This window comes from Peromyscus maniculatus, chromosome 15, assembly GCF_049852395.1.
Source record: "Peromyscus maniculatus bairdii isolate BWxNUB_F1_BW_parent chromosome 15, HU_Pman_BW_mat_3.1, whole genome shotgun sequence".
Classification (NCBI taxonomy): Eukaryota; Metazoa; Chordata; class Mammalia; order Rodentia; family Cricetidae; genus Peromyscus; species Peromyscus maniculatus.
Genome location: NC_134866.1, coordinates 44,245,184 through 44,389,362, shown reverse-complemented (window position 1 = coordinate 44,389,362; position 144,179 = coordinate 44,245,184). Strand labels below are relative to the sequence as shown.

The following is a 144,179-nucleotide window of genomic DNA, read 5'->3' as shown; positions in this document are numbered from 1 at the left end:
CTCACAGCAGCTGTGATACAGATCAGATCGGATGAGCACAAACAAACGAATAGATACAGAAAACATGTTGCATACACAGAGCGTCAAAAAAAAAAATGAAAACATGACGTTCTCAGGAAAATACAACGCAACCGGTAATCTGTATGTCAGGAGAAAAAAAAAAAAACCCAGACTCCGAAATGCAAACTCTAAGTGTTTACTCCTACATGCAGAGCAAAAATTTAAAAGTCTCTGTGTGTGTGTGTGTGTGTGTGTGTGTGTGTGTGTGTGTGTGTGTGTGTGTGATGAAACTAGAAAAGAGACGGCAAAGGAGAGGAGGCAATCTTGAGGGAGGGAGGTAGAAAGGGTAATGAAGCACATTCAAAAAGACAACAAAGTCTGATTATGGGAAGGAAGGGAAGGAGCTGCAGGTGGGAGGGGCTCTGGGGAGGGAGTGGGGGGGGAGATGCACAAAAGAGAGCGAAGTACATTATCACATATATGAAAATGCCATAATGATCCCATTACCTGTGTGCTAACCTGAAATTTCAATTGTAAAATCTGCCTTTAACTAAGACCAACCATGAAGCCATGAGTCTCTGTGCCAGAAGCAGCGGGAAGACTGGCACTTTCCCAGGGCTGTGGCTTGGGTGAAAAGGGAGAAATCTGTGGGACACCTTGTAAATGGGGTGTGAAACCAAGAGACCGGCTAACCAGGAGCCTCCTTCCCACACATGAGCAAGTGCAGCTGCCTCCTCACACATTTACCTCCCTCACCACTTCCCTGGCAGCTAGGGAAATATTTTCATCCAACAGGGCTTTTCCAGAGAGAGTGGCTAAGATGCTGTAGAGCATCCCTAAGAAGACAGGAAGCAGCAGGAACTGAGCAGCCGACACCCAGCATTCAGGGAACCTGAACTGGAAATCACCTTCCTGACCCAGTTGTACCTTGTCCTTGGAGCCAGCTGGCTTGGAGTGGACACTGAATTTGCCTCGCCCTGCTTCAGAGCTGGGGCTTCAGCAGGCTGAGTGCTAACCATCTAGCAATCTGCGTGAAGAGTGCAGGTGGATTTTCATGGCTGTGTTTCCCAAATGCAAACAACTGGGCTTGTTCTCTTAAAGGCTAGCCTTTGCTATACAATTCATATGCACTTAACAGCACGTCCACCTGCAAAAAAAAAAAAAAAAAAAAAAAAAAGTCTTACCCATTTCTTTTTTATAATTCTGAAGTTATACACAGAAGAAACAAGGTTTTTTTTTCCATTCATCTGGTGTACTATTTTTTTAATCCATTTCTCCTAACATCCTGTTGGGCCGATGCTGCTAAGAAAGCCTCTTACATTTTTGGGGTTGGGAGAGGGGGGCCCCAGGAAGGGAGGCTGTGGGGAAGCTTGTGATGAATTTGAGCAGGAAATGTCTTTGACAAATGAGGCCTCTCTTCCCTTGCCTAATTCTGAAATGCCTCTGGCTTGAAAGTGCTCCATATGCTCATAGCTGTTATTTATGTATACCACGCAAATTCTAAACAAAGAGCTCCTCTCTCGGCCCCCACATAACACAGCCTGGAACAGCAAGGCAAAGTTCCACTGGAGAAATACAGAGGAATCTGTGGCAGAGTGAGCCCGCAGGTCACTGTAGAAAACATGATTGGCAATAACAGTAGGACTGTATGGATGGTGTGGGGCCAATCGGTCAGTTTGGGCAGAGGCCACTGTTTACAGAAAGCTCCAACATTCATATTGGTATTCCTTTGTTAAGGGTGATATAAAAAAGCACCTTAGACTGAGTGGCTTAAATAGCAGAAAGGTAGCTGTGGGAGTCCACCGGAGTCCAGCTCTGACCAGCTCCCACCTTTCGTAGGGTTCTTGGGGGGAGGAAACAGGAATAAGAAAATGTTAGATAGAAAGATAGGAGACATTAAGAAAGACAGCGACACAGGATAGCTTCAGGAGGGCCCTGGGTCAATACCCAGTCACCTCGAGGTTTATTCCAAAGGGCTTTTTATACAATGCCAAGGGGAGAGGCAAAAGACCTCCCCCTTGCAAGATCAAAGCACAACATACAGCCAAATGTAGACCCTTCCAAACACCTGGTAACCATGCCCATGGCCAAATCATCCCATTATGCAGCCCTGCTGGGTAAAGCAAGCTCAGATTCTCTGACCTTGAGTAATGTGGGCCCTCACAGGAAGCCCAACAGTTTTGACAAGGGCCAAGATCAAGATTGTGGCAAGGTTCATTCCTTCTGAGGACTTTGAGAAAGAATCTGTTCTGTCTTCTGGAGTCTGGTGGTTTGGTGGCCATGACTGTCGTCCTGTGCCATCATCCTGAAATGCACCTTTGTGTTCATACAATGTCCTCCCCATGGGTATGTGCCTATGTTCATGTCCCCCCCCCCTTTTCATCAGCACACTGTGCATTAGACTAGGGCCCAAACTAAGAGCCTCACCATAATACATGGCATCTGCAGAGCCCCTGTTTCCAAATAAGCTCCTGTTTACCAGTCCTAGAGATTAGGACCTGAGCCTGTGAGTTAGAGGGAAGAGGCAAAGAAGGCCCATGACATTGTCCACTCTAAAACTTTCTGACAGGGGCCAACGAAATGGCTCAGTGAGTAAACATGTTTGCTGCCAAGCCTGATGGTCTTAGTTTGATCCCAAGTTTCCATAGTTGAAAGGAAAAAAAAAAACATTAAGTTGTCCTCTGGCTGCACACTCAAGTGTACACACACAAATACACACACACACACACACACACACACACACACACACACACGTACATGCACACACATGCACACACACACACACGCACGCACGCACGCACGCACACACGCACACACGCACACATGCACAAGCACACGCAAGCACATGCACATGCACTCACACTAAATAAATGAATATGTTTTCCCGACACCAGGACTGGTAACTTTGCACATGAGACCCCGCCTTGAAGATGACTAAGCGGACCAGTGAGATGTTTTAACAGACAAAGCCACTTGCCACCAAGCCTGAGGACCTGAGTTGGAGCTATGTGGTGGAAGGAGAGAACCAGTTCCTACAAGTTGTCCCCTGACCTCCACACAGGCCTTCTGATGCACATGTGCCCACACACATACAAAGAATTAATTAAGATGTAAGTTAAAAAATAAAATTAATTAAGCCGGGCGGTGGTGGCGCACGCCTTTAATCCCAGCACTCGGGAGGCAGAGCCGGGCGGATCTCTGTGAGTTCGAGGCCAGCCTGGGCTACCAAGTGAGCTCCAGGAAAGGCGCAAAGCTACACAGAGAAACCCTGTCTCGAAAAACCAAAAAAAAAATAAAATAAAATAAAAAAAAAAATAAAATAAAATTAATTAAATAATTAAGCTTTGGCCATCCAGGGCAGTCTTCTGAACCAGGGATGCCCTGAGGGAAGACCAGAGCCTGGAGAGTCCTCTAAAGTGAGGAAGGAGGCCATTCAAGACAGGCCGCTCCTCTCCAGTTCCCTTCCGTCCCCTTCTCTTAGGAATTCAATGGCAAAACCTCCCTCAATTCGATGCAAGCAGCCAGCACTGTAGATCTCTCCAGCCAGGTTCCCGAGAGATGGTCCCTTCCTCGACCTGAGCCTCTGGAGGGCTCCACAGTCAAAAGGTGAAAGCAAGCCAGGGCTTCACAGCCCAGGTTATTCCATCCTGGTCCCCACCCCCACCCCCATGCCATCCTAACCATACCCCTGGCCCAGGGTCTTTAAAGTTCTCACCAAATTCGTTTCGACTCACGTTCACGGCAGAGGAACTACAGCACCTATTCTCAACCTGTGGGTCAGGACCCCTTGGGATCAAATGACCCTTTCACAGGGGTCGCCTAAGACTATTGGAAAACACAGACATTTACATTATAATTCATAACAGTAGTAAAACTGCAGCTATGAAGTAGCAACAAAAATAATTTTATGGTTGGGGGCTCACCCCAACAGGAGCTGTGTTAAGGGGTCACAGCATTAGGAAGGTTGAGAACCACTGAACTACAAGGTTTGTCTTCAGACATACCAGTTCCCTGATCCAGAAATTTTCTATTTTACCCAATTTGGACTAGCTATCCCAAGGTCATATTTACCCAATAGAAGGACAGACTTGTGGTCAGCTCAGGGGCGGCCTAATGAAAGCCAGTGGACACTTTCCGGGACACGCGGGACCCTCAAAAAGTGAAGGCCTTGCAAGGACAAAACCCTTTGTGACTGAAGCTGAAAATCTGGGACACTGGGGCTTTGATCCACACACATTAGCTTTAGGGTACTGGCTCCCTATAGCAAAGGCTGCCAACCTCACAACCTAAGTCATGAATTTGAACCTTCCCATATAAGGTGTCAGACGTTTATTGGCAAATAAAGTATCCACCATCCACCTGAAAGTGTCCTATGTGTTCTTTGCAAACATTAAGCTGTTCAAATCCACACAGCCATTTGAACCAGGTGCAAGTATCTTCCTCCTCATTTGACCAGCAAATATGGTGCACGAGAGGTCGAGCAACTCGCCCAAGCACGCCCCACCTGTGAGTGCCAGAGCCAAGGTGTGAACTTTGGAGGTTAGGAGTCTGCATGTCGAACTGCTCCATGGAGGACCAACCACACCCCTGAACGGGCTGGTAGAGCAGAAAGTAGAAGGAAGTAATGGGAAGCTGCTGCTGAACCGGGACCCAGAGGCCAAAACTCACCTGTGTTTCCCTGAGGACTAGTCCCAGCATTTACACACCAGCTTCTCCCACTCAACAAGCCCAGCCGGAGACTAAACAAAAATGTGCTCCATGCTGGTCCTGCAGCACAGCGCGGAGTGTCAAAAAGGATGTGCCTGTTCCCATCAGGACAGCATGGAATCTCTGGAGATGCCAGCGCGGCTGTCATGTCCCCTAAGAGCCTTCACCCTTGGCCTGTGCTTCTGTAGATGGGAATTCTAAGTTGCAAACATACAAAAAACCCTGCACAGTTTTTAAAAGTGTGATTTCCACCTGTCGGGGGAAGAATACCATCTAAGCCTCCCGCACTTTATGAACAGCCGTCACAGGCCCTGATACACAGCCTCGAGGGCTCGGAGCAGGGAGGATATGCTGAGACCGGCTTCTGTGGCTTCTAAGTTGATTCTTCCCTCTCAGAAAGGAAGTTAGCCATCACCGCCCCCCTCCCAAGAGCACTTAGAAGCCCTCCCCCTCTTTGGACAAATCTGGACTGCAGCATCTGTCAGATGCCCCATCCCACCCCCCTGGTTGCTGCTGCTCTGCAAAAGCAAGGATCGCAGTGAGTCCAGCTGCTCACTAAATTAAACTTAACAACTTTGTTTACTCTAGCAGGTTCCTGGTAAACAGCGCTGAGGCTCGAGGGGCTTGTCCTGTTTACATTAGCATGACATGTTCTAGTTGGGGCTCCCAGAGCAGGGCAGAGGCAGCAAATGCCAGCTGTTTGAAGAGCTTTGTGTTTTGACAAATGGTGTTTATGTAAGAAACCACTGTTGATGTGATCTTTCTACCAACCCTGCGCGTGTGACGTAGATGGACGTTGTTCTATTTCAGGATAAGCCAGGCCTCCTGAAAGAGGAGAATCATCGCTCTGTACAAAGACTAGAAGTCCCCCATAGGTCACACGCCATACACAGTATGACCTTCAGGAGCTTTGGTCTCTGTGTCAGCACGTCACGTCAGCACTATTGGCATTTGGACTGGATAACTGTGGAAGCTGTTCAGCATCCTACAACATCCTGACCCTCCCCAACTAGGTGCTAAGGGTACTCTCTCCAAGTTATAGAAAATATTAAATACTGTTAAACGTCCCCCGGAGGAGTGGACAGAGTCACACACTCACCACCCACCTGCACTAAGAGATTCTGCTCAAAGTTAAAAGAATGTGATTCTTCTAAAGGCCAGAAAAGACATAGACCGTTTGCACACTGAACGGGGTGGTCCAGTTTGCTCCCTTATCTGTATCCTCAGAAAGTCCATACTGGTCCTGCTTGCTGAAACCTGGAGGTGTGATTATCTAAAAGACCTTGAGGACCGTTTCCAGAAAACTCAGAAGCAGCCAAAAAGGATGAGTATACACCCTCCATTAGTCTGCTCCCTAGGTTCTTTTTAAAATGCCCTTCCTATTAACTTTAAAAAGGAAGGAAATTTGATGTGCTGTGATATGGAGGAAATGTAAAGACATCACACTAAGCACAACAAGCCAGTTCCACAGACAAACATGACATGATTTCACGTTTGCACAGTGCCTCAAGTTAGCCAAATCACAGATACAGAAGATGGAGTGGTGTATCCCAGGAGCTGGGAATGGGGCTAACGGGGAATTGTTGTTCACTGGATATAGAATTTCAGTTATGCAAGATGGAAAGAGCTCTGGAGAGCAGATGTATGGTGATGTGCATGTTCATAGCATTACCAAACTGTACACAAAGAAATAGTTAAAATGGTCAAGTTTTATGTTGTGTTCTTTTACTGAAATAAAAAAAAAATACTACTAATAAAGAAAACTAGGAACAAACAGCAGGGGAAATTATCCCTGTGCTCTACTGGAGTCAGATCAGAGGCCTAAAGGGTCATCAAGGCACAGGCCTGGGCCCCTCCCTCTGTCCTAACCTCCCAGGCTGAACCCTAACAATGAACTGAATCCACCCAATGCCCTAACTGAGAAACAAACAGCTTTTCCTTACACATGTTTCTCCAATGACTCCTTTTAGGATGTTTTAAATATGTACATCTAAAACCATCTCCTATCCCTATTTTAGCCAAATTTCTAACGTTTTGGCTTTTTCAAGTTGATAATTAGGCCCTCAAGAATTAAAGTGACGTGCTGAGAAATTCCCACCCAGGACCTACTAACCCCAGTACACACCAGAACATCAGTAGCATATTGGCGTGGGTGGGACAGAGCAAGGTCATAGAAAGAAGATGGAGACTGAATTTGGAGGCTATTAAGAGTCTGGTTCTTTCTATGGTGACCAGGAAAGGACTCCCACACCTTAAAATTTGGTGACTAATGATCCACCTGTAGCATCCTCAGCTAAGTAGAAACCACTGTGGACAATCACACATAAGTCATATGCTCTTTTGTGGCTTTCAAAATAGTTACACAGATTGTATGCTCACCTCCTCTGGTGAGGACACCAAATGGGAGTAGAGAGTGTTGTACTCAGTCCTTGTTAGGGGCCAAGAGCTGCTGTCAATGATTACCCCAGCCCGCCTTCCTCACTACCTTGGGATTCTTTCCTGTTGCTGCCCAATGCCAGTCCATGTTTTTCCTAATCTGTAGTGGTATCTCTAAACTGCATTCCAAATAAGGCATATGTGTGTGCACTGGAGGTTTTTTTAAGCTATAAAGTATGAAGTTATATCATTTTCAGAAAGTGGATACAAACTGTAAATAATTATATTAATCTAATTAAGCCAATCACAGAAAGACAAAAATTGTGAGTTTTTTCTCATTTGCGCTTCCTAGATTTTATAAGTATATAAAATCATATATATGACATGGAAGTAGAACTATGTAGTCGGACAAACAGAAGGAAAAGGGAAGGAAGAAAAAAGGAAGGATTCAAGAATATAAGGAGGATACATACAGGATATACATATATGAAAGCTTGAAAATAAAAGCATATGCATATGTATAGCATATAGGTATAATTTATAGTATATGTACTATGTATAGTGTATAATAGCACGTATATGATAGAGGATAGCATACATATATATAATATATGACACACAAAGTAATATATGTACATGCACATATAAGAAAAATGCTGTAAGCCTGTATTTAAGACCTCCTCCCTCCTTCAATAAACAGCATTTGGCATTAAAATATATATATATCAAAATAATAATAATAATTTGGAAGAAATTCATTACATGGCAAAAGTGCACACTCAAGAAGTAAGTCCAGGCTTCGCAACTCAATCACTATGTCTATACTCCTCCCCATATTTTTTAAACTTATATGTATGTATGTGTGCCTGTTCAAGTTTATGTGCACCACATATGTGTAGGTGTCCATGGAGGTTAAAGGCTATCAGATCACCTGGAATGGAGTAATAGGTAGTTGTGAGCTATCGGATATGGGTGCTGGGAACTGAACTTGAATCCTGTACTCTTAACTGTTGGCCCATCTTTACAGGCCCTGTCTGTAATTTTAAATGGAGCTACTAATTGTACTCTTTTTTGTTGTTGTTCTGTTTTTTTTTGTTGTTTTTTTTTTTTTTTTTCAAAACAGGGTTTCTCTGTGTAGCCCTGGCTGCCCTGGAACTCACTTTGTAGACCAGGCTGGCCTCGAACTCAGAGATCGGCCTGCCTCTGCCTCCCAAGTGCTGGAATCAAAGGCGTGTACCACCACACCTGGACCTAATTGTACTTTTAAATAGGGCTACTAGGAGATTGTTTCTCATTAAAACTTTTATTACAAGCAAAAAAGAAAAATGCTAAAGATAACAGTATAGCTTATTACTCTAGAAAACAATGCAGCCTTTCATGTGTATCAACGTTAATGAAATCAACATGACATTCAGTTAAGTATGATGATTCTGTGTTTTACCTGAAACACTATTTGCCAGGGGGTTGGCATTGAGACGTGGTTTCTCTGTGTAGCCCTAGCTGTCCTGGCATTTACTATGTAGATCAAGCTGGCCTCGAATTCACAGAGATCCACTTGCCTCTGCCTCCGGAATGCTGGGATTAAAAGCATGTGCCACCACACCCAACTTGAAACATTATTATTAAATCAATGGTGCAAGCGGGCAGTGGTGGCACACACCTTTAATCCCAGCGCTTGGGAGGCTGAGGCAGGTGGATCTCTGTGAGTTCCAGGCCAGCCTGGGCTACAAAGTGAGTTCCAGGAAAGACGCAAAACTACATAGAGAAATTCTGTCTCAAAAAAAAAAAAATCAATGGTGCAACCATGGTTATCTCAGATTAATGATAAACTGCCTCATAATCATCTGAGAGGTCACCTGACCCCAGGATAGTCACATATTCAGACAGGATGCTCCAAGCATTCATGCAAAAGATGAGCTGGTAAGGCACTTCCTGGTGATCAAGAGCAAGGAAGACTGTCCCACCAACAGCTGTCTCCTACATAATGTTAGCTGGAGGATGTAGATTGACCCTAAAAGCCACAGATTTTTTTTACTGAAATATGTATATTTCACTCACTTATTTCCATGTTGCAATATCTGAAAAATAGTTTGCATTAAAAGTATATCTCGGCCGGGCGGTGGTGGCGCACGCCTTTAATCCCAGCACTCGGGAGGCAGAGCCAGGCGGATCTCCGTGAGTTCGAGGCCAGCCTGGGCTACCAAGTGAGCTCCAGGAAAGGCGCAAAGCTACGCAGAGAAACCCTGTCTCGAAAAACCAAAAAAAAAAAAAAAAAAAAAAGTATATCTCAATGACTCTCAAAGTATATCTAAACCAAATATGAAAAGAATCAGAATTCTCCAAAGTAAAAACGAAAAATTTCTTTCTTGCCAAGTATGGTAGCTCACACCTTTGATCCCAGCACTCAGGCAGCAGAGGCAGACAAATCTCTGTGAATTCAAGATCAGCCTACATTGAGAATTCCAGGACAGCCAGGGCTGTGTAGAGAGACCCTGCCTCAAAAAAAAAAAAACTTTTTAATTCTATCTTTACTTTCTAAGAAGGTGAAAAGTAGATATCCAATAACAAATAGTTGATCATTTCAAAGTAGGCTACTCTGTATTAAGCTAGATATTCTAAGATGTAGACCTTGCATTCACGTTCTTTTTACTACAATGATCTCAATGCAAAGCTAGACTTCCACATTCGGCTGTAAATTTTAAAATACATAATGGACTACACTCATGATTTTAAAAGATTTATTTTTAGCTTTAATTATCTACACACTTGTATGGGTATGTGCAAATAAATGCAGGTACCCATGGAAACCAGAAGCATTGGAACCCTAGGAGCTGGGGTTACAGACGGTTTTTAGTGGCCTAACATGAGTGCTGAGACTCTAACTCGAATCCTCCGGAAGAGCGGTGCTTAATCACTGAACCCTCCTTCCAGGCCAACTGAATTGCCTTAGATGTGGGAGTCAGTAGCAGGAGTAGCGTCCCTTTAGCTACATGAAAACAGGGACAAAAACCTATGCTGTATTCTACCAAATTCACACCCCTTCTGCCTCATCCTCCTGCCTGGTGGGATTCCAGACATGTGTTGGCATTCTTGCTAGCAGGAATACATTTTTGCTTTACCTTTACATTGTTCTGGAAGTGAGGGTTGTCTGGGTTTGTTTGGTTTTTTGTTCTGTTTTTGGATTTTTTGAGGGTTTGTTTTTTGTTTTTTGTTTTGTTTTGTTTTGTTTTCCCTAGACAGGGTCTCACTATGTAATCTTAGCTGGCCTAAAATTCATCATACAGAGCAGACTGGCCTCAAACTCATAGAGATCTACCTGCCTCTGTCTCTTGAGTGCTAGGATTAAAGGTGTAAGGGTCCCCTGCCCCAGTATTTTTTTTTCCAAGACAGGGTCTCTCTGTGTAGTTTTGGTGCCTGTCCTGGATTTCACTCTATAGACCAGGCTGGCCTCAAACTCACTGAGATCTGCCTGGCTCTGCCTCCCAAGTGCTGGGATTAAAAGCGTGTGCCACCGCTGGCCAGCACACAGCCATTTTTTAAGTCTTCATAAAACTCCCTTTTATGTTACTTTCTGTCATTATGTTCTAAAATGGGTGATAAAATGTGATTATCCCTTACAGTATCTGATACCGTGTTTGCCGTCTGCTGTAATCTATCTGTATGCTCGTGTATTGCATTACGTTTCCTCCGGTGCTTTTGGACTGGTCTTAACTGTATCATGTGAGTTCATGTGCCCTCCCTACCTGAGTGAGCTCTGGAATCTTCCTGCTGACAGACCCGGCAGACCTAAGGCAAGCTGGATATCAAGCACAGTAAAGGGTTAACTTGGTGACAAGACACGGTAATACTCTTGGGTGCTTGAGGAGTTTTCTATTGCAAACAGCTAGCAGATTTATGACACCGGAGGTCAATAACTTTTTTTAAATGAGGTAAATTGGAATTCTTGGGTTTTTTTTTTAAGTGTAGGAAGGTCAGATTGCCATGTTGCTTCTCATCCTGCCGTGTGACCGGGCAGTGATTTACACAGGACATGCAGAGTCCTGATGACGGCGTGTGGGAGGATGGAGAGCACAGCCAGGAAGGGTTTGGAAAAGCTGTTACAGCTTGTAAGGGAGGTTCTTCCCTATAAACCTTGGTCAAATCGGAATGGTTTAAGCGGGTCCTGTCCCTAAGAGGGCAACATCTGTTATGAAATCCATGGATCATACTAGAAGGCTTTGAGTCATACGCATCATCTTCTTTGTTAATTATACCAAGATCCTAGAGGGTGTGTGTGTGTGTGTGTGTGTGTGTGTGTGTGTGTGTGTGTGTGTGTGTGTGATGGAAGAAGTATTTATGCTTCAGAAGCATCGGTGTGTGATTTCTCATAGTCATTTCATAAGAAAAGGGACCTGGGTGTGAAAAATCAAAACTCCATCAAGCCCAAATGAGATGGTCACCAAAGAGTGACCCATCAAACCCAGAAAGTTGTACAGAGGCTACATTGTGGTTTTCATGAGAGGAAAAGTGAGAGCGTGGTACTCTGGGCCACCCACCTCCCTTTGCCCAGGCCAGCTCCACTTCCAGGAGCTCCTCCCACAGGCTTCCCATGAAGAGTTCTGCTTCTCTCCAACGGTCTGGTAATCCACACACAGCTGGTGCATTATCCTTTTTACCATTTCAGCAATTGACCCCCCACTCCCAAAACTGGAGTCTCAAATGCAATCAAGTCATAAAACTAAGAAAATAAAGAAATAGAATGAATCTCCCGACTCAAGAAATGTACATTGTAATGGATCCAACAAAATGCAAAGAAAAAAATCATTGCCTTGTATTCTAGAGGGATCTATAAGATGAAATTGAAGCAAAACAGATTCTTCTCCTCTTGGAGGGAAATAAGGCTCGGGAAAGATTTGCAGTGGGTGTGGGTTGTTGGAAATGGCGGGACGGGATACTAGCTACTTCAGATAGATGTGTGACCTGGAGCTGGAAGGCAGCCAAGGTGGAGGTCAGACATGCCAGAACCAGAGCTGGGTGAAGGACACCAGAACATGAGCTTCTGGTGATGATATCAGAGGTGCTGCACAAGCAATACCTTGATGGCTGCCACAGTCCCAAGCTTAGCAGCACCAACAGAAAAAAAAAAAAAAAGGCAGTTGGGGGGTAGGAGCTGTTGGAGTGATGTGCCGTTGCTCAAGAGAGATCAAACGTGCGTTAGCATTAGCTACTTCCGAGTTTTAAGCACCCTGCCTATGCCTCCATCCATCAACAAATGGGCTGAAACTAAGAGGAGAGGTGTAGCTAGAGTTTTCTGCCTTGCCCACAGTCAGGACAAATCTTTGTCACCCGCCAGTCCCACAGCCGCTCAGACCCAACCAAGTAAACACAGAGACTTATATTGCTTACAAACTGTATGGCCGTGGCAGGCTTCTTGCTAACTGTGCTTATAGCTTAAATTAATCCATTTCCATAAATCTATACCTTGCCACGTGGCTGGTGGCTTACCGGCATCTTCACATGCTGCTGGTCATGGCGGCGGCTGCAGTGTCTCTCCGCCTCAGCCTTCTGCTTCCCCCGAATTCTCCTCTCTCCTTGTCCCACCTACTTCCTGCCTGGCCACTGGCCAACCAGTGTTTTATTTATTGACCAATCAGAGCAATTTGACATACAGACCGTCCCACAGCAGAGAGGAGAGGTAAGAAAAGCCCTGAGCAGCAGTCACTACACTACAGAAGGCATCTTGGCACATTCCAGGCAAAAGAACCAGCAAGTGTGGAGAACGGCCGGTCTGCCTCTCCAACCAGCCCTCTTTCCACCATGCCATATTAGGCCACCTGGGTTGACCTCAACCATTTCTGTGAGCAAAACAGCCAGAGGACATCACTGGCACAGACAGACTTAGCTGTTTGTTTTCCATGGGTACCATAGCAAACCTTTAACAACAGAAACGTATTGTCTCAGCTCTGAAAGCTACAAGAAGGTGTCGGCAGGGCCGTGGTTCCTCTAGGAGGTGTGGGGAAGTTCTTCCTGCTTGTCAGCGATCCCTGGCATTCCTTGGCACGTAGATGTACCATTCCCATTGGCTGTTTTCACAGGGCACTCTCCATGTGCAGCTGTGGCTTCACATCATGTTTCTATAAGGGCATCAGTCACATTGCATTAGCCCCCCCCCATTCACACCAGTATAACTTCATCCCAAAAAAATCATATCCACCATCAATGAATTTCCATTCTGAGGTACTGGGAATTAGAAATTCAACATATCTTCCCAGGGACACAATTTAACCCTCAGCAGCCCAGCACTGAGTTTGTGGTACAAACCATGAAAGGGAAGTTTCCTCCTCACGTGGCTTGCTCAGCGACCTTGCCCACTCTAAGGTCAAAGACAGTAGACTGGGATATAATCTAATACGGAAAGCAAGTGTAGCTCAGTGCTTACAGGAGCAAAAGATATTGAGCCCTCCTAATTCAAAAAGCTTGTATTAATCTGAAACTCCACTGTGATCTATGCCTCTGAAATCTACTGCTCCATAAACATCAGATTCCACAATTTGCCTCATTCTACAAGACCATACCGCACTTTATGGAAACATAAAATTGGCAACTCAGCCCTTAAACCATATGTTTTAATCAGTTTTCAGCTAATCAGGCAAAGAGTTTGTGTGTCTGCTATTTGGGGACTATTTCAACGTCTCCCAAAGATTGTAAATGTCCTTATTTGCAGCAAACTGTACCCACGATGGTAGCAAAATCGAAGCCAAAGCAGTGCAGCTCTGCTACCATGAGCCTATGCTCCCCGCAGATGAGGAAGTGAACACAGACATGGCAATTAGGAAGGAAAGCTAGCAATGAAGAGGAAACTCCAGGCAAAGGCAGGGTGAGGGGAGGCCGACTCCATGCAGGCAGCGTGGAGCTCCAGTGCACATTAATTTACCTTTGTCTAAATACTTAGAGGTGTGCAAGGAGATTAGCTGCCCTGCAGCCCGGAGTTCAATTCGTTATGAACTTGGCTCAGAACCAGTCTCTAAGAGTCCTGATACAATCAACTGACCTTCCTATTCTCCTGATACAAAGAACTCTGAATGTCCAGGTGACTTTCTGTTGCCCCTGTGTCTTAGCTTGCTTTCTCTGTTGCTGTGATAAAAACACTGACTGCAAGCAACCTGGAGAAAAACGGGCTTATTTCAGCTTCCAGGTTAGAGTCCATCATCAGGGAAAACCAGAGCAGAAACTGCGCAGAAACCTGGAGGCAGACGCCAAAGCGGAGGCCATGTAGGAGTGTTGTTTATGGAATTGCCGCCCATGGCTTGCTCAGCCTGCTTTCTAATACAGCCCACAGCCACCTACCCAGGGATGGCACTGCCCACAGTGGGTTCGGCTCTCCCACATCAATCAACAATTGAGAAACTGCCCCATAGATATGCCCACCAATCGATATGATGGAAGCAATTCCTCACTGAGATTCCTGCTTGCCGGGTATGTCTAGATTCACATCAGGTTGACAAAAACTAAGAACAGCACTCTGCAAATGATGACAGCTATGTAAGAAAAGAGTGTTTCCAATACGATGATCCGGAAGCTTTCGGACACACCTGGGGGTCAGGGCACCTTACATCCCACCAATAGAGTCATTTGAGAAAAAATTGCTTCTTTTCACAGAATCCTGATTTTTTTTGTTTGTTTTTTGTTTGTTTGTTTTTGGTTTTTGGTTTTTGGTTTTTTCAAGACAGGGTTTCTCTGTGTAGCTTTACGCCTTTCCTGGAACTCACTTGGTAGCCCAGGCTGGCCTCGAACTCACAGAGATCCGCCTGGCTCTGCCTCCCGAGTGCTGGGATTAAAGGCGTGCGCCACCACTGATCGGCCGATTTTTTTTTTTTTTAACAGCAACAATTAAGACATCAAGATTCAACCAAGAAAGGTGGGCATGGTAGAAAACACCTTTGATCCCAGCACTCAGGAGGCAGAGGTAAGCCCATCTCTAAGTTTGAGGCCAGCCTGGGCTACAGGGCAAGTTTCAGGACAGTCATGGCTACACAGAGAAACCATGTCTTGAAAAAAGCAATGAACAACAAAAAAAGATTCAACCAAGCAATCCTCCGCTAAGTAGCAACTGTTAGAGTTCTGCTCCAAGCCCCTAGCCGTAACTTACTGACCAGGCTGGATACATTAAATAGTTCCTATCCATTGTTCTCATAGCCCTTCATAAGATGCAGTGGCCCCACAACTTTCTTTTCACTCTCCCACCGTCTAGCATCTTCTTTGACTCACTGAAGTGTCCCAAATGTGCACTTGAGAGTTCACAGTCCTTTTCCTCACTCATCCTGGCCCTCTGCCCATCCTGCCACCACCCTGCCTCTCCCAAGAGAAGGCAATGACACAAACTGTACTTTTTTTTTTTCTTTCTTCACTTCCGCTAGAGATGTCAGGCATGTAGCAGACCTCTGACACCCTCATTTCTAATCCAGCATCTCACCAGACACAAAGGACCCTCTCTAAGTCAGGAGAGTACAGGGTTGTGAATGCAGGCCCCACACAGGGGACCCGCCAGCAAGTGCCGCATAAAGGCTTTGCCTATTCCCCATCCTACCCGTGTGGAAGTCCTTCTTCCAGCCGCAGGCAGTGAACAGCAGATCTCCTGTGGGTATTTATTCAGACACACTCAACCAGAGCCTGGGGTCGGTCCTATGTGGCTGGTCCCTTGCTTCAGATGCTGAAGGCTCTTTCTCCTCTTTTTTTTTTTTTTTTTTTTTTGCTTTGTTATTTTTTTACACTTACTTTCCTGATCGTTTTGTATAGCTCCATGTGTGCTGGTTAGTTTTGTCAACTTAACACAAGCTAGAGCCACTAGAGAGGAGGGAGCCTCCACTGAGAAATCAGGCTGTGGACAAACCTTAATTGTCTTAATTAGTGATCAATAGAGGAGGGCCAGCCCATTGTGGGTGGGACCACCCCTGGGCTGGAAGGCCTGGGTTCTATAAGAAAGCAGGCTGAGCAAGCCATGGGGAGCAAGCCAGTAAGCAGCACCCCTCCATGGGCTCTGCATCAGCTCCTGCCTCAAGGACTATGCCCTGTTTGAGTTCTTGCCCTTAGTGGTTTTGATAAAAACTGCAATATAGAACTGTGAGTGAAATAAACTCTTTCCCCCTCAAGTTGCCTTTGGCCATGATGTTTTCAGCAACAGTAACTGTAACCCAGACCCCATGTGTCACCTCTGCGATCACATTAGACTAACTATACCACTCTAAGTGCTAGGAGTCTTCAGTTAAGGGCTGGCCACTACCGCTGCTTGTTGCTCAAAGAGAGTGTACTCATTTCTCAAAGCAAATCATCCTCAAGCAGGCGGCTCTCTGTGAGTTCTAGGCCAGCCTGGGCTACAGAGCGAGTTCCAGGGAAGGCACCAAAGCTATATAGAGAAACTTTGTCTTGAAAAAAAAAAATCATCCTCAAGAAGGAATGTCTCAACAGCAGTTATGGGACCTGAACTGTAGCTGGAGAGCTTCTCTCCAGGTCCCGCCAAGCTCCCGAAGTCCCACAACCCACATATAAAATAATCACTCATACGCTTATATTACTTATAAACTGTATGGCTATGGCAGGCTTCTTGTTATCTAGTTCTTCTATCTTAAATGAACCCATTTTTATTAATCTATAAGTTGCCAGGTGGCTCATGGCTTACCGTTACCTTACATCTCACTTGTCATGGCGGCGACTGGCAGGCCTATCTCTCTGCCTTCCTGTTCCTTCAATTCTCCTCTCTGTTAGTCCCGCCTATACTTTCTGCCTGGCTACTGGCCAATCAGTGTTTTATTTATTAACCAATCAGAGCAACACATTTGCCATACAGAACATCCCACAGCACTGAACCCTCCCCTCTTTTATATCCTAGACAAGAAGAAGCTAGAGACCAAGGGTTCTGTGATTCTGACCGTGAGTAGCAGGGCCACCAAGAGGCACCTAGTGCACTATGGGAACTTCCAATATCCAAAACAAGAACGCAGCAGGAGCGGAAGAAATAAGAGAGAGCAGTGGCGGAGGGGGGGTGGTGAGTAGGCTCAAAACACACTAGATACATAGATGAAATTATCAAAAATGAGTAAATAATATATCAAAAGCAACAAAGGGCTAGGAATGTAGCTCAGTGGCAGAGTCTTAGTTTCAATCCCTAACGAGAGAGAGAGAGAGAGAGAGAGAGAGAGAGAGAGAAACAAAATCTATATTATTAAAACCATGAATATTACATAAGTGTGACTCACTGTACTGAGCATCTGGCTAATGTAAAAAACCAAGGTGGGTGTATTACAGTTTCCCACCCAAGAGACTAGAGCAGGCTGGAGATTGTCTAAGTGTGGTCCCTCAACCCAGCACCTGGGAACTTGTCTGAAATGCAAATTCCAGCCTCCCGCCCAGATGAATTCAGCCCAGATGGGATCAACAGTCCACACTGTAGCACGCTCTGCTCTGACCCAATGGCATGCTGAAACTTGAAAGTGGTAGCCAGTGGAAGAAACGCTTGCAAGCATTCAAAAATAACCACCCGTGGCCTATAGCATGAGGCAGTGTGAGTGAGCGTGCGTGCGTGCTGTGTGAGCCCCAGCTCAGATCTGGAGAAAACACAGTGTGAAGAGTGTGTCCTTGCATGTGAGCCCCAGCTCAGGTCTGGAGAAAGCACAGTGTGACGGTGTGTGTTTGTTCTGTGTGAGCCCCAGCTCAGGTCTGAAGAAAACACAGTGTGAGAGTGTGTACTTGCACATGAGCCCCAGCTCAAGTCTGAAGAAAACACAGTGTGAGAACGTGTACTTGCACGTGAGCCCCTGCTCAGGTCTGGAGAAAGCACAGTGTGAGGGTGTGTGTTTGTTGTGTGTGAACCCCAGCTCAGGTCTGAAGAGAGAAGTTTCACTGCTTTCTCTTAACCTGCAGGTTCTTTCCTCACCTCTCACAGGGTGACGATTCAGGGACCATGGTGAGACTGTCAGTGAACAGCTAAGATGCACTGTTCTCATCTGAGTTTCATTTTGCCTGTGTGATACAGGACCCCGGGATCACAGATCCTCAGGAACAGGCTTCTTGTGTTGCAGTAAAGCTCTGTGCAGTTAAGAGGCTTCTGGTGAACTCCGAGCTGACTTTTGATGGGCTTAGGAGCAGAAAAAGCCACCAGAAATTTTTCCTGTGGAAACAAACACAAGCCAACCTCCACAGATCTCCCGACTCTATTTCCATTTACAGCAGACGAGAGAATTCTGAAGACAACTTTTAAAGTCAGATGAAACATACGAAAATATTTTCATAAAAGGATCAAATAGCCAGCGAGGGAGTGAGGAATTACTTGGCAGGGATCTAGTGAAAATTGGATATTCGGAGACACGGGACCCACATCTGGGGCTGCTGTTGCCCCTACGAGGCAGATAAAAGACAGAGCAGTGTTTTTGACGTTTTATGAGAATAACAGGAAAAAAGGTAGTCTCAAGTCCAGAGCCTCCAAGGAGGCACCAGCGCTCAGGGTTGGCTTCCCGGGGGCTGCATACTGGAAACTTCTTCTCAACCTGCTCTCACATGCAGCTTGCCTGCAGGTCTCAGTTTCTCAACTCCATTAACATGATACTGGATTCTATGTCCAAACACCTCCAGGCACCTAGTGCAGGCCAAACAAAATCCTCTCCAAAGGAAGATATCGTAATAAATCTCAAATTATGTTTGCAAGTTTTTCAAACCCAGTGCCCGGCACACGGACACGTGGCAAAATCAGACCTCGCTAAGTGTGGTGGCATCTGTTTATAGTCCGGCCCTTGGGAAGCAGAAGCAGGAGAATAATGAGTTCAAGGCCAACCTAGACTACACAATACATTCTACACTAGCCTGGGTTCGATGAAAGCCTGTTAGAAAACTATACAAAATAATATGATAGAAGCAGGCGTCAAGGAGACAGGGGAGTGTGAACAAGCAAAAAAAAAAAAAAGATAAAATACGTACTTGCGTAGTCCAGATGATGACATTCATTTCCAGACAAGACTTTGAAATTATTATGATGACTATGTTCAAAGAGATCAAAACAAAACTAGACAATTCACCAAGGAGTTAGAAAAGGCAGGCCATAACAATACAGCTTTTGGAAAGGAAACCGTGAAATTCAGAAACCATAGAATACAATAATCAAAATCAACACAAGCTACTAGATTACAGCCAGAGTGAAGAGAGACAGAGTGGACTGGAAGATCTACCAGAAGAAACAGAATGAAACAAAAGGGATGAAAAGGATGCAATAGAGAAGGAATTCATAAATCTACCAAGGACACAGTGAAAACACCAAACGTATTTGACTGGACACGCAGGAAAGAGAGTGACCCAGACCCAGGCACGCTCAGGTGACTTCCCTTCTCACTCAGGCAAGGTGATCATTTTCATGACAGTCTTGCAAGTGACTCTACACACCACAACAGACCTGAAGGAAGTCAAAAGGGAACATTCACCCACTTCAAACAAGGACTTTCCAGTCAGTACAACCGAAGTGATTCAATATTTAAATCCTTCCTTTCTACCTATGTCAAAACACAAATTCAACACCAGGGGTTAGTTACAACATTGTTCAAACAGAAAAACTTAGCTGGACACTGATCCCAACACTCAGAGTTCAGATGCAGGTGGATCTCTGTGAGTTGGAGGCCAGCCTGGTCTATGGAGTGAGTTCCAGGACGGCCAGGACTGTTACACAGAGAAACCTTGTCTTGAGGGGGAAAAAAAGAAAAAGCAATTGAGCACCATCTACTTTGATATAGTAACTCTAGGAAACTCTAAATGACCGGGTTTTGTAGGACTAGGTGCCATCAATTACACAACATGGTTAAGGCATCTTCGAGGGGAACAGAGCAGGGGACAGCAGTACCTTCCACCCCCTGTCCTCACAATAAGGCTTAGGTTCGAGCCCTGTGCTAAAATTTGGACAGAAGCGAAAGAAACTGTAGAATGCTCTGACCGATGAGACTTAAAAGTGCTCTGAGCTGGCAGGGTGGCAGTCCCCAGTTCCAGGAGCATAGCTGTCGGTTGCTCGGTCAGGACTCTAAGGAATGGAGTAGTCATCCAGAAACTTAGGAAGGTCGGAGCCCTGACGGGGGCAGGGGCAGGGTGAAACAAGCGCTCCTCAGCCTTTGCAGCGGACACCCAACTCCGAATGCTGAGTTCCTAGTCCTTTAGAGCTGTCTCAGCCAATAGCAGACAGAACCCAGCAACATTCAAGTAAGACAGTCATGGGTTCCCACCCCAAAGTAAGGTCTCTATGCTGTTGTTAACTGCTGGTTCCTTACAGGGCTCTGGTTACGCCTTAGGTGCACAGGGAGACAAGGAGTAGTTCAGCCTCGAGGGCAGAAATTGACACTGAGACGGGTCACTGCACAGCGTCATGTCATGCTCAGATGGAGGCGTCCTCAGAAACAACTGGCAAATCAGAAGCCAGTGGAGGAGCAGGATTCGCGACTCGAACAGAAACCTCTCACCTTGCCGTTGTGGTATTCTAGGAAGAGTCCAATGTAAGCATAAGGCCAAACGGAGAGACTAGTGTTAAGCAGTCATTCTTAGCCTGTTTTTTGCCTTCCTTTAAATGCCAGCACTACAAGTAACGCTGAAGAGCTGAAGAGTTGTCTGGGCCTCCTGCTTCCTCAGGAGCCACCGTGTGTGTGTGTGTGTGTGTGTGTGTGTGTGTGTGTGTGTGTGTGTGTGCGCGCGCGCGCGCGCGCAGAGTAAGACTCATTTCCTACGTCAGTGTGATCCCAAAATGCCTCCTCAGTAAATAAGCTGTTTGTGTTGTCCCTCAGAAGACACCCACCTCTGTTTTTGCTATCACAAGGAAGAAGAGTATGGGGAAAGAACCTGGACATACAAAGAATTTTTTTAAAGTTTAATCTGAGGCCCAAGACAGAACTATGGCCCAAGACAGTCTCCTGGCATGGAGGAAGGGATGTGGAGACAAGGGCAGGGTGAAGTCACCATTTCTGCATCTCTCTGTCTCCTTCCCCGTCTTGCTCTCCTGTGTTTCTTTAAAGGTCAGCCCCAAGTAAACCACAGTGGGTGTTCTTTACCTCTGAGGTCCCACTTACCATGAAACCTACATTTGTAAGCAACCATAAAGGGGCAGGCTTTGGGGAGGTCCTTTGGACCACAGGGTCCAATGTTTAGTGACTAAAATGAACACACCATGAGACATTTCCTCAGAGCAACAGCTTTGGGTGAGGTGGAGAACTCAAGTGTGGGGCTGCTGCAGTCCTCGGAAAGTGAAAGAGAAAATCCAGAGAGTTCCTTCACTGGTCACAAATTCTCGTTAACCCTGCCGGTTGCTGCCTCAGAGAGCCTCCCGCTTGATGTGGAGTACGGTACTGATGTGTTAAGGGGCATTACTCTTCATAATGCACACAGTGCTTTATGTACATAATACCTCATTGAATCCTAATCTTCAGCCCAGGGAACAAGCAGTGAGTTTTTATAGTTCCCTTTGAAGAGCAGCAATTACTGGAGACAGGAAATGAAACGCCTTGCCAACTCTCCTTCCAGAGATCAGCCTGCCAGTAGGTGACAGTTGCTGGCTCTGGGACATCCAGGCTTTCCAGGACACCTATCACTCAGCCACTTGAGGAAATTTCACCCAGTTCTCAGCTCTCATATCCCGCAGGTGGGGTCCATTTTTGTCATATACAGTCAAGTCACTGATGTTCAGAAAATATGTAATGATGTCAATATAACCTAACCAAGTTCCCGTTACTACATTACTATACTAGCTGTGATATACTAACGTGTGTGTGTGTGTGTGTGTGTGTGTGTGTGTGTGTGTGTGTGTGTGTGTGTGTCTGTCCAGCCTAGTTTAAATAATCACCTTGGAAATTTATTACTGCTTCAGAAATTCAAAGACTTTCAGCATTTTTTGATCCGTTGTTGGTGAATAATGGATCGATGGATGGACAGTGAGAAAGAACACTAGCAATGATCTAGCATAGATATCCATGTCCTACGGAGCACACCAGAATTACACTTCTCCTCTGCCACAATACCCAAATATATACCACAGACCTACGCCACCAAATGTGTGATTTTGTAGAAGGTGAAATTTGAGATCGACTTCAAATCAGACTCAGGGGCACAATTCTGCTTAAGAGCCAGTATCTAGAGTGACTTCCTTTTCTAAATGAGGCAGAAGAGGTTATGAGGCGCACTCACAGTTGTATAACTCAGGAGAGACTGCCACCATAACCCGGTACTCCAGGCTCTGTTGGCACCTCCATTAGAAGTTTTTACCAGAGCACATCACCCAGCATCAAAGCCATTTTCTATTTTTCAAATAGAAAGCTCCACTCTCTGCCATCAATGACCACGTCTGGCCATCTTGCACACAGGCAAGTGTGGCACATCTCTTCTCCCACAATGTGGGTGGGGATTGGAAGTGTTAATTGAGAAGATATCCTGGGTTATCAGGTCCCACGTTATGCAGAAGAAAGAGGGTTAGAATAAAGCATGTAAAAAAATAAATAAAGCAAAACACAGCCTAGCTTTTTGACTGCAGAGAGCATCTTTCAAGACACTACTGGGTCATCCCTCTGAGCATGCTCACATGACCCCCAGGATCTATCACCTGAGAGAAGGAAGGGTATTGGTGGAATCTGCTTTAATAGAGAGACACAGAAGGTGGAGAGGCTGTCTTTCCCCAGAAGACATGGTGTGTCCTCAGAAGACCAAAACTAGCAGTCTTTGGAGAGGAACTGGGAGAGTTCCCTGCAGGGATCAATGTTCAGAAACACTGACTACAGCAAGTAAGTGTACTTCATGAGAAAATCACGGTGCCAGGGAGGTCATGTGGAGGAAAACACAAAGCAAGCACAAAGATTTGAGTGAGATCGTGTAGAGAGAAGCATTTCCAGTATCAGGGCAGCCCTTTTAGGAACTAGCTAACAAACACCATTTTTTCAGGAAAACAGCCGCGGAGTTGGAATGAATTTTTTTGCCAACGGTGTTTTGCTGCCCTCTGGTGTTCAGTTTTTATTTTTAAAAAGGAGTTTAACAAAGCTGAATTAGTTTGGCTTTTCTGTCCCTTCCAATCTCTCAGAAGTCAATGATTCCTCGACTGTCATTGTAATCATCAGATTATATCACAAACTGTGTTCAGTTAAAGACAAGTTTGGTGGTTGTTGATTGAAACAGGCTCTTACTGTATAGCTCAGCCTGGCCTTGAACTCACAATCTTCCTACCTGGCCTCTCAGATGCTGGAACAGGCATGCACCATCATGCCTGGTACACATGGATATTTTTATGAAAAATGTAACATACACATCTGAGTGAACAGAGTTAGCGATAATGTACTGTACAGTTCAAAACAAAGCAAAGATAAAGAGTTTTGAATTTTTTCACCAAAAAAGGGGGCAAATATTTGAGAAGACAGACATATTTACCATCATGTGAACATCACATAAAATATACATTTACCAAGACATCATGTGGTACTGATAAATATGTAAAAATGTCTGTACCAATTTAAAAATAATACTTTTAAAAATCTAACAGATGACTGTCATTTGTTTTTGCTCTTTTGCGGGGCCCCACCACCCAACTCCCAAGTAAATCACACATGGAGGCTTATTCTTAATTATAAATGCTCAGCCTTAGTTTGACTTGTTTCTGGCCAGCTTCCCTTAACTTAAATTATCCTGTCAACCTTTTGCCTCTGGGCTTTTCCCATTCTCTTACTTCTGTAAATCTTTTTTGTTGTTGTTGTTTTGGTTTTTTGGTTTTTGTTTTTTTGTTTTGTTTTGTTTTGTTTTTTGGTTTTTTGAGACAAGGTTTCTTTGTGTAGCTTTGGAGCCTTTCCTGGAACTCGTTTTGTAGACCAGAATGGCCTCGAACTCACAGAGATCCGCCTGCCTCTGCCTCCCGAGTGCTGGGATTAAAGGCATGAGCCACCACCACCCTGCACTTCTATAAATCTTACTCTTACTCCTTGGCTTGCTGTGTAGCTGGGTGGCTGGCCCCTGGAGTCCTCCTCCTCTGGCTTCTCCTTCTCCTCCTTCTCCTCCTCCTCCTCCTCCTCCTCCTCTATATATTCTCTCTGCCTGCCAGCCCCGCCTACTCTTTCTCCTTCCTGCCTTGCTATTGGCTGTTCAGCTCTTTATTAGACCATCAAGTGTTTTAGACAGGCAAAGTAACACAGCTCACAGAGTTCAACATATACAACATAAACAAAAGTAACACACTTTAAAATAATATTCTATAATACATGACAACTTCTTAGCACATAAATGTCCTTTCTGGGTAGAGAATTTCAGTTATGTGCGATGTATGCATTCATGAGATCTCATGTGCAATGATGCCTATAATTAATAACCCTGTATTATGCACTTTAAAAGGAAATTTTACAAACATTCTTCCTTTCTCCTTCAGGTACCACCCACTAAGCTGAGTTGCAAGGTGATTCCCACAAATAGGAAGGATACTTGAAGGAATACATGATAAAGCCGGACTACAAGTCACTATTTGGGATACTCTGATACAGTCTCTAAGAAGAGTGTAACACCTGCCTGTAAGAAGATCTCGGTGCCCTGTGGCTTCCAAACCAGAGAGGGCATCTGAAGACTAGTGGTTTATGCAGATAGCCCCAGAGCTTCTGAAAAAGTAGTACCAAGGTATATTATAAGAAAGAGGTGGGGCAGGAAAAAGAAGAGACAGCTCCCCATGTGGGGCTGGAGAGATGGCTCAGGGGTTAAGAGCACTTGTTGCTCTTCCGGAGGACCTGGGTTTGATTTTTAGCATCCACATGGTGGCTAACAACTGTTTCTAGCTCCAGTTACAGAGGATCTGATGTCTTCTTCTGGCCTCCACAGGCACTAGACACACAGGTGGTGCATATATACCATGCAGGCAAAACACTCACATGCATTAAATAGGATAAAAATAAAAATAATGTGTAGGGCCTGGGGATGCACACCTTTAATCCTAGCACTCAGGAGCCAGAGGCAGGAAGATCACTATGAGTCTGAGGCCAGCCTGGTCTATATAGTGAGTTCCAGACCAGCTGGGAATACAAAAATAAAATAAAATAAAAATAAAAAATTAAGATTTATTTAAATATGTGTTTTGTCTGTGTGTGTCTGCACACTGAAAGAGGGCGCTGGATCCTGCAGGACTACAGTTATAGACAGTTGTGAGACACTATGCAGGTGCCTGGAATGGAGCTCAGGTCCTCCGGAAGAGCATCACAATTCCAGGGTGATTCATCTATATGCTCAAGCTCAGACACTCCTGACCTGCTGCTGAAGCAGAGATTCTTGGTAAAGAACAGACTAAAATGGGATTTTTTTTTTTCAGTTTTGATTGCAGAGAAGGACAAGGCGGCCTACTGCAGCTCGGGATTGAGTCTGAATACCACACAGGATGGTACTTGGATTTGGAAGAGGAACCCCCAGTAGGAGGAGGATGCTGAGGGCTGGAGCACTGAGAAGGGGGGGGGGGGGGGGTATGTCACTCACATGCTCAAGGTCATGATGCTCACCCGTCTTTGCTCTCCCAGCCGGGCAGTAACAAAGCCTGACTGGTGAACAGCCGAGTATAGTTAAGTTAGAGCAGGCAGTGAGAATCGAGAGTAAGCAAGGCCTCATCTACCATAATGTAAACTGGACCTCTGCCTGACCCTGTACTTACATCACTGAAGGCCGCCCGTAGCCAATGCCTCCTGTTGATAAACACACACAAATGACTAATACACAACCTCTGAGGGACAAAGAGGGGACTCCTGAATTCCTATTGGAAAGTTTTGGGGTTTTCAGCCATATGGAGGTATTCCCCACCCCCCCCCCCTTTTTTTTTTTTGTTTTTCGAGACAGGGTTTCTCTGTGTAGCTCTGCTCCTTTCCTGGAATTCACTTGGTAGCCCAGGCTGGCCTCGAACTCACAGAGATCCGCCTGGCTCTACCTCCCAAATGCTGGGATTAAAGGCGTGTGCCACCACAGCCTGGCCTTTTTTTTTTTAAAAAAAGCATTATTATATTTGTTAAAAAATTGTCACATGAAATCTCTGTAGCAGGATTTTTAAAGAACTGCTTTACAGAAGTGGACATTAGTTAAAAGCTCAAGACAGTGAGAGAGAAAACTGTCTTTCACTAAGGCCTTCAGTACCTTTTTAAATGTGCCACTTTGTTGTTAAATTACTTAAAAAAATAACGATGTTCTTCCCAAGTCAGTGGTCAAAATGGCTGGTTCCTACGTTTTTCCCAAGTCATTTTCCCAAAATGGCTATTTCTGGAGCATGGAGTTGGAGAGACTGTGGAGGAGGCATGCTGTCTTCTGAATCGTTCTGTAGCTTTGTATGCAAAAGGCTTTTCCTTCTTAACTCTTGGGATTCCTGAAAAAAAAAAAGATGCCAGGACAATTATATGAATAAATTAGCCTCGCTTCCTTCAGAAAAATGAGAGCTGTAATACTTCTTGGACACAACGTTTAAACATTGTGCTGCGCCAAGAGCTCTTTGGCTCCCTCTGCTGGTCGCTGATATGTACGTTTTTGTTTTGGGATTGTTCTGTTTTGTTTTGTTTGTTTTTGGTTGGTTGGGGTTTTTTACAAAAATACTCAAGTCTAAGAAGCTAATTTGAAGCTAGAAAATTCATTAGTTGAAATTTCTGAGAGGAACTATATAGAGATATAGAGATAGGTAGGTAGGTAGGTAGGTAGGTAGGTAGGTAGGTAGGTAAATAGATGATAGACAGACAGACAGATCCCATTAACTCTTCAGATATACTTGACATTTGCTACCAAGTCAGAAAAGATATTATTTCTCTCCATTTCTGTGAATTCAAAAGTCCTCCATTTTTTTCTCAGCCAATAATTTCACAAAGCTCCAAGATGTGTTTCTCTAAATGCTGCATCTGTAGACAGAATAGAAATAGAAACTTCTTTATGATATTTCCTTGCTTTTCAGGTAAGTTCAAGGGGCTGTACAGACAGAACCCTTTAGGGATCCCTGAGTAGTTACAGTCTAAAGATAAAGAGGGCCAGGCAGTGGTGGCGCACACCTTTAATCCCAGCACTCAGGAGGCGGAGGCAAGTGGATCTCTGAGTTCCAGGACAGTGTGGTCTACAGAGCAAGTTCCGGGACAACCAGGGCTATGCAGACAAACCTCGTCTTGAAACACTCCCCCTCCCCAAAAAAAAAGACGGTCTACCTTCTCTAACTTCTGCTCACCAAAGGACATCCTAGCAGAGAACCAGGACTGGTGAAAACCTACCTACCTGATGCCTCTCATGTATCTGGGGGGCACAGGTAGCTAGCTCTTAGGTACCTTATGGATTCTCATGGTTTTGGATTACATATACTATACACTGGCCTTTAAAGCTAGACAATATTTTATTCTTTTTGGTTGTTTTTTCTTTTTTTAATTTTTTCCATCCTGGCATAACACATGCATGAATCCTAGGACCTGTGAGGCAGAGGCAAGACAATCATGAGCTTGAAGACAACCTGGCTAGAAGAATAACTCAGTGGGCAAAATTCTCACAGTGCAAGCAGCTCGAATCTCACCACCCACATAAAAAGCCAGGTGTGACAGCACAAATGTGTAAACCCAGTGACGGTTTTAAAAATTATATGGTGGTGGTGGTGGTGGTGCTGGTTACCACACAGAAAGGTCACAAGCCGCAACAAAACCCAGTATCAGAGCTTTTTTAGGAGGAAGTGGGGGAACAGAAAAGAACCAGGCCTGGGGGAGATACACGTGCAGAGAACAGAGAGAGAGAGACAGACAGACAGAAAAGAGATAGTGGAGGCAAGAGAGAACAGAGAAGTGAGGAGGGGGTCTGTGTCTGGCTTTTTCAGGAGCAGCTGGGCTTACAGAGCTATGCCAGGCATGCGCTGATTGTAACACCACAAGTAGTCACCAGTGCACACCGATGACATAAGATGCAAGACCCTTTGCTTAGCTCCTGAACTGCACATGTGCGGTCATGCAGCTGGAGCGAGGGCAGAATTCTAACACCCAGTACTAGGGGGATGGAGACTGGAGGATCCCAGGGTTTGCTGGACAGGTAGTCCAGCCAATCACTGAGTTCCAGGTTCAGTAAGAGACCCTGGATGGTGGTTTGAATGAGAAGCATCTACACACACACACACACACACACACACACACACACACACACACACATGAACATAGGCTCATATATTTGAATGCTTGATCCTAATTGGTAGAACTGTTTTGGGAAGGATTAGGAGGCTTATTGGAGAAGCTATGTTACTAGGAGTGGGCTTTGAGGTTTCAAAAAACTACCAGACCCATTCTCTCTCTCTCTCTCTCTCTCTCTCTTCCTCCAACTTGCAGATAAGATGCTACAATGGCAGCTCCATGCCTGCCTGCCTGCTGACATACTTCCCACCATGATGGTTGTCTTCAAGTTTCTGTTCTGTGAAGAGGCATCATGACCACGGCAACTCTCATAAAGGGGAACATTTAATTGGGCTGGCTTACAGTTTCAGAGGTTTAGTCCAGTATCATCATGATGGAGACGTGGCTGCACACAGGCAGACATGGTACTAGAGAAGTAGCTGAGAATTGTGGTGATATACTGTATACCCCAATATATTATGTACCCTAATAAACTTATTTGGGGATCAGAGAACAGAGCCAGCCACTAGATTAGACATAGAGAGAAGGAAGTGGTGGCACACACCTTTAATCCTATCACTCAGAAGGCAGAGATCCAGTCTGGATCTCTGTGAGTTCAAGGCCACACTGGAAACAGAGCCAGGCATGGTGGCACACACCTTTAATCCCAGCACTTGAGATCTCAGGCCTTTGCTACCAAGTATTTGGGAAGCACACACGCCTTTAATCCCAGCACTAGGAAGGAAGGAAGGTGGCAGGGCACAGAAAGGTATATAAGGCATGAGTAAACAGGAAGTCTCTCTCTGGAGGTCAAGGAATGGGTAAGGTGAGGTTGGCTATGGCTTGTTCTATTTCTCTGTTCTTTCAGCTTTCACCCTAATACCTGGCTCCAGGTTTTCAATTAATAAGACCATTTAGCATTTCATGTTACAGATAATCCTATATCTTTCAAGCAACAGGAAGTGGCCTGGGACACTGGGCTGTATCTTGAGCATATATAAGACTTCAAAGCCCACCTCCACAGTGTCACAACCACCCACTACACACTCCCTCCAACAAGACCACACTGGCTCCAACAAGGCCATAGCTTCTAATTTGGGGGGGGGCCTTTTTCTTTCAAACAACCACATTCCACTCCCTGGCCCTCAAAGGCTTGTAGCTATGTCATAATGCAAAAAATTAATTTAGCCCCACTTCAAAAATTCCCATTGTCTATCATAGTCTCGAAAATGCAAAGTTCAAAGTCTCTTCTGGGATTCATGCAATCTTTTAACTGTAATCCCCTATAAAATAAAAATGAAAAACAGATCACATACTTCCAACATATAATCACACAGGATATATATTACCATTGTAAAACATACATAGCAAGGAAATGCCGGACCAAAGCAAGACCAAAAACCAGCTGGGCAAACTCCAAACTCTGCATTTTGCATCTCCATGTCTGATGTCAAAATGCTCTTCAGATCTCCAACTCCTTTCAGTTTTGTTGACTGCAACTCACTTCTTTCTGTTGGGCTAGTTCCACTCCATTAGCCGCTCTCCTCTGCAGGTATCCCACAACTCTGGCATCTCTACATCTCGGGGTCTCCAAGGTAATCCAGGCTTCAACTTTATAACTTCACAAAATAGACTCCCTGGGCATCCATTCAGGGACGCCCCTGACACATGCCTGCCCTCAGGGGCTTTCCTTAGGAATGCAGGTAAATTCCATAAACCCTTTCTTTTATTTTTGACTCTAAAACCAGAACCACGTGTCCAAAGCTGCCAAGTTCTGCTGCTTGCTGGGACTGGAGGATGGCCCCCTCATTTAATTACATCTTCACTGGCTTTCTGTTTTCAATGTTTTCCTTCACTGTCTAAGCTTGGCTGTCCTGAAACTGAATCTTAGACCAAGCTGGCCTCAAACTCATAGATCTGCCAGCTCTGCCTTCCCAGGGCTGGGATTAAAGGTGTGCCCCACCACACTCAGCTCTAAGCTTTTCTTCAGTTCCTTTTCACAAGTTGGAAACTTAGCTGGGTGGGATCTTTCCCTGAGGTCACCACTTTCTTTATTCCATTTCTTAATCTGTTTACAAGTTAAGACTACAGGATTTAGTCCCATTCTACTTTCTGGGGCTCCTTTTCTCCTTAAATTTAACATTTTATAATTTACCCTGCTCAGCTTGCTCTCTTTCATTATAAATATTCATTAGAGTTTCCACTAATAACCACAAGACAGAGTCTATACTAGGCTGTTTTGAGATTCCTCTGCCAATGGAAGTAATCCAAAAGTCTTCACTTTAATCTCAGGCAGACTATTAGGACAAGGGCAAAAGGCAGCCACATTCTTCACTGAAATATTACAAGAACAATCTCCAAGCCACAGACTAATATCCTTCTCCTCTGAAACTTCTTGAGCCAGCCCCTCAATCCATCAAATCACACTCAGCACTATTGTCTTTAATGATCTTACCAGTATGGCCCATTAAGCAGCACTTAAAATGTTCAACTGCTTTTCTAATCCATAGTCCCAAGGCCCATATTCCTTCAAACAAAAACATCGTTAAGCCTATCACAATAATACCCCAGTCTCTGATACCAACTTCTGTCTTAGGGTTTCTATTTCTGTGAAGAGACACCATGACCACAGCAACTCTTATAAAGGAAAACATTTAATTGGTGTAGCTCACTTATAGTTCAGAAGTTCAGTCCATTATCATCATGGCAGAGAACATGGTGGCATGCAGACTTGGTGCTGAAGAAGTAGCTGAGCAACCTACATCTTTCAGGCAATAGGAAGTGGTCTGGGACACTGGATGGAAGCTTGAGCATATATGAAACTTCAAAGCCCACCTCTACAGTAACACACTTCCTCCAACAAGGTCACATCTCCTAAGAGTGCCACTCCCGTTGGGGGCCATTTTCTTTTAAGCCACCACAATGGTCATGGACCTACCTTCTGAAACTGTAAGCAAGCCTCCAATTAAATACTTTATTTAGTAAGTTGCCTTGGTTATGGTGTCTCTTCACAGAAACAGAACAGTAACTAAGACAACCTGCCTTAAAAAAAAAAAGTATGGGAAGTGTTCAAGGAAGAATTGACCTCTACTCCTCATTGGTACATGTAAAAAACGTGCACATTACACACAAGTAAAATAAACATTTAAAGACATCCTTTGGATTATGAAATATAAGTTGGTATAGCCTCTTTTAAAGGCAATTTCACAAAATTAAATAAAGGCATATCGACAGAATCTACTTTTAAAATCACTTTTAAATTTTTATTCCCTATGACCCAGAATTAATACATTTTACGACTGTGACTCCTCTTCTAAAAAGGACAGGCTGGTAGGATTGTTCAGAGGGTAAAGCTTGATGGCCTCAGTTCAATCCTCGGGACCTTCTTGGTGGAAAGAGAGAACTAACTTCTACAAGTTGTCCTCTGATCTCCACAAGTTCACAATGTTGCAAACATCACACAGGGACAGACAGACACACACCCATACACAGACATATCAATAAGTAAACAAACACCATTTTAAAAGTCGACAAGCTTTGGAGTAGAAAATACGCTGTGGGATAACACTCTTGTACACTGTAAAGATTTGTCAATCCTATTGGTTTTATAACACGCTGATTGGCCAGTAGCCAGGCAGGAAGTGTAGGCGGGACGACCAGACTAGAAGGCTGGGAAGAGGAAAGGCAGAGATGGAGTCGCCAGCCTGACGCAGAGGAAGTGAGGTGAAAATGTTAGACTGAGAAAAGGTACCAAGCCACGTGGCTAAACGTAGACAAGAATTATGGGTTAACTTAAGCATAAGAGCTAGTTAGTTATGAGCCTGAGCAGTAGGCCATTTTATAACTAATACCAGCCTCTGTGTGTTTATTTGGGAGTATACGGCTGCAGGACCAGGCAGGACAGAAACTTCTGTCTACAAAAGTATATCAAAGAAAGAGCCTTACAATGTGGTTTCATACATTGTTAAATGCATAAATTCTCTCTATGAACATACATATCCATATAAATGAACAGAAAAACATTAGGAAGGCTACATGTTACATGAGAACAATAAGACTAAGAATTTCACTCAAAGGAATCAGCTTTGCTCTGTCTTAGTCAGTGTTCTGTTGTTGTGAAGAAGCATCATGACCATGGCAACTCTAATGAAAGAAAGCATCTAATTGGGGCTGTCTTATGGTTTCAGATGTTAAGTCCATTATCATGGTGAGGAGCACAGTGGCTCGCAGGCAGGCATGGTGCTGGAGAAGCAGCTGAGAGTTCTACACCTGGATCCACAAGCAGCAGAAAGACAGAGACACTGGGACTGGCTTGAGTTTTTGAAACCTCAAAGCCCACCCCCAGTGACACACTTCCTTCAGCAATGCCATACATCGTAATCTCTTCATATAGTGCCACTCTCTGGTGACTAAGAATTCAAATCTATGAGCCTATGGTGGCCATTCTCTTTCAAACTACCACAGTCTCTAAACTTTAATTATTTACAAACATAATGGATTTGTTGATTACTTGAGTAATTAAAGCTTAATACATAATTTCCTCTCCTTTCCCATGCAGCTCCCTTCTGCAGAAACAATTACTTCTTAAGAAGTATTTTACAACTTCCCCATGCTCAGATGCACATGCATGCACATATACCTCTTTATTTTCTTTTCAAATTTCCTTTTAAACTGGAGCCATGCCATATGTAATATTCAGCAGTTTTCCCTTTTCACTTAATATTTCAAAGGTATCCTCCAGGCAATATGCAGACATATTCAATCTCTCTTATATTTTTACAATAGTTCATATTATGGCTGTAATAATTGAAATGATCAGTATTGGCTCAGGACCCCCCTAGATCAAGTTCTCAGCATAAAGAAGATTTATTTGCCCCAGAGGGACAAAGTGCAAGGAATAAGAGACAAAGACAGGAGATAGAGGATGAGAAAAGAGGGGAAGGGGACAGGGGAGAGGGGAAGGGATATTTGTCCCAGAACTGGGGACAAGGACCGCTTCTGGATAGAAAAGACAGACATGGCCCATAGGAAAACAGCAGTTTACAAAGGTAAAAGGGGAAAACCAGTATTAGGACAAGGTGTTTCATTTTAATTGGCATGTTAATTAGGGCAGCCAAAGGCGGCTTTTTGATTGCAAGACTTTAGTACTTTGATAGCTGGACCTTGGTAGTCAGCTTCAGGAGGAAGTGGCCAAATAAGGGAACAGGCCTTGGTGGCTAGCTTTAGGAAAGTAATCTGATGGGTTTTTAGGAAGGCAGAGAAAATGGGGAGAAGGGTAAGGCCTACCAGAGCCATGTTTGCCATGCTCAGGCTGGCTAGAGTCCCTTCAATTATTTGTACAAAATTCCTTTATGAGCATTCATGTTGTTCCCAGTGATATTTTTACTATTCTCATATATGTATATGATATATGTACTGTGGGGCATTTACCCACCAACCCCACAGCTTCCCAGAGTTTTCTTGAGTGCAAGCAGCAGGAAATATTAGATAGAAGGATTTATTGCAGAGAATCTTGAGGAGATAAACAGGTAGAAAATAAAGGATAGCCTCGAGAGGGCCTGGAACCTATTCCAACCGGCCCGACTGTCTCTGCCCCAGGGATTTTATAGAGACGCCAAGAGGTGGAGCAAAAGACTCCTCCCCCCCCCGCCCCCCAGCACAGCCAAGTGCAGACCATCTCAGACACCTGCACTCAGGCCCATGGTCCTAATCATCCTCTATGCGGACCTGCTGGGTAAAGCCACGAGGAACCCCAAGAATGGGATCCCACAATGTACATGATATACATTTGTCCCTTATATATAATAACATGGTGGTTAAAAATATAAACACATACTCAGAAGCATATATTTATATGAAATAGCACCTAAAAAAAAAAAACTAGAACTACTGATACTGGCATTCCCCACTCCATCCCACCCCACCCCTGCCCAGGGAATGCTAGACCAGAGGGCATTCAAATGTTCAGTTCTATTGAATAAAAAGGTTCCATTATTTCCCAAAGACTGTCTGAAGGTTCACATTTCCCCACACCCTCAGCAGCTTGGTATGCTATTACCATATAGAGACTTTGGAAAGGAATCTAAGCATTATTACATTCTTGTTTTACAGATAAGGAAACTAAGACCAAAACAGATTATTTACCTAAATGCAGCTACCTAAACAAATAACAAGAAATTAAACTGAAATTCGCAGATCTGCCCTCTATTTAGTCCTTCACCTAAAACAGCTCCCTGAATTGGTGGACTGTGGTGGGCAGAATAGTAGCCCCCACAGCTGTCCCCATCCCAACCTCCTTAACCTGAGAATATTTGCAAGTCAAATGAGCATTTTCAAGTATGATTAAGAATTCTTGAGAAAGGAGGCTCATGAAGTGTCAACCAATAAGCAATGTCAGCTATAAATTACAAAAGAACTTCATCTGGGGTCTTAGCATAACAGATACTATTCCGGTTTTAATACAAAATGCCCCCTAATGTGTTCATGTATTTGAACACTCAGCTCCAGACTACTAGTATCATTTGGGAAAGTTACAGAACCTTTATAAAACGGAGACTTGCCAGGCAGTGGTGGCACATGCCTTTAATCCCAGCACTTGGGAGGCAGAGGCAGGTGGATGTCTGTGAGTTTGAGGCCAGTCTGGTCTACAGAGTGAGTTCCAGGACATCCAGGATTAAGCAGAGAAACCCTATCTTAAAAAACAAACAAGCAAACAAGACAAACTACAATTTGAGGAAAATGGACTGACTCTTTTTGGGAGGTGGAGTGAGAACTGTCCTGACATACATAGTCCAGCCCCCCTAATAGCTGGTATTACAGGCCTGTGCCATCAGGCCCAGTGGAAAAAAAATGTATTAATTAAAAATAAATAAAAACAAGAGGTCTAAAGAAATGGCTCAGTGTTTAAGAACACCTGATACTCTTTCAGAAGATCTGGGTTTGGTTAACTCACCTGTAACTCCAGTACAAGGCCATCTAACACTCTTCTGGCTTCTGTGTCCACCGGGCATGAATGTGGTACACATACAGACATGCAGGCAGAACATTTATACCCATAAATAAAAAGGGAGAAACTCATTAAGCCACTGTGAAATGTTATCTTCTGGACATAACATACTGATCATACTCACAAATTCACAGCAACTATGGTTGCCTGTGCAGGATCAAGCTAGCAAGGTCAACAGCAGGCGGCACTAATTAGACTCAGTGGAGGAGGAAAAGGGGACTAGGTGTAGATGGGGTGGAGAAAAAATGAAGGTGGGAAGCAGATGTGTTGAGGGAATCAAGGGAAGGGTGAGAGAGGAGACAGGGGTGGGCATGATCTAGATACATTGTATACCTGTGTAAAATGGTCAAAGACTGCATAAAAGGTCCTCTTTTTCAAAAGAGATAAGCCAGGTGTGGCAGCACACTTTGCCTTCCCAGCACAGAGGAGGCAAAGGCAAATAGACCTCAAGTTCAATGCCAACTTAGTCTGTATAGCAAGTTCCAGGCAGCTCTAGGACAGCAAAAGCTATCCAGAGAGACCCTGGGAAGAGGGAGAGAAAGGGAGGTAGGAGGACGGGGCAGAGAGAAACTGTTTAACATGGTAGGTGAGATGGCTTAGCAGTCAAAGCAAAAGCTTGAAAACCTTGTCTGCTCACCAGAAAAAAGGGAGAGGGAAAGAACTGAGTACCCAAGGTGTCCTCAGGCCTTCACACATGCACTATGGACTGTGTAACCTCCCCACCCAACACACACACACACACACACACACACACACACACACACACACACACACACACAGCACACACCATACACATATACCATAATAATGTTCTTTAAATATACATTTTTTTCCCTTCTCACAGAGTCACTTTGTAGCCCTGGCTGGTCTTGAACTCACAAAGATCCACCTTCCCCTCTGGTGTGTTGAGATTAAAGGTACTGGAAACGATGTCTGACAAACAAGTATTTTTAATAAATGTTCTACTGGGCTTTTTTTATTTTAATGTCTTTGAGATAGTATCTCACAATATTGCATGGGCAGATCTTCAACTCCTGGGCTTAAGTAATCTTTCCACTTAATGAAAACTGAAGGCCGGGTGTGGTGGCACATGCCTGCAATTTCAGTAGTTGATGGGTGCAGGATCAAGGCTGGCTCAGCTACATAGTAAGCCTGAAGCCAACATGGGCTGCATAAAACCCGTCTCAAGTAAAAAAGTACAACAGAAGAGTGGCCATATCATAAGTGCACTTGATGGAAACCTCTACACCAGATTTTCAATCACAGAACTGTAATTCTTCCAACCTTTCCTTTCAGGTGCTTTGGTGAACTTCAGGGCCACATTGCCCTGAACTGCCATCCCTATGACAAGCAGTTCTCTGAATGTAGTCATCCACTGCTATTCCATGAGGGGAAGATACCAAAATCCAGAGCCTCAGGTCCCTTATATAATCGTATAACCTACATACATCCTCCCAAACATTTAACAAACACTCTACATACCTCTTATACCAATACAGCGTGAATATCATATAAATTGTCATACTGTATTATTTAAATAATGGTAAGAAAGAAGATTGTGTGTATTCTGATAGTCACATTTTTTTCAGATATTTTCAATTCATGGTTGGTTGAGTCTGTGCATGTAAAACATGCAGCTAGAGAAGGCTGACTATACTGATCATCAGGGGACTGAATGATCTGAAAGTCAATATGCCTGTAGCATGTTCTCAAGTTTGTCCAATTCCAAACAGTACCAGGGACAAGGACCCACATTATCCTATTCCTGTGAGTCCCGTGTAAATAGTTTCCTTCACTCTTTTAATTTGAAGTTCATGAACCCACAAACTGACATGTGTATTTTGTAAGAAGCATAACAAAAAGTAACCTCAATGGAAAATGCAAAAATGCCCTGACCATTCTAAATGAGATAAATATCTACTCTCAAAAGAAAAGCAGTCATAGAGGAGTAAAATAGCAAATGGTTGGGAAGACAAGCCCAAGGTAGCTCAAGAACCCTGCCAAGTACAGAACTCTCTCCTCTTAGCCAGGACACTAACTGCAATGGTACAAGTCGCTAAGTTTTCCTGAGTAATAAGAAATGAACAAATATGGTACACTTGTCAAGAAATGTATTGTGTAACTATCTCATAATGAATAGGGCCATTTTAACTTGTATCAAAGTGAAAAAGGTGGGGATAAAATTCATATAATTTATTGTATAGTGTAGAAAGTCTTATTAATACATAGAAATAGCAACCTAAGTCTAAAGTGTGCTCAAAATAATAATGCATCCAGTAGTCTTTCTGGGACATTTTTGCAACATTATGCCACTTGAGGGCACCAGAGATCCATGCTGTCAATGTAACTTTTTTGTTTTTTTCCAAATTCTGCTGGACACAGCACACAACTGTAATCCTGACACCTGGCAGATGGAAGCCAAGAGAGGTCAAGGTTATCCTTGACTACTTATCAAGTTTGAGGACAGCCTAAGCAGCATGAGGCAGAACAACTGATGGAGGGAGGGAGAGGGAGAGAGGGAGAGGGAGGGAGAGAGAGGGAGGGAGAGAGAGAGAGGAGTTTGTTCGTGAAGAGTTCACACACTTTCAGTGAACACTGTTATTTTATGGACAAAAAGTAAATTTTTTTGCTAGTTTTTCAAGACAAGGTCTCCTGTGTAACTATCTGTCCTGGAGCTCATTATGCAGACCAGACTGGCCTCAACCTCATGAGAGACCCACCTGTCTCTACTCTCAAGTGTTGAGATTAAAGGTGTGCACCACTATTGTGCACATAATTGTATGGTGGTGGTGGTGGTGATGTCATTGTGGAAAGGTATTACTGATGGGCTGCCTTGGCCAACTTTTTTTTTTTTTTTTTATAATCCCAAGCTAGCCTTAAACTCACTATAACCAAGGATGACCATGGACTTTTTGAGCCTCCTGCTTCACCTCAAGAGCTAGGACTATAAGACTGTACTATGGATTGAACCCAGGGCTTTATACAACAGTTACGTCAACTCCTAGTTTAGTACTTTCCTCCATGGTTAACATGCTCCTCTAGATTTTACATAAAGTACAAAGGACGTGATTTCAAGTTTTCCTTCCTTATTCATGACACAGTTTTAAGCAAGAGTACAGACTTTGAAATGAAGGTACTCAAAGATAAATTGAAGGTCCATTGAGTCTGGCATTCCAGTTTTAACATCTGATGACTCCTTGCAGTATGTGGCTCACCAACCTTATTCTTCCCTTTTTCTATAGGTTCTCATGTAACCAAGGCTGGTCTCTATCTCCCAAATGCTGGGATCAGAGTCCACCACACCTGTCTAGTTCCACCACTCTCATTCCCTTATACCTTTTCCGAACACCATGAATCTCCTGAACCCAAAAGCTCTGTTAGATGCCTTTGCAGACACTTGTTTTGCTTACAAGTTCCACTCTTGCACCCCTTAATAAAACATTATTCACTTATTAAGCCCCAGGATGCTGTAAGATTGTCAACTATTTTCCCATTACTTTACACTACCTGATGCTGTGACTGAGAATATTTATCTATTACTTTCCTTGAATATAAAAATTCATACAACTTCCAGGGTGGAAGGTGTAATCTATGTTTTTGTATCCCCAGCCATGAATACTATTTTATTCCCTATAAAACATCTACTGCTGAGAAGCCAAGAAATTATCTCGAAGCAGGGTGTGGTGGCATATGCCCTTAAATCCCAGCACTCTAGATGCAGAGGCAGGCAGATTTCTATGAGCTCAAGGCCAGCCTAGTCTACGTAGAGTTCAGGCTAGCCAGAGCTACATGGTAAGACTCTGTCTTAAAACAAAATAAAAATCTCCCTTATGGAGAATGAGAAGGTCTGTGCTTTAAAACTGCCCCCCCACACACACACACATTCCACCAGCTTTCCCATTTTCTCAGTAAATCTTCATTTATGTTATGCTAAGTTTCACTAATTTAGGATAATTATTTTATCTTTTGTAAATACAGCATTACAGATGCTTTATAAACAAGGAAAGGTTTCCTTATAATGCTTAAGGAAGGCTAAAAAAAGCACAAGTAATGGTGTAAAGACAAAAAACACCTAAATTTGATGTTTCTAGAGGCCTACACTGTAATCCAACAAGGAGCAGCAGCCCACTGCCCACAGTTAAGACACTCCACTGAACTGACACACAATTCCAGCTGCTTTGCTGATACAATGGCACAGTTGAACACATGCAACAGAGATCAGACTTGAGGAAAGCTAATAAACCCAAATAAACACCTTTCTACCTCACCATGTTAGCTCATTAAATGAACTCCTCTACTTAGTCATTGATGAGTTTCCCCTTCCTTTAGAAATGGCATTAAGGTACTGGGCATAGTGGCATACAGCTTGTAACTTCAATACTTTAAACGCTAAGGCAAGAGGGTAGCTAGAAGTTCAAAGTCATTCTGAGCGACAGAATGAGTTCAAAGCCAGTTATGGGTTACTGTGCTAAAAAATAAATAAAAACTTTAAAATCCGGGCGCCTGGAGAGATGACTAAGGTTAAGAGTGCTATTCCTGCGGAGAACTTGAGCTAGGTTCCCAGCACCCACCACAGGCAGCTCACAACCACCTGTAGCTCAAGCTCCAGGGGATCTGAAACAGTCTCCTGGTCTCTGCAGACACCCACATGATATGAGCATGCATATACTCATACACATAAACACATGCACACACAGAAAGACAAGCAGTACATGTTGCCTAAGAAACAGCACACTAGAATCTAAGTTGTTTTTTCATTTTTTAAATTATACAGTAAGCCTACAACCTAATTTTCTCAAAGTATAGATGTCACCTTTAACCTGGTAAGCTTAAGGTACCAAAATACCCATTATAAGTATATTCTCCAGCTCATTACCCTTATACCTTTAGCATTCCAGAACGCAATAAACCTTCAAAGGAAGGAGTTGGCAAGCCAAACCAAACTTACCTTATTTCTACAAAGTTTGAAATGGTATGACTAACAGAAATAGCTTCAAGTATCTGCCAAGTACGGAAGCCTAACCTTCCAATTCTTTCACACTCACACACTCAGTTTTACCACTGAAGTCCAATGATCACACTTTGTCAAAATGGTCAATCTTTTTAAAGGCTGAATAAAATTAAACTGCCAGCTTACAACTGAGCATAATGGCAACTAAAGAAACAAAAATGACAGCTATTTTAACTTAACTGGGAACTCAGATAATTCATGGCATTACAACACTGCCTGTTTAAAAAGTAATCTTAAATGTAGAAAAACAAGACTGTAAAACAACAGCTTTGGTGGTGCACACCTCGAAGGGAAAGGGCAGGTGGATCTGCGTGAGTTCGAGGCCAGTCTGGTCTACAGAGCAAGTTCCAGGACAGCCAAGGTACACAGAGAAACCCTGTCTCCAAACAAACAGAACTTATGAACTGTTTACTATGGCTTAGGAGTCAAGCCAAGTGTGTGAAATTATTCTTCTTATTCTCACAATAACCCACGTGGAAGTGAGATTCATGTCTACAGTGAGGTATCTGTATTAAAGTCACAACTCTTAAGGGGCAAAGCTTCAACTAGGTGGACTTCTGACACCTTGTATGTCCTTAATTTAGGAGTCCTAGTTAAATCAACAGCTCAGGCCACAACCATCTAATACAAGTTCTGAGCGGGGGTGACACAACCCTTACCTGTCCTTTTAAGCTAGTCAGTCCACCACCAACATGCAGACAGTTTTGAGACCCACTACTCAAGTATTCTCACATATCGTAGCAGTTAGGGACCTGCTGTATGCAAGCACCACACCAACGTCCTAACAGACCTAATGCTTCCATACTCCAACCACCTGCCTGATTGTTTCTACAGAATACAACTCCACAGTGGATCACATAGCCACAGTGGGTACCTACAGAAGAGCTACAAAGACTGGGAAACAGTAGAGGGAGGGGGCTCATAGGGCCCCTACCCTTCCCTGAGTAATTAAAACATACCCGCCGGGCAGTGGTGGCGCACGCCTTTAATCCCAGCACTGGGGAGGCAGAGCCAGGTGGATCTTGGTGAGTTCGAGGCCAGCCTGGTCTACAGAGCGAAATCTAGGACAGGCACAAAGCTGCACAGAGAAACCCTGTCTCAAAAAAAAAGACTCTAAATTAAAATTAAGGGTTGACAGGGGAACAAGAAACACTTCTCCAGTGCTGCAGTCACTGGTAGGGTGGCCACAGTAAACAATAAAAAACTCACTGGGTCACCAAAAAACCACATCCAGAACAAAACTCAACAAAATTCCCACAAGAAAAGAGAGGGAGGGAAGGAGGGAAGGACAGAGGGAGGGGGGGGGGAAGGGGGAGGGAGGGAGGAAGAGAGAAAGAAAAAGAGAAAGAGGGAGAGAAAAGAAAGGAAGAGAGAAAAAGAAAGATAAAGAGAGAGAGACGGAAGGAAGGAAGGAAGGAAGGAAGGAAGGAAGGAAGGAAGGAAGGAAGGAAGGAAGGAAGGAAGGAAGGAAGGAAGGAAGGAAGGAAGGAAGGACCAGGTGGAAGTCGACAGATGTTATTTGGAAAGTGAGACTAACAAGACTAGGGGAGGGGATAAAAGAAGGGGGAGACAATATGGCCAAAATATTGTTAATGAAAGAAATGTCATAATAAAACTGTCTAATGTATTGCAATAAAAGACATTGAATATCACAAAATATTCTAAGTGTTTAAGTTATACCCAGCTAATAAACCAGTTATAAAATCTGTCTAACTAGGCTCAGTACTGAACTATACATTCCCAAATACTAAACTAAGGTTAAAAACGATCCAAGCTCTGCTTGGAAACCATCTCTATGGTTAAATCCGTCTTCAGCCTTACCTCGGGAAACATGGTAAGCAGGAAGGAGAAATGAGGCCTCTGCACCACTTGGGTCTTTACAAATTTTGCTGCTGCTTGAAAAGTCCTCTGCCCGTTGCCTTCCCAGTTACCTTATGAATTCAGGAAATCCTAACTTCCCAAAAGTCAAGCATCCAGTTTCTAACTGCTGATACTTTGAATTTCCATAAATCTATCAAACTCAAATAAACAAAGTGTCAACCCAAACATAACCAGATTGGTTTATGATACCAATTTTATGTTAAAATTTAGGCTGCTGGGAGGTTGTGGTTTTTAAACTTTATTTCTTTTGACTATTGATAGTTTATTATATAAACATTCATTTAAAATTAGGGATATGCCAAGTGATTTTTTTGTGACTTAAAACTGGCTTCCAACATCAGAATTTCTTTGGATGTTCCATAATTTCTTCAAAACTTCATAAAAGCAGTTAAGATATAATTTAGGTTGGGCGGTGGTGGCACACGCCTTTAATCCCAGCACTCAGGAGGCAGAGGCAGGCGGGTCTTTGTGAGTTCAAGGCCAGCCTGGTCTATAGAGCGAAATCCGGGAAAGGCCCAAAAGCTACACAGAGAAACCCTGTCTCAAAAAACCAAAAACATAATTTAGTCAGAAATTAGGAAACTAAGCTAAAATTGACAACTGAGTTGCTTAAAGTGAGATCTGTATTATTTTCAAATAAAATTAGTTTTTGGATGAATTTAGTATACTTATGGAAATTATATTCATTCTAAATCATCTTAAATTCAAACAAGATACATTTTGATAAGCCATTTTAAATCATTACCATAAGATTTCCCTCATTAGTTACAACTGATACAAGAAATGTGGGAATGAGGAGTCAAAGAACTTACAAAAAATAAGTCCCAAGAATTTTGGGGCAGTGTATTAATGGTTCACTACCTTGGTTGTGGTGACTATATACAGTTTTGGCAATGTATACCTCAACAAAATACTTGTTTAAATACTTGCTGTGCAAAAAATGGAATGAGTTTCGAGTATTCAAACTGTGCCCCTCAACAACCACAAGCTAATTCTGTTCAATAATTGCACACTAGACCTGCAACTGAACCAAACCAATCTGCATTTGTAGACTCTCCTTTCAATATGATCCAAACTTTTATTAGGAGCCCATTCTTTAGATAGCCAAGTTAAAACTGTGCTAGCTTTAAACATGTGTGTCTATTTCCTTAATAACCAAATGTGTTTATGCCATCACTTGATGGCTAGAACTACATTGCTTTAACTCACCATATTTATAAAATAGTAATTCTATTAAAGTATAACATTAGCTAAATGCTATCTAGATTCCAATCAAGGCAAAAAAAAAAAACCTGCCTGAATATAGATACCCCAAAACAATTTTTCATTATCCTAGTATGCAAATAATAGCACAATCCAAAGACACTCAATTTTATACTGCCAGCTGTCGTTTGATCCCTTAGGTATTTTTGTGGCTGACACAAGTTAACTTTTCCCATTTAGATTGAATTGTGGCAATTTTCCAAATTAAAAAAAAAAGCCACTTTTAAACCTCTATTTAATGCTTTGTTAATACTTAGCCTCAAAAACTTTATGGAGGTAAAAATGTTGGGTTTTCTGGTTTAATTTATCCATTACCCCAGGTCTCAGTGGGAACCAAAACAAGAAAAAATAAATAAAACAAGATTCTGTGAAAGCTGGAGACGGATACAAAAATATATAAAACATTGTAGCCTTCTAAGAAAGCAAAAAGACCAGTCTGGCGTAACACTTCTGGTCTAAGACTACTCTCTTTACAATAAGAATATACTGGGGCTAGAGAGATGGTATAGTGGTTAAACTAAAGAGTGCATACTCCTCTTGCATAGGACCCAAGTTCAATAACTGGACCCACACCAATATCAGGCAGCTTACAACTGCCTGTGACTTCAGCTCCAGAGGATCTGACACCCTTCTGTCCTCCTCATATGCAGACATACACACATACACATAAAAAAATAAATAAAAATATTTTTAAAAATAGAATATACCAATATGAATGGGGTTGGGATAGAGCAACAAAAGCAACTGAGGGAAAAACAAAGCTTAAAAATTGATTACAAATATACAGAACCAAAATAGTCTAATACACCATCAAAACAGAAATGATTCCAAATTTTCCTTGCAAATGAAAATAGTCAAGATTCATTCAATAGCTTTGTGAATTGGTAAAAATTTAAGCTTTTTCTAACCTCAAAGAAATTACATTTTTTTAATGAAGAAAAGTATAAAGTTAAGACATTAATACAGCATGTTGCACTTGGAGACCGGTACCTTGAACACTACAGAGAACAACAATATTCTGAAAATCCAGTTTATTTTCCATGTTGTGGACAGATCCAGTCAGTGTGATCAGGTTTTCTGCATGTGTAATAATTTATCAAAATAAGTTTTCCCACAAGTCTTCCAATCAGCTATGAAAATCCTGATCTGACAATACACCAAATAAAGAAAGCTCTTGACAAGCACCTCCTAAAGCTCGAAGAACGCCTGGAAGAACACCTGGCACGTCTCCTCTCTCCCATCCACTGCGCTACAAAGGGCTAAAGAGCAATTTGTTTTGAAAGGTGACTTAGTACAAGACTTCAGTTCGAGAAGTTAATGTTTTAGTGCACTTTGCTCCAGTTTTAGCCAACATGCTATGTTTTCCTTTTTGCTGTTTTGTTTTGTTTTAGGGGGAAGTGGGGCAAGAAGGTGCACAAAGTAGAGTTGAAGGTCTCCACTGTTGGAAGAAGGTATGACTCTGCAAGCAAAACTGTAAGCTGCCTTTGACCTTAAGACCTGAACATTTTAAGACAGAAGCTTTGCAAAACATTACACAATTTTTTATTATTAAATGAGAAAATCTCATTTGTTACATCGTCACATTGCTAGTCAGAGAAATGCTGCAGTGATGAAGAGAGTCAATGTTGGATCAACCAAAGTCCTCATTTCTACAACATTCATTTACAAAGAAATAATGTTCAACACAGCCCAACACAACATTCTTGGTTTTCTTCATATTGAAGTCCCCCAAAAAAATCATCTTCTAATGGGGTAGTTCACTACATAAATTATAGTTCTTCGTTTTTACAATTCACCCCAAACGGCATGAGAGATGGATCACACTAAAATGTCTAAAGCTGTTAGGAAATCCTTCACACATCGTCGTCATCTGACGTGTCACTGCTACTTGTCTCTGTGTCGTCATTCTCAAGTGTGGGTTTGAAAGTGCTGTTTTTCCAGGGTCCAAACTTGAAGTCACAGATCAGGCCATTTTTCAAAATACCATTTTTCCTCAGCCCATTCTTCTGTAACTAAAATGTCAAAAACAAGCAAGTTAATTTTGCCCCAAGAGTTAATACTACAAGCATAACCATGAAGTTTATTCATAATCATGAAATAATTAAATTAAATTTTCATTGAAAATTCCAGATATAATTATATCATGCCCCCTAAATAAGCTATTTCAATAGTCATGGGTAATTGACCATATTCTAACATGATGTTTTCTAATAGAATCAACCTAAACCTATTCTTAGTTGGGCACAGTGGCCTATCTGTTAATCCCAACACCTGAGAGGCAGGAAGATCTTAAAGTCAAGGTGAACCCTAAGCTACACAGGAGTTCTAAGCCAGTATGGCTACAGAGCAAGACCTTGTTATAATAAGAAAAGAAATGGAAAAATAAAATCTACTGTTTGGGAACAAACATTTAGCACCACCCCCAAACCACTATGGGGGGTGGGGGGGAAGGGGGGAGTAGAAAGATCTTTTAAGTACCAAGAGCAGAAGTGACTCAAAACTGTCACACTAAGGTATCATGCTGTGGATGAGTTACAATTTCCTCAGTTATGATAAAAGATAAGTTAGATATAAAACCTTAGACTCACAAATATAAGACAGACAGGATATCTTCTTTAATATTGTAACTGTAATTCTTGCTTGATAATTTTGTTATATGTAATTTTACTATGTTAAAGTTAAAACCTTCCTTTTTGAATAAAAAAAGAAAAAGGGGAAGTGCTGTGGATGATTGATTGATTAATAAAACAGATTAGCCAGTAGCCAGGCAGGAAGTATAGGCAGGACTAGCAAAGAGGAGAATTCTAGAACAGGAAGGCTGGGGTAGAGGAGAAAGTGCCAGCTGCCACCATGAGAAGATGTTAAGGTACCGGTAAGTCACTAGCCACGTGGCAACTTATAGATTAATAGAAATGGGTTAATTTAAGATATAAGAACTAGATAACAAGAAGCCTGCTGCGGCCATACAGTTTATAAGCAATGTTTACTCTGTGTGTTGACTCGATTGGGTCTGAGCAGCTAAGGAACTGGTGGGTGAGAGAGATCTGTCCTGACAGTGGGCCAGGCAGGACTCTAGCTCCAGTATCAAACCTTCCCAAACTTCTGTTGTTTTACATAAACACTGCAATAAGTATACTTGCAGGTGCGACTAAGGCATATAATCCGTAACCATTAAACCAATCTCTTTATTATCAGGACCTAAATTAAAAAGGCCAGCCAGGCAGTGGTGGCGCACGCCTTTAATCCCAGCACTCGGGAGGCAGAGGCAGGCAGATCTCTGAGTTCGAGGCCAGCCTGGTCTCCAAAGCGAGTTCCAGGAAAGGCGCAAAGCTACACAGAGAAACCCTGTCTCGAAAAAAACAAAACAAAACAAAACAAAACAAAACAAAACAAAACAAACAAACAAAAAAACCCTGGACTTATTCAGGAGCAACAAAGTGGCCGGGCGTTGGTGGCGCACACCTTTAATCCCAGCACTCGGGAGGCAGAGCCAGGCGGATCTCTGTGAGTTCGAGGCCAGCCTGGGCTACCAAGTGAGTTCCAGGAAAGGCGCAAAGCTACACAGAGAAACCCTGTCTCAAAAAACCAAAAAAAAAAAAAAAAAAAAAAAGGCCGGCAGGTGGTTTTATTCACGCTTTGTAAAATAAGTAAAGTGAAGTATACAAAATAAGAGTCCTATACTTAAGCACCCAAAATTAAGATACAAGAAAAAAGCCTCAATACCCAAAATAAGAAATAAAAAATAAAGATTAAGCCAGGCAGTTGTGGCGCACGCCTTTAATCCCAGGGCAGAGGCAGACAGGTCTCTGTGAGTTCAAGGCCAGACTGGTCTACAAAGCTAGTTCCAGGACAGTCAGGGCTGCAGAGAGAAATCCTGTTTTGAAAAACAAAAACAAACGAACAAAAAAAGTAAAGATTAATAATAATAATAACAATAATAATGATAAACCTGAGTCAAAAACATTACCTCTCAAAATGGGGGAAATAGACACCCCAATTAAAAATAACATAAAACTATAAAACTAATGACAATATATACTCTTATTAACTCAAGACCTTTTGAATTTCTCATGAAAACCATGAGGCTAATGTTTATGTGCATCTCTAAATGTTAAGTTTGCAGAGATCAAATTAAACTAAATAAGTTAATATTTAGAACTGTCTATAGGTTTTACAGATGAGGGTTCTTTATGAGAATTTCTATTCAAATCCAAAGAGCTATAGCTAATGTTAAATACACAACACACACGTACATACATAGTGGCTTAAGCTTTAAGTTTCCCTTCCCATTTCTGTCTTAGCATGTTTTCTATCTTGATTTAATTTTGATGCTCACCTCCCATCAGTTTAAACAGTGTCATCATCTTTACCTCAGAAAAATCCCACGTCCATCTCTAATGTTCCCAGCTACCTGACATTTACAAGCATGTCTGGTCCCTCTCAGAAAAAAAATGCTTCTCTATTCATCCAAGTTCTCTTCTTACTTCACCGAGTTTATGAGCCAATATAACCTCATTTTGTCACAGCTTAAAATCATCTGTGAACAACTTCAATGAAAATGAATCTAAATAAGTATGGTGGCATAAACGTGTGTGTGTGGGGGGGGGTATAGGTCCACGTCAAGTGTCTTCTTCAAATGGTCTCCATTTATTTGCTTATGATTGTTGTTTACTCAAACAAGGGTCTATAGTTAAACCTGGAGTTCTGCTTGTAACACGTGGGAAGCAAAGGAATGAGGACTGGGAATTCAAGGCCAACCTGAACTACAAAGTCCCATAGCTGAATGGGCTATATATCAAGACCTTCAATTAATCATATCTAGTAATCATATCTAGTAATCAAGCCATCCATTCACCTCAGCTAGCCAACAATTCTATCTTTTCTGTGTGTTACCGGTTCGTGTGCATGTGTGTGCACATGCTGATATATGTATCAATCAACGGACATGGAGGGTGGGGGTGGGGGGGGTCAACGCCAGGTGTCTTCCTCAATTTCTATTTTTAAAGGGCCCATCTCTGACCTTGGAGTTCTGCTTCCTATTATCCAGCACTGAGATTACAGGAACACACTGCTTATGTCTGGCTTTTCTTTCTATAAAGGTGCAAGAGATCAGCTCTTCATGTTTACACGGCAAATACTTTACCAAGGAAGCCATCGCATTCCAAATCTATGTCTTTATTCCTTAAGTTTTCCATAAGCCTGTGCATCACCCAGTAACATCTACCTTGACATTTTAAAGTTTCTTCTTAAAAATCAGTTCCTCTCTCCTTCTACACTACTTATAATAAATATACTATCATTACATTCAGGTATTTCAAAATCCTCATGATTGTAGTTCAGATCTTTTATTCTTAGAACCACCTTACCTAACATTTCTCCAGTGTAGGCTGCAATCCTAATTGCTGCAATATATTCCCAACTTATCAGCCTGATTCCACTCTTAAGAACCACACTCACAGGAGGCAGAGCCAGACAGATCTCTGTGAGTTCGAGGCCCAGCCTGAACTACAGAGCGAGATCCAGGACAGGCACCAAAACTACACAGAGAAACCCTGTCTTGAATCCCCCCCCAAAGAAAAAACCTTACACTGTATCCTTTATAAGTGTACCTATCTTACCAAAACTTCTAATGAGCCTAATAACGACACAAACAAACTCCTGACATGACATTTAAAGCCCTTCATATTCTGATTCCAGTGTATCTTTCTTCAACATACCCTTTACCATGATTAAAGGTAAGTAGAGTAAGTAATTCAGCTGAACTCAGGCTCAAATTCTAATTGCTCAATTCATTAACTGTTATAGAAGCTCTAATTTTCTCATGTATTGGGTAGTATTAATAAACCTACTTCACACAAGGGCTTAAGAAAGCACTTAACATGGTACCTAGTGGAAATTACGAGCTAAAGTTAACAATACATTGTGAAGTCACACTTTAAAGCTTTCCACCCAATTCTCTTTCTGCTTCTACGAGCCCTAGCAAAATCTTACTTTTGCCTGTTTACAATTTGTTCCAACAATGTAATTCTTTGATCTTATCTGTCAAAGGCCAATTCAAATCCACGTCCTTAATTAAATTAAATTTTCCGAAGTCACTGACCACTGGGGAGTAAATTCTATGAGGAAAATTACTGATTTTGCATTTCTCTATCACCCTACTCATTCGCTCTTTGATCCTCACCTGCAACATTTAGACTATTATCACAATCTGCTTTACATGGGAGTTTATACTCTCACTAAACTGTATGCTAGAGAAAGGAGTTCAACTCTGGATAGTGAAGCATATCTAAACACTCAGTACATGTTTGTTACAGAGGAGAGTTTAAAAGCAGAATCATTAAGCTCCAACTCTGTTACCAGGTACAATGCAAACCCTTTTAAAAACATCTTTAATGATCTTTTTTGGGTACCTAAATATCAAATGTTTTATATAACACTTAATATAAATATATCAATGCCTTCATCATTAGTTCAGAAAATACAGACTTTATATATATCATTAGTTTCCTATTCACAGCGTACAAAATAATTAATAATTAATACCTTTGTGGCAGTTAGGTACTTTATTATCAATAAGGTTTTAGCTACATGCCTCAGTCATCACATGACTTTAAAGTCTTGGTAATATAATATTCTGTTTTCCTTGGAATACTATTCATAGCAATGGTGCTAAGTATATTTTGAATGGTACCTTTCTTTAAACTCAAAATAAATCATTCAAGCTGGGGAAAGCTTAGTGGTAGAGCACTTGCTTAGTAGCACATACTCCAGAAAAACTAATTCCTAAGGACAGAAAGCGGATTGGTAAATGAATGCCAGTTAGAATTAGATATAATAAAGACTGAATACAAGGGCAAATGAAAAAATCTGGATGGAGAGAAAACTATTCATCTGGATTATGATCAGTTTATACTACTGAGTAAAAAAAGCTCTCAACTATTTAAAGTGAAATTCTGTATAAAAACTATGCACATGCCTAACCAAAAAAAATTAGACTTTCAAAACTACTATTATCTATGGTCATCAATTTCACAATCATGTTAAAAACCAGGTTCATTAAGAACTTCTGAATTTAAAAAAAATTAGTTAGTTGGAAAGAAGTAAGAAATAGCAAAATTATCTGTTTGCAAAAGACGAAATTCCAACACCAACAATGCCCTCGCCCCTCACAACCAAAAACTATTGTGAATTTAATATACACCAAGGTTACAGTATATAAAAATCAACATGAAAGATCAGCTGATTCTAAGACAATGAATACTGATAACAAATGACTCAAAAAGAATTGTTTAGAAAACAATTCCATTCAGTCCCAGCGGCGGCCCACAGAGGTAGACAGGCCCGGCGGCAGAGACAAGCAGACGCAGGTAGGCCTGCGGCGGGGGCCGGTGGAGGTAGACGGGCCCAGCGGCGGCAGCTGACAGGGATATTCAGACCCAGCGGCAGCCGGCAGAGACATTCAGGCCCAGCGGCGGCCCACAGAAGTAGACGGGCCCAGCGGCGGCCCGCTGAGGTAAACGGGCCCGGCGGCAGCGGCCGACAGGGACATTCGGGCCCGGCAGCAGCCGGCAGAGACATTCAGGCCCAGCGGCGGCCCACAGAGGTAGACAGGCCCGGCGGCAGAGACAAGCAGACGCAGGTAGGCCTGCGGCGGCGGCCCGCGGAGGTAGACGGGCCCAGCAGCAGCCCGCTGAGGTAGACGGGCCCAGCAGCGACAGCCTACAGGGATATTCAGGCCCGGAGGCAGCCGGCAGAGACATTCAGGCCCAGCGGCGGCCCACAGAGGTAGACAGGCCCGGCGGCAGAGACAAGCAGACGCAGGTAGGCCTGCGGCGGTGGCCCGCGGGGGTAGACGGGCCCAGCAGCAGCCCGCTGAGGTAGACGGGCCCAGCGGCGGCAGCCGACAGAGATATTCAGGCCCGGCGGCAGCCGGCAGAGACATTCAGGCCCAGCGGCGGTCCACAGAGGTGGACAGGCCCGGCGGCGAAGACAGGCAGACGCAGGTAGGCCTGTGGCGGCGGCCTGTGGAGGAAGACGGGCCCAGCGGCAGCCCGCTGAGGTAGACGTGCAGCGGCCGACAGGGACATTCAGGCCCGGTGGCGGCCCCCAGAGGCAGACAGACCCAGCGGCAGCTGACAGGGACATACAGGCCCGGCGGCGGACCGCAGAGGTAAACAGGCCCAGGGACGGAGACAAGCAGACACAGCTTGGAACAGGGACGCCCCTAACCCCAACATCTGGGGAAGAAGCTATCTCCGTGGGTCAGAACCAGAACGAATCTGAACACTCCGTCTGAGGACAACCCAGGGCCCAGCTGCTGATCCTGTGAAACCCAACAACTTGGAGGTGTTGGTGAGACTACCCTGCTCAGCTGAAACCCATCTGGGAGAGGATTCAGATGCCTACAGTTTAAAGTCTGAAGAAACAAGATCAGCTGAGGAGTTGACAAATGAACAAAAAGTGACCTGAGAACACAGAAGAAGGCACTACCCAGACACCAAACCAGATCACCAGAATCATAAGTATATAATTCACCGATCGAAATCAGCTGCCCCTGAAGAAATAGCCCAAAAGCACCAATTTAACCAAGAACCCCTACTAAACCAAGACTAAAAATTAGAACAAGAGAGGCACTCTCAGACACAGACACCACCTGCACCTCACAGAGGAAGAGATGAGTAGGCGCCAGTGCAAAAATACAGGCAACAACATAAAGACCTATATGGCAACATCAGAACCTAGTGATTCTACACCTGCAAGACCTAAACATACCATGACAGAAGAAACAGAAGAAATCAACCCTAAAAATGACATTAAGAAGATGATAGAGGCCCTTAAAGAAGAAATAAAACATTCCCTCAATGAGGAAATAAAAACTTTCCTTAAAGAGGAATTGAAAAACTACCTTAAAGAGGAAATAAAAACTTTCCTTAAAGAGGAAATAAAAAACTCCCTTAAAGAAATGGAAGAAAAAACGAACAAAAAATGGGAAGAAATCAAAGAAAGCCAAGAAAAAGCAATTAAACAGATGAAAGAAACATTCCAAGATCTGAAAAATGAATTTGAGACAATAAAGAAAACACATGCTGAGGGAATGCTGGAAATAGAAATCCTGACAAAACGAACAGGAACTACAGAAACAAGCATAACCAACCGATTGCAAGAGATGGAACAGAGAATCTCTGACACTGAAGACACGATAGAGAAAATAGATTCGTCAGTCAAAGAAAACAATAAAGACAAAAAAGTCCTAACACAAAACGTCCAGGAAATTTGGGACACCATGAAAAGACCAAACCTAAGAATAATAGGGATAGAAGAAGGAGAAGAATACCAACTCAAAGGCACAGAAAATATATTCAACAAAATCATAGAAGAAAACTTTCCTAACCTAAAGAAAGAAATACCTATGAAGATACAAGAAGCTTACAGAACACCGAATAGGCTGGATCCAAAAAAAAAGTCCCCTCGCCACATAATAATCAAAACACTAAACACACAGAATAAAGAAAAAATATTAAGAGCTGCAAAGGAAAAGGACCAAGTAACATATAAAGGCAAACCCATCAGAATAACACCAGACTACTCAATAGAGACTATGAAAGATAGAAGATCATGGACAAACCTCATGCAGACACTAAGAGACCATGGATGCCAACCCAGACTATTATACCCAGCAAAACTCTTAATCACCATAGGCGGAGTAAACAAAATATTCCAGGATAAAACCAGATTTAATCAATACCTGTCCACAAACCCAGCCCTACAGAAAGCACTAGAAGGGAAAACAATTCCATTGCTGGGCAGCGGTGGCACACACCTTTAGTCCCATAAGGCAGAGGCATGCAGTCCGAGGCCAGCTTGGCCTACAGAGCAGGTCCCAGAACAACCAGAGCTGTTACAATGACAAACCCTGTCTTGAAATCCCTCCCCACAAAAGAAAGGGGGGGGGAGAGTAGGGAGGGAAGGAGGGAGGGAGGGAGAGAGAGGAGGGAGGGAGGGAGGGAGGGAGGGAGGGAGGGAGGGAGGGAGGGAGGGAGGGAGGGAGGGAGGGAGGGAGGGAGGGAGGGAGGGAAAACTTCATTTATACAATGTAAAGAGTTTTAAAGTCTGATATACTTCCACACCAATGGAAAAACATCCATCTCATGCTCATGGTTTAGAAGATTTAATATTGCTGAGATGCTAATATTACTCCCAAATGACTTACAGATTCAATGCAATCACATTTGAAATAACAATGGTATTTTTTTGAGAAAAAAAGAAAACCCACTATTTCAGTAAAAAAGAGAAAGGCGGACAAGAGAGGGTAAGGGGTGGGTGAGGGCTATGATCAAATTCACTACATACATTTATAAAATCTTACAATGAAACCATTATTAGTTTGTGCATTAGTATACATTAATATAAAAGGCTTTAGGATAAAGACAAAAGAAAATTCCCTACTAAATTTTACATGGAATATGTAAAGACACCACAAAACAACCTTTTAGAACAAAGTTGGAGGGCCATACTTCCTGACTCTCAAAACTTACCACAAAAACACAGTAATCAAAGTGGTGCAGGGCTGTGGAGTCTGTCTAGCCAGCACTGCCTGGCAATCCCCAGCACTGCATTAACTAGGTAGGTCTATCATTTAGTCTAGCGTAGCTGAGAAACCTGGCTAGAGGGAAGGGTGGCCAGTGCTAAAGACTCTGTCTTAAAGGGGCTCTTAAACTGACACCGACCCAAGAAATGGAGAGCCCCGAAAGAACCCCCTGTGTATATATATGTTCAGCTAGGGTACTTGTTATTTATCTGTTTATTTTAAATTTTTTATTACATTTAGAGTGAGAGTATGAGTGCATGCATAGGTCCACAATGCTTAAGAGCTAGTTTGGTTCTCTCCAAAGGGGCCTGAGGACCAAATTCAAAGTTATCCTTAAGTTTCTCTCTCTTGTCTGCTGGGTCACATTAACCCAAAAAGTAATTTAATATCCACATGAAGTTGGACCTTTACTCTACATTATTAAAGACAGAAAAATCTAAACACTGAGATCTAAAACCTACCATCTGTCCTGCCTGCAAGAAGTGCTGGGGAAATGGTGGTGAAAACTTGTGCGAGTGGCGAATCCATAACTGGTCCTCCTTGAGGCCCGTGCCACAAGAGGGAGCTCATGCCTGACCTTGCCTAGACAGCCAGGAACCAGAGGCACAAGAGCCCAGAGACCCAATTAGAACCAAACACAACTGGCAAGAAAGAAAGAAAGAGAGAGAGACAGAGAGACAGAGACAGAGAGAGAGAGAGAGGGGGGGGGAGGGAGAGAGAGGGAAAGAAAGAAAGAAAGAAAGAAAGAAAGAAAGAAAGAAAGAAAGAAAGAAAGAAAGAAAGAAAGAAAGAAAGAAAGAAAGAAAGAAAGAAAGAAAGAAAGAAAGAAAGAAAGAAAGAAAGAAAGAAAGAAAGAAAGAGAGAAAGAGAGAGAGAGAGAGAGAAAGAGAGAGAGAAAGAGAGAGAGAAAGAGAGAAAGAAAGAGAGAAAGAGAAAGAAAGAAAGAAAGAGAGAGAGAGAGAGAGAGAGAGAGAGAGAGAGAGAGAGAGAAAGAAAAAGAAAGAATAATTCCTAATGATACTCTGCTGTACTCATAGATCAGTGCTACCCCAACTGTCAAATGGGTGTCAGATGCAAAGACCCACAGCCAAACATTAGGTAGAGCCAGGGGAACCCAGCAAAAGAAGCGAAGGAAGGACTGTAGGAGCCAGAAAGGACGAGGACACTGCAAGAACGCAGCACATGCAGCACACACTCAACTAATAAGCAAGGCTCATCAGGGCTCACAGAAACACACACAGAGACAAAATAGGTCTCTGCATGTATATATCTTAGAGTTGTTGTACTGACTCTTTTGCCTATGCTTGGGATTGGGACCCTTTTCCTCCAACTGTGATGAGGATTTGTGCCGTCTTATTTGTTAGGCCATGTTCAGTGGGAGCCCTGCAGGAACACGTTCATTCATGTTTCTCTCTCTCTCTCTCTCTGGAAACAGGAGGAATTGATCTGGGGAAAAGGGGAGGGACTGGAAAGAGGAGAAACTGTGGTTGGGATGTAATGTATTAGAGAAGAATAAAACAGTGTGTGTGTGTTTATGGACAAGGATGGAAGGGAGTGGGGAGATGGCTCAGTGATATAACACTTGCAGCATTAACATGGGTTATTAGCCCTGGCTATGATCTCCAGCATGTAGTGAAGAGGGAGCACAAAGGATTTGAACAGATATTTACTCCCAAAGAAGCTATATAAATGGCTATTAAGACTATAAAAAGATGATCAAACTTCATTAACTGTAGTGGAATGAGAATAATACCCACACAGAGCCTACACCATTTCCACTTCTTTCTCCATTCCTCTCCCCTCCCCTCCCCCTCCCCCTGACTCCTACTTTAGGATTTAAGCTCTGAGTTACAGTTTCGGTGCAGCCATCCATGCCTGTCTGTCACCATGCTCCCCACTATACTGATCATGGACTCTAACCCCGGGAAACTGTAAGTCCCAAATAAACTCTCCCTTCTATGCATGCCCTTGGTCATGGTGTCTTAGCACAGCAATAGAAAAGTAACTAAGACACAAATGATTGGAGAAATGCAAATCAAAAACACTGAGTTAACAACTTATACTATATAAGAGATAAGATACAAACAGAAAATAACGAGTATCAACAATAATGTAGAGACACTGGAGCGCTTCTTGTATATATACTGTTGGCAGGAAATGTAAAATGATATATCCCCTGGGAAAACAGTAGTCTTGCTAAAACCTTCTTTAAATTACATTTATTTATAAAGACTTATTTTCACAGCATGTGCATATGTAGCATGTTTGTGCACCATGTACACACCTAGTACCCAGAGGTCAAAAGAGGTAATGGAACCCCGTTACTGCCATGTGAGTATTTGGAACTTAACATGGGTCTTCTCCAAGAAGACCTTGACACTGAACTGTATCTCCAGACCCCACCTATATTCATCAAGGAATATGTGGGGAAACACATGTGATAGAGGACAATACATAGGCTCAGTTCTCTCCTATCCTGTGGGTCCTGGGAATCCAACTCAGGTCATCAGGCTGTATCTAGCACCTTTAACCACCGTCATCTCGCAAGTCCTAAAAATTTTGTTTTTTTAGGTTTTTGTTTTGTTTTGTTTTGTTTTTATTCAGCCAAGGGCAGGGCTTCCATGGATATCAACCAAACATGCATATTGAGTTGCAGTATTAAGGCTGGACAAGGCAACCCAGTAAGAGAAATAGAGTCCGAAAGGAAAAAGAAAGCATCTTCAACAAATGGTGCTGGTCTAACTGGATGCCTACATGTAGAAGAATGCAAATATCTATCACCTTGAACAAAACTCAAGTGCAAGTGAATAAAAGACCGCAACATAAATCAAGACACACTGAACCAATAGAAGAGAAAGTAAGGAATAGTTTTGAACACATTGGCACAGGAAACAACTTCCTAAATAGCACACCAATAGTGCAGGCACTAAGAACAACAGTTAATAAATGGGACATCATGAAACTGAAAAGCTTCTTTCTGTAAGGCAAAGGACACCATCACTAGGACAAAACAGAAGCCTACGGAACGGGAAAAGATCTTCACAAACTCCACATCTGACAGAAGGCTAATTTTCAAAATATGTAAAGAACTCAAGAAACTAGTCATCAACAAACCAAATAACCCAATTCTCTAAACAGAGAAATCTCAAATGGCCAAGAAACACTTAATGAAATATTCAGTATTCTTAGACATCAGGGAAATGCAGATCAAATTGGCTCAGATTCCACCTTACACCTGTCAGAATGGCTATGATTAAAGAAAAAAAAAAAGTGACAGTTCATGCTGTCCTGGATGGGAAGCAAGGGGAACAAGAGGGACAGTCTTCCATTGCTGGTATAAGTGCAAACTTGTACAGGGACTTTGGAAACCAATATAGCAATTTCTCAGAAGACGAGGAATAGAACTACATATTAAAAACAGTTTACTCTTCTTTCCATTTTTTTTTAAAGGAAAAAACTTCCACTTTTTGACAGCTAAGAAAAGACTGAAAGAGAACTAACCATTTTGATTTGTTGGGCAAGTGTACTGTACATGAAGCAGTAACTTTAAAATTTCTGCTTCTTTTAAGGACACATGTTATAATAAACTGTTGGATATTTTTTTAATTGCACTCCTTAAATATTTCTGTTAATTCTATTTGCACATCTTTCAACTTTTATCTATTACACATCAAGGTGGTATCGACTTCATACAATTTTTCAAAGTCTCAAAGATTATATTAGCACTCATGAACCCTGAATAGTATTTAACATGCTAGTCATATTTTACAGAGGAAGAATTAGGGTCATTTAAGTAAAACAATTTGCTTACTTCATAGCTATACCAGCTATTCCACTCTTGGGCATATACCCAAAGGCTGCTCCATCATACCATAAGGACACCTGCTCAACTATATTCAAAGCTGTGTGAGGGTTTTGGATCCTCTAGGAATGGAGTTATAAGCTGTTGTGAGCTGCCATGTGGGTGCTGGGAATTGAAACCAGGTCCTCTGGAGGAGCAGCCAATGCTCTTAACTGCTAAGCAACCTCCCAGCACCCCATCATGTGAATTTTTACGATCAAAGTCAGGTTGTCAGGTTTGGTGTTAAATGCATTGATTGACCTGCTGAGTTATCACCTGGGGCCAACTTTTTTTCAGTAGCAGTTCTACTGTAGACACACAAAATGAAATCAAGAACTTCTACATTCAGACCGGGCGGTGGTGGTGCACGCCTTTAATCCCAGCGCTCGGGAGGCAGAGGCAGGCGGATCTCTGTGAGTTCAAGGCCAGCCTGGGCTACCAAGTGAGTCCCAGGAAAGGCTCAAAGCTACACAGAGAAACCGTGTCTCAAAAAATCAAAAAAGAACTTCTACATTCATTTTCATACCAGCAATATTCATAGTAGCCAGAAGGTAAAAGAAACCCAAGTGTCTATTAACAGATGAATGAATAAACAATATACGATACATGCAAATAATGGAATACTACTCAGCCTCATCCCAGGAAGTGCTACATATACAAACCTTGAGGGTATAATGCCAGGAGAAATAAGACCATCACAAAAATACAAACAGTATATGGTTACACTGATATGAGGCATGGGAAACTATCATGTTCATACAGACAGAAAGCAGAATAGTAGTTTCCAGGACTAGAGGAACAGAAAGTTACCATTTGTGGTACTGGGTTAGTGTTTAGAATACAAAAGAAAAAAAAAAAAAAAAAAGAAAAGAAAAGAAAATTGTGGAAATGGAGGGTGGTAATGGTTGTCAAACAGTATGAATGCAAGACACTGAGCTGAATGTAGGGGTAGGGGAGATGGTTAAATTAGTAAATTTTATGTGGTATGTTTTTAAGCAAATTTTAGAAGTACAATGAGGAAAATACTAAATTCACTTTGACCAGAACTATTTTTTAAATCTATAATAGATTTAGAAAAATAACTTTTTGATGCTCTATCAAATGTCTCCCAGTCCTCTTTCAGAAAGGAAAGTATACAGACCTAAAACAAGATTGTTTAGAATATTAAATATTCTTTTTGGGAAGGATCAGAGGCGAAGTTAATTAAAACTTGTCACCCATGTCAAATCAATAACCAAATTAAACGTCTAGATAAGAAAAAAATTGTAAGTATTTTGTTTGCCTAGACACTGTACACACAGTAAGTCACTGCAGATTTGTCTCAAAGGAAATTCTGGCCTATGGTATGATGGCTAATAAATTCCTAAATAAATAAAACTATTAGGCTGCCCCCACCACCATGGTGTTTACTTATAATTTGGTTGTTCTACTTAAGGAAGGGCTGTTTTAAGAGTGAATCTAAAAGGCTTAGGTTTCCTTACCTGTTCACTAATAACTTGGAATTCTCTCATTTCATCCTCAGTTAAGGGAGCACATGTTTCATCATTTTCACTGTCTTCCTGCCAGCCCATCTCCTTTAATAATCTGAAAAGAAGAAAAGTGATTTTAATTTAGAGCTTCACCTGGGTAATGCAATTGTTCCCTTAATACTATGTACAAGAAAACACGATTCACAGTCTGCTACACAGTCCCCAAGATACAAAAGGACTTCTGGGTTTATTTTCTTAAAAATGAGTAATTGAGCAAGCAAACCATATTTAGTAGTAAATAAGAATGAATTGCTTGACTGCTTAATCTTCAGGGTCAAGGTTCTCTATGCTGGAAACTTCCAGTAGGAGAGTCAAAAATAAAAAATGGCAAACCCTTGTACTATTTAATGATAACGCCATTTTTTCTTTTTCAATACCACCACAATCCAACATATTCTCAACTGCTCATTAGATTTTCTACTTGGAAAAGAAAGGCTGCAGAAGCATGCCCTATCTTGCATTTTACAATTTATCTTCTACCAATGTCTTGGGTGTATGACATTCACTATCCTCAGTACACAATTCATTCTAAAAAGAGGGATTATGTTCGACAATAACAGAAAAATTATTTTTCAAAGTTATCAATCTGGAACTATATAATGAAAAATAAAAGTTTACACTTTTCAATGTTTTTTTTAAAGAAAATACTTCCATTTTTAGGATAACAGAGCTAAGAAAAGACTAACAGAGAACTAGCCATTTTGATTTGTTGGACAAGCGTGCTGCACATAAAGCAGTAACTGTGAAGCTTCTGTGTTTTTTAAGGACACTTAAAAAGGTATTTTTAATTGTACTCCTTAAATATTTGTTATTTCTATTTGGACATCTTTCAACTTGTATCTATTACATATCATGGTGTTATCAATTTCACACATTTTTTCAAAGTCTCAAAGAATATATTAGTACTCAAGAGATATGAATAGTATCTAACATGCTACTCATATTTTACAAAAAAAGAATTAGGGTCACTTAAGTACAATTTGCTTACTTCACAGCAAAGAAAAAGAATTTTAGTATTCTGCCTCCAGAATTAGTATGTTCCACACTGAACTATTGCCTCAAAACCAATACAGTCGAGTCAGCATTAATTATTTCTTTGATTTCTATTCACCTCTTTTCTGATACACTGTCTTGACTATAACATAGATGGCTGCCCTTAAAAATGGCATTTCTACTTAACCTAATCATTCAATATCACCTAATCCAAAGCTCATAAACTAAGACTAATAGAACTTACTGCTTTTGCTATGACCATTTTTCCTTCTTTTACTTATAAGAATGGAAAAACATTTGTGATGCCCTGTGCTCAATCAACAAAACTAAAAGAAATGGAGAAGGGAACAAGTATTCTTAACTCTCCAGCTGGATTATTTAATACATGATTATTTAATACAAAAGAATTATCTCTAGAAACTATTGTTCATTACTGGTAAATGCATCCACTATAAGCATATGTACTTATACATCCACTATAAGTTATATGTACTTATGAACTGCAAATAAAGTTAAGTGAAAACCAAAGCTATGATATCTTTTTTCACATATGAAATCACATTTTCATAAAGAAATTAAACCTGAAGTCTACAAGTAAACTAAAAGAAATCTAAATGTAACTTTGTAAGCTTAGAGAAAAGAATGTTTTATGGGCTTAAGGTATAGGACTCAGTGGTTGAAAGCTTGTCTAGCAGGACAGGTTCAATCCCCAACTCCCCCACAAACAAAAGGAGGTTAAGAATAACCATAATTTATTTGTTCTAGGATTAGATTTCCTAAATTTAAATGTTAACTACACAATTTACTGATTTTGAGACACTGAATAATCAACATCTGTCTTGGCTCCTCTGTGAGACAGAAATAGTCAATCAAAAACATACAAGTACATATAATCTTTTAAAAAGAAACTGCCAATGTATATATACATTTGTTCATTTCTGTATGTGCACACAGGTTCATACAAATATAAGTTTTCATTAATTCAAATGGGCACGTTTCATTTTCCCTTTACATACTAGGATAATACCCAATACAGTATTACTAACATGTAACTTGCACCCATGTAGAGACTGCTCCAAATTAATATAGTTGGATGTGCTTGGTTTTTATAAATTTCTACCTAGTGTTATACAGGATGTGCAATTCTGCTATTAGTAGCTTTTACATAGATTCTCATTTTCAATCTCCCATCATTATCTTCTTATGAATATAGTTCATATACCTCACCGTGCACCAGTCATTATTTTCATTTCTCTACATAAATCTATCTCATTAATTTAGGCAGAAGCCCTAAAGAAACCTTTTCTTAATGTTCACAAAAACAAAACAAACAAAACATCTTATACATGAATGCTTGTAAAGGCATTACTTGTAATACTTAAGAAGTGGGGAAAAAGAAAGACGTTAAGCAGTTGAGACCACTAGATACTCTTTCAGAAAACCAGGGCTCGATTCCCAGTATCTACATGGCAGCTCACAACCATCTGTAACTCCAATTCCAGGTATCTGATGCCCTCTTCTGGCCTCCATAAATACCAGGTATACATGTGGTGGTACAGACATAAATGTAAGCAAATACTTAAACATATAAAATGAATCTTAAAAATGAATATAAAGTCATGCAGCCATACAATATACTACTGAGCAATAAAAAAAGAACAAAGTACTGGCATACTATACTCTAATACAGGAATGAAAATAGGCTTAATCAAAGCCAGCATGAAAGAGCGGAGATACAATCCTAAACTCCATATAGAAAACAAATCAATGATTATGTAAGTCAGGGTGAAATGATTAAACCACAAGGGAAACACAACTGTAAATTCAATAAAAATCATCTGCCCATTTAAAAGCAAGTCAATCTTATTTTTAATAAACATGTTAAAAAGCAAACAAATTAGGGTTAGGTGTGGTAGCACATTCCTTTAATCCCAGCACTCAAGAGGCAGTGCCAGGCATAGTTCAAGGCCAGCCTGGCCTACCTACTAAATTCCAGGCTGGCCAAGGTTATATAGTAAGATCCAGTAACAAAAGAAAAAGAAATAAATTCAGGGTTAAGACTATAGCACATGTAAAGTAACAAGTGAGAACCTAGATCCAGTACCCATCAAGAAGCCATCAATCACTTAAACTTGGTAAAATCTTGAACAGAGATTATGGTGGCTAAAAGGTAGAAATAATTACTAACCTGTGTTCTGCCTCAAGTGAACTGGAAAGAACATCAGTTTGTGGAAAGGTTGAAGAACGAATGATCTGTTGAGAAATCACCGAAGCATTGCCATTCTCTTGTGGAATTTCATTTTCATCAAAGTTTCTGTTTATATCTCTTTCTTGGTGAGTACTATTGCTGTTATGCAAATTAAATGAGTCGTCATCCTGAATTTCAGAGAGTTTAAAATATAAAGAGTGAGTTCTAAAGAACAACTAAAAGAACCTATCTAGACTCTCATGAAAAATACATAAATCTAAATTACTCATCATTAAATTTCAAAAGTATTCTCACAAAATACCTAAGGCCAAAAAGGTAACGATGAAGGAAAAGAAACAGCAGTAATTATGCAGCTGGTACTTAGTGTGTAGTCCCTGCTGGACTCCGTCTTGCATCAATCCTCCTGTTCCAGTCTACAGAGTACTGGAATTACAGGCATGTACCACAGTGCCAAGATAAAAGGATTTTTAAAAAAGGATAGATTTGTGTCCAGGCATGGTCATGCACACCTGTAATTTCAGCATCTGACTGGGAAGCTAAGGCAAAGGATCATAAATTACATGTCAGCCTAGACTACTTACTTAAGACCCTGTCTCCAAAAAATATAAATATAAATATAAATGTAAATATAAATATAAATATAAATATAAATATAAATATAAATATAAATATAAATAAATAAATAACAAAATCCATGTATTTTTGCATAGAAAAATACAAAATGAGAAGTTTCAGGAAAAAAAGCTAACTAGCTTTCTTAACAGGGAGATGAAATTTTTTTTACTACAATTTCAAAATAGGTTTATTGAAGGCTTATTTACAACTGTGTGGATAGAAGCACCCCTCCTAAGGATGGAGGCCAGACAATAGGTCTAAGAGAAAGGGGAAGACACCACGGAGATCATCATTAGGGAGGGAGTCAAGGAAGTGATCTGTTGAAGATGCACACAGGAAGGGAACCAGGGGATTAGAGGCTCTGATCTCACTAACTGCCTTTTCCATTTCCTGCTAGGGCTTCTCAAAACTGAATCAAGCAAAGAAAGCAGAGCCCATTTCCAATCCTGCGAAGGTATTCAGTGACTACACAGAACAGCACTGACAACCAAGTCAAGCACATCTGAAACAATGTGCAGAGCCAACCTGGACTCTAGCATCAGTGTTAGGCGCCATCACAAATGCTTCTGCCCAAACCAGGTGTGTAGGTGCCCAGCTTTCCAGAGGCGGGGGCAGGAGAATAAGAAGTTCAAGGTTAGCCTCAACTACACAGAGTTAAAGATCAGTCTGGGCTATATAAGACCCTCAAATATTCCCCCAAAGAAGACAGGACCCTGCTGGCATGGGCTTAGGAGGGGGAAAAAAAGACCAAGTTTTAACTGGAGTTATCAAGGTTCTAAATATTTATCCACATAGTTTAAAAGTACGTTCCTGTCAGATGAAGAGTCACTGCAATTTCAATTACCTTCTCTGAGCCAGCATGGCTCTCATCTTCATGTTCCTCTTCTACTCTGTCCCTTTTCAATGCTTTCAAAAACTCACTCTTCTTATCACTGCGCATTCGTGTCAGTTTAGTTAAACGAGGCTGCTGATTAAGTTTGTCAACAGGCGAGGAAGAATTTGAACGATTACACTAATGGGAAATGCAGAAATACTAGTAAACATGTAACTAGATACTCAATGTAAAAATAAAGTGCACAATTATCACAGCTTTTTATCATACACTTATTTGTAAGGTGAAACTGATTTCAAGGTATAGATCACAGTAAACTGTTATCTAAAAGGGTTAGCTCAAGAACTTTCTTATTTCAGATATAATAAAGGTCAGATAACAAACAGAACTTAAAACATAAAACTTAAATACATAAAATCAGGAATTTATTGACTTTAAAATATTTACACAGCACATAAAAAGCCATTTTTCTGGCCATGCTACAGAGAGAGTGCTAGGGTTCTGAAACACCTCCAATAAGACTTTATAATCATTTATGCAATAGGATGTCATTACATTGGATTTCCCCAGAGATTTCTGTGAGAGGAAGAGAGGGGGAGAAAATAGTGACTTTTCATTTTGTTTTCTCTTGATGTTTAAGCAGAACACAAACATCTGAATGTTAAACTATGTGACAGCAATTTTTTAGTCCACAGAAATAAATCATAAGGCTTAATTGCTGAAATTGAAGTATGTATTAGAATTAAAGAACAATAAACCAGTTAGAAACACTGGTCCTATTTTAACGTGATAATTCTACAGATGAGGACATAAATTATATATGGTTTTGATATTCCAAAATGGGACCTAAAACAACTTTTGGTCCAAGACTCCAACCAGCAGAGGTGTCTTTGATCCTAGATTAGTCAAGGAACTCCCTACTCTGGTTTTCAAAAAAATAAAACTACTTGAGGTACCACATACTCATATATACTTTTCTTTCTTCTCTTAATTTATTGTTACTACTAATAAAATATCCATCACTCCCAAAACGAAATTGTACAAATTCTCGTTCATAGCCAAGATTTAATTCTACAGTGAAACTCCCACAAGCATCAAATAAACTGCAATTATTTTAACACGTGTCTGAACTAAATTCACTGAAAAAAATTAAAGCATCTCACCTTTAATAAGTCTATACATTTAATAAATTGTTAAACTATCAGGATTTAGCAAGTGGGCTTCACAGCACAACCTATGTCCGGAGCTAACTAAGGAAGAATGGTCATTTATGAAAAGAGGCTCCAAACTAACCTGGGCCACACAGCAATACCCTGCCTGGTCTTTACTTTTAAATACAGTACCATCCTCAGCCAGGAGGTGGTGACACACACCTTTAATTCCAGCACTTGGAGGGCAGAGGCAAGGGGATCTCTGTGAGTTCCAGAACAGCCAAGGCTACGCAAGTGAAACCCTGTCTTGAGTGTGGGGAGGGGAGATTACATTTCTCAAGAAATGGTCAGTGGCCTACCTCTTTCACTGAATTTGTTGATGGACTAATACTCTTGGCGGTTGACTTGAAAGTATTAAAGTTGCCAACACCATATGTAGATTCATGAGGAAAAGAAGTCCCAACTTTGTTTTCTTTAGTTTGGCTTTTCCATTGTGTAGGCTAAAGAAAAACACAAGAATCTATAGTTACCAAAAACAAATTCATGAAAACAGAGAAAAAGTGAACACACGGAACAATGATCACATATGGCTCACAGAAGTTCTCTTATACTACTTTCACCATCTCTCCATGGTTCTTTGACGTTCCTGACTTTCATTTTATTACTGGTTTTTTGTTGTGGTTTTATAGAGACAATATCTATCTATTCAGCCCAGGAGTTAACCTAGAAGTCACTATTCTCCTTATCAGGCCCTTCAGTGCTAGGATTACAGGTGGGAACCCCAGCATATGGCTCCATCTTTTTCTACAAATAAAAGAGGTTTAATATACAATAAAGACATCTAAATTTGGCCTAAGAGATAGCTCAGCAGCTCTTGCAGACAATCCAAGTTCAGCTCCCAACACCAAAGTCAGATGGCTTACAATCAATCACCTGAAAAACCTCTGACACCGCTGGGCGGTGGTGGCGCACGCCTTTAATCCCAGCACTCGGGAGGTAGAGCCAGGCTGATCTCTGTGAGTCCCAGGAAAGGCGCAAAGCTACACAGAGAAAACCTGTCTCGAAAAACCAAAAACAAAACAAACCAACAAACCTCTGACCTCTTAAGGCACCTGCAGATAGACACACACACACATACTCACACACGTGATTTAAAATAATAAAGGGAACTCAGGTGTGCTGCTTTTAATCCCGGCACTCTGGAGGCGGAAACAAGTGGATCTCTGTAAATTTGAGGCCAGGCTGCTCTACACAGTGAGTCTAAGCCAGCCAGAGTTTCATAAAGACCCTGTCTCAAAAACGCAAGATGAGAAGTTGTTCTCTAACCTCCACCTGTGCATTGTAGCACATGTGCGCGCACACAACTACACACAAAATAATGTGATTTTTAAACTAATACAGTCATTTTTTATCTAAACCACTCTTATTTTCAAAATTCTTTAAGTTAAGAGATTTCTTTTTTGTCTTATAATAACTCATGAGCATTTTAAAAACTTAAAACTGAGTACCAAGTAAACAGTATAATACATGTACCAAGCAAATAAACCCTAGTTCATCCAGTAGAGCAGAAATTATAAAAATTTAATTCTCTCTGCTCCTAAAGTAAAATAGTTTATATGTATATGAAGCTTCTTTTTACAGCAGATGGAGACTACTACAAAAAACCAGCAACTGGTCAAAGTGCAGAGAATAACTGAGTTTGGAGTGCCACTTCACAAATGGGACATCTATCCATACCAAACTTGGCTTAAGCGCAGGACTTACTTTTGTAGGTGGAACAGCAGGTTTGGGGACTAAGCCTTTATAAACACTCGGACCAGTTCCATTCTTAACTGGCTGTGACGGAAGGTTTCCTGCTACTGGGAATCCAGATAGCTGTAAGTCTTTTGTATTACCTTTCTTAATGACCAGCATTCTTGGAGCTCTAGATTTAGGATTCGGGGGATATTCTGCATAAATAAAGCACAAGTATGTGTTATACACAATTTCAAATTTTAGAGTCAATGATTCCATCAAAACCTTAACTGCATTATAAAAAATAATACCAGCTGGTTTGGGGCAAAATAATCTAAGTGAGTAATGTCAAATTCCAGCTTAAGCATAACCTTATGAAACATAAGAGTTTGGGCAATGCCTACTAATACAGAAGAACGCAGGCTAAGATGTAATTGGAAAACAAGAATTAATATCTTTACATTCTTCACTTATTTAAAAAAAAAAACCTAAAAAATTTTCATTTTAATGTGACAGTTCTAGTTTCCCCTTAAGCCAGTATTAAAAAGTCAAAATTTCCTATCTTTTTTCAATCCTTTCAATATACTAACAAATTAATAATCAATGAGTGAGGACCCACAATCCCAATACTTCTAAATGTCTATTAGATCCAACTATTAGATAAAAATAAAAATTATCTCATAATGTCAATTTATTCAAATATTTACAGTCCATATTAATGTAACTTTAGGCATCATGTAAAGTCAGTGTTCTGAAGTCAGTACTGGGAATAACTGCTAAATGAAGACTTTTTAAGATTACTGTACTTGCTGGGAATATGCAACATTTTCCCCGGAATTTAATCAGGTTGTATGTATAATCAAACAGTTATTACACATACCTATCATTGTCACAAAGAAGTATATCCTTCATCCCTTACAAAAAGTTCTGAAAGTATCAGTTTCATAATTAGAAATTTTACAATAGCTAACTCAGATCAAAATCTCTGAAAAATTCTAAATTTAAATTAGCTCAGGATATAAATGGCATACTTTATTAACTGGGAAGATGGGTAGATGCTTGTGCTGGTACCCTGGCTCCAAACTACCAACTTCCTACTGGATCATCTTAAAACTATGAGCCGGGTGGAGGACGCCTTTAAGCCCAGCACTTAAGAGGCAGAGCCAGGCAGATCTCTGTGAGTTCCAGGCCAGCCTGGTCTACAGAGCAAGATCCAGGACAGGTACCAAAACTACGGGGGGAAGGGGGGGGGGTGCATGGACCCGACACTATGAGTACTTCAAACTCTCCAAAAGATAAAACATATTTATCATCTACTGCCATGCTGACAGATAAAGAATGAGAACTTAGAACAAAATGAAAACAGGGTTACCATACCAAAAATTAAATACATGTTGAATTACTAGGGAAAATATCCTATATATTGGTATCTAAAAGGCCTAATAGCTTTAAAATAAAAAAAAAAAAAGAAAGAAATTTCAAGCACACAAGAACAAAGTATGTCACCAATGTATAATTTTACTGAAGATTTTATTATACAATGAAGTCAAGGAAACCAAAAATAGGGGTGAAGATCTCAACTAGAGAACAATGAAGGACACCACTCTACTGTTAGTGGTTTTTAATGAAAATATAATAAAAATTAATAAAAACCCAAGGATATGGCAGCCAAGGCAGGAGGATAGTGAGTCTGAGGCCGGCCTGTGCTAAAACTGAGACCTGCTCGATTCCTCCTAACAAAAAGATTCTTTGAAGACGGTCATGATAGCACCTATGCTGTCTAGCACTTAAAAAAAGGAGATAAGAGATTACTTGTGCCTAAGAGGACCAAAAATGTCTTCATGGCTGGGTGGTGGTGGTGGTGGTGGTGGTGCACGCCTTTAATCCCAGCACTCGGGAGGCAGAGGCAAGCAGATCTCTGTGAGTTTGAGGCCAGCCTGGGCTATAGAGTGAGTTCCAAGAAAGGCTCCAAAGCTACACAGAGAAACCCTATCTCGGGGAGAGAAAAGGGAAAAAAAAAAAAAAAAAACACGTCTACAGGAACATAGTATGATCTCATCTCACAACAGGGGGAGGAGAATCCCCGATAGTCCAGTGGTTAGGATTCAGATTTACAAAAGGGGATGGAGGGTGTTAAAATTAAATATAAGACAATTATCTTAGCCTTTAAATAACAGCAAGGAATGTGAGGCATAACTGATGTTTACAAAATACAAAAGGTAATTTTAAAGGTATCATCGCAGACATCAGGCTTTGAAACAGTATACCACAATTAAATATGACTAATGACTTCAATATGGCTAGGCAACTAAGTTCATCTTCCTTCCCTCATAGATTCTTCTATGTTAAGTTACTGTAATGGGCTGGGCAGTGGTGGCGCACACCTTTAATCCCAACACTTGGGAGGCAGACACAGGCAGATCTCTGTGGGTTCCAGGCCAGCCTGGTCTACAGAGCGAGTTCAGGGCAGCTAGGACTGTCACAGAGAAACCCTGTCTCGAAAAACAAAAAGAAAAAAGTTCCTGTAATGGGGAAGGAAGACAGATCGACTGTGTGGGAGTTGTCAGCAGAGGACTGATACACTCCTATACACACTGCTAGATGGAGACGTGAAGGGAGAGTTTCAGTTTAGAATATGCACAGAGAAATACAATAGCTGAGAATGATTAAATCTGCCCTACAGACTCTCGGAAGCAATGACGTAAAATGAAAATACCAAGATATGGCAGAAGAAAAGAATTTTTCCAAGCAAAATTATATAATTCACAACCTAGTCTATGTGTTTAAACACCAAGAAAATGGGTTTGACACAAGCTGAAGACATATGAAGAAATACAATTTAATATATTAATCACTGATTTTTAAAAGTAGAAACAAGATATGTTTGGTGGTGCGTGCCTGAAAACCCAGGATTTGAGAAGGTCCACATCAGCCTGCATTACATACTCAGACCCCTAACTGGAAAAGGGGGTGTGGAATAAGAACAGGATGAGGCAGAGAAGACAGAAAGTAGATTGATAAGTTGTTTGTTTCTTTGAGCCTCAAGTTGATTCTGACTACAAATTTCACCTTTCCTAAAATTGGATTCCTTGAAGCAAGAAAGAGTCTGGCTGTTTCTTCAATGAGGTCCTCAGTGTAAAGAATGATGGAATGCCCTAAAAGGAGAAAGGTGAAGCCTAAGAAATCACTCTCAGAAGAATAAGCAGCAAAAGTAAGATCACAAAAGTACCAGATGAAAGATGATAGGGAATTAGAAGGAAGAGAATCAAATACTGTGTTATGCTCTAAGCATTTAAAGTATCATGATGCAGAAAAATGGGATTTTTGTACATGATTATCAAACTCTAATACTAACTTCCAAGTAGCTCTAACCTTATTTATTATACAACTTTATAGAAGTTGGTCTTTCACTTATTAAGATGCAGACTTCTCTCATAATTAGGAATTTTTGATATTTAACTTATACAAAATACACAGAAAAGGCATATGCTATTTTCAACACAGTAACAACTCAAAAAAGTACACTTTTCCTAGAACTTAACAATAACATGTAAGAGAAGAAAAAAGAAAAAATAAGAGAAACATGTAAAGACATCTATATCCTATAAAGCTATTCTGAATAAACTATACAGAAGTTGCTCAGTTAAGAAAATTTTGAGGCCAGTGAGATGGCTCAGCAGGAAAGGACACTTGTCACCACACCTGACAAACTGAGCTCAATCCCCAAGGATCCACATGTTTAAAAGAGAAGTGACTTCCACAAGTTGTCCTCTGATCCCTACACACATGCCACTGCCATTTGTAAACACGCAACCACAAAATAAATAAATGCGATTTTTTATGGAAGTTTTCTTAGGGATTGGAGAGATGGCTCAGGGGTCAGAGTGCTCACTGTGCGATCATAAAGACCAAAGTTCAAACCCTGAACACCCACATGAAAGCTGGTGTGGCCCCACGTGTTCCTGAAATTCCATGATTGTGGGGAGCAGAGATAGGAGGACCACAAGTTCTTACTGACTGCCAGGTTCAGGGAGATAACCCATCTCCAACAAATAATGTTTAAATAATAATTAACAAATAATGGCAAAGCAAGAAACCCAACATTCTCTTCTGGCCTTGGTAGCCAAGTTTGGTCCAAACCTGGGCTACAAAGTAAGACCCTGTGTCAGATAGTCCCACAGAGAGAGGGGTGCTCTTACTGCAATAATGACCTGTAAGTAAAGAAGTAGTGACGGGGAAACTACTTTGTACACTTAACTTACATTACACTGTTTTATTATTTGTCTCTTTAGAGTATTTCTCAATTCTTACACATCTTCGTGAGTATGTAAGTTTTAGATTCACATACTATCTTAGATCTTTGTCAACTGTTAATGAACTCCATTCAAGCACTCTAAAGGTAAGTGTTTTCACTTTTCATAGTATTTCCTCCTAGCTCCCTAAATAACTTATCTTACACTAAGTGCCTTTTATTGTTGTCTTGTCATGGGTGCCCTCCCTTCTACCTACCAATTCAAGAATTAGCTCTTCAATTTCTTAAATCAAGGTCTCTGGTAGCGTGAAAACTGGCTTTTGAGAAAAATTAGAATATTGCTACAAATAATAAAAAGTATTCAGGTAGCTAAAATTGGAAGATTGAACATTTGAGGACAACCTGAATACAGAGCTTCAACACTTCAATTCACTGATTCAATCTTCTTTTCTGTTTTTCATTATAGTTTTCAGTTACCCAATTTCCTATCGTGAACACTTATTTTTACAGAGAAAAACAATCTGCTAAAAATTATTTCTAAAAAAACAGACACTGTATTTTGCTGTTTGAATGTTATTTAACAAATGTGTTTTGATCTACAGATGCTTTAATCAAGTTACCACTGTTAATTTTACATTAGTATCAACAGACACAGTGCCTTTCTTTTATGAGGTCTCCTGCTTTATTCATATACAGAACAGGTTTAAAGATACTTTACCAAGCCATATGTAATGGCAAATACAGGCAGGAAGGTCAGAATTCAAGCTCATTAAGACCCTGCCTCAAGGTGGATGGGGGAGGTGGGAGGGAAGGGCTTTGCAAATATAAACAACTCCTATGATAAGCAACCGCAATGTCTCTCCTTTTAAAATTTTAATCCTTCTTTCTATCTGTGTTTCCTGAGTATTAGGAATTATAAGTGTGCACCACCACACCCACCTAAGCAAGTCATGTTCCTGACTAAAGATTTATTTTCCTCAAACTGTCTACTCATACTCCATTAATTTATCCTACTCAGTCTTAAAAAGGGGCTGCCTTCCCCTTATGATGGTAACTTTTTTTACTGTTTTTACACAAGACAGATAGTAAAGGAATGTATTTCAATACTCAAGCAAAACAATCCACCAAAAAAATTCTTAATCTAGTTTCTCAAAGACTTTACTGGCTTTCAATACATTATACTTCATTTAGTATAATTTCATTTCTCAACCTGTATGGTTCAAGCTAGCTAAGTTACAATTCTGTAGCTAACAAAAAAATTGGGGGAGGAGGTTGAGTGGGGGACTGGTCACTAACATGCTTTGGTTTAGAAGGTAAACAAAAATATCTTAATAATGTACCTTATACTAAAAGGCACTATATCAGCTATGAGCAAAAACCAGGTTATCATATCATCAAATACAGACAAATATAAATGCTGACCAGAAAATTACAGTAATTAAAACATTATTCTTGAATAACTTTATATCTTAAGCACTGACTGTTACAATAACCTTGGTGGTATCCATATAGCATAGTCTATTAGTACTTCTGAAAATTTCCAAGACTATCGATAGCCACTGTGGCCTTGATTTCTTACACATACATAAACACTCATCTTTCCTTCTCTTTGTTCCTCAACCTCCAAATTAAAAAAAAAAAAAAAATAACAATTATTTTAAAATTCTCAGTTACTCACTGCCAAGTATCTTGAATTGCTATTTTAGCATTATGTTATTAAAAACACAGAGATTTCGCCGGGCGGTGGTGGCGCACGCCTTTAATCCCAGCACTCGGGAGGCAGAGCCAGGCGGATCTTTGTGAGTTCGAGGCCAGCCTGGGCTACCAAGTGAGTTCCAGGAAAGGCGCAAAGCTACACAGAGAAACCCTGTCTCAAAAAACCAAAAAAAAAAAAAAAAAAAAAAAAAAACACAGAGATTTCTTAATAGTCATTAATCTTTTGTACCAAATAGCTGTGATCCTGGTTAAGACAAAAATAGTATTGAAGTCCTAGATATATAAAGGTTGGAAGGTGTTACCAATAAAGCCAGCTAAATCCTAAGTAAAAATAAACTTAGGTAATGACTTTATTTTAAATGGCTTAATTAATTTCCCTCAAGCCATTTTTTTAAATTGGAGTATTATGTTATGAATAGGCCCATGTATGATTGACAAAGTCAACAGTCTGGGAAATAAACTATTTTTCTTTTTATACATACTAAATTTTTGTTAGTAAATTTTTGCTTACCTGGAAGTATCACTAGAAAAGTTCTACTGAAGTCTTTGCTAAAATCCTCTCATCTTCCTCAGGAACATAGATAGCTATTCTAAGTGTTGCTATGAGGAAAAGCATACTTGGGAACCCAGGGGGTAAAATGAGAAAGGAATAGTGAAGTATGATACAATGAACAGTTTCATTGTATTTCTATGGGAAGTACTCGAATTTAACAATTAACCATTCCACAATTAACCTTTTGTTTTGTTTTTAATGCAAACACATCTTAGTTTACCTAAACAAATTGTTTACCTCCCATTTAAATATCTTTTCAACTAGTATTCAAAATCCTTAAATCACCTCTGAAAACAGCAGAACCAAAATCTTTATACTAATACATTTTAGTCTAGTTTTCATAACTGTCTTTGTCTTTAAATCATTTCTAAGATTAAGTCAACCAAGGACCATACCACATTAGTATCTTATAGTTTGTATGACAAATGCTGACATTCTTGACTTTTAAAATGTACTTTCATTACACTAGAATCCAAATTATTCCTAATTTCTTAGAGATTCTATTTAACACTTTTCAGGAGATTCTATATTCTTATGCAATCAGTTGTTCCCAGAAAAACTGAATAATAAGGAAACATACCTAAGAGAGGAGCTTGGGAGATTTTTTTGGTTGGGTATGTGTGTGTCTGGGCGTGTAGGCCTGGGGAGAGTGGTAGAAATACTAATTTGCAATACAGAAAAAACAATGCCATTCACATGGTTCTAACAAAAATGTCTGACCACCCCCTCCCCCACCCTCAAAAGCCATTAAATAAAAAGGGAGATCAAAAGAAAACAAAATAATTCCCCAGTTTCACCCCCATAAATACAATTAAGACCAGCACAGGAAGTGGCAAAGTTTAAAATAATGCCATTATTATTAGGACTAGCAAGCTACCATAAGCCACAATCCTTTTGTTTTAGTAGGATGTTGGTTTTCAATTAAAAAAATTACAAATGAACATGTGTACAAGTTTTAAAATGGATAACACTTTTAATTTGGTATCAAGTTTATTTTTCAGAAATCTTATAAATTTTCCATTATTTTAAACTTCACTTAAATCTTTTAAAAGCTTTCTAATTTGTACTATGAGTGCAGTTTCTTCTGTAAGATCTTATCAAATTCAACTCAGCAGTTTTAAAGGGAGTTATTTACCAGAAACTCAGTAAGCTTAAAAATCAAATTTCAAATATAGACTAATCAAAGGAAAATCTATACAATTAGTTTAATAGTCTACACACAACCATTTTCATACATAAAGAGTTATTTCATGTTACAATGACTACAAGTACTTATTTTCCCAGTTAGACAAATTTCAATGATAAAAAACTAAAAATATAAACTATATATTGAATTTGAGATTATCAAGACTGCTCTCAAAACTGCATTAACCTGGAATCATTCTCAAAAACGATCAAATACTTAATGTCACTAGCATGTGTAAATTAAGTATTTCAAATAAAATTTACACCCAAATTCCTTTCTTTTAAAGGTATTACTTCAGTATCTTAGCAAATCAAATGCAGTGATTAAAGAGTACCCTATTTTATACTTTTTAAAAAGGCAACCTACAAATACAATATATTCTGTCCCTCAAAAAAATAGGTAAAACATTACTTACCCCATACACCCGCAGCTAAAGATTTATTCTGATTTGGTTCTCTCTCATATTCAGGATTTAAAGATGGCTGAAAGAAAATTAAATTTAAAAATGTAACAAGGCACGTAAGTGTTTCACATAGCAAAGGTCCTTTAAAACAATCACATGGTTACACATCTTTTATAACTGAGGAACATGGTCCGGTCAGCTCTTAGTTATAATACTAATTCTCCATAAACTTTGCTTTCAATTTCCTCTGCTAACCATCAAAATGTCTACTGTTTATTCTCACAATATTCTCTTACTGTCTCAATTGGAGACAAAGAGAATCTTGACCTTCATCTAACTATCTGAAGACATCTGGATTAAAGTAGAGAACATAGATACAGGGTGGAAATGTAGCATAATGGCAAAGTGCTGGTCTCACACATGCCAGGCCCTGAGTTCAATGATAACACTACCCACCAAAAGACAAAAACCCCACAGAGCCAAGGTGTCTACTGGCCCCTATAGTAGCTGCTACTTAGAAAGGATAGGAAACAATGGCTTTTGTTAAGTAGTTCAAAGCAGAGCGAGACAGCAGCAAATGGAAAACCCCAGTCCGAAGTATAATGCTTTCTGCAGTACACAGTTATAACCAAAGAGATGAAAATTACACTCTTGACCAATTCTATTATGTTGTGTATCAATGGAGTGTTTCTGTTAACACACTCATTCTCAGCACTTGGGAGGATGAGGCAAGAGAATTCAGAACGCCACCCCAAGTACATAATGAGTTACTGAGGACAGACTGGACTACATGAGAGCCTTCTCAAAGAAACAACAGAAAGAACTAAATAGAACTGAATGCTAGTCAACTGTTTCTGCAACTTGCATAGATAAGCCCGGTCTCAAGAGAAACAGAAACCAACACAGACATTCCCAAAGCAAAGTGTGAAATTTATTTCAAAGGGTGCTTAGGATTATTCAAAAGAGATATGAGCATTAATGGCACTCTAAAGCTAATCTTGGTAGATGTTTAGACTCTAGAATCCTAAGACTTAACAGTTTCTTTAGAGTAACTTCACAGTATACCAGGTTACTTTTCATATTACCTGGCAACATAGCCTGCTTTCTTTAAGGAAGACATTTAATACTTATAATGAATAAAATGAATCTAAGTACAAATACTTTATGTACAGAAATTAATTATTATTAGCATGGAACTAACATTACTATAAAGCCCCATAAGAACATATATGTTTACCTGTATTAAGTAATTTCCTCACAGAAAAGAACTAAATAAAACTAAGTTTATTTGGTGGCTATATATCCTTTTCTTAATTATGATAGTATTAAATATACTATAAACTGTACAGTTTATTTGCATATATAATTTATATACATATGCATTTATATATACATTAGCTATAAACTATGTCTATACTCCAGGTCTAAAAAGTTACAATAACTGATTACCACTACCTTAGGTCTGGAGGTAAGGGACAATAAGAAAGCAGCAATTAGAATGGGGTAGGCTTTTGGGGGGAGGGGTGAAACAGAATCTCACTTTGTATCCCTGTCTGGCCTCAAACTCAGAGATCAGTCCATCTCTGCCATCACTTCAGGCAACCATTAGTCTTTATTAAGAGCTTACTATGTATACGTTCAGGGCTGACCATTTAATAATGGATAAAATGTACTGTAACATGCAGATTGAACAGGATGTATTTATGTATTTAGGAACCCTCCTCCCTCCCTGCCCCCCTCATGCATTCATAACAAAAAGGCCATGTATGTGAAAAAGAAAATGCAATTTACATGGGAGGATGAAAAAAGGAAAATGATATAATTTTGTTATAATCCTACAAATAAAAAACATTATTTTTAAAAGAGCTTACAATGTGCTTACTGTGTGTTTAATTCACTACATTATTTAATGCACTATTATCCCCAGTTTGATGATGTAAGTTAAATTATCTGGTGATTATCTAGTGGAAAAAACAGACCATTCAAATGGTAAGGTACAGAAATGTCCAATGTTACTTGATAATACCTAAAACAAATCATTTACTCTTCATTTCCCGTAACCAGTCTCCTGCCCTAAGTCCAATCTGTCAAATCCTTTCCCTAGAGCTACCTGAAATAAGGCAAAAGATACCCGAATACCTTACCTTTGGATATCAAAGCTCCCAAACGAAGCGTCACTGGTTTCTCACTAATCTTCCACTGGAACAGTTTAGAAACTCAAATCTTTTACACTAAAACTTATCCTTTCTTCCTCCCAGGTTTTGTCTTATACTAACAAAGCAGCCCACATCCTAGCTCTGAGCTACACACACTCCCAATTTCTTAGTGCGACAAGACTTGTTCCTTTTGGTCAAAAGAAGCCTCTCGACTTCCCTCACCAAAGTATCTACTACTCAGTCACTTCATCTTCAAATTCTCTGCAGTTTACAAGTTATTTTCTCATTTGATGCTGAGTCTTCCCACTAGGAACAGCTCCATGAGAACACAGATTCTGCCTGTCAAATTAATCTATATATTCTGCATGCCATCAACAGCAACAGACTAATACAACCACTCAAATATATACCAAGAAACAGTAATAAAAAAAAAAGTGCTGGTTCTCTACTTACACAACATATGAATTTTAAATGATCAGAAATTAATCAGAGCCAAGCACAACAGTGTACACCTATGTAAACCCAGCACTTGGAAAGTGAAGAAAAAAACATCAGAAGACTATCCTCAGCCACAGAGTAAGTCTGGGACCAACCTAGGCTACAAAAGATCTTAACTCAAAACAAAAAACACAACAAAACCCAAAGTAAAACTGTTTACTGGGTCATTTTTCTGTAACTTAAGAAGCACGGTATTCAAAGAAGACAAACTGAGATTAAGGAACAAGAAAAGATGAAAACTCTGCTTTCATTTACCCAAGAGGATCACATAAGTCCATCAGTTCCAGACAAGCCTGGGCAGCAATAGTAAAACTCAATTGATCAATTAGCAAAATACATTTTCAAGACCCCGCGTGCATGAGTGCTTGCTTGCGTGCGTGCGTGCGTGCGTGCGTGCGTGCATGTGTACAAAAATGATAGATTATGAGGTACTTGTAAATAAACCACTAAACTCATGAGGCTTCTAGTTCTAAGGGGAAGTATTCAATTTTCATAAGGAATGAAAACAACATAAATATGCCAAAAGGTTCTGGAAGGAGTCAGAAGGGAGAAAGAAAGAAACCATTTTAAAGCAGAGTTAGTGACCAAAAAATTCCATTTAGAGTGGCCAGGGGAGATGGCTCAGGAGGTTAAGGTGCCTGCTGTCAAACCCAAAGTACACACATTGTAAGAAGAGAACCAAATCCCTGATGTTATCCTCTGGAGGCTTGTGTGAGGTGGCTCATGCTTTCTATCTCAGCACTTGGAAGGTAGAGACAGGTACTGTGTGCTCAAGGCCAGTCTGGTCTACACTGTGAGTTCTAGGGCAGCAAGAGCTACATGGCAAGACCCTATCTCAAAACATTAGTACTAAGAACAATGTTTACCACACTATACACTTTCATTAATTTCACAGTAAAGGTATTGTATTTATCTTTTTGATTTTATTAGTGGGTATGACTAAATACCCTAGAAAATTAACAGAAAGGAGGGAAGTATTTATTTTAGTGCATGGTTTCAGAAAGCTCAGTTCACTAGGGAAAGTCACTGTGCAACAGAAAAATTCAAATCATGGGAGCAGGAAACAAAAAAAGGAGGTAATTCCTTTTATTCCATTTGGCCCCCAAGCCCACACTCAGGATGAGTCTTGCCCTCTTTTAATCCTCTGGAACTGGCAGCCTGGTCTACAAGGCAAGTTCCACAAAGTCCAGGACTACATAGTGAGACCCAGTCTTAATAAAACAAAAAGCCAAGTTAACCTTGACCTCCACAAACATACTGTGGCCTGAACTAACATACATACAAGCACACACACACAAAATTAAGAGGTAATAAAAAAATGCGTGATTCCTTATAAAATATGAAGTTTAAAATAAAGTAGATAGAACTTGGCATAGTGACTCATGCTTGAGTTCAACTCAGCCTGAGCTGAAGCATGAAACCCTGACTCAATACAAAACACCCACAACTGAACAAACACCTGTTAGAATGACCCTACAGAAAATTACCTGTGCTGATATAAAATGAACAACGACAAAAACCTACGAGTGCCTTGATACTGAAATGGCACTTGCAGAAACATCATTTGTATGAAAATTATAGAAACTTACAAAGTCCTCAGCCTCAAACTGTCTGCGTTCTCTCTTGTCTTCTTTCCTCCCAGTGTCATTGTCAGGGATGCTGTTTTCATGTAGTCCTTGGCTTTTTCCAGAATGGAAAAGACTGCTACGAGAACGGGAATTTCCACCATGGTATCCCCCTCGATGATTTATGTTTTCTGTACCATTTCTGCCATGCGTACGCCATCCATTTTTTTCTTTCCTCCCAAAATTACCTTTATTTGATAACAGTAAAGTAATATAAATTCAAAGATAGTTATACTTAATGACTGAATAGCAATCAAAACATCCTAAAAAGATTATGAAAAAAATTATGAATTCTATCATTCCTTAGCAAATTTTACCTCCGTTAGGACGTCCAATACCAGAATCAAAGCCATCTGAAGAGTTGTGTCGTCGACGACTCACATCATAACGATTTTCTGTCCATGAAAAATTTTCAGAATGCTTCTCAAAATTCAATGATGACTGAAATAAATTAAATACATTTATTAAGCCTAAATTTAACTTTAAACCAGTAGCACATCAACTTATTTCTAGTTTAAATGGTTAAGAATACATGCAGTTATTTCCAAGCTATTGAATATGTATAAAATTAATCATATTGTTATTCTCTTTCCTTCTGCTTTACCAAAAAAGGCATACTTTTCTGAAAGACTTCAAGAACTACACCTCCTTACTACACTACTGCTTTCCAATAGTAATAGCAATAGTAGCAATAATATACCCCAAGATAAACAAGTAAAAATGTGATGCATTTTTAACATATAAAATTCTGTACTACACTCTATTTGATGTAGACATTTTCATTCTTTTTTTTCTACAAGAAAAATTGTCAAGTGTGAAACATTTTTAAGTTCCCTAGACTTTTCATAAAGTTAAGTAGTTAAATACAAAAAGAAAAAAAGAGGAAAATAATACAGAGTAACTATTTCAAAAATTAAGACTACTAAGTACAAGTTATTTATAATGGTTACTTAATGTATATATGTGAATGATATAATCACAATCAAAATTCTCAACAATTACAAAAAATTTTATTTAGTAAAGTGATTTGTGTGTCATCAGAAAAGGAAGGGGGAAGGTTCTTTCTTTCTCTTGAGACAAGGTCTCAGTGTGTACCCTTAATGGGCCTAGAAGCCTAGCTGACCAGGCTGGCCTTAAGAAAAAGGGCCTCCTTAAAAAGAAGACGGAAAATCCATGAGCTGGGAGGCACAATAAGCTATAGGAAACAACACAAAATAATGATATCCTAACATGGAAAAGTAAGCAAAGGTATTCTTAGAAATAGACTAGAAATACCTAGTCCTTTAGAGTCCTCATGTGTCCTAAGTCCCAGATGCTGAAGAGAGTTCCAGGACTGCCCTTATGGTTTGGGACTAGCTTTGGTCTGATTTCCACTCTCTTAAAATGGCAATGTTTACTCTGTGCTATTATATACTGAAGTATGAAACTTGTTTATTTTAAGGGCGATTACCTTGAACTTCAGAAGAGACAGTGGATTTCTGAATAGTGTTAGGACTGTGAAAGACTATGGGAACTCTGGAAAGTGAAACAAATGTATTTTGCATCATGAGATAGCTATGGGCCTGTGCCGAATTCAGAATGGAATGTTGAGCGTGAATGTGTTTGAGCACTTAAATCACCAGTTGGTGGCACTGTTTGGAAGGCTATGGAACCTTAGGGAGGTAAGCCTTGCTGGAAGAGGGAAGGAGGCACAACCCACTCTACTTTATTCTCTGTTCACTCTCTGCTTCCTGTCTGTCCATGGAATATTATCAGCCTGTCTCCAACTCCTGCTGCCATGAGAGAATGACTCCCACAAACCATAAACCACAATAAAGGAGAGAACAGAGAAAAATGCAAAACAAACAAACAAACAAAAACGGCAAGAACAGAATAGTATTTTTGTATATCAAGTGAAACTAAAAAAGACAAAATTCAGTGATACAAAGAGTACACACAGATAAGACATGCCTACAAAATTATGACGATTTGGCCAGTTGCCATATTCAAGTAACACAATCAAATATTTTTACAACTAATGCAAACAAGAGACTAATCTATCAGTAAATAGCTATTAGTTTAGAGAGTGGAGGTATTAACTGCATGACCAACCAAATTTGCTTGACATCAGGTAATAAGAAGGGAACTGGAAAATTCTGACAAGGCCCCCTCTCTCTCCTCTCTTCTTTTACTGTTCTTACTTCTAAATTCCTACTTCCATTAAAGAACTGGGTTAAATACTCAAAGTGACAAAAGAACCCAGTAATTTACTGGTTACGGACAAGGTTTGGAATGTGATGATGCTTTATCATAAAGTGAAAGTGCTAATCTGAAAATAGGTATACAATACAAACCATCTTTTACAGCAACTTTAAAAAAGTTGACTTAACAGCAACACTCTTTACAGACTAAAGTTACTTGCAAACACAATGAAGTTAGGTGGTAACAGGCTCCACCCAATTTAACAATGCTTTAGCATAGCAAACTAGTTTGGAAAGGTACATGGCCAATTTCTAATTACTAGTGTGTAAGAAAATACAAATAAACATTCATATATTCCAAATTTGAAGAGTACATGGACTCATATGTAAATATTATAGAACTAAAACCCTGAATTTTTTTTTCCAGAGCTGAGGACCGAACCCAGAGCCTAGCAAGCGCTCTACCACTGAGCTAAATCCTCAACCCCAAAACCTGAAAGAATTTAAAATAACATTACCCTCTACCTACTTGCTTTCAGAGAAAATTTTTTTCTATTATTTGGTATCCCCAAATCAACATTATCATGACTTTTTGTGTAGCTTCAATATTCACTAAGACTCTAAAAACAAATTGTTACCATCAGTTATTATTCTGTGATCACACATATCTGAACATAAAAAGGGGGGGGGCTTAGAAAAATTGCTAGCATTTTAGGCAGAAAATAAAACCAAATTATAGGCATTAATATACATAATTCAATTTTGTTTCTCAATCTTAAATACACAATTAAGCAATTAATGAATTTTAGTTATTAAAATAACGCTGTAGTCATGAAAATAATACCTGTCTTGAGGGGAGGGGGCGGTAATCAATAGGACCCTCCAATCTCTGGAACCTTCATGCCCAACATAGTAGTAAACGCCAATCTCAGCCACTTCAATGGGATTTTCCTTGTCCAAACAACTTGCTGTTTCTTCTGTTACCCTACCCACCCCCCCCTTTTTTTTTTTGCTCTCCTGCCCCCAATTTTCTTTCTCTTTCTCTCCCTCTCCACCTCTCAAAAATAGGCATTCTCTGTGTAAACCAGGCTGGCCTCAAACTCAAGAGATTCGCCTGCTTCTCTCACACTTTTTAACACACTACAAATGCCAATTTGATATTTGTCCTGACTCCATAGTTAATCAACTCACAATGCCTTTGTCAAACCAAATTGATTGTGTATGCTGAACTATGACCCTCTATTAATCTTTATTGTCCTTTCTATGATATTCAATACTAGCAAAAGTCTCCTCCTTTTGAAAATGCTTGTCTTAACCGGGCAGTGGTGGCACACGCCTGTAATCCCAGCACTCGGGAGGCAAAGGCAGGTGGATCTCTGTGAGTTCAAGGCCAGCCTGGTCTACAGAGTTAGTTCCAGGACAGCCAGTGCTACACAGACAAACCCTGTCTCCCCCCACACCCCAAAAAGGTGTTGTTTTAAAGTGGAGTATCACATTTGCAATACCAGTACTTGAGAGGGGGAAAAGAGCCAGGGATTCAAAGACCCTATCTCAATTATTCAAACAGGTGAGAAAGGGTCTTCCTCTGGTTTTTTCTGGACGTGGGTTTTCTGCTATACATAAAAAGGAGCGGACAACTCTCACGTCTTCCTCTTTCGCTGTGTGATTCTATACGCATTCATTCATACTTCACATCTAACAACCTGAATAGTCCAGAGATTCTTTTACCATTTCAGATCTCACTTCTGGTCTGCATTCTCTACTGATAACACACTGATGTCTCTCAGTGTGGGTTTTGTTTTGTTCTGTTTTTCATTTTTATTCATTATTATTGCCCCCTCTACCCACCCCCTGCACAATTTCTCCTAAGGCAAGGTTCTCTCCTTCCACTTTCATGATAGTTCAAGGATTAAACTGAAGCTTTGCACGACAAGTGCTTTTATCCACCCACTGAGCACTCTTAAATTAGACACATCCAAACCATATCTCTACCATCACATTCCTATTTCTAAGTGATCTAAGCCTATAATCAGAAAAAAAAATTTCATTAAAAATAATGACACTTTGTATGCAAACGTGAAAAAATTAAAAGGCTGCAAGCTAGCTCAGTGGTTAAGAGCATAAGCTGCTATTCCAAAAGACATGAATTTGATTAATGCCTATTGTGCAAGCTCCAAGGGATCCAATGCTTCTGGTCTGTCAGCACCTGCACTCATGTGCACACACACAGAGATGGATGGACTGACATGGACACACACAATCTTTTTAGAGTTCTAATGGGAGGATAAAGTAAGAAGGCGAGAACTAAGGACTGTCTTTGCTAAATGCATTACCTAGCACCTACTAACACCTTAGTTTTTATCACTAGCACCATGCTTCCACCCCTCCCCCAAAAAAGGGTGAAGCCATTCAAAAATAACAAAAATAGAGAATAACTAATACATCTAAATTACCAGACAATGAAAAACACCTTTTGAACTTAAAAAACACTGAAAGGGAATTCAAATAGAGGTAGCAAAGTACAGCAGGAATGAAAAATGTTAATTTGGCTGTATATTTGTGCATATGTATACATATACATTGTAGGGTTCTAAAAATTATTTTTGTTTCTTTAAAAAAAAAAAAAACTTCCCACTGCTACCCTTCTTTATTTTACTAGTAGGAATCGTTTAGCAGTGTTGGTTTTGGGTTTTTTGTTTTGGTTTGGTTTTGGGGGGGGCAGGGGAGGGGAGGTCCCAGACAGGGTTTCTTTGTGTAGTCCTAGCTGTCCTCTACCTAATCTCCCAGGTGTTGGAACTAAAGGCAAGTACCACCACTGCCCAGCCAGTTGGGCAGGTTTGGGTTTTTGTTGTTGTTGTTGTTGTTGTTGTTGTTTAACTTAAAAGGCCAAGTATGGTGGTGCACACCTTTAGTTCCAGCACTTAGGAGACAGAGGTAGGTGAATCTCTGTGAGCTTGAGGCCAGTCTGATCTACAGAGTGAGTTACAGGACAGGCAGGGCTATGTAGAGAGACCCTGTCTTCAAAAACAACAAAGCCAAAACAAAAACAACAACAAAAAAACAAGAAAAAAAAAAAAACCATGAGTGGCAGTGCACACCTCTGATCTCAGAATTTGCAAAGTCATCATCAGCTACACACCAAGTTTAAGGCCAGCCCGGGGTACAGTAGATACCTTCTTAGATAGATGACAGATAGAACACAGCAGCAATACACATTACATAGGGAGCTATATGACTTTTCAAATATCTTTACAAATTCATACACTGTTTCAGATAGCATTATTCAAAATAGGAACGAATAAACTGTAAACAAACCAGTTGTGGTAATGTACACCTTTACTGCTAGCAACAGAGAAACTGAGGCAGGAGAATTGGAAGTTTTAAGACAGACTAAATTAAGTATCAAAGCCATATCCAAAAGAAAAGAAAAAAGACAAGGCTGCAAACAATTTAAATGGCCATCAATAGATAAAATGTGTTTTATTTAGGAAATGATCTCCAGTGCCAATGCATTCAAGAGTGCTTCCTATTAAGTTTAGTGTAACTGGATTTATGTTTAGGTCTTTGATCCACTTGGACTTGAGTTTTGTGCATGGTGACAGATATGGATCTATTTGTAATCTTTTACATATTGACATCCAACAGCACAGACCCTGAGCACAACAATTAATAAATGGGACCTCTCGAGGCAAAAGACACAGTCAATAAGACAAAAAGACAGCCAACAGAATGGGAAAAGATCTTCACCAACCCCACATCTGACAGAGGATTGATCTCCACAATATATAAAGAACAAGAAACTAGACATCAAAGTACTGAACAGTCCAATTAAAAATGGGCTAAAGAGCTAAACAGAGAATTTACAAAACAAGAACTACAAATGGCTGAAAGACATTTAAAGAAATGCTCAACATCCTTAATCATCAGAGAAATGCAAATCAAAACGACTCTGAGATACCACCTTACACCTGCTAGAATGGCTACGATCAAAAACACCAATGACAACCAATGCTGGAGAGGATGTGGAGCAAAGGGAACACTCCTCCACTGTTGGTGGGAATGTAAACTTGTACAACCACTGTAGAAATCAGTATGGCGGTTTCTCAGAAAATTAGGAATCGAACTACCTCAAGACCCAGCCATCCCACTCTTGGGCATATACCCAAGGAATGCTGATTTATACCATAAAGATACATGCTCAGCTATGTTCATAGCAGCACTATTTGTAATAGCCAGAACCTGGAAACAACCTAGATGCCCATCAACGGAAGAATGGATGAAAAAAATGTGGTACATATACACAATGGAGTACTACTCAGCAGAGAAAAACAATGAAAGCATGAAATTTGAAGGCAAATGGATGGAACTAGAAAAAATCATCCTGAGTGAGGTAACCCAAACCCAGAAAGACAGTTATGGTATGTACTCACTCATAGGTGGATTCTAGATATAAAATAAAGAACAATCAGACCACAACCCATAGAACCATAGAGGCTATATATATAGCATGGAGGTCCCTAGGACGACTGTGGCTTATAATAAATTTCGGTTTTACTTAATTATTGAAAAAAAAATTGCCAAGCGAATGGAAACACATGAACTATGAACCAAAGGCTGAGGGGCCCCCAGCTGGATCAGGCCCTCTAAATAGGTGAGACAGTTGATTGGCTTGATCAGTTTGGGAGGCAACTAGGCAGTGGGACCAAGTCCTGTGCTCATTGCATGAGTTGGCTGTTTGAAACCTGGAGCTTATGCAGGGACACTTGGCTCAGTCTGGGAGGAAGGGACTGGACCTCCCTGGACTGAGTCTACCAGGTTGATCGCAGTCCTCGGGGGAGGACTTGTCCTGGAGGAGGTGGGAATGGAGGGTAGGCTGGGGGTAAGGGGAGGGGGTGGGAGGGGGTGGGAGGGGGGAGAATAGGGGAACCCGTGGCTGATATGTAGAACTGAATGGTATTGTAAAATAAAATATATATATGTGTGTGTGTGTGTGTGTGTGTGTGTGTGTGTGTGTGTGTGTGTGTGTGTGAAAAAAAGAAAGAAAAAAAAAAGCAACACCCACAACAAAGTATGGATTAATCAAGGATAGTAATTTGGAAACTAACATGAGATATAATATTACCAAAGCCATAATTTTAAAAAAACTATTTAAAATAGTACTAAGATACTATAATTTATTTAGGGAAATACATGTAACAATAAAAAAGTAATTTGACTTTAAAAACACTAAAAATGGCTGGGCTGTGGTGGTGCGAGCCTTTAATCCCAGCACTCGGGAGGTAGAGCCAGGCGGATCTCTGTGAGTTCGAGGCCAGCCTGGTCTACAAAGTGAGTTCCAGGACAGGTACCAAAACTACACAGAGAAACCCTGTCTCAAAAAACCCAAAACACTAAATATAACACACAAGACTATATATGCCTCTGTATATATTTCACCAATCCATACTAAGAAAAGTAACAAAGAGTATAAACAAATGGGTCACGGAAACAAAAACCCAATGTCTAAGACAAGATGGGAAATGGACTGTGAAGAAGTAAATAGTAAGGACATGCTGACTGTATAGGTAATGTTCCATTTCCAAATGGAGGCAAAATGTTTAGGATACTACTGTGTAGGTGTTTGTAAGCTTACAAATTTCATTAAAACCCTTTGTATAATATGTTTCAGAACACTCAAACGGAGCTGGGGGTGTCAATTTCTGACAGAGTACTTTTTTTTAACAAAGCTACTTTTAATACTTTGGGGTGTGCCCCAGGGGAATAAAAAACACTGGGAAGAGGTAACCCCCTCACCCCCAGAAGCGACCCAGGGGGAGAGAAGCTACCTGAGGGGAAGGAAGCGCAAAAGGAACCCGCTGCCGACTCAGGGCCAAGGGAATGCCATCGGTGCTGGGGCCTGGGAGCAGTACAGGAGGAAACTCGAGCATGGCAGGACTGGCTCCAGGCACACAGGCGCAGGGCAAGAGGGTTGGACACGAAGCCACAAAGCTACTTGGGTTCCTCCTTCTTGTCTGCCTTTTTCTGCTTCTGCTGCATGATCTCCGAGTCCTCTGCTTGCGGGCGGCAGCAGAAAGCCCATCATCTCGAGTCGCTCTGCTTCTTCATGTTCTTCTGGCAGGCGAGCTCTCGCTGGTTACCGCGGGTCATGGCGACAGCAGCAGCTCCGACCTGCCTCTGTTGCGTCCCCTCGTCCGGGCGGCCGTTGCAAGCCCGCAGTACTTTCTTAGCATGCATAAGATCATCGTTTCAAGCTCCAGAACCACCCCAGCAAAAAGACAAATCTTTTGGGGTTTTTTCTTGTTGTTCTGTTTGTAGAGACAGGTCTCTGTGTAGAATTGGCTGTCCTGGAATTCGTTCTGTATAACAGGCTGACCTTGAACTCAAGATCCACCAGTATCTGCCTCCTAGTACTGGGATTAAAGGCATGGCACCACAATCCCTGGGCAAAAGGAAAAAAAAAAGGGGGGGGGGGCAAATCTTAAAGTATCTACAGGAACTTATGGAGCTCTAAGACTTTAGAAAAAATTATTTCTCGTCTCCTAATCTGTTTCCCTATTTATAAAAGGGACTCTAGCCAGGCGGTGGTGGCGCACGCCTTTAATCACAGCACTTGGGAGGCAGAGGCAGGTGGATCTGAGTTGAGGCCAGCCTGGTCTACAGAGCGAGATCCAGGAAAGGCACAAAGGAACACAGAGAAACCCTGTCTTGAAAAACCAAAAAAAAAAAAAAAAAAGACTCTACAGAATACCTAAACACTGAAAAATACAATCATTTCAGCAGCCCAAGCAAGACTGTTCTCTAAAACAGACCATATTGTAGGACACAAAACAAGTCTTAACAAAATACAAGAAAAATCAAAATAACTGATTACATTCTAGCTGACCATAAAAGACTAAAACTAGAAATTAATAAAACCAACTTAAAAAACGCAAATTCCTGGAGACTGAACACTACTCTTAAAAGATGAATAGCTCATGGAAGAAATGTGGAAGGAAAAATTCGTAATTCCTAGAACTAGGAACTGGGGGTATAACTCAGTTGGTAGAGTACTTGCCTATCACCATCATCATGTGATCCCTAGCATGCCCAAATTGGATACAGTAAAGCGTGTTTACAGTCCCAGGACACAGGAGGTGGAAAGAAGAAGGCCAGAAGAAAGTAAGGTCATCTCCTCAGCCAATATGTCTTCAAAAACAATAAAACAATTTATATAAACACACCAAAAAAAGTCTACATAGTACTTATGTCCCACAAAGATACTTCAATGAACTCTACCAGTCTGACTGATTTTCGGATCTGCTTATCCTACAAAAGATGCATTAGACTGTATTTTCAATGTGAGCTTTTACTGCTTATATTGCTTTTAAATAGTCTTACTAGATAACCACTGCCATGAAAGAACAAATGACAGGTGGACTCAGTGTAATAGACCACACTGGGAAATGAAAACAGAAGACTGTAAATTGGAAGCCAGCCTCAGATGCAAACCAAGCTGGGCTACAAGGTAAATTTGAAGCCAGTCTGGGAGATAGAGAGATCTTGTATTTAATTAAAATAAATAAAATCTCAAAGTGGTAATGATACTCTTGACAGCCACAGAAGAATATTAAAATACAAATGTGGTATTCACCTCTAGTAGAATTTCATCATAATTTTTTATTGTTTTGTTTTAATTTTCTACAACCAACATGCCTTTTTGCCCCCCTTTCTTGCTTTATTCTTACAAGGCTGGAGATTGAACCTAGGGCCTGTGCATATTAGGCAAAAGGTCAAAACCCAATTACAACTCTAGCTTATCCACCCTTTATTTAACACTGCACTCTTGGGATCTTCTTTTTTCTAACACTTAGTACTACGAAAGCTACAGTAGCCTGTGCAAAGGGATTACTTACCTCTTATACATTAAAGGAGTAGAATGAGACAGGGTCTCTCGATGACCTGGAACTCACCAATTAGGCTGGGCTAACTCAGTGGGACCCAGGGATCCAAACTGGGACTTGTCTCACTAGCCCCATAGCTGGGATTAAAGGCACAGACTAACATTTCTTTTTTTTTAATGTGAGTTCAGGGATGAAACTCAGGTTCTCCTAAGTCCCATGGCAAGCCTTTTACCTCGAGTCATCTTATCTGACCAGGTCAAAATGGTTTGGTTTTGTTGTTACTGTTTGAGACAGTCTCACTATATACTCAAGCTGGCCAGGAGCACAACTTGTGGCATGTAGTCCACACTGACCTCAAACTCAGAGATTCACACCTGCCTCTACTTCCTAAGTGCAAAAATTAAAAGCATGTGTCACTACACCTTACCCAAAATGTTACTCTTACTGTGGGCCATATCCAGATCAGCGAGAGGTAAGTGAAGGTGCTTGTTGCCAATATTGAAAATCTCAGTGGGCCCTCGGACCCCGCATGGTAAGAGAAAACAAATTCAAAAGTTGGCCTCTGACCTCCACATGTGCAAGATCGAAAACGGGGGGGGGGGGGGGGGGGGGGGGGGGGGGGGGTTGGTGGTTAAGAGTACCTGCTGCTCTTTCAGAAGACCCACATAGTAGCTCACAATCATCTGTAACTCTAGTTACAGGGGATTAGACACCCTCTTCTTGACTCTGTGGACACCATGCATGCACATGGTACACAAACTTACATGAAGACTAAATACACATATAAAATAACTTTTAATGGATTAATTCAGAAAAAAAAATTTAAAGCATTGGTTTAAAGAACCACAAAAGTTATGCACTGGTGCACAAACACAAATGAAACTTATTTCATTAGATCTACACACATGCAAAAATGCTGTGTCAACTGTCCTAAGGCACAGGCATAACCAGATGCATGTAGTTTGTATTCTGACCACATGATGGGGCTAAAACACTACATGTCTCAGAAAGGCATGTAAGGACAGTTATAACATTATCATCCTTAATTCATCTAACTGTACATCATTCTGAACTAAAACTGAGAACTATCATTATACTGAAGGAAAGAATGGTAAGCCAGGCCTTTAATCCCAGCACTTGGGAGGCAGAGGCAGGCGGCTCTCAGTGAGTTCAAGGACAGCCTGGTCTACAAAGAGAGTTCCAGGACAGCCAGGACTGTTACAGAGAAATCCCTTCTTAAAAAAACTAAAAAAAAAGAACACCATGGTAAGTCATGTTTGTTCCATTTACTTAAGACAACATTAAAAGCAGAGACATGCCGGGCGTGATGGCGCTTGGGAGGCAGAGGCAGGCGGATCTTTGTGAGTTCGAGGCCAGCCTGGGCTACCAAGTGAGCTCCAGGAAAGGCGCAAAGCTACACAGAGAAACCCTGTCTCGAAAAAAACCAAAAAAAAAAAGCAGAGACATACATGATACACAAGTCCCAGCAGAGAACAAGCAGTTACAAACAGAAATCTAAGACATGATTTTTAAGATGAAAAAATAAGCTGAGAGGTTATAATTTTAAAAAAAGAAAAAGAAAAGAAAGAACTCACTATAGGCAGGAATGGCGGGCACAGATAGAGGCAGGCAGATCTCTGTGAGTTCGACGCCAAGGCCAGCCTGGATTACACAGTGAGTCTCAAAACAGCCAGAGCTACAGAGATCCTGTCTCCAAAAATAATAATATTAATAATAAATTACTGTACTATTTTATGTGTGTGTATGTGTATGTGTATATGTATATATGTGTGTATATATATATATATGTCTATATCTCACATCACAAAAAGCATAAGCTTGTAGCTGTCTCTTTAGGGCACTGGTTCTCAACCTATGGATCTCAACCCCTTTGTCAAACCTCTATCTCCAAAAAATATTTACAATGCAATTCATAACAGGAACACAATTACAGTTATGAAGTAGCAATGAAAATAATTTTATGGCTGGGAGTTACCACGACATGAGGAACTGTATTAAAGGGTCCTTCTTTAGGAAGGCTGAGAACCACTGCTTTAGGGGAAGACCAAAAAAAATAAAAATAAAAAACTCAAATCTTAAGAATTTAGACTGATGATTACTCAAATTGATGACTACTCAAGAAGTAACATGTTTGGTTAGAAAATATGGAGCTAACTTGCGTGTCAAGAGCCTGTAAGCTCAGCTACTAGAGAGCTGGTTGAACTACAGGGAATGTTTGAAGCTAGCCTGGGCAACTTGGTGAGGTTCTGTCCCAAATAAAAAGCAAGGTGCAGTGTCACACACCTGTAATCCCAGAACTTTAGAGTTGGAAGAATCAGGTTCAAAAGTTCAAAGGTCATATTCCACCACACAGAGATTCAAAGGTCAATCTGGACTACATAAGACCCTATCTATCTTTAAAAAAAAAATAAACAAATAAATAAATAGTAAAAAGCGCCAGCTCAGTATCAGTGTTTAGTGTTTGCCTGACAGGTTAGGCCTAGCTTGGGATGGAGAGTAACTTACACTCAACTCAAACAGAATCAGAATCTATCTATCATCATGATGGTCTATATATATACTGAATCTAGAAAAGCACTAAGTTTACTGTACTTTAACAGTCCTCAGCCCTTACCCTGGGTTATTAATGCTTAAATAATGATAAACTTAGAAACTTTTGTTAGGGCAGTTTCACTTTCCAAATACTCTTTTGGTAGTCATAAGACTCTTTTACAAACAAAATAAGCCTTATGTTCCTTTACACAAAATGATGAAAGGAAATAGAAATGCATATAGACTCCAAAGTTGGTCTTTGGGCATGGGAGAGGCTGCCTATAAACTAGACAGGGTAGAGCAACTAGGGGTCTGAGAAGAGCTGGCACAGACTGTAGTAACTATGCATGGGAAACAAGAAGGAAAACAGTAACACAAATTCATCTGGGTTGAATGTGACAGAACACACCTGTAATCCCAGCACTTGGAAAGTAAACAGGAGTATAAAAAAATACATGAGACCTTGGCTTAAGAAATGAAAATTTGCCAGAAGGAAAAAAAAGAAAGAAAATTGGGGGGGCTGGAGAGATGGAGATAAATCAACAGTTAAGAGCATTGGCTCCTCTTCTAGAGAACCTAGGTTCAATTTCCAGTACCCCATGGCAGTTCACACCTGGTAACTCCAGTTCAGGGTTTCTGACACCTTCATACAGATATACATGCATGCAAAACACCAATGAACATAAATGTGTGTGTGCATGTGCACACACACATAAAATAAATGAAAACTTTGCCAGTTGGTGGTGGCCCACAACTTTAATCCCAGCACTCAAGAGATAGGCAGGCAGATGGATTTCTGTAAATTCAAGGCCAGTATGGTCTACAGAGCCAGTTCTAGGGAAGCCAAAACTACACAAATAAACCCTGTCTCAAAAGAAAAAGAAAAAGAAAGAAATTAAAATTTTAAAAATAAATAAATCTTCACAGATCTAGTGATAGTCTCCTTTCCTAACAATTTCAAGTCTTTTTGTTATAGTCTTACAATCTACAAAATGGAATTTTTAATCATTTTCTCTAATTCCAAAAGGAATTGTATGCCAAGAACATAGAACATAGAATAAAGTCTGGTTTCACATGAATTAACTATATAAAAATAAGTGAGCAAGTTAACCTTCCCAAAAAACCTACACAAGACAGTAAGCTTCAATGACCACTAAGATTCACCTTCAAACTAAATTCTATTGCCTAGGGAAGTAGACTCAACCCATTTTAAAGGAACAAATTTCCAAACTAAAATCATACTCATGAGAGCTATGTTTAATAAACTTTTATAAAAACTACCTGTACACCTAAAAGTACTAGATGGCTACCTCACGACGGTAAAGGCTCAGATGATCAAGACTCATTGGATTTCTCTACACTGCAGAAGAAACAAAGTAGAACATAGCTATTAAGTCAGATGGGTTGTTTCTGGTTATCATCTCTATAAGCTAGAATACTTAAGATTAATTTGAAATTGTTTATTTTATTCTTTCTTTCTTAGTGAGACTTAAAAGAGGGAATCTTAGAATAAGTTAGTTGTTAAAATAACTTTAAATATCAAGGACAGCAGAAAACAAATTAATAATTTAATAATTTAATAATAATAAAATTTCATCTCCACTATGAGTATATTTACTACATGAAGTATATCTGGTCTCTGTCCCTGTACCTGGTCACAGACCTCCTAAAAAGCTGTGGAAATCCCTAAGTGGTGGGATTACTTACTCATAATAAGCTCCTTTAATAACTCCAGAGTTTATGCTAATGTAATTAAGATAGCCCATAAGACAGCCTGGGAAAGTTCTGAAAGGCCTTTCCAGTAATACACACTAGCCATCTATATCCTTTAAGGCTAGCAAAGCAAGTATTTCCCTGAGTTCTGTTAGCCATCCCTCTGCAACTGCAAACAACGATTCTGTCCAACTGCAACTGAAGAGGTTATATTCCAAGTGATAATTATGAAACCAGGGTTCTTTTTCTCTGCCCCTCCCCATTCACAACTGAATGATCTATTTCAGGTTTTTCAGGCCAAGAATATTGAGGCCCAAATTTTGCTACTTAATAGATTTTTACAATGGTAAGAAGCAGTGCTCAAGGAAGTCTTCAAAACACAGCATGATAAAGTTTAAAATTAAAGGATCATCCATCAGAAATAATGGAGGTTTTTTTTGTTGTTGTTTTTGTTTTGTTTTCCTTCGAGACAGGGTTTCTCTGTGTAACAGTCCTAGCTGTCCTGGAACTCGTTCTGTAGCCCAGGCTGGCCTCGAACTCACAGATCCACCTGCCTCTGCCTCCCAAGTGCTGGTATTAAAGAAAGGCATGCACCACCATGCCCAGCCAATGGAGATTTTTAGTGGGAGGTGTGGGAAGGAGACACAGAGGGTGGTGGCTACTCTCAACAAATAGCACTAAGCTAAACCAATAAGGCAGCTAGCACAGAGAGAACAGGGAAACAAGAGACTTCTTTTTGGAGGTCAGAAAAACCTCAAAGACTGACCTCAAAAACCACCTTTTATCTAATTAAATTGAGTCAGAACAAGGAGCAATTTGTGCCCCAGGCCATTGTTGAAAACAACACAGCAACCAACCAGCAATTAATGGAACCCAGCAGAGAGTTGTGATATCAAAGACAGCTTTACAGAATAACCAGTGTCCATGTCCTTTACTATGGAATACAATCCTTTCACTTTCCCTCTGTCAAAAACAAGAGGTCAATAATTGAAATTCGTGGAACAGGAAGTAGGAATAAATCTAAAAGATACAACATCCATGAAATTATGATCAAATTAAATATTTGGCCAAGTACTCTACAAACTAAGTATCTCATGTATGCTAAGGTATCATTACTACTTAGCAGTAAAGTAACAAAAATGATTTTTAAAAAGTAAGATGAGAAGTTCAAACATCTGACTTAAAATGTATGGCCTCTCAACAATGCAAAAACCATCCTGAACAAAGACAACACGGAAACTGTCTTCACTTTTCTCCTTACACTGTGTCTTCAACCCAGGGACTTGGTTGGGAAGGTTAAGGAAGTCCTCTACCAAGGAGCCACACTCAACCACAGCCCAAGTCTTCACACTTTGGTTAAATCTGTGTACATCATGAATAAAATCAAGGCAGACAGAATGGCACAGAGATTCAGAGTGGAAAAGTACCTTTGTTGATGATGGCGGAGTAGGAAAATTAAGCCAGGCTGGAGCAAAGTCATGCTGCGCCATTTAGGTCCAGTCTCTCCAACTCAGTGAAACAAGGCTTCAACACCTCATGGCAAGTCCCTGTCATATAAAAAAAAAGAAAGAAAGAAAGGAAAAAAAGGAAGAAATTAGATCTGTAGTTTCTAACCAAAATTACAACTTTATGCTTTATCTCCTTTAAATTACAATTGGCTGGGCATGGTGGTGCATGCCTTTCAGCTCGGCAATCAAAGCCAGCCTGATCTACATAGCAAGTTCCAGAACAGCAGTGACTCCCTAGAGAGACCCTTCTCAAAATGGGGGGAAAGTAAATTACACTGACCAAACTGTAAGATTCCATTTGCAACTGCTAAATCACAATTATAGGAGACCACTGTTTTGAACTAAGTTCCTGAAGTAGATCCCAAACTAAAATAAAAACAAAGTTTCCCACACCAAAGTTCTACATGACTCATCTCAAAGTTACTTATTGTCCAAGATTAAAACAAAAACAAACAAAAAAATCAAAGAGAATAGCCAACTTTTCTAACTAAACAGATCAGTTTCAAACACCATATTAATGTTGTTCCTCCACTTTCATCCTTGCCCCCCAAAAAACCTGAAGGAACATGACAGTAACCAAGTGATTGTCTATTACTGTTTCCCTGTCCCCTCTTTAAAAGATTAACTTTGAAAGTATCAAACCTTTTCTTGTTTCCTTCTTCAGCTCTTACATCTATAGAACCTATTTACATTGAGTTCATCAGAACATGTTTTATAGAAAAAGGCTTCCCAATTTCTAGAAGAGCAAATAAGGCCCAGTAAGATCTTCAAATTTGTAAATTCCTCTTTTCACATAATGAAATTCTAGTTATTAAAAAGATCAGTTGCAGTGTGGAATAGATGGCTATAAGAAGCAAGAATTAGGGGGCTGGTGAGATGGCTCAGAGGTTAAGAGCACTGACTGCTCTTCCAGAGGTCCTGAGTTCAATTCCCAGCACCCACATGGTGGCTCACAACCATCTGTAATGAGATCTAGCACCCCTCTACTGTGTACAAAATAAATAAATAAATCTTTAAAAAAAAAAAAAAGAAGAAGCAAGAATTGTTTGAGAAATTGAAGTAACAGCAATTTCTAAACTATGGAAAAAGTCAAACTATACCCTTAAAACCAGGGCAAATTTTTTAAAAAGTTTACCTCAATAAAGCTTATTTTTAATGACAATCAGATTTCTAACATAAAACTGTGTGACTTGCATGCTGCAATCTATAATGCCAGGAGACACACACAAACACACACAGGGGGCTGCACGTATATCTGTGCATTACACATGTACCGGTGCTCAAGAAGGCCAAATGAGGGCACTGGATACCTTGGGACTGGAATTGTGCAGATTAGGTGCTGGGAATAAAACCTGGGGATCTCTGGAAGTGCAGCAAGTACTCTTAATCACTAAGACATCTCTCCAGTTCTGTGATATAGTCTTACCCACGTCCCCAAAAAGAATTTTAAATATAATCAACTGACAATATTCAGAACACTCAAAACAATATTATAAGAGTAGCTGGGCAGTGATGGTATACACCTTTGATCCCTGCACTGGGGGGCAGAGACAGGTGGATCTTTGAGTTCAAATCCAGCCTAGTCTACAGAGAGAATTCCAGGACAGCCAGGGACAGAGAGAGAAATCCTATCTCAAAAAAAACAACCAAACAAAAAATTTAAAAAGGGATGTATGTAAGAAGTAACACAAGAACTCCACATGACAAGATATTTTAAGGGTCATGAAACTAAAAGAAAAACTTGATTAATCCCTCTTTTGGTCACTTGCTTTTTACAGCCAATATTAAGGTCACCTAGCTAAGCAATACAGTCTCATTAGCTTTGCTATACATACTACCTCTGACATACTAGTCAGGATGGTAACAGCTACCTCATCAATTTTTTAGCAACTTGAAGGTAGCTTAAGTCAATTAATGCCACTGACCTTTCACTTTGGCTACAAAGTTGCCTGATGATTGTTGATTTTTGACATAAGAAAGAAAAATCCCCATTTTCTATACTTGGTCCTAAAGAGAACCACTACTTTATTTCCAATCACCTTTATCTACATCTCAAATCACCCAGAGTACCTTGATCCCATAAACACCCTTAAAAGCTGTCCTCAGAGAGCTAAATGAGACTTCAATCTCCCATGTTTGACCACTATGTGAATAAACTCCCCTGTATAAAAGTCATTATTTTAATAACTAGCAAAAAAAAAGTGGGCCCAGTTTACTAATAAGCAAATGCTACAATTACAACAAATAAGTGGATTTTATTATACTGTTTGTGTTTTATTTGTTTTATTGAAATACAGTCTTACTTTGTAGCACAGGCAGGCCTCTCATTTCTGATTCTCTTGCCTCAGCTTTCCTAATGTTGAGATTATAAACATTCACGATCATATCAGACCAAAACATAGTTTTTAACAAGCAAAATAAATGCAATGTACAGACACTGTATAAACTACTCAAAAGCCAAGACTTACAAAAAAAGGAAAGAGGGAATAAGGGAGGGAGGGATGGCACAGCAGGCCTGTTGACCTCAGTTCTATTAAGACTCATATGGTGGAAGGACAGGGTCCACTCCAAGATAACCTCAAAACACACACACACACACACACACACACACACAGAGTCCACTCCAAGATAACCTCTAACACACACACACACACACAAATAATTTTTATGCTAAAATTTTAAAACAACCATATAAAGAACATTATTCAAGGGTATGAACTCATTAATAAAGAACCCTCACCTGACATGAATAATCAAGGCCTGAGTATGCTGCTAAGCAAAAACGGAGTGCATATCATGTCTGATAATGTCACGTGTCCAGAATACATAAGGAACTCTTAAAATTCAGCAAAAGCTGGAACAGTGGACTATGCCTTTAATCCCAGCACCTGAGAGGCAGAGGCAGAAGTGCATGTGGACCAAGGAGTCTGAGGCTAACCACTACATAGGGAATTCCAGGACAGCAGAGTCTACTACATAAGGAGACCTTGCCTCAAAAAAGGAAGAAATGAAGGTTAGGAGGGAGGAAGGGAAAAAAATAACAATGAAAAAATAAATAAATATAATAAGCAAATGCAACCAGGTATTTCTAGATATTTCCTCTAAGACCTATAAATACTCAATACACATATAAAAATACCCTCAACATCACTAGAAAAATGGTTATTAGAGAAATGTAAGCCAAAACTACTATAAGATACTAGCTCACACCCACTAGGATATCTATATAATCTCTAACAGCAAAAAATAACAAGTGGTATTGAAGATAGTAAGAAATTGGAACCCTTGTATGTCACTGTTATGAAGATAAAATTGTACAACTACTATAGACTACAATTTGGCAATCCTTCAAAAAGTTAAAACACATAATTACCCTATTGTCTACAATATCTTTATTCACTATGCTCAAAGAATTAAAAAGCATACTTAAAATTGTGTATACCAATGTTTGCATCACCACTTATCAAAATCATCAAAAGGTAGAATCATACCAAATGTCTATAAACAGACACAAGAGTAAGTAAAATGTGGCATACAACATTTTTTTTTTGTTTAACTTTTTTGTTGTTCTTTTGTTTTGTTTTTTGAGACAGGGTTTCTCTGTGTAGCTTTGCTCCTTTCCTGGAACTCACTTGGTAGCCCAGGCTGGCCTCAAACTCACAGAGATCCGCCTGGCTCTGCCTCCCAAGTGCTGGGATTAAAGGTGTGCGCCACCCTATATATATATATAGCATGGAGGTCCCTAGGACGACTGTGGCTTATAATAAATTTCAGTTTTACTCAATTATTGAAAAAAAATAGCCAAATGAATGGAAACACATGAACTATGAACCAAAGGCTGAGGGGCCCCCAGCTGGATCAGGCCCTCTGAATAGGTGAGACAGTTGATTGGCTTGATCAGTTTGGGAGGCAACTGGTACCTCCTCATTGCTTCATCTTTGTGTCTGATTGCTCCAGGTCAGCCACTTTGTCTTCAAGCTCAGATAGTTTATTTACTCATTTCTATTCTATTTCACAGACTTGTTTATTGACTTACAATGGTTTTCATTTACAGCATTTCAGATTGTTTTTTCCTCCAATATTTCTGTCTCTTTAAAAACAAATCCTCCTTTCCTATCTTGCACTGCTCCCCTTTCTTCTTCTGTTGTTTTCCTGTGTTCCCAATCAGGATCTTACTTTCTTCTTTCACCTCTTTAAACATACTTTAAAAAAAAAAAAAAAAAAAAAAAACATTCTTTTTAATTATCTGCCTGGAATTTTATCTAACTCACTCTTGCTAGATGCCATTACTATATGATTAGTAATTTGGTAAGAAAGATATATTGCCTTGGTTTTTGTGTTTCTTATGTTACTGTCTTGAGATTTATGCATCTGGGGTTGTTTCACTGCTTGGGATTTTGTGAGCTATATTCTTTCAGTCAACACATTTGCACTCTTCAAATGGTACTTGGGTGCAGTAGAGTTGAAGTACATAGTTCAGAAAATAATTCCCCTGTCCCAGGTTGCCTTGTAGGTCTCTACAGTATCCCAGAGTGCAATAGTAACTGTGAGAACAACCACAGCTACTGGATATTACCACTATGCAAATGTTATACTTGCCAGTTAACAACAGTGGCCCTTTGACCTCAAGAGCTGTTAGAGTCAACCGAGGATAATATGTTGTATACTGGGATTTTAGTTGCTAAGATTGGGGTTGGAAGGGAAGTAGAAATGATAAAGATAGGGATAAGCATTAGACTGATTTGGGGGGGGGGGGGGGAGAGACAAGTTCCCTGGATACTATTAAAAGTGTTAAAGCCATTGATGGGCTGGGCAGTAGTGGCGCACACCTTTAGTCCCAGCACCTGGGAGGCAGAGGCAGTCGGATCTGTGAGTTCAAAGCCAGCCTGGTCTACAGAGCAAGTTCTTGGACAGACTCCAAAGCTACAGAGAAATCCTGTCTTGAAAAACCAAAAGAAAGGTAAAGCTATTGATGGTTGTAATTAAGAGGTTAAAAGAGAGCAAGCAGGGCAGTGGTGGTTCAGGGCTTTAATCCCAGCACTCATGAGGCAGTGGCAGGAGGATCTGAGTTCGAGACCAGCCTGGTCTACAAAGTGAGTTCCAGGACAGCCAGGGCTACATAGAGAAACTCCATCTTGGGAAAAAAAAAAAAAAAAAAAGACAGACAGACCTATTCTGCTCTTACCAGAATCTTTCTGTGCTTTACTTACAAGAAAAAAAAAACCATAAAATTATAAAATTGTTATTTGTTGAGGGTTTCATAAATGTTCTCCCCTCTAAAAAACATCATATTCTGGAAACAGGATTTTTTTTTTTTTTTTTTTTTTTTTTGGTTTTTTCGAGACAGGGTTTCTCTGTGTAGCTTTGTGCCTTTCCTGGAGCTCACTTGGTAGCCCAGGCTGGCCTCGAACTCACAGAGATCCGCCTGCCTCTGCCTCCCGAGTGCTGGGATTAAAGGCGTGCGCCACCACGCCCGGCTAAACAGGATGTTTTTAATACTCAAGTTTTTAAGACTCCTAATGGGCAATATACAAAATATGCACACAAGCCGGGCGGTGGTGGCGCACGCCTTTAATCCCAGCACTTGGGAGGCAGAGCCAGGCGGATCTCTGTGAGTTCGAGGCCAGCCTGGTCTACCAAGTGAGCTCCAGGAAAGGCGCAAAGCTACACAGAGAAACCCTGTCTCGAAAAACCAAAAAAAAAAAAAAAAAAAAAACAAAATATGCACACAATAGAAACACACACCTAAAAAAACTTTACAGGGTTGAAAACATAGCTTAAGCTAGGAATACAGCTCCAGCTGAGCTAACACTTAACCTTAGTAGTACTATGTATCCATACCATATGAAATCTTGATTTCAACTAGCAATTCGCAACACACGTGAACTTGAAGGGACAGGGATGGGGGGAGGGGTTTAGAGGTAGGAAAGATAAGAGGGGAATGACATAATCATTATAATCTCAAAAAATAAAAAAATTTAAGTATACCAATTTATACTTACTGGGTTTCCTCACAACACTGAAACAGGCTAAATCTTCAACAAATTAGTGTACAGGGACTTTTTGTGTTTTAAGGGTCGGTAAAGGTAAATTTTAAACTAGAATTGTACTGCAAACAGTGTAGACTAATTGGAACAAAATTGAATTCAAATCAACTCATTTACTGAATGGCCAACAGAAATAATTTGGGCTAAGCAGTGGAAGATACAAGGCACAAGAGAGCAGTCAGCCCTGATTTTCACAACAAGCTAATAAATAATTGTAAAACTAGGTTGTAGCCACAGAACCTTTCAAGAAACTTAAGTATAATTTTTCCCAGAAGTATTTACTGTTAGAAAAGTGCCACCAGGGTACAGTGGCCACATGTTCTGTAATTTCAGCACTCAGGATGCTAAGGATAAGAGTACTGCTACAAGCCAGGCAGCAGTGGCGCACAACTTTAATCCCAGCTCTCTGGAAGCAGAGCCAATCAGATCTCTGTGAGTTCGAGGCCACCATGGTCTACAGAGCAGAGATCCAGGACAGGCACCAAAACTACATAGAGAAAGCCTGTCTTGAAACCACACCCCGCCCCAAAAAGAGTAGTACTGCTACAAGTTCATGGCCACCCCAGGATACAGAGCAAGACTGCCTGAGAACACCAAAAAGCAGTCAGGAATGGTGTCACCTGTCTGTAGGAAGTGGAAGCTAAGAATTACAAATTCAAGGTCATTCACTGCTATAGAGAATTATAGGCCAATCTTAGCTATGTAAGATCCTGTATCAAAAAACAAAATGTCAACATTGCAAAAGTTCAGATAAAGGGGAGGATAAAAGGGGCAGAATTAGAATTATAAAAAGTAACTGGGTGGTGGTAGACACAACTTTAGTTGCAGAGGCAGGTGGATCTGAGTTCAAGGCCATCCTAGTCTACAAATCAAGTTCCAAGGCAGTCAGGGCTACACAGAGAAACCCTGTCTTCAAACCCCCCCCCCCCCCGCCCCAAAAAAGGTAGTCTATCCCTGAACCAATCAATAAATGACAGAACCTGGAAAATAGGACCCACCCCAGGTCTTTATACACTGCTTAAGGCCAAGAGAGTGATGTAGAAGTATAATGTCAGCACTAACCCAGTAGGCTAGGGCAGGAGGATCACCACAAGCTAAATTAGCTTGGGCTACATTGCAGAAGCCTGTCTCCAACACACATACACACACTCTCTCTCACTCTCCCCCTCTCACGACCCCTGAGAGAGAGAGAGAGAGAGAGGAGAGAGAGAGAGAGAGAGAGAGAGAGAGAGAGAGAGAGAGAGAGAGAGAGAGAGAACACCACTCTCTCAAACTTTCCCAAATTTACTAAAAATATGCAAACAATCTGTTGCCTATTCTTCAAGTAACTTCTCCTTGAGTACTCTTTTAATCCATAGATGTATAAAATTTCTGAATTACACTACCATATAGCCATAGTTTTGATGTTGTTTTAAAAAATCTTAAGTGTTGCTGGGCAGTGGTGGCGCACACCTTTAATTCCAGCACTTAGAAGGCAGAACCAGGTGGATCTCTGTGAGTTCAAGGCCAGCCTGGTCTACAGAGTGAGATCCAGGAAAGGCACCAAAACTACACAGAGAAATCTTGTCTCAAAAACAACAACAACAACAAAAAAAAATCTTAGTGTTTATCCACTAAGTAATAATGAAGTAACTGTGAAGCCTCTTAAAAGGTGCTTAGTTAACCCTTAATTTGTGTTCCTTACACATAACACTACTAGGCTATGTGAATCCTACAGGTGGCCTAGTTCAACGTAACAACATGAACAAAATTAAATGTCTTTATGGCAACGGTATGACCAAAAACTTGAAATTACCATATGATGTAGAATTTCACTTTTTACAACAGGGTTTAAACACTAATAATAATTATCAAGTAGCTGTAGTATCAATAATTATCAAGTAGCTGCTAATAAACTATCTTTAAATAAGAGTAACCACTGTTAAACATTTTCAAACTTTCAGAGTCAAAGACACAAAACTACAATGCTTTAAATACTTTTAATTAAGCAGAAAATAAAACCACCTTCAAAGTCTAATACAGAAAGATAATGGAATTTATCACTACTTCTCCCTGCCTTAAAGGCACATACGATGGGAAGGGAGAGGACAGGTTTGGCAGAGCATGTTGTGGAAATCAGAGGACTTCGGTTCTCTTCTTCACACCCTACAGGGCTCTAGGGGTCAAACTCAAGCTGCCAAGCTTGAACCATTATGCACTGAGAACCATCTCACCCTAAGTAAGTGTTTTAAAAGTAATTTTCCGCCGGGCGGTGGTGGCGCACGCCTTTAATCCCAGCACTTGGGAGGCAGAGCCAGGCAGATCTCTGTGAGTTCGAGGCCAGCCTGGGCTACCAAGTGAGTTCCAGGAAAGGCGCAAAGCTACACAGAGAAACCCTGTCTCGAAAAAACAAAAAAAAAAAAAAAAAAAAAAGTAATTTTCCTAGCTATTTACAACAAAATAACAGGCCTCACAATTTTATATTAACTTTCTAGAATCACAAAATCTTCACTTAGAGCTAGATATAAAACCATACAGGTCTAAATCTATACTGGGAAAAATTAGTAAGACAGTCAAAATTTGTTCCCCCTCAACTTAGGCCCCTTAGGCTTCAAATAGACTATTGCCTTCTTAGCAAATCAAGTATTTGGAAGGTTCTACCTTAATATGACTAAGATCAAAACATTTACAGTCACTTTTATCACCCCCCCTATGGGGGAGGAGGTGACATCTAGTGTACACAGGAAGTATTTGAAGCATCTTCTTATTCAAGTAGTTTTCAACCTAATTCAGGTTCCAAAGTCATTTCAGCACTCACCTCCTAATACTGTTGTCAGATCATCATCTTAGCATTTTTCCAGAGCTCTGTTTAGTAAGTAAACCCTGGAAGGGATCTGTAACACTCTTACACAGAACCAAAGATCACTTTAAGAAACTTCAAAATAAAAACCCCACAAACGGACAGTAATATCAGGACATAATATCATGAATGTAATAAATCAATACAATTAATGTAATTAATGAATATCATAGTTATTGAATGATTACTGAGAATGTAATCAATGAATACCACAAATGTAATTAATATCATGAGTGTAATTAATGAATATTGTGAGTATAATTAAAAAAAAAAAAAAAAGAAACTTCAAAATAGCAAATGATTAAAACTACAGTCATTGCCAGGCATGGTAGCACAGACCTTTAATCCCAGCACGGAGCAAGGAGGATCTCAGATTCCGAGGCCAGCCTGGTCTACAGAGTGAGTTCCATGTCTTGGGGGCAGGGGAAGACCCATGACCCTGCTGTAACAAATCTGCATTACCTTCTTCCATTCCCTCCTCTCAGATAATACAATACATAAAATGTATTATTTGGTGTAAACAGTTATAGCTGGGCCAGACAGACGGCAAAACATGGAGGAAAAAAAAAAAAAAAAAAAAAAAACTTGCTTGGAGACCCAAGTTCATTTTCCAGAAGCCACAAAAATGTGGAAGAGAACACACTTGTCCTCTGACCTCTATACGCACATATCATGCACACATAAAAAGTAAATGTCAGCCTCCCTGAGTCTCAAAAATTCTGAGCTAGAAATTGTGTTTACCATTCTATTTCAAAGACTTAGAAATAAGTGGATTCTGGCATTTTAAATGAGAGACAAATGCCAAAATACCTGTATTTGATCCCTGTGGTTCAATTCAAAATTACAGAAATAAAATCTTAAAAGCGTCACAGTAGCTAAGTCTTTATCTAGTAAACAGATTTAGAAGTTCATGAAACAAATGATGTAAATCTAAACAAATAAAACAGCTTCTAAATGATCTGACAACAATTTGACTATAAATAACCCTGTAAAAACAAATTTCACTAGTCTCCAAGCAGTTAAACATCAATTTATAACAATACTAACTACATATACCAAACTTATACCTCAAAAAAGAATAAATTATCTATAATATGAATAATTCTGACTTTCGATAAATGAGAAAAGGTCCTTGCCCTCCGAGTTTACATCAAGATAGGCATAAGAAATTAAGTGAGGTGATTTCAGCTCTGATGAACTCGGTAGGATATTATGGAGTAAAAGAACTGACAGAATATACAAGAAGTTGTTCACTACAAATAATTAGAGTACTAAGAAAGTCTATCATAGCAGGTGACCGCTGAGGTAAACCTGAATTAGCCAGGTGCAGTACTGCACAGAAACAGTCTCAACTTATTCAAAGACTAAAGCAGGAGGGCCCCTGGAGCCTAAAGTTCCAATCAGTCCTCTCCCTGCAAGGAAAGGAAATGGGGAAAGAAAGGGAGCAGAGGGAAGTAGCTGGATGGGCTAATGAAAAACTCAACAACATACCTTTAGACAACAAAGAAACTGGTGTTTTCAAGAGGGGGGAGGAGGTGGACAGAGGCCAATGGGCACTAAGACTACAAAGTTGCAAAGAAAATAGAGAAACAATATAAAGACTTGTAAGTACAATAGTATGTTTAGATCCAAAGAAAAGACACCATAGGCTTTTAAGCAGAAAATTGACCTTTTCTTTGTTTTTAATTATGTGTGCCATCACCATGTTCAGCGCAGGTGTCCAGAAGATAGAGGGAACCATAGTAGCCGCAACCAAACAAGTCCTCTACAAAAGAAGTCCACACTTCTCACCCTTAAACCATCTCTACAGTCCCAAGTATTAGCACTTTGAAGGATCATTATGTTCTGTGAATAAGCTATAAAGTATAAATGGTAAAGAAAGGCGGCTAATGAGTCATTCAAATGAAAATAAGATGTGTCTTGGACAAATGTAGAAGCAATGGGATAGAAAAGGACATAAGAGATTTGAGGTGGAGCAAACAGATTTATTTGCTAAGAGTCCAGGGGAATGGACGCCAAAGATGATTCCCAGATGTTTCAGTCTGATAAGGAAGATTTACTGAGATAAAAATGAACAGGAAAAAAGAGGGAGAGTAACAGGTAGGGCAGACCACTTGCCTTGCATGCATAAGATTCTAAATTCAATCATTCCCCCCCAAAAGGCTAAGGCTGTAGCTCAATGGTAGTATGCTTGCCTAGCATGTTTGAGACACCCAAGCCCCAGGTCCAATCTCCAGTACTACCAGGGGTGGTGGGAACCAATGACTTGAGGTTGCCCAGTAATATAAATAAGAGTACAGTTTAACATATGGAGAATTCAAGAAAGATGGTTACATGATATGAAGATATGGACTGGACATTTAAGATTACCTAGCTAGGGCCAGGCATAATGATCCATACCTATAATCCCAAAACTCAAAACGACTGCCACAACTTCAAGGTCATTCTGATCGACACATCATGTTTACAGGTCAACCAGATGCTGTCACCAAAAAAAAAAAAAAAAAAAAAAAAAAAAAAAAAAAAAAAAAAACTTGTATCTATAAATATATCACTTAAAGCTATGATGCCATACCATAGATTACTCAAGTAATCATACCTAAGTATGATCCAAAAGTATTATGCATTGTCTTAATTTTAGATGTTTCCATGTATATATAAATATGTAAAACACCAAACACATTACCCTACTGCTCATTTCAGTCCCTTCATTTTATATTTACTTATATTCTCCAATTCACTCTCTCCCTCTTGGCTGATTCCATGGTCCTCAATTTGCCATTCTGGGTTGTCTTAGTTTTTGTTTTTGTTTTTTTAAGAGGGGTTATTGTTGAGATAGGGTTTCATTATGTAGTCCTGGTTGGCCTAAACTTGCTGGTAGAGCAGACTGACCTTCAACTCTGCCTCCAAAGGGCTGAGATTTCAAGCCTGAGCCACCACACCCAGCATCCCAAATTCTTAGTGGACCTCAACCCCAAATGGTATCATCTAACTTAATGTGCAGTGGTGAAAACATCTGGCATCAGTAAAAGAAATTAAAAGGATTCTCAATGCTTGGTAACCAAAAATTTAATAAATCTGATGTTCTGACAGTATTGACCCATACTACATAAAGCACATTCACAAGAGCTGTGGTTCTAAGAGCAATATATTCACTTCACTGCCTGTGTTGTTACATCACACATGCTGCACAAACGAGCACTGAATGAATGATGCCTCAAACACCTCTGATTCAAAACTATACTATGATATCAAATGTAGTGCTTTTACTATACAAAGTTGATGCTTTTAAAACTAATGGTTTAATCACAGAATACAAAAGACTCAGTAGTTTCCTCTCACCATTCCTCAGCATGTACCATATCAACTTATCTTCACATTGTATTATCAGAAATTTTTTTTTAAGAACTGTTATTTGAGGGTCAGGGCAACAGCTCAGTAAGGTAAAGATGTCAAACCAGACTTCATTTCCCAGGACACATGGTAGAGACAGAAGGTAGAGAAAGTAATTCAGGTAAATTGTCCTCTGATCTCCACATGTATGCTGTGGTACTCACATCCAACCATGTAATAGATAGATAAATGAACTGGTGGATGACTGGGTAAGTAGGTAAATTTTAAAAAAATAGGAAACAAAAGTTTGAGTTGACTACAATTCACTACACAGCTGAATTCTCCTCCTGCCTCCTCCAAAGTGCCAGGATTACAATATTGCACCACCATGCCTAGGTGCTGACAAAATTATCTGTTAAACGAACTTTGGCTTAAGATTATAACACACTTTTCCAACAACGAATGAGAAATGACCTTAAACATATTTCTGCCATTTTGCACCGTGTACTTAGAACAGACGTTCTTGGCATTATTATCAATAACACATGAAAAATGTTGAAGATGTTCTACACCCTACAGTTTCAAATATGCATCAAAGACAATTTTTGTAAAAATAAACAAATAAGCACAGCTGAACATGGTGTGGCATGTCTGTAATCTCAGCATCTTTGAGGTGGAGGTAGAATCAGGATGCTCAAATGACTACATGCAAATTAAGAGGCCAGCTTTGGTGACATGACACCTCTCTCAAAAAATTGTTTATTGATGGGATGAAATGATACACTTTTCTAGATTCAGACATGACATTCTAGAAAGCAAAAGGATTATATACATGTAAAAACTAGTGCTTTACAATTAACTTATAGCAAAACAAGTTAACTTTCTTGGGCAGTGATTCAACCCTGTAACACAAGTTCCTCATGTTGTAGTGAACCCCAACCACAAAATTATTTTCATTGCTACTTCATAACTGTAATTTTGCTGTTATGAACCATAATATAAATATTTTGGGAAATAGGTTTGTTAACCCACAGGTTAAGAATTACCATTCTTGGTTGATAAAAACATCCTATACATTCTTGGTCTGATAAAGCTTTGTATACACTTGAGAGTATGTCAATAAAACTAACTTCCAAGTGGGTCCATGAAGAAACGTAAGCAAATAAACAAGGTCTCATGTCATCTACACTGTCCTCAAACTCACTACTTAGCCTTAGCGAGAAGAATATCCCTAAACTACTCATTCTCCTGCCTTAGCCTCAAGTGTTGAGACTGCAGGGAAATACCATGCCTGGCATAAAAGATCAATTTTGTAATGGAATCAAGACATTCCTTTTATTTGTATTTAAAGTTTTGTTTGTATGAAACTATGCAAGTGTACACACAGTACATGTGTTGTGCTGGTGTGTGAGCTTGTTGGATGCCCAGGTTCTTATGTGTGTGCTGGGAACAAGAATTCAAATCCTCTCCATTGTACAGCAAACACCCTTAACCAGTGAGCCATCTCTCCAGCCCCAATTTTTAAAATATTTTTTCTAGTGTAAAAATGTAAAACTGAAAGACTTGAGAGACAGCTCAGCAGTTATGAGCACTGGATGCTCTTCTAGAGGTCCTGAGTTCAATTCCCAGTAACTACGCGGTGGCTCACAACCATCAATAGTGGGATCTGATGCCCTCTTCTGGTATAAAGGCACACATGCAGATAGAGCACTCATTAAGAAAATAAAAATATCTTTTAAAAAAAAAAGGTTAAGATTAAGTTTTATGGTAATATTTTGCTCTTAAATTAATTTTATATTTTATCCAGGCAGTGGTGGCACACACTTTTAATCCCAGCACTCAGAGACAGAGGCAGGTGGATCTCTAGGACTTCAAGGCCAGCCTGGTCCACAGAGCAAGTTCCAGGACAGCCAAGGCTACACAGAGAAATCGTCTTGAAAAACAAAAATAAATAAATATAATTTTTTTTTTCCTCTACAAGAACCATTAACCCAAGCCTGATGTTGGTTTTTATCTTCAATTAGTGGTACAGGGAAAGTGATAACCACTTTTTTAATCATTCCTTTTATTTAAAAAAAAAAAAAAAAACGACAACATAGGACAGTGCAGACTAATTACAATTCACAACTACACTGGCAGAAAAATTAGGGGGGAAAAAAGCAAACTAATCAGTGGATTATTCAGTCTCATATGTTCTTCCTTAAATGTATAAATTATATCTCCAATTGACAACCACTTACAAAGGAAATTCGTTTCCTCCAATAGTCTCACTGGGTAGTCAAACCACATTTAAGGCTAGGCCCCATGCCCAGCAGTAGATGAACAACACAAAAGGAACTCAATGATATTTTTGGAGATTTTTATATCATATTGCTTTGTTTGGGCATTTTTTTACCTTACTAGTCTTTTGCTTATATATAAAACAGTTTCCAATTCTGTATTTTTACAGGTTTTGTGTTTCAGGGGCATGTCCTTTCATGTGCATGTATTTCTCATGCTTTTTCTGTTTTTTGTTTTGTTTTAATTTCACTCTTCTAAAGAAAGAAAGAAGGCATAGTTGGAAGGTAGGAAGATGGAAAAAATCTGGGAGATGAGGGAAGAGAAACCATGATCAGAACATATTGTATAAGTAAAATATTTTCAATATAAAAAATGTATAAAGTTACTCTGGCAGGATGTACTTCAGTGGCAGAATACTTGCTTAGCATGCACAAGGCCCTGTGTTCAATATATGGTACAATATGTAAGGAACTATTTTTAAAAAATTAGATGCTGGCCGGGTGGTGGTGGCGTGTGGGAGCCCGTTCTGGGGTTCCTCGTGGCTTTACCCAGCAGGTCCGAATAGAGGATGATCAGGACCACGGGCCTGAATGCAGGTGTCTGAGATGGCCTGCACTTGGCTGTGCTGGGGGAGGAGGTCTTTTGCTCCACCCCTTGGCGTCTCTATAAAAACCCTGGACCTCAGATAGTCGGGGCCCGTTGGAATAGGTTCCAGGCCCTCTCGAGGCTATCCTTTATTTTCTATCTGTTTATCTCCGCAAGATTCTCCGCTATAAATCCTTCTATCTAATATTTCCTGCTGCTCGCACTCAAGAAAACTCTGGGAAGCTGTGGGGGTGGTGGGTAAACGCCCCACAGTGGCGCACGCCTTTAATCCCAGCACTCGGGAAGCAGAGCCAGGCAGATCTCTGTGAGTTCAAGGCCAGCCTGGGCTGCCAAGTGAGTTCCAGGAAAGGTGCAAAGCTACACAGAGAAACCCTGTCTCAAAAAATCAAAAAAAAAAAAACAAAAAAAAAACTACCAGTACTACATAGCTGAAATATGAAGATGTCAAGTTCCAAGTCAACCTGAGCTACACTGAGATACTATCAAACAAAGGGGGGGGGGGGGGAGATGGAGGATTAGAGATGACTCAGCAGTTAAAAAAGCACAAACTATTCTTCCAGAGGACCCATGTTCAAATCCCAGGACTTCACAACTATCTGTATCTAACTCCAAGGGATCTAATACTCTTCTGGCCTCCACCAACATCAGTATGCCCATGTTCACACATACAAGGACATGAAGGCAAAACACTCATTCACATAAAACAATAAAAAAAGCTTTTAAAATATTTTCTAAAGAGAAAAAAAAAAGACCATACTAACCAAGGACATTGTTTGTTTAAAAGACAAGATGAGCTAACTAGAGGCACAACCCTTCAATCTAAGCACTGGGAAGACAGAAGAGGATCATCCCAGACTAGCCTGTTCTACATAGTAAGTTCCAGCCAGCCAGAAGTATATGTCAACACATGTATGTGTGCACAAAGGAATTAATAGTGTTTCATATTCTAGATTAATCATACTTATGACATTACATACTTAAATGTGTTACTTTATTACAAATTCCCTTCATTTACCTTTATTACAAGTATATATATTATTTTGATCTAATATGAAAGAGGGTATTTTGCCTCAAAAGACAGTTAATTCTATCAACTAAGGTGATTGAAAAGAGCCTAAGAGATTAATAAAGCACTGTGTGTGTCTAGTGTACAGTTTTAAAGAGGGTTTGGTTTTTTGTTTTTTTGTTTTGTTTTGTTTGGTTTGGTTTGGTTTTTTGGTTTTTCAAAAAAGAGCTTCTCTGTGTAGTTTTGGTGCCTGTCCTGGAGCTCACTCTGCAGCCCAGGCTGGCCTCACACTCACAGAGATCCACCTGGCTCTGCCTCACCAGTGCTGGGATTAAAGGCGTGTGCCACCATCCCTGGCCTTCCAAAGAGATTTGAAGGGAAGGCTCTATTACTCTGAAGGCTAAAATAAATCTTCCCTTATTTTACATGGTTTCTATGAGGTTTTTTTTTTTTGGTTTTTCGAGACAGGGTTTCTCTGTGTAGCTTTGCACCTTTCCTGGAACTCACTTGGTAGCCCAGGCTGGCCTTGAACTCACAGAGATCCACCTGGCTCTGCTTCCCGAGTGCTGGGATTAAAGGCGTGTGCCACCACTGCCCGGCTCTATGAGGTTTTTAATCACAACAAAAGTCTAACAGATGACTTTTAAAAGAGCTAAAGTATAGATCAGTGGTTTACGCTTCCCTAAGTGCTCTTCCTTTTTGTCTTGCCCTAGGCTCTATCTCCAAACTCCAAAAATACATCAAGTATACCCAGTGTAACACTTGCTTTTATACCTTAGAACTTAGGAAGCTGACAAATACAAGTTCTGGGCTATAGAGTGGAACCCTGTCTCAGAGGGAAAGAAGGAAAAAGGGAAGGAAAGAGGGGGTGGGGGAGAGGGAAGGAGGAGAAGTGATGGAGGAAAAAGGAGAGGGGAAGAGAGAAATGAAGAGAGGAAGAGGCAGAGAAGAGAAGGGAGAGGGTCTCCATCCAAACAGGTTTCCACCACTCATGTTCTAGTAAACTAAGGGATAAGAGCCACTACTAGGACACTGTTTCTACTGGAACAGAAATTACACTTGGCAGAAATCAGTCCCCAGCACCACTTTAAGAGAAAGGAGAAAAAAAGAAAACAAGCCGGGAGGTGGTGGCGCACGCCTTTAATCCCAGCACTCGGGAGGCAGAGCCAGGCAGATCTCTGTGAGTTCAAGGCCAGCCTGGTCTACCAAGTGAGCTCCAGGAAAGGCGCAAAGCTACACAGAGAAACCCTGTCTCGAAAAACCAAAAAAAAAAAAGAAAAGAAAAGAAAACAAAAACCAATTCAAATTCCAAATTCTAGTTTTGTCACCTAACCCCTTAGGTAAATTATTTAATCTTAGACTGAATTTCTTTGTATGACTGATTTGAGATACCTCATTCTAGTAAATGTTCACAAGGACCCTAAGAATTAGTTATGGTTGGACAGGAGAGATGACTCAGAGGTTAAGAGCACTTACTGCCCTTACAGAGGATTTGGGTTTGATTCCTATGTTCCTGAATGAAGATTATCAACCTGCAAACTCTCACCATATTCACCTAGGAAAAAAAAATTTAGTTGCTGCCCAAAATAAAATATCTTCTAAAAGAGAATAGTAATTTGCTTTTCTTGTTAGCACCTAAAAACCTAACTGTAAGCCTTGATACAGAAATACATGGGTTCAGAAGAAATACTAGTTGTATAACCTTGGCAGAGTGTCTGAAATCCCTGTGCCTGCATTTCCTCCACTGTAAAATGAGAGTAAGCAGGCCTCCCACACAGCTGTCTAGAGAACTAAACTTTCCAAGGTTTGCAATAGCCCAGGACATGCTATGGACACCAATAGGCAGTACTTATTAGTTCTTATGATTCATTCATTGCTGAAAATGATGGTACAACACCCTGTAATCTCAGCATTCACCCATCTGAGGCAAGAAATCAGAGGTCAAGGCCAGCCTGAGTTACAGTAAACAGCCTGAAATATGTGCTAAGATCCTGTCTCAAATGATTCGCTCATTATGATCAAGGTTACTTTCTACAATATATGACTGTCTACAACAACAAAGTTTTAATGGGCAAATAACCAGGTGTAAAATATACCGGAAATCTCAGCACTAGGGAGGCTGAGGCAGGAGGATTAGAAATTCCAAGCAAACTAGGCTACAAAGCAAGAACAGGAGGGGAGGGAAGAATAACAGTGCTACCTTCGTTAAGTATTTAAATATCTAGACTTCTAGAAGGAGAGAAGCTAATTTCTGACAGCCACCCTCTGACTTCCACATGAACACATACATGTGTAAACAACACATGTACACACAGTCTTTAAGGTTTTCATTTTAAGTGACACATACAAGGCCAAGTATGATGGTACAGACCCATCATTCCTTTAACTGAGGAGGCGGAAGCAAGAGGATGACCACAAGTTTAAGACCATTCTGACTGCACAGCAAGCCAAGGTTAAACATTGAGACAGTGAGATGCTGTGTCAAACAAAAATATGCACAAAAAAAAAAAAAAATCAAGCTATATGGTCATAACACAAGAAGATCTGACCTGGATTCAAATCTCTCATTTATCTCACTTTCAAACTAAACTATCCCATCCTTCAGTCTTTCTCTTTAATGAGTATTTTGATTTTTTTCCTTTTGCTGTGCATCAGGTTCACCAGCAGCTTTACAAACAAAAACCTATGTATAAATTTCAGGCCAAAACCAGAGAAAGTAAGTAAAGCACAGGAAATATTTAGATCCACATTTGTAAGACTCTTCGGTTAAAACCACATTTTAACTTGTAACCAAGCAAGTTATCATCCAAACAGTTATTAACAAATAGCAAAACTAAACAGCACCTTCTCTTCTCTTCACCAACCTCTGTTAGTACAATCAGGGTTAACCTGGGGGGGGGGGGGGTTAAACTGAATGAATGAAAAGTGGTATCCACAAGAAGATAGTGTGAGCAAAGCAGAGCAATTCAGAGTATAGACTGTGCTGGGGGTTGTTTGTCCAGCCTGAATGAGTTTAAAGCATACTGATAGAGCACAGGCTTGGCTGAGACTACTACTACTGAGGACTAAAACTTGTCTAGCATGAAAGAAGCCCATCCCCAATCCATATTAAATAGTTCTCTGAAGATATACAAATGGCTCAGTTAGTATAAAAAATATTCTATTGTCATTAGAGAAAGCCTATCAAAACTGTTTACAAATAGGACAACGAAGGGCTACAGACAGCTGGTGATTAAGACAGACCCCTTGCTGCTGCAAAGGACAGGTTCCCAGCATCCGCATCAGGCACCTCACAACTGCCTCTAACTGCAGCTCCATGAGATCTGGTACCTCTGGCCTCTAGCATGCACTTACAAACACACACACAGATTTAAAAAAAAAAAAAAATGTAATGGGTGGGGGCTATTGAGATTATTTGATTAAGAGCACTGGATTCTCTTCTAGAAGACCTGTGCACTCAGTTCCCAGCACCCACATGGCAGTTCACAAGTGTCTATAACTCTAGTTCCAGGGGATCCAATACCCTCTTCTTATCAGGCACAAACACAGTGTACATACAAATATACATGCAAAACTCATACATATAGAAAATAAAATAAAATCTTTCCTTCTAATTCATTTACTATGCTAACTGAAAGATCAGTGAAAACCATAAGCCATAAGCTTATTATACACCTGTTAGAATGGCTAAGATCAAAAACACCAATGACAACCAATGTTGGAGAGGATGTGGAGCAAAGGGAACACTCCTCCACTGTTGGTGGGAATGTAAACTTGTACAACCACTGTGGAAATCAGTATGGCGGTTTCTCAGAAAATTAGGAATCGAACTACCTCAAGACCCAGCCATCCCACTCTTGGGCATATACCCAAAGAATGCTGATACATACCATAAAGATACATGCTCAGCTATGTTCATAGCAGCACTATTTGTAATAGCCAGAACCTGGAAACAACCTAGATGCCCATCAACGGAAGAATGGATGAAAAAAATGTGGTACATATACACAATGGAGTACTACTCAGCAGAGAAAAACAATGAAAGCATGAAATTTGCAGGCAAATGGATGGAACTAGAAAAAATCATCCTGAGTGAGGTAACCCAAACCCAGAAAGACAGTTATGGTATGTACTCACTCATTGGTGGATTCTAGATATAAAATGAACAATCAGACCACAACTCATAGAACCATAGAGGCTATATATATAGCATGGAGGTCCCTAGGACGACTGTGGCATATAATAAATTTCAGTTTTACTCAATTATCGAAAAAAAAAAAATAGCCAAATGAATGGAAACACATGAACTATGAACCAAAGGCTGCGGGGCTCCCAGCTGGATCAGGCCCTCTGAATAGGTGAGACAGTTGATTGGCTTGATCAGTTTGGGAGGCATCTAGGCAGTGGGACCAAGTCCTGTGCTCATTCCATGAGTTGGCTGTTTGAAACCAGGAACTTATGCAGGGACACTTGGCTTAGTCTGGGAGGAAGGGACTGGACCTCCCTGGACTGAGTCTACCAAGTTGATCACAGTCCTCGGGGGAGGACTTGTCCTGGAGGAGGAGGGAATGGAGGGTGGGCTGGGGGTAAGGGGAGGACGTGGGAGGGGGGAGAATAGGGGAACCCATGGCTGATATGTAGAACTGAATGGTATTGTAAAATAAAAATATATATCACAAAAAAAAAAAAAGAAAAGAAAATCTTTCCTTCTAATTCATTTACTATGCTAACTGAAAGATCAGTGAAAACCATAAGCCATATGCTTATTGTGGGGGGGAGAGGGGGGAGATCACTTGGAATCTAATACTCAGTGAGCAACTCTGTTCCAGCCTCAACTTTCCTAAATATTAATTTCCTTACTTACTCCTCTACAATTATACTACTTTCTCATAGTATTAAGAATGGATTTCTCGCCGGGTGGTGGTGGCGCACGCCTTTAATCCCAGCACTCGGGAGGCAGAGCCAGGCGGATCTCTGTGAGTTCAAGGCCAGCCTGGGCTACCAAGTGAGCTCCAGGAAAGGCTCAAAGCTACACAGAGAAACCCTGTCTCAAAAAAACCAAAAAAAAAAGAATGGATTTCATTTCCAGCACTCGGGAGGCAGAGGCAGGTGGATTCCTATGAGTTCTGTGAGGCCAACCTGGCCTGTACAGAGTAAGTTCCAGGACAGCCAAGGCTACACAGAGAAACCCTGTCTTTAAAAAAAAAAAAAAAAAAAAGGATTATCATTATCATGCAAAAGTATACAGCAAAACACATGACACCATAATCTAACTGTAAGTATTAAAACACCTCATTTAGAACATGAGTAAGCCAGCACTCAGGAAGCAGAGCCAGGCGGATCTCTGTGAGTTCGAGGCCAGCCTGGTCTACAGATAGAGATCCAGAACAGGAACCAAAACTACACAGAGAGACCCTATCTCCCTTAAAAAAAAAAAAAAAAAAAAAACCAAACAGGATTATCATGTAAAAGTATGCAGCAAAACATATGACACCATAATCTAACTGTAATCATTAAAACACCTCATTTAGAACATAAGTAAAAGAAACTGGAAGAATAGGGTGGGGGAGAATCAGTCCTACCATTACTAACTAGTGATACTATACAGTTCAATTTCCAGAAAGTAAACATTGGAAAACTGTCAAAATAACCAGATAGAGTGGAGCTGTAGAATGTTTGCTTTAGTTTGCACAAAGCCATAGGTTCAAACAAGTGGGAGTAGAGGGGCATGTCAGCAATTGCTACCCTGGAAGAGGCAGGGGCAAGTGATCAGAAGTCTAAGGTCATTTTTGGCTTTGAAGCCACCCTGGACTACATGAGAAGCTGTCTTAGAACCAAAATTCAGAGATTGAGAGCACTGGCTGCTCTTCCAGAGGACCTCAATCTGGTTTGCAGCACCCATTTTAGAGCAGCTCACAACTGCCTGCAATATGACTCCAATTCCAGGGGTATCTGACACCCTCTTCTGGCCATGACAGGCACTGACACACACTTTACAGAAATATTTTTGAAGTATATACATCTGGGTTTTTTGTTGGTTTTGTTTTAGGATTTCTGTTTTCCTTTTTCAAGACTAGGTTTCTCTGTGTAGTCCTTGCTGTCCTGGAACTCAGCTCTGTAGACAAGGGTGGCCTTGAACTCAAAAGAGATCACCTGTCTCTGCTGAGATTAAAGGGGTGCACCACCAAGCCTAGCCAAAGCACATCAGTTGTTGACCAATTGTTGTAGACAAAGTTCACAATAGACTATCAACAAGGCAAGTGTACAAAGCTGGTTTCTTAAGTAATTTACCCTGATATCATTGCGTGAAAATACTGGAAATTTCAAAATCACAAGGAAACAAATGTGGTTATTTGCTATGAATTAAGGTCAGGTGATTTCTGTGGAGCGATTTTTGTTTGTTTTGTCCCCACCCAGTGTCTAGTACTTTTTTGACTGGTCTGAAACCCATGATGTACACCAGACCCACCTCTGACTCCTGAATGCTGGGATAAAAAAGGCTTACAACACCAGGACAGACCAAGTTCAATTTCTTATTCACATTAAAGATACATACTTTCATACAAAAAAATCTCAAAAGCCAATTAAAATAGGAATGCATGGAATACAAGCTCTTGAATCCCAAGTGATAGATGAACGTTCTCATCAATTTATTAAAAAAAACTTCAGAAAAGGCCTGGTGTGGTAGCACACAGATGAATTTCAGCACTGAGATTTAAGTCAGGAGAACCAACGTGTTTTGTTTTTGTTTTTTTTTTTTAAAGAATTACTGAAGATCTTCTAACACAGAAAACACATATAATCCACTCTGTTAGAACATAGGGAATTGAATTGTAATCCCAACTTCAGAGCAGAAAAATAAATGTTAAGCATGAATATCTAAATACCAACATTCATTTAGACTACTGGTTGTTGTTGTTTTTCTTTTCTTTTGTTTTTTTTTGGCACAGGGTTTCTCTGCATAGCCTTGGCTGTTCTAGAACTAGTTCTGTAGATCATCAGGCTAGCCACGTTCCTGTCTCCAGCACTGGGATTAAGGGCATGCACCTCCACCGGATGGCTAGACTATTGCTTCTTTTGCTTTAAAGGAACTAACAGAACTCAACAGGTTAGCAAGGGGGAAAAACTGCTTAGAAATAAATTAACAATTTACTAGTTAGTAAATATTTGGAATAGTATTGAAAAATTACAATCTTCTAGAACAGGTATTAGATGAGATAAACCAAATATAGTCATTTTAACCTATCTACTAATTGTGTGAAAATACACCCAAGTGAATTTTTTTTCAGTCCCCGTCCCCCCCCCCCCCAGCTGAGGACTGAACCCAGGGCCTTGTACTTGCTAGGCAAGAGCTCTCCCACTGAGCTAAATCCCCAACCCCCGAATTTTTTTTAAAAACACTCCGGAATGCCCCAACTCCTTTAATCTCAGTGTACATCTTTAATCCCCAGCACTTGTGAGGCAGAGGCAGGTGGATCTCTGTGAGTTCGAGGGCAGCCTGGGCTACACAGTGAGTTCCAGGACACCGCTCCAAGCTACACAGAGAAACCCTGTCTCGAGAACACCAAAAATAAATAAATAAAAATCATTCAGTTATCACTAAAAAGTTTTACATTTGTTAAAAGTCTTTCAAGTAGACCAATTAATATCCACAACTTTAAAAAAACTATCTCTGAACTTAAGCCAGCACCCTTCTGGGGGAGGGAGTATGTAATCAGTATGCTAGTTTAAAGGTTTTGAAGTCCATTTGCTCAGTTCCTCTGCTTCTTTCCCAGCAAAGTTTAGGAAACTTAAGAGTATGAAACACACCAGGCGGTGGTGGCGCACGCCTTTAATCCCAGCACTCGGGAGGCAGAGCCAGGCAGATCTCTGTGAGTTCAAGGCCAGCCTGGGCTACCAAGTGAGTTCCAGGAAAGGTGCAAAGCTACACAGAGAAACCCTGTCTTGAAAAACCAAAAAAAAAAAACAAAAAAAAAAAAAAAAAACTTAATGTCTGTAATGAGTTAAAATATTAGGAATACTTGTACTATTTCATAAGATGCCAGATTTAAAACCAAACATGCAGCATTATTTTGTTTTACAACTGCCTTACTCTAAGCTAGATCACTAAACTATGTGTAGTAACGCTGTCTAAACTCATTTAGAAAGTAAACCAGCAATCAAGACACAAGACATTTAAAATGGAAAACCAACCAGATATGTGAAATGTGTAGGATTTTCTTCTAGGTTTCTACTATTCTGTTATTCATAGTCTAAAGTGAATACTGACAAGATATTTTTAACCTTAAAAACACAAAAACTTTAAACTTAAGACTGTAATAAGTTTGAAACACTTGTAAGCCTTAAAATTTTCTCCACTTCAATTTACTACATGGCTAATGACTATTTTCAGACTATCCAGAAACTGAATCAAAAGCAAAATTTTTTCAAGAAACTGAAAGGTTTCCAAGAATAACACTGGATCAATTTGACTCATATTACAGATTACAAATGAATATCTAATTTGCTCACCATAGAGTACTTACAAATTCCAAGAGGACTGCACAGGAAGGTGCTGGTTTTTTCTCTATAAGCTTTATGTTTTCCAGTTTGTTTTTTTATTTTGTATCCTCTGAAATATCCAAGTTCTTTGAAGATACTTAACCTACGACTATTTGACATAGAGTTATTTGAAGTCAGCTACCCATATTTGTTTTGAAGTTTTCATATGGCTCTATCCAGAATTAGCCAAGTTCCTTGGATTCAAGAGCAAGGTCTTCTTTATTATTCCATGTATTTGTCACTGTTGTACTTATCCACTCCAGATGAAATATCCAATTTATGTGCAGAAAGCAGAAAAAGAAAACTTCACATCTGAAGCTTACTTCTACACATCAGCATACACAGAGACAAATGGCTATCTCAATCCTACCATGCTGGTGTGACACCGGAACATCTTACTCTCCCAAGTAAAGAAAAGGGAAAAGGGAAAAAACTCTGTATTCTTTCAATGTCTTCATTTAGAAAAGCTGTCCCATTGTAATAGGAAAAGAGCCGAAGTCAAAAATTACTAAAACTTTCAATAAAGGTAAAAAGAACTGCCACGAAACTTCAGCAATATTTAAACAGTAATTTGAAACTACTCAGTACACAAATCAAACATATCTTACAGTTTTGGCTGAAGAACACCAACAGGAGAGGGGGAAGAGACGAAAATAACACCAGACGAAATACTTTAACCACTTATATAATCCGTTTGAACCAAAATACTGAAGAAATGACTGGGTCTTTTAGCAGCTCGTTGAATTGGCTTACTACTATCAATTCACTTCAGAGATGATTCTTGTCAATTTTAATAAACTTCTGGGGCAAAATTACCCAAAAAAAGAAAAAAAAACAGAACTGTAATTCCAAAATGGCCACTTGAAATATCCGAGGCCTTTTTTAAAAACCTAGAAGATGATCTTCATATCTGCATAATTCAATCACCTGTAAAAGTTATAAAAAAAAAAAAACTTAAATCACAGTTTTGATTTTTCAAATGAAAATCAACCCCCCAATCAACCTCTGGTCCGTCCGTACAGTCCTAAAAAGAGCTGGGGAAAGAGCCTAACCCTCGGTAAAAGTCTACTGAATGAAAAGGACTTCCAAGTCTAGGGGCAGAAAACAGTGGATGATGGAATCACCGAGCAAAGTTCCGATCGGAACTGGGAACTATGCGTACGAACAACACTGGAAGGTTGTTGTGGGCCAAACTTGACAAGTTTCCGAACAAATACTAAAACTACGGTGCTGGCACACCATCTTACAACTGACCTCCCCTAATTCCATGCCGTGTGCCAAAGGAAAACAAACGGACAGGCGGTGCTGCCACGGAGCGTTGGTAAGCCTAACTCCGAGAATGGGAGGCAAAAACAGAATGACGCTCCTTCCAAAACGCAACGTCTGGGAGAACGGAGCAGCTGGGTTGTCCCCCACCGGGGCTGCCTGGGAAGGGGAGAGGGGAGCGTGGCAAGGAGAGGTCTCTAAGACCCGCCTGAGGGGCGACTTCCCGGCCTAGACAGCAGCAGCAGCAGCGGGGATAAAGGTGTAAATCCCCCGTTCCCTTGAATTAAGCAAACAGGTTTCGGTCCAAACTCAAGGGGTGGTATGAGATACGGGGACCCCACTCGCCCACCGCGTTAAGGGACGGTGCTCTCTCCGGAAAAAAGAATAACAATAATAATAATAATAACAGGTCCCGGCCGGCCGGCTCGGAGCCCACACGACTTGGGAGCGCGCAAGGAGCGCTCGGCGGGCAACAACTGCCACGGAGCCGGGGCGCGGCGGGGAAGGGCGCAGCGGAAGGCCACACGAGCTCGGCCGCGGCTTCCCCGCCCCGACCCCCGGGTGGGGGGAGACCGGCTCGCTGGCTGCACCGGGAAGGCGCGTGCCGGGGCCCCAGGTAGCCCGACGCCGACGCCGCCGCTGCTCCCGGCCTCCGCCGAGCAAACCCCCCCGACCACGGCCGCCGAGGCCCCGCCGCCCACCTCTCCGCGCTGCCGCCGCTCCACCGGGCTGAGTCAACGCCGAGGGCGGGCGCCCCGAGCCCCCACGCCGTCCGTCCGTCCGTCCGTCCCGCCCGCAGCCTCACGCCTCGCGCCACCAACGCCGCTCGCCGACCCCTCCAGCCCCAACGCCGCCGCCGCCGCCGACACGGGCGCTCTCTCTCTCCCCCCCCCTCCTCCCGTCCCGTCCTCCCCGGGTCCCCGGGACTCCGGGGCGGGGCCCAGGGGGCCGTGTTACCTTCTGCCCCAGCAGCGGTGCCCCTGGCCTGGGGGTGCCGCGGCGCTCGATCCCGGGAGGAGGTTTTCGGTACTTTGAATAATCCCCTTTTGCCGCTTTTCCCTCCCCCACCGCCAGCCTCGCTCCCAAAATGGCGCCGGCCCGATCCGCAATGTTCGGGGGGCCCAAGTCTCGCGAGATCGTGGATGGGAAGGAAGGCAGGCAGGCAGGCAGGAAGGCAGGAAGGTGGCTCGAGGCGGGGAAGAGGACCCGAGAGGAGGTTGAGAAGTACGCGCGGGAGGGAAGGCGGGGCGGAAGAGAGGGGGGGGGAGAAAAAAAAAAGAAGAGGAGGCAGAAAAGGGTGTGGAAGCAGCCGTGCAAACTGGACTCCCTGGGCGGGGCGGCAGCAGCAGGAGGAGGAGGAGGAGCAGGGCCTCCACTACGGAACCTTCTGGCCCAAGCAACCGCTCACGCCCCCGCTCCGGGAAGCTCCGCCCCCTACGTCGGGCGCCTGGGGGAGGGGAGGGGGCGTGGTCGGTCCTGGCGGGGCGGGGCTTTGAGGAAGACCCGGAGGCGGGGCCACGCGCGGGGAGGGGGGGACGAGGGGAGGGGAGAGGCCGCGGAGGCTCGGCGCGGTGACGTCAGGAGCAGCTGGAGCCGGGGATTACCCCCTGCTGCTGACGTGGGGGGACGGTGAACAATCCCGAACGTTCAGGGTGGAAGCGGGGGGGGGGGGGCGGGGAGCGGGATTCCCGGCCGTTCCCCGAGGGGCGCCCCTCGCCGGCCCTCCCCACCCCTCGCCACCCCCCGAGCTCGGGACGCTGGGGTGGGGAGGGCACGATCGGGGGAGGGCACGATCGGGGGAGGGCACGAGCGAGGGCGGGCGGCGCTCGTGCGTCTGCCGGGCCGGCGGAGCCCGGAACGGCCGCGGCGGGCGCTCCTCGCTCGCTCGCCCGGCTTGCGGCGGCTCGCAGGCCGCTCGCACTCGGCGCCGCGTGGGCGGAGCCGGCCCTGCTAGTGCCCGGAGTGATTGGGCGCCGCGGTCGCGTGCCACCGGCGGGGCGCGCCGGGCGTTTGACACGCGGAAACCGGGTTAGGGACCCGGGGGCTTGGCCCGAGCCCGGCTCTCCCAGGAGCGCCCAAGGGCTGTTAGATAGCGTCGCGCCGGTGATTCGTGTTTTTCTAACCACCCTTCAGTAGGTAGATCCTTCCCACCGAGTTGTCCTGGGAATCTGCATAGCGCAAACCATAGTTGTTTTAAAAAAACAATCATAAATGTTACGGTGTTCAGCTTCCCTTAAACGTGGTGACTCAAGGTTCCCTTTGAAAGAGGTGAAATTGGCATTCCGAGAGAAGAAGCGTGTGCTTAGAAGAAACGAGAGGGAAAGGTCATAACGAGGGAAAATAGTTGTTTCTACCTTCGCCCGAGCCCCGGGAGCGTCATATCACAGAAACTAAGTCTTTATATGCATTATGGGGTTTGTAGTTTAGTGCAATGCTCCTAAAACTTCCCCGAAAGTCCGCTGCAATGTAAACTCACCCTGATTTGCAACTCAGCCTTTATACATCGTGGAGATTGCCACCTTGGGCAATGAATAAATGTCACCTGCGTAAAAGGGAAAGGATTTAAAACTTACTGGATGCTGTCTGTTTTAATCCTGTACGAGTGTCTAAGGTGTTTTCCCCCTTTTTCACATAAGGGAACTGGTTTCATATTAAGAAAAAGTATTCCAAGTTACTCTCTGGACCTTGGCTGCTGGACCTGACTACCAGGTTTAAGCTTCAGTTTGTTTTAGGTGGGTTTGTATAACCGGCAGGCAGAGGTTGCAATGGGGCGTGGGGGGCGGGGCATTCTCGTTGCTCTGTCTCACTCAAAGGAGTTATGTACCTAAGGATAACCTCGAACCGCCCGATCCTCCTGAGTCAGCTTCCCAAACGCTGGGGTCACAGCCATGCCACACCACACCCAGCTCTGCTAATCCAAACTCTTTCCATCATGCCAGACTTGCGTGCGTAAAAGTGATGTATATATTGAAAGAGAACTTGGGTTGCTTTTGATTTTTGAGCTAGGATCTCAGCTATGTAACCCAGACTAGCCTGGAATTCTCCTTATCCCTTCGAAGCCACAACACCTGGTTTTATGTTCCTGGCTCTGAGGATTGATGTCAAACTGGACAGAATAGGAAGAAGTGGCAATTATGGGGACATGAGAAGAAAAAAGGAGGCCTCTCACTGGCTCAGAGTCAAGAATTCAGTGCAATGAACAACTCTTGCCTTGAAGATTACTTTGTATAGAAAACTATTCCAAGAAAGTTAAAATATCCTGGAGTCAGCAGGGCGGGGGTGGCCCACACCTTTAATTCCCAGCACTCAGGAGGCAGAGGTAGGCCTGATCTACAGAGTGAGTTCCAGGATAGCCAAGGCTACACAGAGAAACCCTGTCTCTAAAAACCCAAAAAGAAAAAGATCCTGGAGTCATGGGTAACACCTTTGCTCCCAGAACTTTGTGAGCAGATCACTATGAATTCCAGACTAGCCTGTCAACATCGTGAAAACCCAGGCCTGCCAGCACTACAGATGAGACCCTGCCTCAGATTTCAAAGAAGAAAGTTAAAATAGCAGTGAACTATGAATACATAAGGACTCAGTACGCGCAACCTCGAGTATGGTCTTGTTCCTTTCCCAGATACTTTCTGGAAATTTGCAACCAAGCATACTTGTATTTGATGACAGCACCCTAATGTCCCTTACAATCCTAGTGAGTTGGGGCTTTAACTTTTCAGCTGTAACTGCCCAGTGTACCTCAAGAACCACTCTATGATCTCATTTAAATTCCTTAGCAAGTCTTCCAGCTTCACCTCAGAACACACCAGAATCTTACATACAGATCCTGTAAAGACAAGGAGATGTGGCTCCCTTTGAAAAGGCCACACCTTGCCGGGCAGTGGTGGCGCACGCCTTTAATCCCAGCACTCGGGAGGCAGAGGCAGGCGGATCTCTGTGAGTTCAAGGCCAGCCTGGGCTACAGAGCGAGATCCAGGAAAGGAAAGGCGCAAAGCTACACAGAGAAACCCTGTCTTGGAAGAAAAAAAAAAGAAAGAAAGAAAAGGCCACACCTTTGCACCTGGGTGGGTGTGTATGTGTGTGTGTGTGTGTTTCCACTGAGCCCCTGTGAACAAATCTGCTTAAAAACAAACAAACACCTAAGTATACTCTACCTCTGCTTCATATTCTCTTGTCCTGAAATTCTTTGCGAGTGACGTCCCTGCAAACAGCTCCTGGGGTGCTGTGTATTGCAGTCGCTGGGTCTTGGTCAGCAGCACTGGCAGGACCGAAAGAGCTAACTTTTAAAGTGTCCCATCTGGCTGGGCTTGGTGGCGCACGCCTTTAATCCCAGCACTCCCGGAGGCAGAGGCTGGAGGATCTATGTGAGTTCAAGGCCAGCCTGGTCTACAGTGTGAGTTCCAGAACAACTAGGGCTGTTATGCAAAGAAATCCCGTCTTGGAAACAACCCTCTCCCCACCAAAAAAAAAAAAAAAAAAAAAAAAAAAAAAAAAAAATGCGAGGTCTGATGTTGCACACCAGAAATCCCAGCACTGTGTGGAGGAAGCAGAAAAATCGGGAGTTCAAGGCCATCAAGACAGTTTCAAAACGTCACAAAACGATGGGAGAGTGGTAAATGTTTAAAGGACAACAAAGTACCTCTCTAGATGTCAGACTAGTAGAGGATCTTTCCATCATACCTGCCAAGAGTACATGCTGCTTGTCTAATCACAGAAAGGAAAAATTCGGACTGAAAGACCCCCGCTCCATTATGAGGACATGGGGCTTTGGGCCAATGAAATGCTCCCCCCCATAACTTAGCCTAAGAAACGCCATTCTGCAGGAATCAGAAAAACAGGAGTTCACAGCCATAGCCAGCTACCCGGCCTTGACAGAGATAGCTATGGCCAGCCTTAAAAAAGATAACTGTGGTCAGCAGCCTTGGGAGTAAGACAGTTGATATTTTATGGCGGGCCCCTGGCCTTGAAGAATAAGCAGCTGGCCTGGACAAGGCCAAATCAGCCACACACATGCGACCCCAAGTTCACCCTGGCCTTCTTTGAAACAACCAATAGGGACCCTGTAACTATGCTTCTCGCTTCTGTAACCGCGCCTCTGCCCCTGGGATCCCATAAAAAGTCCCCCTTGCCCTAAGAAGGTGCGCAAGTCCTCCAAGAGACTTCGCCCCAGGTACCTGGTCTAAATAAACCCTCTTGCTTTTGCATCTGATCTGTGGTTTCGGTGTGTTCCTTGGGTTTGGGGTCTCTCCCGGAGAAAGATCTCAGCCGGGGGTCTTTCATTTGGTGGCCCGTACGGGGATTGAGACCCCTCCCTGGGACCACCGACCCACCATCAGGAGGTAAGCCGGCCGGCCTTGATTTATGTCATCCCTGTCCAGTCTGAGGGTTGTCTGTTTGTCTGAGTGTTAAATGTTGTTTGTTTGTCTCCGCGCCTGCGTCTGATAATCTGTCTGTGTCAGTGGATCTGAAAGGGGGGACCGACGGGTCTGGACTTCGCCACTGAACCCTGGGAGACGTCCTAGGGGAATCTGGGAACCTGGAAGACGTTCCACGGTTCATCTGAAGACCCCTCCGGGGGCACGGTTTAAAGACCCCTCTGGGGGCACGGTTTTTCTGGTTTTGCTTTCGGTTTGGAACCGAAGCCGCGCAGCGAGTGTTAGTCTTATTTATATTGGTCTGTCGTTTTTTGTTTTCTGTTTAACCGTTCTCCTCCTAGAAACAGCCATAGGACAGACTGTCACCACCCCCTTGAGCCTCATGCTTAAACACTGGTCAGACGTAAAGACACGAGCCAACAACGAAAGAGTCGTAATAAAAAAAAAAAAAAAAAATAGATATAAGATGGCCTCATCAGGGAACCTTTAACCTCAGTCTTATTTCACAGGTGGAGAAAAAAAGTTTTTGCTTCCAGTCCCCATGGCCACCCGGACCAGGTCCCATACATTGCCATGTAGAGACTCCTGACAACAGAACCTCCCCCATGGGTTAAGCCGTTTCTCTTCCCCTCTGCCCCCCCGGCGGCAGCAGCGCTCGCCGAATCCCGGGGCCGAGGAAGCCAGATCGGCGGATCCCTCCCACTCCCTGTTCCTCCCTAACCCCACACCAGCAAGTCTTTTCCTCTCCCCGCAGGCCGCTGCTCCGGCGCAGGCGGGCGCGCGGGCAGGCTTGCAAGCGGGTGCGGGAGAAGAGAACGCGCAGGCGGGTGCGCAGGTGGCAGCAGGTTATGGCGCCGACGCGCAGGCGGGGCCGCCGGGAAGCTAGGGCGCCGGGACGCCCCCTGCCCAGTCCCCGCAGGCCGTCAGCGGTGATGGCGATGGCGGCGGCGGGTGCCGGAGCTCCCCGCGCCTCCTCCCGTCCGCGCGGCCGCGGTGCGGTCGCGGGGGTCCGGGGCGGCGCTGGGGGGGGCTCCCCTCACTCCCCGCTCTCCCCGGCTGTCCATGTCTCCCGTGCGGGCGGAGGAGTCCGCCCCGCCGGGCCGTGGTTTTCCGCGTGGCGCCTAACAGCCGACTTAGAGCTGGTGCAGACCAGGGGCGGGGCCGGCGACTAGCCGCCATGGAGCGCGGCGGCCCCCGGCGCGGCTGGCCGGACCCGGGCGGCGGAGGCCCGCGGCGGCACAGGCGGGGCCAGGGGCGGGGCCGGCGACCAGCCGGACCCGGGTGGCGGGGAGCCTGCGGCGGCGCAGGCGGCCTCGGTCCCGGCAACGCCCCACAGCCGCTCGCTCGGAGGGGCGGTGGATAGCGCGGAGGGCGGCCGAGCGGCGCAGTCGGCAGCGGCGGCGCAGGCGGACATGGGATGTAGCAGGGGCACGCAGGCGGGGCCGGGGATGGGGTCGGCGAGGGACCGCCCCCTGGCCGGCGACCCGCAGCGATGTGCCACGACCGGCTCCGGCCCAATATGAAAAAGGTGACTAGGGGGCGGCGTCACCCATGGACGCCGAGTCACCCCGCCCCGAGTGTTACAACCCCCCCGACAGCGCCGGAGGGACCGGCGGCTCCTGCAGCGGCCCCCAAACAGCGGAGGATGAGTTCCTGCTTCCTCCCCAATTGCTGGTCGCCTACGAGGAAGGCGGGACAAAGGAAGGCGGGACAAAGCAGCGAAGGTAGAGAACGCCTACATCTCTATGGCCAGTTGCTCTTAGCGGGTCTCCAGGGGCTCTAACCCCCTACCTATTGGGCTCAGGTTACCAGAAAGAGACGCCGGCAGCGCGTTTTTAAAAAAAAAGACTTAAAGAGACATGGAGGGAGAGAAAAAACAAACAAAAAAGTCCTGGCCACTGTAATGTCTCAGGGACAGGTCAGAGAGGGAGTTAGAAAGTTAGGACGAGAGATCAAAAAAAAGGACACTGCTTGACAAAGACAAAGTGCTTACTGTAAACAGGGAGGACATTAGGCTCGTGACTGATCAAAAAAAAGCCTCAAGGGTCTCGGAGACCTAAGTCAAGGGTCCTCAATCTGGAAGATTGAGAAGGTCAGGGCCAGGAGCGCCCCCCCCCCAGCCCAGGCTAACTCTCAAGATGGGGGGGCAGCCAGTGACCTTCCTAGTGGACACCGGGGCTCAACATTCAGTCCTGACCCATACCGGAAGCTCTCTCAGTGACCGCACAGCTTTGGTCCAGGGGGCCACAGGTAACAGGAGGTATCAAAGGACCACCGAGAAAAAGGTTCAGCTGGCATCTGGACAGGACCCAAAGGGACCCCCCTACAAGTCCTAGCCCTTTGAACTGTTCGTGGACGAGAACTCAGGCTTTGCAAAAGGAATGCTGGTACAGAGATTGGGGCCATAAAAGCCCGGTAGCTGCAGGATGGCCCGCCCCCCTGTCTGCGTGGGGAAGCCGCTATTGCTGTTTTGCTCAAGGATGCAGGGAAACTGACTTTGGGACAGCCATTAACTGTGTTATCCTCCCATGCGGTGGAAGCTCTGGTCCAGCAGCCCCCAGATCGAGTGGTGTGCAGACCAGCTGTCTCCCTCAACCCCGCAACCCTGCTGCCTGGTACACGGATGGGAGCAGCTTCCTCCAAGAAGAAGAACGGAGGGCCGGAGCAGCCGTCACCACCAAATCGGAGATAGTTTGGACCTCACCACTGCCACCTGGAACATCGGCCCAAAAGGCAGAGCTGATCGCGCTGACCCAGGCCCTCCGGATGGCGGAAGCCCGGAGGACCAGGAACTAACAAAAGAAAATGGGGGCGAAATGGAGCCCCGAGCGACAAGCTTACATCATAGATGGACAGCTAACGTGGTAACCAAAAAAACTCCTAGATGACATCTTTCCCAGGTATGAAATACCCCAGATATTGGGGTCAGACAATGGGCCCGCCTTCGTCTCCCAGGTAAGTCAGGAGGTGGCCAGGCTACTGGGGATCGATTGGAAACTTCATTGTGCATTCAGCCCCCAGAGCTCAGGACAGGTAAAACGTACAAATAAAACCATTAAGGAGACTTTAACCAAATTAACGCTTGCAACTGGCACTAGAGATTGGGTGCTCCTACTCCCCCTAGCCCTTTACCGAGCCCGGAACACTCCTGGGCCTCATGGCCTAACCCCGTTCGAGATCATGTATGGGGCTCCCCCACCAATTGTAAATTTCCTTTACTCTGATATCTCCTCTTTTGCCACTAGCCCTCCAACTGATGCAAAAGACGGTGTGAAAACCCCTGCCTGCCGGGAACAACTGAACCGCCCGGTGGTGCCTCACCCATTCAAGATTGGGGACTCTGTCTGGGTCCGACGCCATCAATCTAGGAACCTAGAGCCGAGGTTGACGGGACAGCGGCTTGGGTCCACACGTCGCATGTAAAGGCTGCCAAGGAACCCGACGAAGCTGAGGGCACCGAGACATCTAGTTCAACGCTCTCCAAACCCACTAAAGATAAAACTCACCCGGGGGTCCCCTTGATCCCCCTAATAGTCCTCCTGACATTGGGAGGGGCATCACCAGAGAGCCTGTTTCCCTGACGCTGGCCCTGTTACTGAAAAAAATTACCATGGGCGGAATAGCTGCTGGGGTAGATACAAGACTGCAGCCCTTATAGAGACCGGCCAATTCAGACAGCTCCAAGTAGCCATGCTCAACAGAAAAGATTTAAAAGATAGTTCCAAAGGTCACCATGGTTTACGACCCTTGTCTCCACCATTATGGGCCCCCTAATCGTCCTCCTGCTCATTTTATTGTTTGGGTCATACATCCTCAACAGATTGGTGCAATTCATCAAGGATAAGGTTTCTGTTGCCCAGGCTTTGATCCTAACCCAGCAATATCAGAGGCTCAGACAGTCAGAGATAGAGTTAACCCCTTATTCTCCATCCTAAAATGAAAGATTTCATTTGGTACAAAAGAAAATGGGGGAATGAAAGACCCCCGCTCCATTATGAGGACATGGGGCTTTGGGCCAATGAAATGCTCCCCCCCATAACTTAGCCTAAGAAACGCCATTCTGCAGGAATCAGAAAAACAGGAGTTCACAGCCATAGCCAGCTACCCGGCCTTGACAGAGATAGCTATGGCCAGCCTTAAAAAAGATAACTGTGGTCAGCAGCCTTGGGAGTAAGACAGTTGATATTTTATGGCGGGCCCCTGGCCTTGAAGAATAAGCAGCTGGCCTGGACAAGGCCAAATCAGCCACACACATGCGACCCCAAGTTCACCCTGGCCTTCTTTGAAACAACCAATAGGGACCCTGTAACTATGCTTCTCGCTTCTGTAACCGCGCCTCTGCCCCTGGGATCCCATAAAAAGTCCCCCTTGCCCTAAGAAGGTGCGCAAGTCCTCCAAGAGACTTCGCCCCAGGTACCTGGTCTAAATAAACCCTCTTGCTTTTGCATCTGATCTGTGGTTTCGGTGTGTTCCTTGGGTTTGGGGTCTCTCCCGGAGAAAGATCTCAGCCGGGGGTCTTTCAGGACCTGTTACCAGTTATCCCATTGTTTACTTTTACTGGTTTAATGAAGTCTACCCAAGGCACAACACATAATAGACTAGTCTATAAATAAACATATCATTGTACCATCTGAGGGAAGAGAACTTGCACTTCTGTGACTAAAGCTCTATAAGAAATTTTTTTCTTTTGTTACAAAAATTTTTAATTAGCCAGGCGGTGGTGGCACACACCTTTAATCCCAGCACTCGGGAGGCAGAGCCAGGTGGATCTCTGTGAGTTCGAGGCCAGCCTGGGCTACCAAGTGAGCTCCAGGAAAGGCACAAAGCTACGCAGAGAAACCCTGTCTCGAAAAAACAAAACAAAACAAAACAAAAATTTAATTAGTTCTTTCAGTAACTTTGTAGATATTAGCCACATACATCAACTAATATAGCCCAAGTTTGTATGAGCCCAGGTATACAATGCTGTATAAGCTAGGATTTTCTTTTTCTCAATTTACAGGTAAGAGTGAAAACTGAGAAACTGAGGCGGATCTCTGTGAGTTCGAGGCCAGCCTGGGCTACCAAGTGAGTTCCAGGAAAGGCGCAAAGCTACACAGAGAACCCCTCTATCGAAAGACCAAAAAAAGAAAAGAAAAAAATTAAATTAAATTTAAAAGGTGCATTACCACCTGCCTATCACATTGCAAGACCTGGGTGCTGATTCTCTCTAGGACCACAGAAGTGGGTTTGGTTTTTCCTCCAATTACAGATTTAAAAGGCAGAAATTTGAAAGTCAAGCAAAGTCATACTTTACTCAAAGAAGACAATTTTATTAGGATTTAAAAGAAACACCTCCAGGCAGGTAAACTGTAAATCTCAGCAGTTGCCCAGAGGAGAATGGAACTGATGAGGAAAAAAGCATGCTTTTAAAATTAAGCCAGTATGGAGATCAAACACATGATGGGAAAGAAACTCTAGAGAAAGAATAAGAAGGCTGAAAGAACCAGAAAAACATGGCTTGTAGGAAGAGTTCTAGCGGGTAGGGATCCCGGGAAGTCAAAGGGCGCTGTCTATCAAAGGGGTAATTATTCCACCTATGGCTTTGACACGGTTAAATTGAGCACATGCTAAATGTTGCCTCGCTTTCCTGAGGGGAGTGGGACCGTGGTCTAGTCATTGACCAGCCCAGCTGGATTAATTTATATTTTGAGTAGTCTGAAATGTAAGCTCTCCACAAAGGCCAGAGATTCTTTACCAGAACCTTTTTTTTTTTTTTCCTGTTTTTTGTTTGTTTGAGACAGGGTTTCTCTGTAAAACAGTCCTGGTTATCCTGGAACTCACTCTGTAGACCAGGCTGGCCTCAAACTCACAAAGATCCACCTGGCTCTGCCTTCCTGAGTGCTGGGATTAAAGGCATTCACCACCACCGCCCAGCAGAACCTTTAATTTTTTGTTGTTGTTTTGGTTGGTTGGTTGGGTTTTTTTTTTTTTTTTTTTTTTTTTTTTTGGTTTTGTTTTTGGCGGGGAGAGGGGGGACAGGGTTTCTCTGTGTAACAGCCCTGTACATCCTGGAACTCATTTTGTAGACCAGGGTGGCCTCAAACTCACAGAGATCCGCTTCTCCTGGTGGCAGTCTGGGTGCCAAATGTAGCTGGAAGTTTTCCTGTGTCTGGGCCCGGTCCTATAGCTGCTCAGACCCAAGTAAACACACAGAGGCTTGTATCAATTAAGAATTGCATGGCCATTGATATGGAAAATTAAATTAAATTATAAAATTAAAAAAAAAAGAATTGCATGGTCAATAACTCAGGTTTCTTACTAGCTAGCTGTTAAATCTTAAATTAACCCATTTCTATAAATCTATGCTTTGCCACATGGCTTGTGGCTTACTGGTACTTTACATCTTGCTTCTGGCAGCAGCTAGCAGAGTCTCCTCTCTCTCCAGTTAGAATGTCCCACCTAACCTTATTCTGCTTCACCATTGGCCAATCAGCATTTTATTTATCAACCAATCAGAGCAACACACATCCACAGCATACAGAACGACATTCCACAGCAGAGATCCACCTGCCTCTGTCTCCCGAGTTCTGAGATTAAAGGCATGTGTCACCACTGCCCAGCCCAAAATCTTTCTTCTTGACCATAAGAAACTAATATTCTCTTAATGGACCTTTATGGTCAGTGTGTCAGTATGATCCCCAGCCTCACAAAAAAACAATAAAGAATAGTTTGAATATTCATCAAAGCAGGGCTTTTTGCTTTATACATTGTTGTGTATTTATTTGAATATATGAAATAGTATATATTTAAATATACTATTTTATGATGATTAATGCTCAAAACTCAATTGCCATGTTGGTGAAATGGCTCAGCAGGTGAAGGCTTTTGCAGCCAAGCTGATTCAATCCCTGAAACCCATATGGTAGAAGAGGAGAACCCAACTCCTACAAGTTATCTGCTAACCAACACACACAAATTCTCTCACTTATGCACACACATGCATGCACACACACACACACACACACACACACACACACACACACACACACACAATAAATGAGTAATTAAACTATCCCAAAGTGTCCATCAACTCAAAGGAATAAAGTAGGTATTTGAAATAAATATTTATATGGGAAACTACCGGGCAGTGGTGGTGCATGCCTTTAATCCCAGCACTCCGGAGGCAGAGGCAGGAGGATCTCTGAGTTTGAGGCCAGCCTGGTCTATAAAGCGAGTTCCAGGAAAGGCACCAAAACTACACAGAGAAACCCTGTCTCAAAAAAACCAAAAAAATAAATAAATATCCTTGAAATCTGTGTTCTTATTGCAAAATCCTGTAGACATGGTTTTAAAAAAAAATGGGCCCTTGAAACTGGGGCCCCTGCAAGAGCAGTAAGGAATCTTAACTTCCAAGCCATCTCTCCATATCCTGTGGACTCAAAGACCCTTAAAAACAGTATTACCTCTCAGTGCTATCCACAGCAACCAGTACAGTTTCAGCCATGCTTCGAATGCCCCAGGAATGTTTGTTGAATGCATGGCTTCCCGCTGTGAAGATTAACTTTAATTGCCAACTTGATTGAACTGAAGACCGCCTACAAGATTAATGAAGCACACCTCTGAGGGTGTCTGTAAGGGCAATTAGGGAGATCAAGAGGGCTCTGACCTAATGAATGGATTAACCATTGATGGCTTCATGAATAGAATGAACGCCATTCTTGGGAGGCGGGGAGAGGTAGGAAGTGGGGACTGTGGTGCATTCACCCTAGCACTTCCCCGTCTCCCCTGATTCGCTTCCCAGCCACTGTGATGAGCCAGCCGCTATGCTTTGCCTGCTCCCTCTGGCAGGGAGGGAATTACAAGCCCCAATAAAAATGTCCCTCTTCCTGCAGCATTGGTAAGAGCAGAAACTAACACTTTCGTCTTTGTGTTAACTACTTACTGTCTGTACTCAGGACTTCTTTTATCCTTGGAAGGTCTACCGAAGACTTGTTTCCGTTCTTTGCCTGCTCTCCTTCTCAAATTCTTACTATCTTCAAAGACCCTGCTGAAGCAACACTCTGTAAGATAAAGCTTGACTGTCCTCTGCAAGTAGGCATGTTTTATCTGTCCTCTTTTGTAACCTCTCCTGATAGAGGACGAGTCTACGGGACATTGTTCTTTTGTTTCTACTTTTTTTTTTTTTCATCTCTTGCTCCCTACCCCCCTTTTTTTGTTTGTGGAGATACAAGATCTTGCTTTGTAGCTGTGGCTATCCTTGAACTTCCACATTCCTGCCTTTGCCTCCCAAGTGCTGAGATTATAGGCACGCTTCATCCTGTCCAGATATCAGGGACATTGTTCTATTCACCCGCTTGCCCTGCCAGGGTTCAACCCGTAGTAGAATTCAGTGAAATGAAGTTCTTTGTTGAGACATGATCTTACAAGGCTATCCATGCTGACCTCAAACTCATACTCTTCCTGCCTCCGTCCCACGAGTGCCAGGATTATAAGCATGACCCCCTTGCCCAGGCCTGGCTAATAAATTGAGCTGTATTACTTATTGAGGCTTGGAACACCCTTAGTACAATTCCCAGTCAGGGGACAGAAGCAGGGTACCACACAGGTCCTGTTCTGTCTTTAGAGACCAGTTTCTGAGATCGCTGTGAAGGTACAATACAAAGAAGTCTGCGGTTGGTTTTCAACTCTTTTGGGCAGCCCATCACCCAGCTCCCAAGTAAACACCACAGGGGCTTATTATTACTTCTGAATGCTCCGCCTTAACTTGGCTTAGTTTCTAGCCAGCTTTCCTTAACTTAAATTATCCCATCTACCCTTTGCCTCTGGGCTTTTCCCATTCTCTTACTTCTGTAAATCTTACTCCACGGCAGCTGGGTGGTTGGCCCCTGAAGTCCTCCTCCTTCTCTGGCTACTTCTTTCTCTCCCCCCAAGATTTCTCCTTCTATTTATTCTCTCTGCCTGCCAGCCCCTCCTATCCTTTCTTCTGCCTCACTATTGGCCCTTCAGTTCTTCATTAGCCGACCAGGTGCGTTAGACAGGCACCGTAACACAGCTTCACAGAGTTAAACAAATGCAACATAAACAAAATAACACAACTTAAAATAATATTCTATACCGGGCGGTAGTGGCACGCCTTTCATCCCAACACTTGGGAGGCAGAGCCAGGCAGATCTCTGTGAGTTCAAGGCCAGCCTGGGCTACAGAGCCAGGACAGGCACCAAAGCTACACAGAGAAACCCTGTCTCAAAAAAAGAAAAAAAAAAATCCAACAACAAAAGTCTCCCCATCTTTTCACTGTTGGCGTTCTACCTCTCCACAGATAATTCAAATTAAAGCTCACATGCCTTACTTGGACAAAAATCAGAAACCCAGTTTCTCCTTAGTGTAATCACATCCCCCTTCCTTCCTGGCAAGTTTCACAGACATGTGCTGCTGATTAATGAGGCCCTTTCCTCAAAAGACCTCACAAGGGAAGAACTCATGCTTTATCCACTACAGTATCCCCAGCACCTAGCACAAGGCTGGCCTGGAGTAAGCAATACTCTATAATGAGTGGCTGGTTAATAAATATTATTTATTGTTTATTTAGCAGTTCTGGGGGTTGATGCATACTAGGCAAATACTTTAGTTCTAATTTGAATTCTAAACCCAAGATAAGATATTTTTTTTTATTTGGCTTTTTTATTTAAATTTTTTTTAATTCATTTTACATACCAACCACAGATCCCCCTCATCCCTCCTCCTGCTCCCTCCCCTGCCTTCCTCCCAGACCCACTCTTCATCCCTTCCTCTAAAAGGTTACGTCCTCCCATGGCGGGGACAGCAAAGCCTGGTACATTCAGTTGAGGCAGGACCAAGCCCCTTCTGATTGCATCAATGGTGAACAATGTGTCTGACCGTAGGTAAGGGGATCCAGAAAGCCAGCTCCTGCACCAGAGATAGATCCTGATCCCACTGCCAGGGGCCCCTCAAACAGACCCAGCTACACAACTGTCTTCTGTATGCAGAGGGTCTAGTTCAGTCCCATGCAGGTTCCACAGCTCTTGGTCTAAAGTTTGTGATTTCCTATGAGCTTGGTTCAGTTGTCTCTGTAGATTTCCCCATCATGCTCTTGACCGCCCTTTCTCATGTACTATCTCTTCCCTGTCTTCAAATGGGCTCCCAGAGCTCAGCCTGGTGTTTGACTGTGCATCTCTGCATCTGCTTCCATCAGTTACTGGATGAAGGCTCTATGATGACAGTTAGGGTATTCACCGATCTGATTACCAGAGTAGGCCAGTTCAGGCACCCTCTTCACTGCTAGTCTAGTCTGGGGTCGTCCTTGTGGGTTTCTGGGAATTTCCCTAGCACCAGGTTTCTTCCTTATCCCATGTCTCCCTCTATCAAGATATTTCTTTCATTGCTCTCCCACTCCGTCCCTCCCCCAGCTCGATATCCTGTACTGTGGTGGTATTGTGTTCCCCAAAATATTGTGTACCTTAATAAACTTATCTGGGGTCAGAGAACAGAATAGCCACTAGATACTTAAGATAGGCAGTGATAGCACATGCCTTTAATCCTAGCATTCCAGAGGCAGAAATCCATGTGTTCATGTAGATGTAACCAATCGTCTTATTAAAATAAGAAACACAGAGCCAATGTAAAAGAGAAAGCCGAGAGGTCAGAGCTCAGAGATAAAATCTTACCTCCTGCAGTGCTCCTAACTTCCCCGAGAGAGCTACTTCCTGTTTGTCTGTGTTTAAATAGTCTTTCTGTTCTGCCTTCTCATTGGTTCTAAACCCAACCACATGACTGCCTCATCACTGCCTGTAAGCACCGCCCTCCAGGTCTTAAAGGCATATGTCTCCAATACTGGCTGTATCCCTGAACACACAGAAATCTACCTAGCTCTTCTAACCATCACGCTCTTGCTATGGCTCTAATAGCTCTGACCCCATGGCAACTTTATTTATTAACATAAAATTAAAATCACATTTCAGTACAAATAAAATATCACCATATTTTCCCTTTTCTATTTTAATAAAAAGAAAAAAGGCAAAAGGTTATAACTAACAAAAGAAAAACTATATACAAAAGTACAATAACTATATACAATATATACAAGTAACAAATACCTAAACGATGTCTAGTCCATTTGTATTTGACAAATCAGAGAAAATAATTCCCTTATCTATCCTATTTTAGTAAGTCCAAAATGTATCTAATTCACTTTCTATCCTAATTAATCTTTAACTATAACTAACTAATCTTCAACTCCCTCAGAGACCCAAGAAGGAAATAATATTAGCTAACAAAAATAAAAACAGGAAGTGCACAAAAGCAACTTCCAAAAATTTTGTGAGTTGACAGAAACAGCCAGCTGCCTGGACAGTCACCTGAGGTTTCTTTGCAGTGTTGGGGCATCATCTTCAGCCTATAGGCTTATCGTATCTGACAGACTCATTTGTGAAGTAGGTTGTACACAACGTCAACAGTTCAACCTCACATTGGGTGAGAGCAGTCCATGTACCAGAAACACCTGAATTCCACTAGTGTCATGTCATGATTCAGGATTTTAAATTCTGGAAATTGTTGATGGTTTTTGAATTCAGCTGTCCATTCTTCTTGGCTGTGTATATATGGCTTCATCTCAGCATCCCCTTCTTCTCCACATCTCTCTATTAAATGCCAGTCTACTATTAAGAGGCGTGAGCTTTCAGTTGCTGTTCCATTGCACAACAGAAGCCATCGGCCCACTGCCTGTTCAGCTGCCTTCGAAGAAAAGGGCACTGTACCTTTTCCGGATTGTGAAGGCCACTTCAGGGATGGTGCCATATTGTCCTGGCCTCAGAAGATGCCTTCTGATAAAGCCATAACCACACTTGTTTTGGCAGGAATCGGTAGTCCTTTGTTTCGTGTTCTGTCTGTCCATTTTGTCCTGTTGATTTGAGGATACTTTGTTGTCCAGTGGCTAACTTTTGCCACAATGAAAATTAACTCCATATGCAGTTTCTTCAATGCCCATATTTTCTCTGAAGTAGATTGGTACTGCCAGGAGCCGACATGTCTCAAAAAAGAAAAATTTCTAAGTTATTAAAACATTTTAAATGCCATATTTGGTAGATCTCTGAAGGGTTTGAAGATGACCTGTCTAAAACATATCTGCTCAATTTTTAAAACGTATCTAATATGACTACAATTTCTATTGTAATGTCTATAACTACTAACTTTCATTTCTTTATATCCTAATAGTTGGTAATAATGTAAAGTATTTAAAACTAGTAATTATCTTTTTCTTTTCTTTTCTTTCTTTCCTTTTTTTTTTTAAACAAGAACCTTAAATCTAATCTCCTTTGCTTAGCCTTTTTCCTAACCCTTGACAACAACTTGTAACCAAACCCCCTAAACAATGAAAATTATCCCAGACCCAAAACCCATTAAAAGAACCAAAAAACCACCCGCCCCACACCACTTCTTTGGCAATGTGGGTGTCATATTCTTAAAATTGCTTCCTGCTGGGTATGGGCAAAGTTATCTTTATCCTGAAAGAAAAATTTAGGTTAATTGTCAAATTCTAGGAAAGGTAACTATATCCTTCATTATTATCCAGTCTGTGTATAAAGCCAAAGTTCAGGGTTTATCTCAAGTCCTTATTCAAGTAGTCTTTGAGACTGGATCATCTCAGCTAGTCATCTCAAAATTGCTCTGAGCACCTTGTAGTTCAAAGCTGATCTGTAGATGATGTTTGTCAGATTAGTGATATTATTATTGTCCACGTGGAATTGTTGTTGTTGTGGGGACCCATCTTCTTCCTGGAGACTTCAGTTGATGTTAGGCCTGGCCATGATTTCCTGCAGAAAACTGATAAGAGACTCGAACACAAAGACATATATATGCAGCTAATTGAAGCCTTTTTTCTAGAATTAGTACTCTATATGACCATTCATATCTTAACAAAGTTTAAAATGTATATGTATATATTAATCTTGTAAATTTTGATATAAAATTTATACTTTAAGAAAAGTTTAAAGAATCAGAATAGAATCAAAGAGTTGAGATTAGTAATAGAATAGTCCCTTAATTAATTTGGCTTTTGTCCTGTCCCATAGCAGAAAATGGCTCTTTTATTCTGGCATGATACAGGGAGTTTGTATTTTCATTTTAACAACATGCTTGAGTTTAAAGAAGGAGAGAGCCATTCTCCAACTCCAAAGTCAGCTTTAAATTTTAATTGAACTGGGACTATTAGAAGACCAATAGTGTTAAATCTTTAGAGAAAAGCAGAAACAAACATTTAAGAAGACATAAAATTTTTTAGATAATATATACCCATATGCCATATACTCCCATATACTCTGTTTCCTGGGATAGATGATTTGTCCCTTTTCTTCAGTTGTCTCATTTGTCTTGTGTTCTTCAGATTCCTTAACCTTCATCCTCCTAAAAGACAAAAAACAAAAACCTTTCCCCAAGACTAATTGGGGGATGTTCCCTTTTGGCAGGTTATTATCTGATTAAATGAAAAGGCATGTGTTACTGGTACAAGTTAGTTTAAATTGGATGTCCATGCTGGTTGATGAACTATCATCTCCTCTAATTAAGAGGTTTCTCTTGTTCAAATCGAACCTTTATCAATTTTGATGGTACCCACAGCTTATCTTCTCCTGTAGAAACAAAAGCAAAACCTCGTCCCCAACGTAATACATACCCTGGTTTCCATTCTGAGGTCAGCACATCCTTAAAGTATATAGGCTGATTTAATTCTGGTATTGTGTTCCCCAAAATATTGTGTACCTTAATAAACTTATCTGGGGTCAGAGAACAGAATAGCCACTAGATACTTAAGATAGGCAGTGATAGCACATGCCTTTAATCCTAGCATTCCAGAAGCAGAAATCCATGTGTTCAAGGATACAGCCAAGCATCGTGACTCATGCCTTTAATCCCAGGGAGTGATGGTAGAAAGCAGAAAGGTATATAAGGCGTGAGGACCAGAAACTAGAAGCATTTGGCCTGGTTAAGCATTTGGCTGGTTAAGCTTCTAGGTTTTGAGCAGCACAATTCACCTGAGACCCATTCTGGATGAGGACTCAGAGGCCTCCAGTCTGAGGAGACAAGACCAGCTAGGGATCCGGCGAGATGAGATAGCTGTGGCTTGTTCTGCTTCTCTGATCTTCCAGTTCACCCCAATACCTGGTTCAGGTTTGATTTTATTAATAAGAACTTCTACGATTCCTGCTACACTGTACCCTCATGTTCTCATCCCCCATCCCCTCTCCTCTAATGCCCCTCCTTCATCCCCAGTTTACTCATGGAGATCTCCAAGATAAGTTTTTTTAAGGAAACCATTTCAGGAATAAGGTGTTGAGGTTTGGGGGTTTTGTTTTGTTTGAACTCTCATTGTGAGGAGAATAAAGAGATGGCTTAGTGGTTTAAGAGCACTGACTGAACTTTTAGAGGACCCAGGCTCACTTCCCAGCACCCACAAGGCAGCTTACAACCCTGTAGCTCTGGTTATAGGGGATCCGATGATTTCTTTTGCACTGCACACACATGGTGCACAGACACATGCAGGCAAAACATATAAAGGAAAAAAATACAATTTCCATCGTCAGGAGGTTAATCCTTACCTGTTCCTCCTCTGGAGGGCAGTAGAAAATGATGACTGGAGCTTGCATGATCTGCTGATTAGCATTTCCGTGTGGCCAGGACCTGACAACATCCTGGTTGCTCCTATCTGATTAAAAAAAAAAAAAAAAATACAATTTCCCTAGGTCTTTGGATTTTCATTTCCAAAAGCTCCGATCATATGAAATTTGGTTAAATAATTGGTATGCTTTCCTTTTTAAGATAATTTAACGGATCTCTGTGAGTTCGAGGCCAGCCTGGGCTACCAAGTGAGTCCCAGGAAAGGCGCAAAGCTACACAGAGAAACCCTGTCTCGAAAAATCAAAAAAAAAAAAACCATAATTTAAAAAATTCATTACTTGAAATTTTCATGCATATATACAATGTATCTTTAGCATATCTACTTCCAAATCCCTCCTTCCAATGCCCACCAGGCCCCCCAACACATCTCCCCAGCTTCATGCCCTCTTTTTTTTTTTTCTTTTCTCTTTGCTAATAATCCACCGAGCCAAATTAGTGGGCCCATATGGGCATGGGTGTGAGGTCATCCCCTGTGGTATGGGCAAACTCCCAACGGTCACTCCCCGAGAGAAAAGGGAACCTTCCATCCCCAGTTGCCATCACCTGCCAATCCTCCTCTCAGTGGAGGATAATTCACCTGTTACGATAATTAACAGTGATAGTTAGGGCTGGGGGTGTGACTCAGCTGGTAAGGTGGGTTCCATCCCCGGCACCACACAAAAGTGGGCGCCACACAAAAGTGAGCACATGCCTATAATCCTAGCACTTGGGAAGCAGAGGCAGGAGGATTCAAGGCTGGCCTCGAATGAAACCCTGTCCAAAAATGAATAAATAGAAGATTAATTGTCAACTTGACAAGATCTAAAATCACCTTTAAAAATGCTTTGGAAACTTTATTGAATGAATGGCTTTCAGAGCAATTATGTGGAAACCCTCACAACCATTCCCTTCACATGAGTTAATATTCTTTATAATATCAAGACTAATTGCCTAAAGATCGTGTAGGAAAACTGACAAGCTAAAAGACATAATCAAAGTGGATCAAAGGAAACTATCCAGGTAAAACTAAAAACCTCTCATTTTGTGCCCAGGATTCAGCCTTTATGTTTCAGAATTAGTGTGGCTGTGGGTCAATTCAACATTAGTGAGCATAGGTCACAATAACTGGCTTTTTTTTTTTTTTAAATTACAATGTGAAGCTGGGCAGTGGTGGCACAGGTCTTTAATCCCAGCACTTGGGAGGCAGAGGCAGGTGGATCTCTATGAGTTCAAGGCCAGCCTGGTCTACAGTGTGAGTTACAGGACAGCCAGGACTGTTATATAGAGAAACCCTGTCTCGAAGGAAAAAGATTTTTTTACAGAATTACAATGTATGTGTGTTTCTGTGTGTGTCACAACATGTGTGCTCTTTTCCCCCATGTGAGTCCTGGAGACTGGACTGAGGTCGGTGGCTTGGTGGTGGCAAGCACCTTTACACACTGAGCCATCTTGTGGCCCCCTGATGGGTTTTTGTTAAAGGTTCAGAAGAATGTGTTGGGTATTGTAGGGATGTCCATAATCCCAGCATTTAGGATGCAGAACAATGAAAAGCTCCAAGACAGCCCAGGCTACATGAGACTCTGGCTCAAAACAAACAAACAAACAAAAAACATATGTGTAGGAGAGTGATGTCTTAGTATATACTTCAGAATTAAATATTTGTAAGTTTGTTGTGAGCTTTCTAAAATTTTTTTCTCAAGCAGGTATGCATCACCCACATACATGTGTGTATTTTAGCAAGATTGGGATATGTTATATACAATAAATACTCTGCAGTTTGTCTTTTTTATATTATTTATATTTATAGTGTTTATTTTTATTTTGATTTATGTGTATGTGTTTGTATGTCTACCACTTTGTACAGGTGCCTATAGAGGCCAAGAGAGGGCATCAGATACCCTGAAGTTGGAATTCCAGGGAGTTAGCTGTGATCTACCTGACTTGGGTGCAGCTAACGAACTTGGATCCTCTGGCAGAGCAGCCAGTGCTCTTAACCCCTGAACCATTTCTCCAACCCCGTGTGTGTGTGTGTGTGTGTGTGTGTGTGTGTGTGTGTGTGTGTGTGTGTGTGTGGTTTATTAATATGGAATATATATATATATATATATATATATATATATATATATATATATATATATATATATATATATATATATATATATATATAAAATGTATGTATTTTTAAAGTGGCCTGTGGCAATTGTACACTCATACACGTATACATAAGCCAATATCTCCTAGAACCTTTGTTGTTCCCTTCTTTCTTTCTTTTAAATTTTATAATTTTATGAAAGAGAGAGAGAGCCGACGTACATGTGTGAAGGTCAGAGGATCACCACCTTTCTGTGTGTCCTAGAGAGCAAGCCTAGGCTACCAGACTTGTGCAGCAAGCTCCTTCCCAGTATGAGCCGTCTGGCCGGCCGCCATCATTTCTTTATGATGGACCCATTCGAATCCCTTTTCTGCCTTTTGTGGTGCACACTACATAGTTCTGTGTACCCACCGCACTGTGAACGACCACACCAGAGCTTCTCGCTCCCCTGTAACCGAAGCTTAGGACCTGTTGATCAACGCTGATAAGAAGGGCCCTTCCACTTCCGTGAGATGGATTCTGAGAGCTCCCTTAAAGGAGAGAGGTCATATGTCTTTTAGTGCCCGGCTTATTTCACTTTGTCTGATGGTGTCCTACCATGTTGCAGCAAATGACAGGGTCTCCTTCCTCTTGGCTGAATCGTATTTCATTGTCTCTGTGACGTGTTTTCTTCATCCATTTGTTGGGTGATTGACCCTTAGGCTGCTCCAAGCCCTTGGCCATTGTGAATCATACTTCAGAGTAAACACATACATGCTAGGGTTTCTTCAGTGTACTGATTTCATTTCCACTCGATGCATATCCTGGCGTAGAATTACTAGATACATGGCTGTTCTGTTTCTAGATTTTTCTTGTGTTTTGGTTTGGTTTTCAGACAAGGTTTCCAGTAGTTCAGCCTAGCCTTGAACTGACTAAGTAGAGAAGGAGGACCTTGTGCTCCTCATCCCCTTGTTAGTACCTCCCAGGTACTGGGGCTACAGGTTTGTGACTCTGCTTGTCTCTTTCAGTTTCTTAAACTCTCACACTGTTTTGCTTTCCAGTACCTACGCGGTGGCTCACAACCATCCATAACTCCAGTTTCAGGTGACCTAACA

The 144,179-nt window shown here is 41.6% G+C and overlaps 2 protein-coding genes and 1 non-coding gene across 24 annotated transcripts; 2 read left to right on the top strand and 1 right to left on the bottom strand.

The window, feature by feature from the left end:
* Positions 1-44,855: 44,855 nt before the first annotated feature.
* On the bottom strand, positions 44,856-122,529 carry Gpbp1 (GC-rich promoter binding protein 1). 22 transcript variants are annotated; one of them, XM_076551899.1, is made up of 14 exons: positions 121,927-122,378; positions 119,688-120,630; positions 99,088-99,253; positions 94,971-95,090; positions 79,535-79,658; positions 79,182-79,405; positions 74,951-75,017; positions 73,930-73,989; positions 66,859-67,043; positions 65,454-65,594; positions 63,956-64,123; positions 62,476-62,663; positions 59,247-59,349; positions 44,856-45,348 (listed from the first exon to the last, which is right to left on the bottom strand). In XM_076551899.1, the coding sequence occupies exons 4-14, from the start codon at positions 95,031-95,033 to the stop codon at positions 45,190-45,192; spliced, it is 1,482 nt and encodes a 493-aa protein (XP_076408014.1). In that variant the 5' UTR covers positions 95,034-95,090; positions 99,088-99,253; positions 119,688-120,630; positions 121,927-122,378; the 3' UTR covers positions 44,856-45,189. The 22 variants fall into 22 exon arrangements, with proteins under 22 accessions (XP_076408014.1, XP_076408031.1, XP_076408017.1 ...); XM_076551916.1 differs by lacking the exon at positions 99,088-99,253 and adding an exon at positions 69,898-69,983; XM_076551902.1 differs by lacking the exon at positions 121,927-122,378 and adding an exon at positions 121,671-121,746.
* LOC143268680 (uncharacterized) lies at positions 120,902-121,915 on the top strand. Its single transcript, XM_076551918.1, has 2 exons — positions 120,902-121,024; positions 121,379-121,915. The coding sequence occupies exons 1-2, from the start codon at positions 120,971-120,973 to the stop codon at positions 121,700-121,702; spliced, it is 378 nt and encodes a 125-aa protein (XP_076408033.1). The 5' UTR covers positions 120,902-120,970; the 3' UTR covers positions 121,703-121,915.
* Positions 122,530-140,913: 18,384 nt separating the features above from the next.
* LOC143268789 (U8 small nucleolar RNA) lies at positions 140,914-141,047 on the top strand. Its single transcript, XR_013044914.1, has one exon. It is a non-coding gene; the product is annotated as a U8 small nucleolar RNA (small nucleolar RNA).
* The last annotated feature ends 3,132 nt before the right edge of the window (positions 141,048-144,179 follow it).

What these genes read in the sequence shown, in the direction of transcription:
- Gpbp1 (XM_006981664.4), bottom strand. Translation starts at nt 95,033, where the DNA reads ATGGCGCAGCATGACTTTGCTCCAGCCTGGCTTAATTTTCCTACTCCG. An exon ending in CTCCGCCATCATCAACAAAG is followed by an intron (nt 79,659 to 94,970) that starts GTACTTTTCCAC and finishes AATTTATTTCAG; the next exon opens with TCATCATTGAATTTTGAGAA. An exon ending in TCACTTGAGGCAGAACACAG is followed by an intron (nt 59,350 to 62,475) that starts GTTAGTAATTAT and finishes TCTTCTTTTCAG; the next exon opens with ATTATTAAAGGAGATGGGCT.
- LOC143268680 (XM_076551918.1), top strand. Translation starts at nt 120,971, where the DNA reads ATGCCGTGTGCCAAAGGAAAACAAACGGACAGGCGGTGCTGCCACGGA. An exon ending in GGTGCTGCCACGGAGCGTTG is followed by an intron (nt 121,025 to 121,378) that starts GTAAGCCTAACT and finishes TAATAATAACAG; the next exon opens with GTCCCGGCCGGCCGGCTCGG.